This window comes from Saimiri boliviensis, chromosome 1 (genome assembly GCF_048565385.1).
Source record: "Saimiri boliviensis isolate mSaiBol1 chromosome 1, mSaiBol1.pri, whole genome shotgun sequence".
NCBI classification, from domain to species: domain Eukaryota; kingdom Metazoa; phylum Chordata; class Mammalia; order Primates; family Cebidae; genus Saimiri; species Saimiri boliviensis.
Window position 1 is genome coordinate 126919584 of NC_133449.1, and position 138862 is coordinate 127058445.

Here is a 138862-nt window from a genome sequence, read left to right on the forward strand (position 1 = left end):
GCCTATGACTCCCTTCCTCCATCTTTATGTTCCAGCTTCCCTTTCCTCTTTTTTTGCAGTCTGCTTCCTTTTGGAGGTTCTTCCAGAACTCCTCAGGCAGGGTATATTCTCCTGTGTGAGCTCTCAAAGTGCTCCAGGCACATCTGTTGTAGAGCAATTGACCAATCAGTGTTTGCGTCTTCCCAATAGACTTAACCAAAGTTAACAGTCTCTTGTTTTCCTGAGCATGAATCTATTTAATAAGATAAACATGATTATGAGCCTACTTTACAGGGGATCAACCTTTTAAAACTGTTGCATTTTTTTAAAAGAGATGGGGTCTCAGCCGGGCCCAGTGGCTCACACCTGTAATCCTAGCACTTCGGGAGGCAGGCAGATCACCTGAAGTCAGGAGTTCGAGCCCAGCCTGGCTAACATGGTGAAATTATGTCTGGACTAAAAATAATACAATAATTAAGCGGATGTGGTGGCAGGCGCCTATAATTCCATATATTTGGGAGGCTGAGGCAGAAGAATTGCTTGAATCCAGGAGGTGGAGGTTGCAGTGAGCCAAGAAGATTGCACCACTGCACTCCAGCCTGGGCAGCAGAGTGAGACTCTGTCTCAAAACAACAACAACAACAACAACAACAACGAAGAAGAGATGGTGTCTCAATCCCTCACCCAGGCTGGGGTGCAATAGTGTGATCATAGCTCACTACAGCCTCAAACTCATGGCGAGGCTAATTTTTAACATTTTTTCTAAAGATGAGGGTCTCACTATGTTGCACAGGCTGCTTTTGAACTCCTGGCCTTAAGTGATCCTCCCATCTCAGTCTCTCAAAGTGTCAGGATTACAGGCATGAGCCCTGGTGCCCATCCTGTCACAGCCATAAGTCTTTGACACCCTCCAAAGTCAAATATCTAGTGCTAAGACCTTAGGAATTGCAGTGAATCTGTTCATGTCATATAAAACGTAGCTTTAAAACCATTCATAGCTGGGCGCAGTGGCTCACGCCTGTAATCCCAGCACTTTGGGAAGCTGAGGTGGGTGGATCACCTGAGGTCAGGAGTTCAAGACCAGCCTGACCAATATAGTGAAACCCCATCTTTAAAAAAAAAAACCATTCATAACTCCCGATCACCAAAATCGCGGTACAAATATGTATTATAATGTGTGTCAGCCGGAATTATGGAGCTCAATTAACAGATTATGGGTTTATCTCCACGGCAAGGCTGGGCGCTCCAGGACCATAGGAAGCAGGTCTTATTCATTTCCTGTCTCAGGCCCCACACATTTCCCCAACCCCAACCTGTCAGCCAGCACATAGTAGGGGTTCTAATTGTTTTGAGTAAAATTATTTCCATTGCATTTGTCTGCAAGATGAATTTTTACTTGTGGTAAAATGTGCATAAAAACAACTTATAATTTTTAAACACACAGATGCTCCTCAACTTTCAATGGGGTTACCTACGGAAAAACCAAACCCATCCTAAAGTTTAAAAATCCTAAATCAAACCATCAGAAGTCACGGCCATCTGTATACAGTTCAGAGGCATTAAGTTCATTGGCAGTGTCATGCACGCTGTCAGCTGAATTTCTGATAGATTAACATCAGCAGATCTTTCATTGTAAAATTGTGTATAATGAAGAAAAGGGGTAGAAAGGAGAAGGGTGTGAAAGGTGAGATGCACTGGCCAACAAATCAGATCATTTTGTTCAGACTGTTGCAATAGGAAGAATGCTCATTCATGAGGAATGTATCAAAAAATTTTTAAAAAAGGAAGGACAGGAGGGTGCAGTGGCTCACACCTGTAATCCCAGCACTTTGAAAGGCCAAGGCAGGCGGGAATCACTTGAGGTCAGGAGTTCGAGACCAGCCTGGCCAACATGGTGAAACCCTGTTTCTACTAAAAATACAAAAATTAGCTGGGCATGGCGCCTGTAATCCCAGCTATTTGGGAGGCTGAGGCAGGACAATCGCTTAAACCAAGGAAGCAGAGGTTGCAGCCAGCCTGGGCAACAAGAGTGAAACTCCGACTCAAAGAAAAAAAAAAAGGAAGGAAACCTGGGGTAACTCCAGGTAAACAAGGGATTTTTACAACAGGAAGGATGGGGAGGGTCTTATCTGAGTCATTGAGGAAGAGTGGAAGTGGGTCTTATCTTGGGATATTCTAGAGCAGGGTAATCTGTTAAGATTAGCCATTTCTTAGCCCTGCTCAGTGGCTCATACCTGTAATCTCAGCACTTTGGGAAGCTGAGGCAGGTGGATCACATGATGTCAGGAGTTCGAGACCAGCCTGGCCAACATGGTGAAACCCCAAGTCTACTAAAAACACACAAAAAAAATAGCTGGGCATTGTGGCAAGTGCCTGTAATCCCAGTTACTCGGGAGGCTGAGACATGAGAATCACTTGAACCCAGGAGGTGGAGGTTGCAGTGAGCCGAGATTGTGTGTCTTTTTTTGTTTTGTTTTTTGTTGTTTTTTTGTTGTTGTTTAGAAGAGAATTTTAAAACAGAGTCAAAAGAACAGAAATCAGTTATCTGTCCTCTTCCCAGGCAGGGAGAAAACCTCCTTCCCCACAGGTTTGAGACTATGGCTAGGTGGTGAGGAAGGAGGCTCAGCACCCCAGCCTTGGGGAGACACAGAAAGGGCCTGTCCCAGGCACTCAGCTGGACGCAAGCATAGCCTTTGGGCCACAAGCCCTGATGGCCACTGAGGTGCTGGTCTGGAATCAAGTCCTCATCTTCCCAGAAATGTCATCTTTTGTCTGCAGCAGCTGGCTGGAGGATTTCAGAAAGGTGTGTGCCTGGAGCACCCAAAGGCATACCTTCCTTTCTCCTTGGCATAGGCCTTACAACACTGAGGAAAGGCCGTGGTTTGGCAATGGAGCCTTCAATAGTCTTCATCCTTATAGAGCTCAGTGGCTCCTAGGGTGACAGGAGAGGCAAACTCACTTGGGAAGTCTTGATCTTTCAGCTTCTCCCCCAGTGAAACACTGTATGCTGGAGCCACACAGTTTGTGGCAACACACACACACACACACACACACACTCTCTCTCTCTCTCTCTCTCTCTCTCTCTGTCACACACACATTGACAACTTGGCGGCAGGTAGCTCTGGGTATCGTTGGTCTGGCACTTGCCCACTCGGCGTCTAGGTTGTCTTAAAGCTCTTTCCAATCACTTCTCACTGTTTCTGGGCCGTGTGGTGAGGTGCCTGGACAACGGAGTCTACAAAATGAGATAGAAGGAAGACAAAGATGGGAGATTTCTTTGCTGTAGCTGCTTTTCAGAAGCACAAGCTTCAGCTAAGTTCAAAACAGTCAAGGTGCTGAGGGGTGGTGGAGAGAAAGAGAACAAGGAGCCATGCCCCCCTCCGCCTTACTCACACGCAGAGGGTAACACTGCCTTACTCACACGCAGAGGCTAGCTCAGAACGCAAGACCTCCTCAGAAAGCTAGCTCAGGTCTTGCACTCCCATCCTTTCAGCTGCCTAGAGGTTCCCTTTTTCTCTGTGGAATCATCCATCTTCCATGATCTAGGGCTGCACAACTTCAGGGCTAGGGTATTCATATACAATGTGAGTTGTGAGTTCTGGGTGATTCCTCTACCTTCCTGTCTTAAAAACCAAAGAGGAGGGCTGGGCACACTCGCTCATGCCTGTAATTCTAGCACTTTGGGAGGATCGCTTGAGCCCAAGAGTTCGAGACCAACCTGGACAAGATGTTGAGACCCTGTCCCTTAAAAAAAAATTTAAAAACAACAACAACCAAAGAGGTTTTTTTGTCGTTGTTTTTTTGTTTTGTTTTGTTTTGTTTTGTTTTTATGAGACAGAGTTTTGCTCTTGTTACCCAGGCTGGAGTGCAATGGCATGGTCTTGGCTCACCACAACCTCCGCCTCCTGGGTTCAGGCAATTCTCCTGCCTCAGCCTCCTGAGTAGCTGGGATTACAGGCACGTGCCACCACGCCCTGCTAATTTTTTGTATTTTTAGTAGAGACGGGGTTTCACCATGTTGACCAGGATGGTCTCGATCTCTTGACCTCGTGATCCACCCGCCTCGGCCTCCCAAAATGCTGGGATTATAGGCTTGAGCCACCATGCCCGGCCAACCAAAGAGTTAAAAACAACAACAACAACCAAAGAGTCTCCTCTATTTCAAAAAATGAGAATAGGGGAGATTTTTTTGAAAAAAGAAGTGAGTAATGTGCAAATCCTATCACTGGAGTCTAGAAATATCATAAGCTACAGCTTCAAAGGTCAAACAACTAAAAATAAAGTTTTGGTGGGTATAATTTTCTTCATTTGCCTTTGGCCTGTGGAATACCAACAGGCAGAGGAGCCCTGAGCTCCCCAGGACCTGGGTGAGTAGGGAAGTGTGGGTTTAAAGCTGAGCTACAAGTTGGGCACAGTGGCTTACCTGTAATCCCCGCACCTTGGGAGGCTAAGGCAGGAGGATCACTTGAGCCCAGGAATTTGAAGCCAGCTTGAACAATAAAGTGAGACTCCCATCTCTACCAAAAAAAAAAAAAAACAAAACTTTTTTTTAAAGCTGAACTAAACTAAAACAGAAGCCAAGGAAGGGTGTAGACAAGATTGGAAATACTCATACTGTGGCACAGGCAGAGCACATGGCTACAAGGAATGGAAGGCTCTTCTGGAGGAGCAGAAGCCACAGGATCTGGGGAAACCAGCCTGGGACTTCAGAAATTAACCTGATTCAAAATCCTGAGCCAGCCTGATGGTGGCAACTTCCCAAAGATAGATTCAGAGTTGTTGGCTCTGAGAGGAAGGCAGTCAAGGTTAGACTGAAAATGAATGGATAAAAACTGAAGATTAATGTGTAAGGAGCCCAGTTATAAACACATGGTGGTAGTTCTTTACATTGTACTCTACCTGGCATATGGCTTTTTTTTTTTTTTTTTTGAAACGGAGTCTTGCTCTGTCACCCAGGCTGGAGTGCAGTGCGAGATCTGGGCTCCCCACAACCTCTGCCTCCTGGGTTCAAGCAATTCTCTTGCCTCATTCTCCCAAGTAGCTGGGAATACAGACACACACCACCATTCCTGGCTAATTTTGTATTTTTAGTAGAGATGGGGTTTCACCATGTTGGTCAGGCTGGTCTCACCCCGAGTCAGCCTCCCAAAGTGCTGTGATTACAGGCATGAGCCACTGCACCTGGTTGGTTTTTTTTTTTTTTTTTAGATAAAATTTTTTTTATTTTTCTTTTTCTTTGTTTTTTGAGACAGAGTCTTGCTTTGTTGCCCCTGCTGGTTTGCAGTGGCACGATCTCGGCTCACTGTAACCCCTGCCTCTTGGGTTCAACTGATTCTCCTGCCTCAGCCTCCCAAGTAACTGGGATTACAGGTACCTGCCACCACACCTAGCTAATTTTTGTTGTTGTTGTTGCTGTTGTTGTTTGAGATGGAGACTCACTCTGTCACCCAGGCTGGAGTGCAGTGGTGCGATCTTGGTTCACTGGAACCTCTGTCTCCTGGGTTTAAGTGATTCTCCTGCCTCAGCCTCTGGAGAAGCTGGGACTACCAGCACCCTCCACCAGGCCTGGCTAATTTTTTTTGTATTTTTAATAGAGACGAAGTTTCACCATGATAGCCAAGATGGTCTCGAACTCCTGACCTCAGGTGATCCACTTGCCTCAGCCTCCCAAAGTGCTGGGATTACATGTGTGAGCCACTGCACCAAGCCTAAATAAAGATTTCCATCTACTGTCATGAAGACTTTTAGAATGCTCCTTAGGCCGGGAGCAGTGGCTTACACCTATAATCCCAGCACTTTGGGAGGTTGAGGTGGGTGGATCACCTGAGGTCAGGAGTTCAAGACCAGCCTAATCAACATGGAGAAACCCTGTCTCTAGTAAAAAAAATACAAAATTAGCCAGGTGTGGTGGCGGATGCCTGTAATCCCAGCTACTCAGGAGGCTGAGACAGGAGAATCACTTGAACCCTGGAGGTGGAGGTTGCGGTGAGCCAAGATCGCACCACTGCACTCCAGCCTGGGCAACAGGAGTGAAACTCTGTCTTTAAAAAAAAAAAGGAATGCTCCTTAGTCAACTTTTTTTTTTTTTTCTGTCGCCCAGGCTGAAGTGCCATGGTGCAATCTCGGTTCACTGCAATCTCTACCTCCTGGATTCAAGCAATTCTCCTGCCTCAGCCTCCTTAGTAGCTGGAATTACAGGCACCCGCCATCATGTCCAGCTAATTTTTGTACTTTAGTAGATACAGGGTTTCACCATGTTGGACAGGCTGGTCTCGAATGCTTGACCTCAAGCGATCCACCCACCTTGGCTTCCCAAAGTGCTGGGATTACAGGTGTGAACCACCAAACCTGGCCAACATTTTATTTTATTTTTTTTTTTGAGTTGGGAGTCTCACTCTGTCACCCAGGCTGGAGTACAGTGGTGTGATTTCAGCTCACTGCAACCTCTACCTCCTGAGCTCAAGCAGTCCTCCCACTTTAGCCCACTAAGTAGCTAGGACCACAGATGTGCACCACCTATCATATTTTTTTTTTATTGTATTTTTGGTAGGGACAGAGTTTCGCCATGTTGCCCAGGCTGGTCTTGAGGCTGGTCTCAAACTCCTGAGCTCAAATGATCCACCTGCCTCAGCCTCCTAAAGTGCTGGCATTACAGGCGTGAGCTACAGCACCCGGCCAGTTTCAACATTTCTTAATGAAAATGACACCTGGGAATGCATTGGACATAGACAGGTTTGGGTTTCATACTTGGCCCTATTGGTCTCGACTAGCTGCATGACCCTGGGCAAATTATTTAATGTCTTTGGGACCCAGTTTTTCTTTTCTTTTCTTTTCTTTTTTTTTTTTTTAAGACACAGAGCCTTGCTCTGTTGCCCAGGCTGGAGTGCAATGATGCTATCTTGGCTTACTGCAAACTCTACCTCCTGGATTCAAGTGATTCTCCTGCCTCAGCCTCCAGAGTAGCTGGGATTACAGGTGTTAACACCGTGCCTGTCTAATTTTTGTATTTTTAGTAGAGACGGGGCTTCCCCATGTTGGTCAGGCTGGTCTCAAACTCCCCACCTCATGATCCGCCCACCTCGGCTTCCCAAAGTGCTGGGATTACAGGTGTGAGCCACCATGCCCAGCCTAATTTTTGTATTTTTAGTAGAGGCAAGGTTTCACCATCTTAGCCAGGATGGTCTCTATCTTTTGACCTCCTGATCCGCCCACCTCAGCTTCCTAAAGTGCTAGGATTACAGAAGCCTGGACTGGGATCCAGTTTTTCTATCTGAAAAGGAGAATAATAATAATACCTACTCCAAAGAATTGCCATAAGGATTGAAATGAGGTCAGAAATGGAAACAGCAGTGTCTGGCACATTGCCAGCACCCCAGGAATGGGAACTATTCTCTCATTACTAGTTATTTGTCCCCTCACATCTGGATTGCAGTGGTACCTCCCAAGCTGGACTTTTCTCTACCCCATTTACCCACCAATTAATCTTTCAAATTTTTAGTCTCCATGCCATCACTTCACTAATAACCTTCTGTCTTTCCCTAATTATATTAAGACCAAACTCTTCAGCTTGTGGGCCAATGTCAGGACTTGGGCCATTGCTTTAGAAGAGCTGGAGACTCTCTATCAAGTTTTGAACAGAGGAGGTTGTAATCTAACCTATATTTTTAAAGGATCACTCTGGCTGCTGACTTCAGGAGTGACTGTAAAGGGGAAGGTAGGAGCAAAGAGGCTAAGCAGGAGGCTGTGTGGGTTACCCAGTGAGAAAGGAAAGGGCTGGAGGCTGGGTGGAGTTGCAGGAGCAGGGAGAACTGAATGGGTCTTAGAGGTGTTTTCAAGGTACAGCCAGCAGGGTTTGCTGATGGGACACACAGAGGTCTGAGAGAAAAAGAGGAGTGGGCTGGGCACAGTGGCTCACACCTGTCATCCCAGCACTTTGGGAGGCCAAGGCGGGTAGATCACTGGAGGTCAGGAGTTCAAGACCAGCCTGGCCAACATGGTGAAACCCCATCTCTACTAAAAATACAAAAATCAATTAGCTCTGCATGGTGGTGCATGCCTGTAATCCCAGCAACTCGGGAGGCTGAAGCAGGAGAATTGCTTGAACCAGGAGGCGGAGGTTGCGGTGAGCCGAGATCGCGCCATTGCACTCCAGCCTGGGTAACAAGAATGAAACTCCATCTCAAAAAAAAAAAAAAAAAAAAAAAAATACAAAAATCAGCCAGTGGTGACATGTGCCTGGAATCTCAGCTACTCAGGAGGCTAAAACAGGAGAATTCCTTGCACCCAGGAGGTGGAGGTTGCAGTGAGCCAAGATCACACCACTGCACTCCAGCCTGAGCAACACAGTGAGACTCCATCTCAAAAAAAAAAAAGAAAAAAAAGAGAGAGAGACAGAGAAGGAGAAGGATGGCTCCAAGATTTTGGGCCACAGCAACTGAAAAGATGGAATTGCCACATGCTGATAGAAGGGAAATTATGGGAGACACATCTTCTTGGAGAAAAGATCAGTAGTTTCATTTCTGTGATACTAGGTTTATATGTCCATTGGACAGCTAAGCTAAGAGCAGGTCCTCAGACTCCTACGATTACCCCAGCAAGACCAAATTTTCAGCCTTTAAGAGAAGCTGGAAAATTTCTCTTTTTAAATTTATTTTTAATTTTTTTGTAGAGACAGGGTTTCATTTTGGTTAGGCTGGTCTCGAACTCCTGACCTCAGGTGATCCACTGCCTCAGCCTCTCAAAGTCCTGGGATTACAGGCATGAGCCACTGCGCCTGGCCCTGGAAAGTCTCTCTAAGCCTACTCTGGCTCAGGAGGCTGTCCAATTACAAAACAGAGAGAGAGAGAGAGAAGCTGTTGGGTCAGGGAATAGTAGCTTACACCTGTAATCCCAGCACTTTGGGAGGCTGAGGAGAGACAATGGCTTGAGGCCAGGAGTTTGAGACCAGCCTGGTCAATATAATGACTCCCCATCACTACAAAAACATTGAAAAAATTAGCCAGGCACAATGGTGAGCACCTTTTGTTTCAGCTACTTGGGAGGTTGAGGCCAGACCATCACGGGCCCAAGAGTTTGAGGTTGTAGTGAGCTATAATCATGCCACTGCACTCCAGCCTGGGTGACAGAAGGACACCCTGTCTAAAGAGAAAGGGGCGGGGGAGAGAGAGAGAAAGAGAGAGAGAGAGAGAGAGAGAGAGAGAGAGAGAGATTGTTAGGGGTCAGGGTGGCAGGAAATTTATCAGTGGGTCAGTGCTCAGTAAAGAGAATTTTCCCATGCCTACTGTGATTTTCACTTCCAAATGGCCTCCATGATCCCCCCTCCTGCTATTCATGCCCTTGTATAGTTCTTTCCCACATAATACTGTATTAGGTTTGGTCCTTGTGACCAACAGAATATGGAAGTCGTGATATGGCACTATTGAAGCTAAGCCGTAGAAGACATTGTGGCCTTCACCTCAGTCTTCTTCTCCTTGGATCACTTACTCTGGGGAAAGCCAGCTATCATGTTGTGAGCAGTCCTACATACAGGCCCTCGTGATGAGAAACTGAAGCCTCTTGCCAATAGCCAGGACAGTGAGGTTGGAGGTGGATCTTCCAGCCCCAATTAAGCCTTCAGGTGACTGCAGACCCAGCCAATGTTGACTGAAACCCATGAGAGAGTCTGAGCCAGAACCACCCAGGTAAATTGCTTCCTAATTCCTCCCCACAGAAACTGTGACATAATAAATGCTTATTGTTTTAAGCCATTGAGTTTTGGAGATAATTTTTTATGCATCAGACCTCTGCTCAGGCAGTGAACTTGCTCTTCTGCTCCCCTCACTCCTAGAGCAGAGTGGGGAGGGAATTGGAGAGAGGTGGGCAGAAAGAGGGGTTGGTGGCAGGGTGCACTGGTGCACGCCTGTAGTCCCAGCTACTCAGGAGGCTGAGGTGGGAGGATCACTTGAGCCCAGGAGGTTGAGCTGCAGTGAGCCGAGATTGTACCACTGCACTCTAGCCTGGGCAACAAAGCAAGCCCTGTCTTGAAAATTTTTTAAAAGGGGGGTTGGCTGTGGAGTGGTCTCTACTACAACCCTGGGGTGGACTCCCCCAAGAGGGTTACCTGCCAGGCAAAGGGTACCGTAGCAGGCCGAAGCTAGGAGCAAGGAGACTTGACAGGGGCTGAGCCTTCCGCTACAAGAACCAATATCTGGGGCCGGGCATGATGGCTCATGCCTATAATCCCAGCACTTTGGGAGGCCGAGGCGGGTGGATCACAAGGTCAAGAGATCGAGACCATCCTGGTCAACATGGTGAAACCCTGTCTCTACTAAAAACACAAAAATTAGCTGGGCATAGTGGTGCACGACTGTAGTCCCAGCTACTCAGGAGGCTGAGGAAGGAGAATTGCTTGAACCCGGGAGGCGGAGGTTGCAGTGAGCCGAGATCACACCATTGCACTCCAGCCTGGGTAACAAGAGCAAAACTCTGTCTCAAAAAAAAAAAAAAAAAAAAAAGAAAGAAAGAAAAGAAAAGAAAAAAAAAAAAGAACCAATATCTGGATTCCAGATCGCACGCAGTCAAGCAGTAACAACCACAAAAGGAGTGGGGATTAAGCTGTGGGAAATTAAGTAAAGAGAAATTACCATTCTTTCTTCTTTCCTCAACACTGAAAAAGTTAGACCTGAAAAGGAAGGGGGACGTGTACCAGAACCATCCCATGACCGCCTCCACTCAACACCAGACACAAACAAACACACACAAATCTATCCCCCTACAGCCAACTGCAGCAAATGGAGGGGTGAAAGGCCAATCAAAGCCCTTCCCCATCTCCATGTTACTGCAGCAGAAACTGATCCCCAAGCCTGGAGAAGGATGATAGAGAGGTGACACACATATGTATATGTATATATACATATATATATCAGACATATATCAGAAATGAGATGGCAGGGATTTTGTTTTTTGTTTGTTTGTTTGTTTGGGACAGGGTCTTGCTCTATTGCCACGGCTGTAATCCAGTGGCATGAATATAGCCCAATGCAGACTCAGTTTCCCAGGCTCAAGTGATCCTCCCACCTCAGCCTCCTGAATAGCTGGGACTACAAGTGTGCACACCACCACATCTGTTATTTTGTAGATATGGGGTCTTGCCATGTTGCCCAAGCTGGTCTCAAAATCCTGGGTTCAAGCCATCTGCCCACCTCAGCCTCCCAAAGTGTCAGAATTATAGGTGTGAGCCATTGTGCCTGGTTGAGATGGCAGTTTTTTGTGGACCTGAATGGGCTTTTTTTTTTTTTTTTGAGATAGGGCCTTGCTCTGAGGTTGGAGTGTAGTAGAGCAATCATGACTCACTCAGCCTCAACCTCCTGGGCTCAAGCAATCCTCTAGCCTCAGCCTCCCAAGTAGCAAGGACCACAGGTGTGAACCACCATGCCTAGATAATTTTTAAATTTTTTGCAGAGATGGATTCTTGCCGTATTGCTCAGGCTGGTCTAGAACTCCTGGGCTCAAGCAATCCTCCCTCCTCACCCTTCTAAAGTGCTGGGATTACAGGCCCTGATTGAGCTTTTAATGCTAAAAGTCATACTAAAGCTATGGAATCTATCCAAGACCTCAAGAAGGATACAGAAAGGGAAATGTGACGGAAAGTAGTTAAAAGCCTTGAATGGAAAAGAACTAAAACCACATCATATTGAATGCCCACGCCCACTGCATTGAGATCGTTGATAAAAAGTTTATAATATATATAAATGTTTATATATCTATATACATAGATATATAAACGTTTATATATCTATATATACACACACACATATGTATATATATATATATATATATATATATATATTTATTATTATTATTATTTTCCTGAGCTGGATTCTTGCTCTGTCACGCAGGATGGAGTGCAGTGGCCCAACCTGCAACCTCTGCCTCCCAGGTTCAAGCGATTCTCCTGCCTCAGCCTCCCTAGTCGCTGGGATTACAGGCATCTGCCACCATGCCTGGTTAATTTGTATATTTTTAGTAGAGACAGGGTTTTGCCATGTTGGCTAGGCTGGTCTCAAACTCCTGACTTCAGGTGATCCACCTGCCTTAGCCTCCCAAAGTGCTGGGATTACAAGTGTGAGCCCCAGTAACTGGCCTAAAAGGTTACAATTTTGTTCCTTTAACTTGAGTCCCTAAAGGGGCAGTACAGTGCATGGGTTACTAAGGTTTGGAGTCAACACAGATTTGAAAGGTATTGAAATCTATTTCAGTGTGATTCAGAGAAGGATTTTTTTCTTTTCTTTTCTTTTCTTTTAAAGATGGGGTTTCACCATAATGGCCAGGCTGGTCTTGAACTGCTGACATCAGGTGATCTATCCACCTCGGCCTCCCAAAGTGCTAGGATTACAGGCGTGAGCCACAGCACCTGTTTTTTTTTTTTTTTTTTTCTGAGACAGGTTTTGCTCTTTTGCCTGGGCTGGAGTGCAGTGGAACAGTCACTGCTCACTGCAGCCTCCAACTCCTGGGCTCAGGTGTTGCTCCTGCCTCAGCCTCCAAAGTCGCTGGGATTACAGGTATATGCCACCATGCCAAGCTAATTTTATTTTATTCATTTGTTTATTTTTGAGACAGAGTTTCACTCTCATTGCCCAGGCTGAAGTGCAATGTCATGGTCTCAGCTTACTGCAACCTCTGCCTCCCGGGTTCAAGCAATTCTACTGACTCAGCCTCCTGAGTAGCTGGGATTATAGGCACCCAGCACCATACCCAGCTAAATTTTGTATTTTTAGTAGGGACAGGGTTTCTCCATGTTGGGCAGGCTGGTCTCAAACTCCTGACCTCAAGTGATCCACCCAACTCAGCCTCCCAAAGTGCTGGGATTACAGGCTTGAGCCACCATGCCTGGCCTATTTTTATATATATATATATATTTATTATTATTATTATTTTTAGATGGAGTCTCACTCTTTCACCCTGGCTGGAGTGCAGTGGCATGATCTCTGCTCACTACAACCTCCACCTCCCTGGTTCAAGAAATTCTGCTGCCTCAGCCTCCCGAATAGCTGGGACTACAGGCACCCACCACCATGCCCAGCTAATTTTTTATATATATATATATATTTTTTTTTTAGTAGAGAGGGTTTCACCATGTTAGCCAGGGTGGTCTTGATCTCCTAACCTCGTGATCTGCCCGCCTTGGACTCTTAAAGTGCTGGGATTACAGGCGTGAGCCACCGTACCTGGCCTATTTTATTTAATGTTTTTTGAGACAGTCTTGCCCTGTCACCCAGGTTTAAGTGCAGTGTTCTCATCTCGGTTCACAGTAACCTCTGCCTCCTGGGTTCCAGCGATTCTTGTGCCTCAGCCTCCCAAGTAGCTAGGACTACAGGCATGTGCCACCACACCTGGCTAATGTTTTGTATTTTTAGTAGAGATGGGGCCTCACCTTGTTGACCAGGCTGGTCTTGAACTCCTGACCTCAGGTGATCCACCTACCTTGGCTTCCCAAAGTGTTGAGAGTACAGGCATGAGCCACTGCACTGGCCCTAATTTTACTGTATTTTTTAACTTTTTTTATTTTTTGAGATGGAGTCTTGCTCTATTACCAGGCTGGAGTGCAGTGGTGCAATCTTGGCTCACTGCAACTTCTGCCTCCTGCGTACAAGTGATTCTTCTGCCTCAGCCTCCTGAGTAGCTGGGACTACAGGTGCACACCACCATACCCAGCTAATTTTTGTATTTTTAGTAGAAATGGTTTTTCACCATGTTGGCCAGGCTGGTCTCAAACACCTGACCTCAGGTTATCTGCCCACCTCAGCCTCCCAAAGTGCTGGAATTACACGTGTGAGCCACCACGCTCGGCCTATTTTTTAACTACTGTAGAGATGGGGTGGGGGTGGGGGCGTGTGGTGGTCTGATTATATTGCCCAGACTGGTTTTGAACTCCTGGCCTCAAATGATTCTCTCTCTTCAGCCTCCCAAAGTGCTGGGATTACAGGCATGAACTGCTGTACCCAACTCTGAGAAGGATTCTAAACCTTTCCAAATCTCTCTTTGGAAAATGAGACTAAGAATGGTACACAACCTGGTCTCCTTGCAGGGCTGAGATGAAGGAGGACAGAAGTGGTCCATTTAGCAAGGAGAGGGGACACTGCAGCTGACAGCTTGAGGCTTCCATTACCTCCATTTAGGGACCTCCTCCTTATATAAAAGCCCAAGTCAGATCCCTGATCGACCTGTCTTGGTTCCCTGCCCACTGTAGATCAGCGGCAGTCAGGGGTGCTTTGACTGTCCATGCCTGGCCAGTTGCCTATCCCTACTGGAACCCTTGGAAATAGAGGAAGGACAAGTCTCCAGAGAAAGGGGAGATACCACACTTGGAAGAAAAAGGACAGGAAGCTGGACAGATCCAAACAACTGGTGCCCACCACATCTGATGATGCTGATTTTGCCTTCACCTTACAGAGGTCAGTTGCATTTCTTTCCTGTGTTGCCCAGGAAGAATTACACATCCAGGAATTTAAATTAGCATTGAATCTGTTTATCTGATCCAGTCCTCTTAGGTTAAAGATAAAGGCCTCAAGGCCCAGCAAGTTGAGCTGGTTGCTAAATGTCTGCAGGTAATTGGCACCTGACAATTGTTTGGTACAAACCAGAGAAGATCTGGATACTTGGGAATGAAGATCTTAAAGGCTCTCTGGATTTCTGGGTGAGTTGGGACACAATAAGATTGGGGAATCAGGAACTTGCCTCGTTAGTATGCTTGAGGTGATTTATTATCACATGTGGATTGTGCCAAGTTCTGTGGGTGTGGGTGCTGCTTACATAGACTGGAGTCTTCTAACGCCCACCAGTCCCTGCAGGCTTCCTCCCAGGGGAATTCCACTGGGATGCCCACGAGCAATGTATGATAACAGTGTTTTTCAAATGTGCATCAGTCAAGAAATCAATTTAGTTGGATAAAGACACAGATTTTTAGAAAAGAAAAAGAACAGAAATGATATCAATGCATATAGTCTCAGGAAACAGAATTGTAATTTTACATATAAAGCCACTGCCCATGTGCTTCCCACTCATTTCCTACCCCTAGGCCCCAAGAGTATTATTCCATTCCAAGGCTCCTATTCCTCGAAAAAACTGGCCTGTTGTACACTCACTACAAAGTGTCCACTATGACATGGGGCCCCTACTTGCAACAGACTTCTCCAGGCCTAGTTCACAAACCCTCAACACCGGCAAACAGGGCTTTCCTGAGTCAGGGCTTCTCTGCTACCAAACCTCCTCCCACAACATTGTATGATGGTTCCTTTCTACTTAGGCTCCTTCCAGTTGGTACTGATTGTTGCTTTTATTAGCAAACAGTACACCAAAATAAAAATAAACACACATTTAGTGGGTTCTGTCTCCAGTACTGGGAAAAGATTTGCTGTGAGACCTGGTGGTCAACCCAGTACCTGAGCTTCTCCGTGCACCTCTGCGATTGTTGTAAAGATGGGAGTTTTCTTTGTTTGTTTTTGGTTTTGTTTTATATTTTTAGTAGAGATGGGGTTTCATCATGTTGGCCAGGCTGGTCTTGAACTCCTGACCTCAAGTGATCCACCTGCCTTGGCCTCCCAAAGTGCTGGGATTACAGGCGTGAGCCACTATGCCCAGCCAAAGATGTTTGTCTGTCTGTCTCCTTCCCCATCACAGGGCGGGCAGCTGCGTTCTTCCCCACACACCCTAGTGACATCAGGGAAGGACCATCCAGGAAGTGGTCATTTCAGGGATAAGCTCACTGCCCTGCCTGCCTGCTCATCTTCACAAGCAGCTGCCTGTCAGCTCATCTCCATAAACAGCTGCCTCAGCTAATCAATCACCACAATTTGGGGTTAGAAGTCTTGTCACAACTACTACCTAGTCAAAGAATATTCATAAAGAGCTGTCCTGTCTTGTTCCATGTCTAGGCCCATGGTTCCTGCAAGCTTAGCAAGTGATACTGTATCATTCTTACCCCCATTTACAGATGGAGAAATGGGTTGGGAGATGACTACCTGGAGGAACCAGGATTTGTATCTCTGCTCAATTTCTGCATCTCTAAATGGAAATAATACTAACTCTGAGGGTTGTTGGGGCAATTAAATGAATATGATATATGTGTTTACTTGTTTATCTCCTGTTTTCTGTTCTAGACTGTAAACCCCAATGAGCAGCGACTTTGGCTTGTTCACTGCTCTACTCTCAGAGCCTGGAACCAGTGCCTGGTACAAAGTAGGTGTTCAATAAATATCTGTGCTTGGTCCGGCGCGGTGTCTCACGCCTGTAATTCCAGCACTTTGGGAGGGGAGGCAGGTGGATCGCCTGAGGTCAGGAGTTCGAGACTAGCCTGACCAACATAGTGAAACCCCCGTCTCTACTAAAAATACAAAAAAATTAGCCAGGTGTGGTAGTGGGCGCCTATAATCCCAGCTACTCGGGAGGCTGAGGCAGGAGAATCACTTGAACCCGGGAGGCGGAGGCTGCGGTGAGCCGAGATTGTGCCATTGCACTCCAGCCTGGGCAATAAGAGCAAGAGTCCATCTCAAAATAATAATAGTAACAATAATAATAAATATCTGTGCCTAAATGGAAGCGACAGGAGACAAGTCTAGGCCAGAGTCTGGCCCTTCTACAACCTTAGTTCCCGAGATTTGCCTTCCACATCAGGCAGCCACTTAACGGTTGATAGAAGCATCGCCCGGCTGGGGCTGGGGCAACCTACTTCTGGCCTTGGGCCAGGGTCAGCAAAAATCTCAGCAGTGAGGAGGCCAGCAAAGTCTCCAAGGGGCAGGCTGTAATGCCAGCCTAAGCTCTCAGGTTCTCTTTTTCTTTTTTCTTTTTTTTCCTTTTTCTTTTTCTACATCAGGAAAAGTACTTTTCTCGCCCTGCCTACAGAACGGGCCACCCCTACCTGAGCTGCAGGCTGCCGGGACGGGAAAGGAGCCTTGCACGTGCGGCCGGGAGAGACCAAGAAACAGAAACGGCGTGGCGAAAAGCCCGCGGAGAAGGAGAGCTAACCCCACAGGCAGAGAAAGGCGGGAAGGGCACGGAGGCGGAGCACTGGGCGGGTACCCCACAGCGGCTCTCCCGCTCCGGCTCTGCTCCACCTTAAGCGTCTGGACCCCCTTAAGGGCTGGCGCTGGAGCCGCGCACCCCGGGGCGGAGCCTCCAATGCAAATGAGGGGCGTGGACCAGAGGGGCGGGGCGGGCGGGGCGCTGACCTGACGTCAGGCCCGTGGCTCGGGCAGTTGGCTCGGCGGCAGCGAAGGGAGCGGAGCGGCTGGAGCGGCGGCGCGCGGGGAGCGGCGACGGCAGCAGAGCCAGAGCAACATGGCGCCGGTGGGCGGGGGCGGGCGCCCGGGCGGCGGGCCGGCCCGAGGGCGCCTCCTCCTGGCGGCACCGGTGCTGCTGGTGCTGCTGTGGGCGCGGGGGGCCCGGGGCCAGAGCAGCCCCCAGCAGGGCGCGATTGTGGGCATGAGGCTGGCGAGCTGTAACAAGTCGTGTGGGACGAACCCGGATGGCATCATTTTCGTGTCCGAGGGCAGCACCGTGAACCTGAGGCTGTACGGCTACAGCTTGGGCGACATCTCCAGCAGCCTGATCTCTTTCACTGAGGTGGACAACGCCGAGACCGGCCACAAGTCCACCAACTGTCTCGAGCTCACCAAGGACCTGGTCGTCCAGCAGCTGGTCAACGTGAGCCGCGGGAACACGTCCGGCGTGCTGGTGGTGCTCACCAAGTTCCTCCGGAGGAGCGAGAACATGAAGCTATACGCACTGTGCACCCGGGCCCAGCCCGACGGTCCCTGGCTGAAGTGGACCGACAAGGACTCACTGCTCTTCATGGTAGAGGAGCCTGGGAGGTTCCTGCCTCTCTGGCTGCACATCCTCCTTATTACGGTGCTACTGGTGCTGTCCGGCATATTTTCTGGCCTCAACCTGGGGCTTATGGCCCTGGACCCCATGGAGCTGCGCATTGTGCAGAACTGTGGCACCGAGAAGGAGAGGCGCTATGCCCGCAAGATTGAGCCCATCCGGCGCAAGGGCAACTACCTGCTCTGCTCGCTGCTCCTGGGGAACGTGCTGGTCAACACCTCCCTCACCATCCTTCTAGACAACCTCATCGGGTCTGGCCTCATGGCGGTGGCCTCCTCCACCATTGGCATTGTTATCTTTGGGGAGATCCTACCTCAGGCCCTGTGCTCCCGACACGGGCTGGCAGTGGGTGCCAACACCATCGTTCTCACCAAATTCTTTATGCTACTCACCTTCCCCCTCAGTTTTCCCATCAGCAAACTCCTGGACTTTTTTCTGGGCCAGGAGATTCGTACTGTTTACAACCGGGAGAAGCTGATGGAGATGTTGAAGGTGACAGAGCCCTATAATGACCTCGTGAAAGAGGAGCTCAATATGATCCAGGGTGCCCTGGAACTACGGACCAAAACCGTGGAGGATATCATGACCCAGCTCCAGGACTGCTTCATGATCCGCAGTGATGCCATCCTGGACTTCAATACCATGTCGGAGATTATGGAAAGCGGCTATACTCGCATTCCGGTGTTCGAAGATGAGCAGTCCAATATTGTAGATATTCTCTACATCAAAGACTTGGCCTTCGTGGACCCCGATGACTGCACCCCTCTCAAGACTATCACTCGCTTCTATAACCACCCGGTGCACTTTGTCTTCCATGACACCAAGTTGAATGCCATGTTGGAGGAGTTCAAGAAGGGTAAGGACAGATATAGGTCCCCTGGTTCAATTTCCTCGTGACGCCTCTCGTCCCCTGGCATGTTTTGTGTCTCCTGGTTTTAGTGTTCTGTTTGTGTGACTCTGTATCCCTTTACCCATCACTTCCTATGCCTCTGAGGACAGTTTTGGAGCGTTAGACCCATTCTCAAGTGTCCACCATCTGCCAGGTAGTGCGCTGTGGGCTCCTGATGAATCAAAGCTAAATAAGACACACTCACTCCCTTGGAGGGCTGGAGCAAGGCCTCAGGGAGCTATTGAAGCAAGACAGCGTGATGCCTGAAAAGAGGCCAAGGCAATGGAGATTTAGAGTATGGGTTGGAGTGGGGAAGGGGCTGGGAAGTTGGCGAAACCTTCACAGGGGAAGGTGCATTTGAGGAGAACCTTAAAAGGTGGAGAGACTTGTTTGGGGCAGAGGGAACCCCGAAAGCAGAGAACCCGAGTGGAGAAGCAAAGGTGTGCTTGTTGCCCAGCAGGTGGTCCTGTTTGGTGGGCATAGTCGCTCTGATGCTCAGTGGTCAATGGCTGGAGTAGTTTGGGGCCCAGTAGTGGATGCTGTTTGCTCCGAGCTTGGACCTGCAGAAGGTTTTCAAGCAGAAGAGTGACGTCACTGGAGGTGCTAGCCCAAAGAAGCAGAATTGGGAGTCGCTAATTGGCTCCCTGCTCAAAACAATGCCAAATAATGCTTTCGACTATTCAGCAGAAGCAAGCAGATTAAGTTTTGGTTATTGTTCTGTCTTTCCCTGGCGCCAACGTAAGCTTCCCTCCTGTGGTCTGCTGGAAATCTTCAGCTGGCCTTGCACTGCCTTGTATTTTTTTCTCACCTGGGTTCTTGGCCATTTTGCAGGTATTTAGAGAGGCATTTGGAGGGTTTACTGATCAGTCTCAAAGCTCAAGGCACACACTCCTTTTCTTCCAGCAAAATTTTCCTCCCACCTCTGCTATTCAGAATCCCTTAGAGTGGCAGTAAACAAGCCAATTATGGAGTGGAACGCTCCTAGGCTGAAGAAAGTGAAGAGGCAGAAAGGGAAGCTCTTTTTAAAGGAATGGGGGTCGGGGGCTCATCCTAAACTTGAAGACTTTGCTTTCTAAACACCCTCCCAGCCTTCATTCCCATAGGAGAGCTCCTGCTGGCTGAGGGCTTTCAGGCCGACCTAGGGCTCTTAGGGACTTCAGAATCCTAGCAGGGTGGGAGCTGGCAGGTGTTTCTGGAACAGAGTGGAGGACAGCTTTGGAGTGGGATAGGGAGGAGCTGGCTTTGCCAGGTTTGGTCTGAAAAGATGCTGAGGTCAGGGCCAGGGTGATGGGCTGGTACCCTCCCACTTAAGTTCAACAGACTGAATCTGAGGACCACTTGAGTAAAGTAAGCCAGAGTGGGAGACAGCCCAGGGAAAGGTGGCCTCCCTGCAGAGACTGGTGAGACAGACCCCTGATGGTGAAGGCAGAGGCTGTGGTGGGTTGGAGGTGGGGGCAGCTTTGGGAGTGCAGATCCAGGACACAAAAGCAGTAAGGATCTGTGCCCCACCCTCACTCCAAGTCTTGGGACCTGAAGACTTCCTCTGTTGCTTGTTTGGGAACCTGATTAGGACCCTCCAGGGCAGGTTCCTCCTCACCGCCTCTGTGGTGTTTGGAACTATGGCTTGAGACACACCAGATAGCACCTTCCTATCAGTTTACTTGGGAATCTGGATCCAACCAGTATGGATTGGCCTGGCCAGTCTCCCAGCCTCGATCGGCAAGGCTGAGCTCTCTTGGGTGGGAGCCTCCCTGGGTCTTGAGAAGGCTGCCTTTGGGCTCTGTCTTGTCAAGTGCCCTTTCATTACGTTAAGAAAACAGAGCTAGCATCTCTTAGGCCAGAGCAGAGCTCTGCTGAGCCAAAGTCCCCAGGTTCAGTTTATTCTCTCCCATAACAGAGGCCAATAGCCTGAGGCCACACCCTGGAGCAGTGCTGGTAATCCCAGGGAACTGCCCAGCACAGCTGGCTGCCCTGGAGATGGTGATGGTCATCCCCACCCCTCCCCAGAACAGGCCCTGCGGCTTTATGCCATCACTTACTTCCCCATTCCCAGAGGTCTCAGAAAACCAGTTTTAACTCGTTGCACACCAGGTTCAGGTTGCCTGCAGTGTGGCCTCTCCCAGACCTTCCCATCTGGGTTCACCTTCTTAGTCTGAGATTGCCCAGGACACAGCACACACCTAGTGTACGTCTGCAATTTAAGAGTTTCTTTTAGGAGTCTGGTGTTGGGAAGCCTTTTTTTTTTTTTAAGCTAAGAAAAACAAGTGAGCAAAGTTAGCACAGCTGGCATTGTTAACAGTACCAGAGTCAGAGCTAGGGCAACTGTCTAGCCCAGCATCTCTCTCTGAGGGTCCAACCTGACCCTCTTCCACCCCGGTTGGGCATGGACCCTGAACCTAACTTTGCCAGAGTCCTTCTGCCCCACAAGTAGTCCTCTTTTAGGGTCTTTGTACTCCCTCCTTCCCCTTTCCAGCATTATAAGCTCCTTGAGGGTAGAGGCCATGCCTTCTTAGTGTTTTCACCACTCAGTGTTTGGTAAAGAGAGGGGACCTCAGTAAGTGTTGAAGTGTTGGACAAATGAATGAACAATGGATGACTCTCTGGCAAGTCCCACTGGCCTTTTTGCTGTTTTTTTTTTTTTTTTTTTTGAGACGGAGTTTCGCTCTTGTTACCCAGGCTGGAGTGCAATGGCGTGATCTCGGCTCACCGCAACCTCCGCCTCCTGGGTTCAGGCAATTCTCCTGCCTCAGCCTCCTGAGTAGCTGGGATTACAGGCATGCACCACCATGCCCAGCTAATTTTTTGTATTTTTAGTAGAGATGGGGTTTCACCATGTTGACCAGGATGGTCTCGATCTCTTGACCTCATGATCCACCTGCCTCGGCCTCCCAAAGTGCTGGGATTACAGGCTTGAGCCACCGCGCCCGGCCTTTTTTTTTTTTTTTTTTTTGAGATGTAGTTTCACTCTTGTTGCCCAGAGTGGAATGCAATGGCGCCATCTTGGCTCCCTGTAATCTCCGCCTACCGGGTTCAGGTGATTCTCCTGCCTCAGCCTCCCAAGTAGTTGGGATTGCAGGTGCCCGCCACCACATCCAGCTAACTTTTAAAATTTTTAGTAGAGGCGGGGTTTCACCATGTTGGCCAGGCTGGTTGAAAACTTCTGACCTCCGGTGGTCCACCCACCTCAGCTTCCCAAAGTGCTGGGATTACAGGCATGTACTACTGCGGCCTTTTTTTTTTTTTTTTTTTTTTTTGAGACAGAGTTTCACTCTGGCACAATCTTTGCTCACTGCAACCTCCACCTCCTGGGTTCAAGAGATTCTAGTGCCTCAACCTTCTGAGTAACAGGAATTACAGGCACATGCCACCACACCTGGCTGATTTTTGTATTTTTAATAGAGATGAGGTTTCACCATGTTAGCCAGGCTAGTCTCAAACTCCTGACCTCAGGTGATCTGCCCACTTGGCTTCCCAAAGTGCTGGGATTACAGGTGGGAGCCACCATGCCCAGCCCTTTTTGCTGTTCTTAAACATACCAGTATGTTCCCACCCTGGGGCCTTTGCCCTGGCTGTTTCCTTGGGCTGGAATACTCTTCCCCAGAAGTTAACATGGCTCACTGTTTTCCCAGGTCACCTCTCAGTGGAGCCTTTCTGTCACCCTGTTTAAAACTGTACCCACTATCCCACTCCAGCTTCCCAATCTTCCCTGCCCTGTGCTGATTTCCTCTCTTCTCATAGCACGCATGGCTCTCCAGCATCTGTACAATTTGCTGACTTACTGTGTTGTCTACTGTCTGTCTCCTCCCACTGGAATATAAGTTTCAAAAGGCAGTTCTCTTTGTTTTGCTCACCCGTGTAGCTCTAGCCCCTAGAATGGCCCTTTGCACATAGTAGGATCTCCATCCATGGCACTGAGTGAGTAAGTGAATGAATGAATACCTGTCTGGTTTGGCAGAGGATCATTCCCATTTTAATAGTGTTAGAATTCTGAGGAGCTGATGAGGGCAAAGAAAAATGGGTGTTGTGCACTTACCAGGCTCAGATTTCTAGCTGCACAGGACAGACAGGAGGAGTCGCTGAGATGACATGTCAGGGACTGAGAAGTAGAGTTTGGGGCCTTGAGTGTGATGCATGGTTCTCCACGGGCCTCAGTCTCCCCACCAATAAATGGTCTTTGGCCACTGGGAGTTTACACAGCTTCCCTCGTTAGATGAGTCATGAATGTGCTCCTGCACACTTAGAGACAGGCTAGGGGCATCGGTGCAGATGTAAGGGCTGAGTGTCCCTAGGAGTAAGGCAGAGGGATACAGCCTTGCAAGGCTTCCGTCTCCCAGCTTACAGCCGTTAGTGTCAGGTATCTGTGGAACCCCGTGCTACGTGCAAGACATGATGCTAGGTGCTACAGGACCACAGGAGTAAGATCATCTAGTTGGTGAGACAAGCCCTCAGGCCCGAGAGTCTCCTGTGATTTGAACCTTGGCCCTTCCGCTGAAACCTCGCCTAGAATTGTTTGCAGTACTGGGTGTTGTGGGTGGATTTGTCTAGCTTGGAATCTCAGAACAAAGGTGCCGCCAGCTCCTCCTGCCCATTTGTGTTTTGCCTTCACCACTCTCCCAGACCCTGAAGCAAAGTAATGAAGAAAGAGGGCAGAGCTCTGCCCCCTCTTGCAGCCCACCTTCCAGCTTCTTGCTGTGCCCTACCCTTCCCTCCCAGGTACTTAGCTCATCTTTAACACCTTATCTTTCCCCACCCACCTTATAACCCTCTATACCCTGTACAGACCTGGGTGTAACTCCAGCCAGCCTGGTCACTGACCTGTGAGGTGGCCTTGGACCTGTTACTGCTCCTTGCAGCAAGTTAGTGCAGTATAAATTGGTGGGAAAAAACTAGAAATATTTTTGTTAAAAACCCCTCGCAGCTGTGGTTCATGCCTATAATCCTAGCACTTTGGGAGCTCTTGGCTGGGTCACTTAAGGCCAGGAGTTCGAGGCCAGACTGGCCAACATGGTGAAACCCCATCTTTACTGAAAAAATACAAAAATTAGCCAGGTATGATGGCACATACCTGTAATCCCGGCTACTGGGGTGGCTGAGGCAGGAGAATCACTTGAACTTGAGAGGTAGAGGTTGCAGTGAGCTGAGATCACACCATTACACTCCAGCCTGAGTGACAGAGCGAGACTCTGTCTCAAAAACAAACCTATATTTTCATCTAGGCCGTGTCAGATTTCAGATTTTCCCACTGACTTAATTTTATTCCTAGAACAGCTTTATAAAGGTAAGGAAAAAAAAAAAAAAACACTGCATGATTTTTGCATTCACTTTTGGTTCCTATCATCTGACACACCTTAAGTAACTTATCCTCCCCAGCCCACCCTCCCATTTGCACCTGCTTGTTCATTCATTTGTTCAACCAACAGTGACCATTTTAAAGCCTGTGTGTCAGACACTGTGCTGGCTGTTGGAAATCAGAGATGAATAAAACTGCCCTATTCACAGAAATCACGGTCTGCCAAGGCGATAAACATGTAAACCAAGCCTAGCTATGCAGAGCTCACAAATAGGGTACTGTGGGGCCCAGGAAGGGCAGGCCTGCGAGATGCTTCTGGAAAGTAACTAGACTCATTGATTCTTATGGAGATCTGGGAGTCAAGCCAGGAGGTTTCTAGCTTGGGATTCAGGTTGATGACATCATTTAACTGCAATAGGGAGAGAAGAATGAAGAGGCAGTTTGGTGAGGGTGGAAGGAGGTGAGTGGTGATAATGATAATGGCGGTGTGACCTGTTACCGAGCTCCTTCTCTGTTCCCAGCATTGTTTACACTAAAGCTTCTCACACTCGGGTTGCCTGGACATTTTGTTAAAATGCATACTTGAGGCCAGGCACAGTGGCTCATACATGTAATCTCAGCACTTTGGAAGGCTGAGGATGGATCACCTGAGGGCGGGAGTTTGAGACCAGCCTGACCAATGTGGAGAAACCCCATCTCTACTAAAAATCCAAAATTAGCCAGGCATGGTGGTGCATGCTTGTAATCCCACCTACTTGGGAGGTTGAGGCAGGCGAATCGCTTGAACCTGGGAGGCAGAGGTTGCTGTGAGCCAAGATTGCACCATTGCACTCTACCCTAGACAACACTAGCAAAACTCCGTCTTAAAAAAAAAAAAAAAATGCAGACTTGAACTCAGTGTGGTTTGAGAGTCTGCATTTCTGACAGGTTCTCAGCTGATGCCCGTGCTGCTGGCCCTGGACTACGCCAGTGTGCAGTAACATCGAGGCAGGCATGCAGGGGAAAATGTTGGGGAGCGAGGCTAGGACTAGGCGAAAAGGTTTAAGAGTCGGCGGAGAGCAGGCAGAATGTGAGAGAGGCAAGGACAGTACAGGGGGTGTCAGTGTGTAGAAGCCAGGCTGAGGCGACTTCTTGACAGAGATGAAGAGAACCAAGGGGTATTCAGGAGCCTCCTTGGAAGGTCAGATAGGGTGAGGACCACGCGCAGACTGTGAGATGGGATATTAGGTTTGGGTACCCAGCAAGAGCAGCCTTGGACAAGTGGAGCCCAAAGGCAGCTGTGCACCAGCTCTCCATCATCCCTGCCTGGTAACAGCCTCAACATGGTGATTTGATCTCGAGAAGCTGCCCGGGGGCAGGTGTATCTGAGAGTGACAGGAGCTGGTTGATAATCTGGGTGCAGGCAGAGGTCCCAGCAGGGACAGCTGACAGAGCTGTGGCCAGGCTTCTGTTCACTTTCCCTTTAGTATGGTGCTCTGGGAAGGGAACATGGGCACGTGGAGGGGCCTGGTACGTGCCAGCTGGTGGGCAGCCGCACCTCCTTCCTGGCAGGCCCCGTGCAGCCTATGGGCTGGTTCCCAAAGAGGAGCCAGAACTGAGAGTAGACTCACGTGTCTTCACTTGACAGTACTCTTCCCAGAGCTGTCGTTTGTGCGATGGAAGGCACTGCTGTGCATCAAGGCCATAATGGGCTCTTAGGTTATTCTGGTGTTTACTTTTCAAAGGTCTCAGATTTTTAACTCGGAAATCCCGCTCCAGTGTTTTTCTGCTCCTCTGGTCAGGACAGGAAGCACCGAGCAGATGTTTAACCTTGAAAATGGATGAATATGCAGGAGCACAACATCAGGGAATGGCCCTACAGGATCAGCAGGGAGCCCCTTGGGAAGGGGAGGCCTGTCTTGTTAGTAAAAATCTGGGAAGACATTTTAATGGAAGCTGCTAGGGTGGGTAGACATAGCGTTTTCCACTCTGGTACCTGTTGTCCTGGGAGAGCTTGGACAAGACCCGTGGGCTGAGAAGTGAGCCTGACCGTCATCTGCAGCAGCTGTGCAGGTGCTGCTGGGGCCTCCCGGGTTGCTACTCATCCCTTTCTAAAGGGACTTGAGGGTGCAGATCCCTGGGTGCCTTCTCTCTGCACCCCTCCTACATGAACCTGGTTGACTAAATAGCAAGGACATCTTTGAGGGGAAGGAATCCCGGCCCCTCTGAAGGAGTCGCTACTACAGGCCTCCATTTTCCTTGAGGGCAGGGGCAGCCAGCATGGTTGTCACACACTGAGCGCTGGCTTCTGAAAGGCTGCACAGCCAGGGTGAGTTTATATGGAAGGGCAGCCTGGTCCAGGCCTTTGCCGCTGCCTTGGCGACTGATTTTCTCAGAGCCTCCTGGTTCTTTTGCCCCCAGCCTATGGGGGATGGACAAGCTGTCTTGAAGTTTTCTTGTTTTCTTAGGGATTCTTGCAACTCCTTAGCAGAACTGACTCTGAGATTTTCTGAAGGTGCTAGAATTTCCAGAGGTACCCGGCTGGCCCTCGGCTGAGAGAGTGGGGAGCAGCTGTCTGGCTGGTAGCTGCCATTTGCTCCCAGTCCCTGTGTCTGCTGCCATGCCTACCCTGCGCCTGCTTACCCCTCTCCTCTCACCAGGACGTCCTGTTATGAGAGGGTTGGAGGCTCCATAAAGGATCCCTGGCTTATGTCATAGGCTGGAGTCTGGACTGCTCACTTCTGTGCCTATTCCACTGTTAGATGACTTTTTTTATTAGTGTTTATTATTTTTATCTGGCCATAAAAGAGTTATATCTCATTGTTGGAACTTGTCTATATTTAAAAAAAAAAAAAAAAAAAGCCTTATAACAAATAGCATGGCTGGCTGTGGTGGTCCACACCTATAATCCCAGTACTTCAGGATGCCGAGGCAGGCAGATATCTTGAGCTCAGGAGTTCGAGACCAGCTTGTGCAATGTGGCAAAACCCCATTTCTACAAAAAATACAAAAATTAGCTGGGTGTGGTAGCACATGCCTGTGGTCCCAGCTACTTGGGAGGCTGAGGTAGGAGGATCACTTGAGGATGGGAGGCAAAGGTTGCAGTGAGCTAAGAATGTGCCACTGCACTCCAGCCTGGGTGACAGAACCAGACCCTGTGTCAACACACACACACACACACACACACGTGCACACATGTATGCACAAATCCCTTATAACAGCAGGATTAAAACCGTTTTTATTTTACAGCTACATTTTCTCCCATGAGACACCCATATATATTTTCACATTGAAATTCTTGACTGTGGGCCAGTTGTGATGACTCACGCCTGTAATCCCAGCACTTTGGGAGGCCTAGGCGGGCGGATCACCTGAGATCAGGAGTTCAAGATCGGCCTGACCAACATGGTGAAACCCCATCTCTACTAAAAAAATACAAAAAAAATTAGCCAGGTATGGTGGTACATGCCTGTAATCCCAACTAATTGGGAAGCTGAGGAATGAGAATCACTTGGGAGGTGGAGGTTACAGTAAGCCAAGATCATGCCGCTGCACTCCAGCCTGGGCAACAAGAATATAATTTTATGTCCTGTTTTTTAGAACACAATTTAGATGGGTTCTTCAGATTTCTATCTGATAAGAAATGAAATCCTTTTTTATCCCCATCATCCTTTGGGAATCACTCAGAGAATCTGCACCAGGACAAGGGCTGGGCAGTGCTGTGTGCCTCTGCGGGAAGGTGAGCCCAGAGGCTGGGTATACAGCGGCTAGTTTGTTTTGCTGAGGGTTAAACCTGGTGTTGCTGGAGCATTCCCCAGAGGTTACAATCAGAGTTGTTTCCACGCTTCTGGGCTGATTTACTGTGAAGGAGCAGGGTTGTTGCAGGACTGGTTTCCCGGGCTCTCTAAAATGCCTGGTCCCTGGCCAGCAGGCAGCCTGAAGCCTCAGTGCAAGGAGGATCCCTCCCCTACCCCAGGCAGGGCCACTCCCACCCATGCCTCACACTCATACTCCCATAGAGGCACAAGCAGATTCACTCCCACCCATGTGCACACACCCACATTCATATCCCTCACATAGGCACAGGCAAGGCCACAACCACCTGTGCCAACACACACACACACTCATACCCCCCACATAGGCACAGGAAGGGCCACTCTCACACATGTTCACACCCACCTGCTAATCCCCTATGTGCACACACGGGCTTGCACACACCGGTTCACACACGCCTACATCCATGCACACATACACTGTCACCAGGAGTTCTGCCTTAAACTGAAGCTCATCTCTCATGAAACTTTGCTAAGAGTTAGAAGTAAGTTTCAAAAATGAGTAAATGCTTGTGCGGTGCAATTTATTTCATGAAACGCTCAAAATATTGAGTTTCTCTTCAGCTGCTAGTGATCTGGTCATCCACGTTAATGACTTGTGTCCCCCTCAGACCTTGTGGTGAGGACTAAGTGAGGTAAGGCATGCAAAGTACTTAGCCCTCTGCCTAGCACTGTGTAGTCACGTGGCAAATATTAGTTATTTTTAAATTTAGTTTTGCTATTATCCAAAAGGTGCCCCAGTTGGCACTGATGCCAACCTGTGGCCACAGCGGTTCTCATACACTGTCTCTGTTGGCAGGCTGCCCTACTGTTCAGGATGTGCCTTTTTTGGAATTATAAATAACTGATAGCCCTACTATGTAGCCACAAAAATTTAAAATGAAATGAAATGGCTGGGCGTGGTGGCTCATGACTATAAACCCAGCATTTTGGGAGGCTGAGGCAGCGGACCACCTGAGGTCAGGAGTTCGAGACCAACCTGACCATCATAGTGAAACCCAGTCTCTACTAAAAATACAGAAATTATCCAGATGCAGTGGTGTGTGCCTGTAATCCCAGCACTTTGGGAGGCCAAGGTGGGTGGATCACAAGGTCAAGAGATTGAGACCATCTTGACCAACATGGTGAAACCCCATCTCTACTAAAATACAAATAAATTAGCTGAGAATGGTGGGTGGCACGCACCTGTAGCCCCAGCTACTTGGGAGACTGGGGCAGAAGAATTGCTTGAACCTGGGAGGCAGAGGTTGCGGTGAGCCAAGATCACGCCACTGCACTCCGGCCTGGTGACAGAGCAAGACTCCGTCTCAAATAATAATAATAATAAAATTTTTTAAAAAATGAAATAAAATGGCTGGGCACGGTGGCTCATGCCTGTAATCTCAGCACTGGGAGGCCGAGGCAGATGGACCACCTGAGGTCAGGAGCTTGAGACCAGCCTGGCTGCCATGGTGAATCCCAGCCTCAACTGAAAATACAAAAATTCCCCAGATGTGGTGTCATGTTCCTATAATCCCAGCTTCTCGGGAGGCTAAGGCTGGAGAATCACTTGAACCCAGGAGGCAGAGGTTGCAGTGAGCCAAAATTGAGCCACTGCACTCCAGCCTGGGTGACAGAGTAACACTCCGTCTAAAAAAGAAAAAAATGAAATAAAATATAGGAAGCTTATTAAAAAGAAATAAAAACATTGAGCTCAAAAGAACCCACTATATAATTATATGCTAATTCAGATACTATCTTATCTGGACCCTAATGTATATAGTCAGGGTAACAGAAGGTAGCGCTTAAGGGAAAAAAATGAGGCCGGGCGCAGTGGCTCAAGCCTGTAATCCCAGCACTTTGGGAGGCCGAGGCGGGTGGATCACGAGGTTGATAGATCGAGACCATCCTGGTCAACATGGTGAAACCCCGTCTCTACTAAAAATACAAAAAATTAGCTGGGCATGGTGGTGCGTGCCTGTAATCCCAGCTACTCAGGAGGCTGAGGCAGGAGAATTGCCTGAACCCAGGAGGCGGAGGTTGCGGTGAGCCGAGGTCGCGCCATTGCACTCCAGCCTGCGTAACAAGAGCGAAACTCCATCTCAAAAAAAAAAAAAAAAAAAAAGGGAAAAATTGAAAGCAAAACTGAGGAAATTCTCCTCATTTACTTAATTTCCCTCCCCTTCCAAATTGGGGGAGGTTAAGCCTGTCATCCTGACCACGAGCACATCTATGTTCTGATTGCAGAAGCGTCATGTTAAGGGCTGCCCTGTGGGAGAGGGCAGGGGAAGGAAGGAACACAGTCCTATTTGCCAGTCATGTATTTTCATTTCCGCTTCACTGGTCCTCTGCTCCCTCCCAGGTGTCTCAGAAAGGGCGGGAAGAGGCCACCAGGTGAGTCTCTGTTTTCCTTGGAGGCCAGGAGTTAGGTTATAGTGAGCTGTGATTGCACCACTGCACTTCAGCCTAGTTGGCAGAGTGGGACTCTGTGTTTAAAATTTTTTAAACTTAAAAAGTTAAAAAAAAAAAAAAAAAAAAACAGGAAATGTCTGTGCCTGTGTTAATGATTAACATTTATGGAATAGTTATTTAATCCTCCAAGTGCTGTAGATGGGAAACTGAGGCTCAGAGAGGCCAAATCTTTCCCAGTCACATGACAGCTGAGTGGCAACCTCAGGCTGTGTGGTCCTAGAAGCCATGCTCTAAAGCACTATGCAGTGTCTTCTTGCAGTGAGATTGTAACTGTTAAGAAAGAGACCAGGCCGGGCACGGTGGCTCACACCTGTAATCCCCACACTTTGGGAGGCTGAGGCGGGCAGATCACAAGGTCAGGAATCCAAGACCAGCCTGGTCAACATAGCAGAACCCTGTCTCTATTCAAAATACAAAAAATTAGCTGGGTATGGTGGTATGTGCCTGTAGTCCCAGCTACTCAGGAGGCTGAGGCAAGAGAATCGCTTGAACCTGGGAGGTGGAGGTTGCAGTGAGCAGAGACTGTGCCACTGTATTCCAGCCTGGAAGACAGAGTGAGATTCCATCTCAAAAAAAAAAAAAATGGAAAAGGCCAGAAGATTGGAAGATTCCAGTAAGTTCAGGCTAAAAAAAATTACTGTCAGTTCTAGATTTTTTTTTTTTTTTTTTTTTTTTTTTAATATAAGATGAGGTTTCAGCCGGGCGCGGTGGCTCAAGCCTGTAATCCCAGCACTTTGGGAGGCCGAGGTGGGTGGATCACGAGGTCGAGAGATCGAGACCAACCTGGTCAACATGGTGAAACCCCGTCTCTACGAAAAATACAAAAAATTAGCTGGGCATGGTGGTGCATGCCTATAATCCCACCTACTCAGGAGGCTGAGGCAGGAGAATTGCCTGAACCCAGGAGGCGGAGGTTGCGGTGAGCCGAGATCGCGCCATTGCACTCCAGCCTGGGTAACAAGAGCGAGACTCCGTCTCAAAAAAAAAAAAAAAAGATGAGGTTTCACCATGTTGGTCAGGCTGGTCTTGAACTCCCAACCTCAGGTGATCTGCCCACCTTGGCCTCCAAGTGCTTGGATTACAGGCGTGAGCCACTACACTTGGTCGATTTTTTTTTTTTTAAGTAAACTTTTTGTTGATGCATAATATAGAGAAAACTGCATAAATCGTAAGTGTCCAGCCTGATAGTTTTTCACAAAACGAACACCCCTAACTGCCATTGAGCTCAAGTAATAAACATTACCCACACCCTGGAAGCCCACCCCTGACCCCATGCACCCTCCTAGTCCTGCCATGCTCCCTCAGTTCTCATGGGTCAATTTTTTTCTGTTTCTAAACTTTTGTAAGTGAATCATCATATACACACTTTTGTGTCTGGCTTCTGAATGTTAACGGTCTGAGCTTCATCCATGTTGTGTGTAGCTGTGGTTCATTCCTTTTTGTTGCTGTTATAATATTCCCTTATATAACCATACCATAGTAATACTGTGGATGGACATTGCATTGTTTCCAGTTTGGGACTATTACAAATGGTGCTGCTAAGAACACTCTTATCCATGTCTCTTGCTGAACATATGAAGGCATTTCTGTTGAGAATGTACCCGGGAATGAAATTGCTAAGGCGCAGGGACAAGTAGAGATGAGAGTTTTCTAAAGTGCTATATCAGTGTTCACTCCCATCCCCACCAATTCTAGTATTGTCAGGTATGTGTTTATGTGTTTAATTTTGCCATTCAGATGTGTGCATAGTTGTGTCTCATTGCGTTTTTTGTTTTGAGGCAGGGTCTTTCTTTGTCATCCAGGCTGGAGTGCAGTAGCACTTACTGCTCACTGCACACACAGCTCACTGCAGCCCCCAACCTCCCAGGCCTAAGCAGTCCTCCCACCTACCCTGCAGAGTAGCTGGGACCATTTGTATAGAAATATGGTCTTGCCTTGTTGTCCAGGCTGGTTTCGAATTCCTTGCCTCAAGCAGTCCTTCCTAAAGTGCTGGGATTACAGACAGGCCTGAGCCACTGTGCCATTGTTTTTTGTTTTTTTTTTAAATTTATTTCTATAGATACATAATAACTATTTTCACAGAACATATTCTCACAGTACATAAGTTATTTGATAGATTAATGTAATCAAATCAGGGTAATTGGGATATTCATCACCTTGAATAGTCATCTGTTCTTTATGCTTGGAACATTTGAATTATTCTCTCCTAGTTATTTTGAAATGTAAAATTGACTAATGTTAACCATCATCACCTACTGATCTGTGGAGCACCAGGTCTTATTTTTTCTAAGTGTACATTTGTACCCATTGATCAATCTCTTTTCATCCCCCTCACTGTGGTTTTTATTTAGATTTCCCCAGTGAAGTATGATATTGAGCACATTTTTATATACTTATTTTCCATTTGACTATTCTTTTTTTTTTTTTTTTTTGAGACGGAGTTTCGCTCTTGTTACCCAGGCTGGAGTGCAATGGCGCGATCTCGGCTCACCGCAACCTCCGCCTCCTGGGTTCAGGCAATTCTCCTGCCTCAGCCTCCTGAGTAGCTGGGATTACAGGCACGCACCACCATGCCCAGCTAATTTTTTGTATTTTTAGTAGAGACGGGGTTTCACCATGTTGACCAGGATGGTCTCGATCTCTTGACCTCGTGATCCACCCGCCTCGGCCTCCCAAAGTGCTGGGATTACAGGCTTGAGCCACCGCGCCCGGCCTGACTATTCTTTTTCTTGATGTCTGTTGTCTGTTTTCTAAGAGGTTGTTTGCCTTGCCTTTTTCCTTCTTTCTTGAGATAGAGTCTCTCTCTCTGTCACCTAGGCTGGAGTGCAGTGGTGCAATCATGGCTCACTATAGCCTCAGCTTCCCAGGCTCAAGCAGTATTCCACTTTACAACCTCCTGAGTAGCTGGGAGCACAGGACCGTGCCACCACATCTGGCTACTTTGTGGTTTCTTTGTTTGTTTGTTTTGAGACAGAGTCTTGCTTTGTAGCTCAGTCTGGAGTGCACTGGCACAATCTTGGCTCATTTGCAGCAAATTCCACCTCCCAAGTTCAAGTGATTCTCCTGCCTTAGCCTCCTGAGTAGCTGTGATTACAGTTGTGTGGCACCACATCTGGCTAATTTTTTATATTTTTGGTAGAGGCGGGGTTTCACCGTGTTGGCCAGGCTGGTCTTGAAATCCTGACTTGAAATGATCCACTTGCCTTGGCCTCCAAAAGTGCTAGGATTACAGGTGTGAGCCACTGCACCCGGCCAACTTTGTGTATTTTTTTGTAGAGAGAGAGTTTGCCCTATGTTGACCTGGCTGGTCTTGAACTCTCTGCCTTTTTTGTTTTCTTTTTCTTTTCTTTTCTTTTCTTTTCTTTTTTTTTTTTTTTTGAGACAGGGTTTTGCTTTGTCACCCAGGCTGGAGCACAGTGGTTGATCTTGGCTCACTGCAGCCTTGATTTCCTTAGCTCAAGCAATCCTCCTGTGTCAGTCCCCCAAGTAGCTAGGATCACAGGCATGTGCCACCATAACTGGCTAATTTTTGTACATTTTGTAGAGGTGGGGTTTCACCATTTTGCCCAGACTGGTCTTGAACTCTTGGACTCAAGTGATCTGCCCACATCAGCCTTCCAAAGCGCTGGGATTACCAGGGTGAGCCACTGTGCCTGGTTCAGGAGTTCTTTATATATTCTTTATTCTATATATTCTTTATATAGCCTATATATTCTTTATATTTTTATGTATATCTAAACCCTTTAAAAATTCATTCCTAGGTATTTTTTTTTTTTTGTAGCTATTGTAAGCAGGATTGCCTTAAAAAATTTTTTTTATATGAGGGTCTCATGATGTTGTCCAGGTTAGTCCTGAACTCCTGGACTCAAGTAATCCTCCAGCCTCAGCCTCCTCAGTAGCTGGGTCTATAGGTACATGCCACTTGTCCCAGCTAATTTTTATGAAGACATATATATTGCAAATATATTCTCCCATTCTGCGGATTTCCTTTTCGCTCTTTTATTTTTAGGATTTGGGCCTTTAAATAGCTTTTTTAGTATTTAATTCACAAAAACCATATATAGTTATGGTGTACAACAAGCTAATTAATACGTACATGCCCTTACATACTGTCTAAGTCTGGTTTATGAGACTGGGTGATTTATAAACAGTAGAAGTTTGTTTGGCTTAGTTTTAGGGGCCGGGAAGACCCAGATGAGGGGTTGCATCTGGCGAGGCATCCTGCTGCAGCATGCACAGTGCTGGCAAGAGAAGGGAAGATGAGCGCATGCAATAGCCTCACTATAGCCTCAGCTTCCCAGGCTCAAGCAATATTCCACTTTACAACCTCCTGAGTAGCTGGGACCACAGGAGCGTGCCACCACACCTGGCTGCTTTGTGGGTTTTGTTTATTTGTTTGTTTCTTTGTTTTTTGAGACATAAAAAATAAATGGAGGCTGAGGCAGGAAGATTACTTGAGCCCAGGAGTTCAGGACTAGTCTGGGCAACATAGTGAGACCCTCATATTAAAAAAAAAAAAATTTAAGGCAATCCTGCTTACAACAGCTGCAAAAAAAAAAAAACAAAAAAAAACAAAAAAACAAAAAACCTAGGGATGAATTTTTAAGGGGTCTAGATATACATAAATATATAAAGAATACATAAGGAACTCCTAAACATGTATTTTTTTTTTTTAAGATGGGGTTTCACCATGTTGGTCAGGTTGGTCTTCAACTCCCGACCTCAGGTGATCCACCCGCCTTGGCCTCCAAAGTGCTTGGATTACAGGCATGAGCCACCACGCCTGGCCTAAATATGGTTAAGAAAAAGGCACAGAGGGCAACACATGATGGCTCACAACTGTAATCCAGCACTTTGGGAGCCTGAGGTGGCTCCTGTGCCATCTTCTAGAAACTGTATCATTTATTTTTCACATTTAGATCTATAATTCTTATTTATTTATTTATGTATTTTTTGAGATGGAGTCTCGCTCTGTTGCCAGGCTAGAGTGCAGTTGCATGATCTCGGCTCACTACAACCTCTGCCTCCTGGGTTCATGTGATTCTCCTGCTTCAGCCTCCCAAGTAGCTGGAACTACGGGCGCGCACCACCACGCCTGGCTAATTTTTGTATTTTTAGTAGAAACAGGGTTTTACCATCTTGCCAGATGGTTTCAATCTCTTGACCTTGTGATCCACCCACCTCGGCCTCCCAAAGTGCTGGGATTACAGGCGTGAACCACCATGCCTGGGCTAGATCTATAGTTCTTATGGAATTTATTTTTGTTTTTGATGTGAGCTTTTTTTTTTTTTTGAGATGGAGGCTCACTCTGTAGCCCAGACGGGAGTGCACTGGCACAATCTCGGCTCACTGCAACCTCCACCTCCTGGGTCCCATTTCAAGCAATTCTCCTACCTCAGCCTCCTAAGTAGCTGACATTACAGGCATGAACCACCATGCCCAGCTAATTTTTGTATTTTTTAGTAGAGATGGGGTTTCACCATGTTGGCCAGTCCGGTCTTGAACTCCTGATCTCGTTATCAGCCCACCTTGGCCTCCCAAAGTGCTGGGATTACAGGTGTGAGCCACCGTGCCTGGCCTATTTTATTTTTTGAGATGGAGTTTCACTCTTTTTGCACAGGCTGGAGTGCAATGGTGCAGTCTCAGCTCACCGCAATCTCTGCCTCCCAGGTTCAAGCAATTCTCTTGCCTGAGCTTTCTGAGTAGCTGGGATTACAGGCATGTACCACCATGCCCAGCTAATTTTTTATTTTTTACAGAGATGGGGTTTCTCCATGTTGGTCAGGCTGGTCTCGAACTCCCGACCTCAGGTGACCTGCCTGCCTCAGCCTCCTAAAGAGCTGGAATTAAGGCGTGAGCCACTGCACCTGGCCTCAAAAATATTTTATAAGTCTTCTGTGTAGAAATCTTACATGTCTTTTCTTAAGTGTATTCCCAGATATTTGGTGATCATAAATTAGGGTTCTAAAATTTGACTTTCCAAAGTTTGTTACAAGTTGTTCCATTTCTACCCCAACTGAGGTGTACCGTGGGGTATACTACAGTTCTGTTCTGGCGCCAGCTGCCTGGAGTATTAGCATCATCAGATTCCATAGGTTTAAGGTTTCTGTCCTCTCCAAGACTGCCCACTGTGCTCTTTTTAAAAATTTATTTTTGGAGAAAAACACTAGCTTCACCATACAGGTATTGATCGACTTATGACCTATGCAACTTACGACCATTCGACTTTACTACCACAATCGCTAGCCGCGACTGCCCTGCGTCTGGCAGCGCAAACGTTGCCCAGCTGGGCGTACGACAGTGCGGACCAGCTTCTGGCAGCACTACCATCTCTGCATGCACCATTTCAACTGTACATATAGCGTACTCAACTTAACGACCAAATCGTGTTACGACCGTTCCACGGTCCCGACCGCGGTCGTAGTCGAGCGCTAGCTGTATTGCCCAGGCTGGTCTCAAACTCCTGACTTCAAGCGATCATCCCACTTTGGCCTCCCAAATTGCTGGGATTACAGGCATGAGCTACTACGCCTGGTGTGCACTTCTAACCAACCGACTCTGTGTTTGGGGGTTCTCATGACCTCAGGTTCAGTAATCACTAGAACAACTCACGAAACTCAGGACAGTGTTACACTTAGGATTATAGGTTTTTGTTTTGTCTGTTGTTTTTTTAAGAGACAGGGTCTTGTTCTGTTGCTCAGGCTGGAGTGCAGTGGCTCAATCATAGCTCACTGCAGCCTCAAACTCCTGGGCTCAAGTGATCCTCTGCCTTGGCCTCCCAAAATGCTGGGATCACAGGCTTGAGCCACCATGCTTGACCTTGATTACAGTTTTATTTTGAAGGATACACATAGGATGAGGCTTGGTCCATCCTAGAAGAACTTCATGCCCTCTGCCTGTGGTATCAGGGCACTATCTCTAGATACGTTAATGTGTTCACCAACCAGGAAGCTCAGTGAGCTTTGGAGTCCAGAGTTATCGGGACCTCATTACATACTCATGATTGATTAAGTCATTCACCACAGGATTGAACCTAATCTCTAGACCCCTCCCTTCCCTGGAGGTAGGGCAATTCAAAGCCCACCTGGGTAATCATCTGCCTGGTCTTCCTGGTGACCAGTCCCCATCCCAAGCTATCTAGAAGCCCACCCTGAATCACTTATCCACAAACAAAGATACTCCTATTACTCAGAAAGTTCCAAGGGGGGCCGGGCATGGTGGCTCACACCTGTATTCCTAGCACTTTGAGAGGCCAAAGCAGGTGGATCATTTAAGGTCAGGAATTCAAAACCAGCCTGGCCAATATGATGAAACCCTGTCTCTACTAAAAATACAAAAATTAGCCGGGTGTGATGGCATGTGCCTGTAATTCCAACTACTCAGGAGGCTGAGGCAGGAGAATTGCTTAAACCAAGGTGGTAGAGGTTGCAGTGAGCCAAGATCGTGCCACCGCACTCCAGCCTGGGCAACAGAGCATGACTCCGTCTCAAAAAAAAAAAAGAAAGAAAGAAAGATTCCAAGGGTTTTTGAGGCTCTGTACCAAGAACAAGGGTGAAAGACCATATATATATATATATATTTATTATATCACACAAGTGTAGAGAAATATAATTAATTTTTATATCTTGGCCTTACTATAAATTCACTCATTAATGCTAATAATTTTGATTTTAGATTTTTTTTGGATTTTTGAGATCCATAATATGTTGCCTGTAAATAATGACAAATTTACTTGTTGCTAAACCTTCTACATTTTCTATATTTTTGTCTTATTTCACTGGCTAGGGCATCTAGGATTGTGGGCTGAAATGTGAGAGTGGACAGCCTCATCTCTTGGTCTTTGGAGGAAGGCTTCCTTCTTCTTGTATTTATTTATTTATTTGTTTGTTTTTAAGGCAAGGTTTTGCTCTGTCACTCAGCCTGGAGTGCAGTGGCATAATCTCAGCTTATTGCAGCCTTAACCTCCTGGGCTCAAGCTGTCATCCCACCTCAGCCTCCCAAGTAGTTGGGACCAGAGGCATGTACCACCATGCCCAGCTAATTTTTATATTTTTTTGTAGAGACTTGGTTTCATCATGTTGCCCAGGCTGTTCTGGAAATCCTGGAAAGACTTTTAAAGTTGATCATTTTGAATGATTTTGCTAGGGTGTTTTGTAGATTTCCTTTATCAGCTCCTCATGGCCAGCCTTGATTCCTCTCTACTCCCACTTGCTCTGCTTGCTGATTTTGAAGCAAAGCCCAGATTTTATGTGTAAACATGTACACATTTTACCTGCAAATATTTAATATTTCAACACGTATCTCTAAAAGATAAGAACTTTTTTTTCTTTTTTTGAGACAAGGTCTTGCTGTCACCCAGGCGAGAGTGCAGTGGCACAATCCTAGCTCACTGCAATCTCGACCTGCTGGGATGAAGTGATTCTCCCAGCTCAGCCTCCTAAGCAGCTGAGGCAACAGGCATAAGCCACTGCACCCAGCTAATTTTATTTTATTTTATTTTTGTAAAGACAGAGTTTTTTTCTGATATTGGTAACAAAAGTGAAAGGAAGAAAATTAAGATCGCTTATAATCCTGCCTTCCAAAGATAACTACTGTTAACTGTGTATTTTCTTTGGTGCTTTAAAATGAATATACATACAGAAAATATTTCTACTACAAATTGGATCACATATATAGTTTTGTACCCTGCTTTTAAAATTCTTCACATTTTTTGTATTTTCCCACGTCACTAAAAAGTATTAGAAAAAATGGAATGCCTTCATAATATGTCATTGTACAGATGCATACACAATCCCTGTCCACATTAGGCTCTTAAATTGTGCCTTCACCCCGTTTTTGCCATATGAAAATCCTTGTGTATAAATATATGTAACTATATCTCCATGTCCTTAAGATAGGAGGCAAAGAAAGGGTTTTGTTTAAGTTTCTGAAGTTCTCTAATAAGTCAGTTCAGACTTAATGCTTCCTGAAAGACACAGCAGGACAGTTAGGAAATCAGGCATCAAGAGACTGAAAACGGCAGGTTTCAGAAGCCAGGGCTGTCAGAAAGCCAGGAGAAAAACAAGGAACTTGAGCCATCTGCTGAAGAAAAAGAACATGAAGTGTAGAGAGGAGTGAACTGTATCCCACCCCGATGCTGGAATAGATGTATCTTAGCAAAGTGTTTAGCAGAATATCTGTTAAGTCTTTAGGACTAACATGGGGCCTGTGGGCTCATTAATAGTGGTCCAGGCTGAGAATAGTGGCTCACTCATGTAATCCTCCACTCTGAGAGGTCAATGCAGGAGGATCTCTTGGGGTCAGGAGTTCAAGACCAGCCTGGTCAACATAGTGAGACTCGTTCTCCATTTTAAAAATCAGAAATAAAAAAATTAATGATCCCACTTTTAGGTTGATTTGCCTGTGGATTATTAGCTGGTTGCCAAAAAGGTTCAAAGAATGAAGCCTCACAAGGCAGTGAGTGAGCTGTGCATCTCTATAAGCAATTGAGAAAAGGTATACCGGGGAAGGGTTTTCCCCTCCACCTTGGGTAGGAGATGCTAGGGTAGGGCCCAGATGGCTGTGAGCCATGCTTCCAGCTCTGCAGTTCCAGGAGCTGTTGTTAGGTGAGGATCTAATTAGATTATTATCTCTCTCTCTTTTTTTTTTTGAGATAGAGTTTTGCTCTTGTTGCTCAGGGTGGAGTGCAATGGCATGATCTCAGCTCACTGCAACTTCCGCCTCCCAGGTTCAAGCGATTCTCCTGCCTCAGCCTCCCTAGTAGCTGGGATTACAGGCACGCGCTGCCACGCCTGGCTAATTTTAAAAATATTTTTAGTAGAGATGGGGTTTCACTATATTGGCCAGTCTGATCTCGAACTCCTGACCTCAAGTGATCCACCCACCTTGGCCTCCTAAAGTGCAGGGATTACAGGCGTGAGCCACTGTGCCCAGCCTTATCTTTACTTTTGTAGATGCTTGATGTTTTCCTTAGTAAAAGCTTAAAAAACTAGAGACTACTAGCTAAATGGAAAATCAGAGGCATGAAGACCTGTCCCCAGGGTGACGGACCAGTTTTAGAGTCCCCATCGTCAGTTTGTCAGTAGCTTCACCCACTGTGGACTTGTGTTAAAGGAAGAAGACTGTCTGTAGCAGAAGTCCCATTTCTGTATCCCTGCCTGATCACTCCCTGTGACATGACCCTGGGCATGACTTCTCTGGGCCCTAGCTTTCTCCTAGGAAGAGTGGGATTGGCAGTAGATGTAGGGCAACACTTTCCTGGGAACATAGTCACCCTGACAGGTTGGTGGCAGGGGTAGGCAGACCATGTCCTGTGTGAAGAGGCAGCTGAGGCATAGCCGTCTTTATGGGGCTTTTCTATTTTTTTTTTTTTTTTTTCCAATAAGAGTCTGGCTTTGTCACCCAGGTTGTAGTTCAGTGACATGGTCTCGGCTTACTGCAACCTCTGCCTGCTGGGTTCAAGTGATTCTCATGCCTCAGCCTCCCAAGTGGCTGGGATTATAGGTGGGTACCATCATGCCCAGCTAATTTTTGTGTTTTTAGTAGAGATAGGATTTCACCATGTTGGCCAGGCTGGTCTCAAACTTCTGACCTCAGATGACCTGCCTCAGCCTCCCAAAGTGCTGGGATTACAGGCATAAGCCACCGTGCCCAGCCTTTATGGGGATATTCTAAAGGGAGCTCTCCAAGCTTTTTTCATCTTGCCCCTATTTTAAAACCTTTTTTTTTTCAGTTTGTGCCTGCCTCTATTCATTCAAAAATTATATACGTGTGCTATTGTACTAGTACATGTATTATAGAATCAACACACAAAAAATTTGAAAAAGTAAAACCGAAGTCTGGGTGTGGTGGCTCATACTGTAATCCCAGCACTTTGGGAGGCTGAGGCAGGAAGATTCCTGTAGCCCCAGAGTTTGAGACCAGCCTGGGCAACACAGCAAAATCCCCTCTCTACAAAAAATATGAAAGTTAGCCAGGAATGATGGCCTGTAGTCCAAGCTACTGGGAGGCTGAGGTGGGAAGATCTGTAGGAGGATCAGTGGAGTCCAGGAGGCTGAGGCTGCAGTGAGCTGTGGTCATGTCACTGCCTCCAGCCTGAGCCACAGAATGAGACCTTGTCTCAAACACACACACACACACACACACACACACACACACACACACACGCACGCACGCACACAGATTAGCTGGGCATGGTAGCACGTGCCTGTAGTTCCAGCTATTCTGGATGCTGAGGTTGGAGGATTTTTAGAACCCAGGAACTCTAGGCTACGGTAAGCTATGATCGCACCACTGCTGAGCCTGGGCAGCAGAGTGAGATCCTGTCTCTAAAAAAAGACCAAAATAATTTTTAAAAAGTAAAGAGGCCGGGTGTGGTGGCTGATGCCTGTAATCCAAGTACTTTGGAGGCCAAGGCGGGCTATCACCTGAGGTTGGGAGTTCAAGATCAGCCTTACCAACATGGTGAAACCCCATATTAAAAAAAAAAAAAATAGGCTGGGCGCGGTGGCTCACACCTGTAATCCCATCACTTTGGGAAGCTGAGGTGGGGAGATCACCTGAGGTTAGCAGTTCAAAACCAGCCTGGCCAACATGGTGAAACACTCATCTCTACTAAAAATAAAAAAATTAGCTGGGTGTGGTGGCAGGAGCCTGTAATGCCAGCTATTCAGGGAGGCTGAGGCAGGTGAATCACTTGAACCTGGGAGGCAGAGGTGGCAGTGAGCCGAGATCTCACCATTGTACTCCAGCCTGGGTGATGGAGCAAGACTCCATCTCAAAAAAAAAAAAAAAAAAGTAAAGATAAAATAACTCTTATTTTTTTTTTTTTTTTTTTTTTTGAGACGGAGTTTTGCTCTTGTTACCCAGGCTGGAGTGCAATGGCGCGGTCTCGGCTCACTGCAACCTCCGCCTCCTGGGCTCAGGCAATTCTCCTGCCTCAGCCTCCTAAGTAGCTGGGATTACAGGCACGCGCCACCATGCCCAGCTAGTTTTTTGTATTTTTAGTAGAGACGGGGTTTCACCATGTTGACCAGGATGGTCTCGATCTCTCGACCTCGTGATCCACCCGCCTCGGCCTCCCAAAGTGCTGGGATTACAGGCTTGAGCCACCGCGCCCGGCAACTCTTATTTTTAAATATTTTGCTAATAGTTATTTCGTATTATCTCTAGTATACTCTCTGTTCTCTCAAAGCACCACATACACTTATAGTAGGACTCATCATTAATGACAGTGGCTGTAAGTCTATTTCAAATTGTTTTCTTTTATTGTTTTCTTTTATTCTTTTCTTTTTCTTTTTCTTTCTTTTTTTTTTTTTTTTTGAGACAGTGTCTCGCACTGTTGCCCAGGCTGGGGTGCAGTGGCATCTCAGCTCAGTGAGTCTCAGCTCACTGTAACCTCCACTTCGCGGCTTCAAGTGATTCTCCTGCCTCAGCCTCCCAAGTAGCTGGGATTACAGGCGACCACCATCACGCCTGGCTAATTTTTGTATTTTTTGTATTTTAGATGGAGTTTTACCATGTTGGCCTAGCTGGTCTCGAACTCCTGACCTTGTGATCCACCTACCTCAGCCTCCCAAGGTGCTGGGACCACAGACTTGAGCCACCGCACCTGGCCTCAAATCGTTTTCTTAACAATTTGGAATCACTTTGGCCAACCACTCATCAGCCCTAGCTAGATGCTATTATTTTTCCCCATGCTATGGTTGACAAAGGCTCAGAAAGAGAAGGTCTGCTCTGGCCTTTCTAGCCAGCCCACACTCGCTTCATGCCCTCAATCTGCCATTGCCTTGCTTGTTAAGCCACTGTCCATTTGGTGAGGGTTTATTTGGTTAAAAGTAACTCACGCTAGCCTATAAATCTGTGTAACTGAGCACACCTCATCTGCAGTTCACCTCTGTTTGCTGGAGCATGAGTGTGCGGTGACATGCAGTGCTCGTTAGGCCCACTGTCTGTATGTGAACAAAAGCTAAATGTGTTGATTTTGGATTGGAAAGTAAGTGTAAACAGAGCCTGGGACGAGCACCTCCTTTGGAGACTCTACTCTGTCTCGAGTCTGTGCAGGTGTTTGGCTGTGTTGTGTCGTCTTGCTTGAGTGGCTGGGAATGTCTCGAGGGATTCTGTCAATGACGTGAAGATCTTGTCTATATTTTTGGCAAGGGGGCCACAGCACCTGCATTTCCATTGGCCACTCTTCCATGTGGCCACCTTCTATCACCTTCTTTATTATGCTTCACTCTGTTGTTTTCCCTTTGTCTTTTTTCTCTTTTGTCTTCATTTCTTTCCTTTTAAAAATGTAAGAAGGAGCCGGGCGTGGTGGCTCACTCCTGTAATCCCAGCACTTTGGGAGGCTGAAGCAGGCAGATCAAGAGGTCAGGGGTTTGAGACTAGCCTGACCAACATGGTGAAACTCGGTCTCTACTAAAAAAATATATTAAAAAATTAGCTGGGCTTGGTGGTGCACCCCTGTAATCCCAGCTACTTGGGAGGCTGAGGCAGGAGAATTGCTTGAACCCAGGAGGCGGAGGTCGCGGTGAGTCAAGAGTGCACACTGCATTCCAGCCTGGACGACAGAGCGAGACTCCATCTCAAAAAAAAAACAACAACAACAAACAAAATGTAACCAGCTGAAAACAATGGCTGACAGTTGTAATCCTAGCACTTTGGGAGGCTGAAGCAGAAGGGTCAATTGAGCCCAGGAATTTGAGACCAGCCTGCCAACATAGCAAGACCCCATATCTAAAAATAAAGTAGGCCAGGCATAGTGGCTCATGCCTGTAATCCCAGTGCTTTGGGAGGCCAAGGCAGGTGGATCACTTGAGGTCAGGAGTTTGAGGCTAGCCGGGCCAACATGGTGAAACCCTGTCTCTACTGAAAATAGAAAAATTAGCCTGGCATGGTGGTGGGCACCTGTAATCCCAGCTACTTGGGAGGCTGAGGCAGGAGAATCACTTGAACCCAGGAGGTGGAGGTTGCAGTGAGCTGCGATCATGCCACTGCCCTCCAGCCTGGGCAACAGAGCAAGACTCTGTCTCAGAAAAATTAAGTAAAACAAAACAAAATAAAATAAAGTAATAAAACGTAAAGTAAATCAGAAAATACGTGTATTCAGTCCCGATGCAGAGTTTTCATCTGTGGTGTTTATTGAGTATTTTATTGATGGAGTACCTGCTGTAGCCTTTTGCTGGGCATTGAGGAACAAATAAAACACTAATGAACATGATTTCTGCTGATGAGAGTGTAAATGGGGGACCCTGATGGGGAAGACAATTGGGAGATTTCTGTCAAATTTACCAAGGCAGGAACCTTTTGGCTGTATTTTTTTTTCACCAATTAACCAGAAAATTATAAACATATTGTAATCACACATGGGTCAAATGATGAAGGTATGAGGGGTTATGTTGCAGCATTGTTTGCAGTAGAAGAAAGATTGGCAGTCTTCCGTGTTTACTGTCAGGAGAGAGAAAGTTTAATCCATCCTTGCACATACAGCCAGTGGAACACCCAACAGATGAAGCAAATGGAGCTCTGTGCTCCAGTGACATCTGAGTGCAAAAAGCAAGGTGTGGAAAGGTGCATATTGTATTTCTTAACTTAAAAGTTGTTAAAAAGTAGTATAGAAACTTTTAGAGAAGTGGAAAATGATTAAGAAATGAAAGTCACTTGGCCAGGCGAGGTGGCTCATGCCTGTAATCTCAGCACTTTAGGAAGCCAAGGTGGGCGGATCACTTGAGGTCAGGAGCTGGAGACTAACCTGGCCAACATGGTGAAACCCTGTCTCTACTAAAAATACAAAAAATTAGTTGGGTGTGGTGGCAGGCACCTGTAATGCCAGCTACTTGGGAGGCTGAGGCAGGAGAATCACTTGAACCTGGGAGGCAGAGGTTGTAGTGAGCCAGGATTGTGCCACTGCACTCCATCCTGGATGACAGACCAAGACTGTCTCAAAACAAAACAAAACTCTTATCCCACCATCCAAAATGTGGATATTTTGGTGTATTTTCTTCTACCAAGTAACAAACTATATTGCTTTTCCCCAATATGAAAATAGTTTCTAATTATAAGAGTGAAAGTAGCACATGTTGAGTATAAAATGCATTAAGCAAAAGTGAAGGAAACCAGCAGTCCCTCCTACTCTACTGTTTTGGAACTTTTTGCTTTACACAAATGGTAAATCACCATCTCTTGAGATAAATTTATGTCTAAGTCAGCCTTTTAAAAAGCCCTGCAATATTGGTGGGCCCTCTTGGGCACCTTGCATGCTGGCCTGGGTGTTTCCTTTGTGTTAAGGTCACTTCCTAGGATTGGGAGAAATGGCAGAGTCCAAGGTCTTGCATAATTTACATTTTGGCACATACTGCCAAATTTCTGAAGAAAAAAATTGAACTTCTAACACTGGTGGATAGTTTTGCCAACGCTAAGAGTACCAATCTCTGAAATCTTGGCTAATATGATGGGTACAAAATGAGTTTATTTTGCAAATTTTTATTTCCTTAGATTTTGTTTGTATTTATTGTATTTCTATTTAAAATTAAGATACTGGTTTTTCTTTTTTTTTTTTTGAGACGGAGTTTCGCTCTTGTTACCCAGGCTGGAGTGCAATGGCGCGATCTCGGCTCACTGCAACCTCCGCCTCCTGGGTTCAGGCAATTCTCCTGCCTCAGCCTCCTGAGTAGCTCAGATTACAGGCACACGCCACCATGCCCAGCTACTTTTTTTTTGTATTTTAGTAGAGACGGGGTTTCACCATGTTGACCAGGATGGTCTCGATCTCTTGACCTTGTGATCCACCCGCCTCGGCCTCCCAAAGTGCTGGGATTACAGGCTTGAGCCACCGCGCCCGGCCAAGATAGTGGTTTTTCTTATAGATTTATAAGTGTTGTATAAAACAGTGACTTTGGACAAGTTAGCCTAGTACCTTTCATTGAATAATTTCTCTTTTCACCACTGATTTAAAGTACCAGATTTGCCGGGCACGGTGGCTCAAGCCTGTAATCCCAGCACTTTGGGAGGCCGAGGCGGGTGGATCACGAGGTCGAGAGATCGAGACCATCCTGGTCAACATAGTGAAACCCCGTCTCTACTAAAAATACAAAAAACTAGCTGGGCGTGGTGGCGCACGCCTGTAATCCCAGCTACTTAGGAGGCTGAGGCAGGAGAATTGCCTGAGCCCAGGAGGCAGAGGTTGCGGTGAGCCGAGATCGCACCATTGCACTCCAGCCTGGGTAACGAGAGCGAAACTCCGTCTCAAAAAAAAAATAATAATAATAATAATAAAGTACCAGATTTATAGCCAGGCGCAGTGGCTCAAACCTGTAATCCCAGCACTTTGAGAGGCTGAGGCGGGTGGATCACGAGGTCAAGAGATCAAGACCATTCTGGTCAACTAAAAATACAAAAAAATAATTAGCTGGGCATGGTGGCGCGTGCTTGTAGTCCCAGCTACTCAGGAGGCTAAGGCAGGAGAATTGCCTGAACCCAGGAAGCGGAGGTTGTGGTGAGGTGGAGGTTGCGGTGAGCTGAAACCGCGCCATTGCACTCCAGCCTGGGTAACAAGAGCGAAACTCCGTCTCAAAAAAAAAAAAAAAAAAAAAATACCAGATTTATTACATATATATAGTATTCCCAATTTGTTGGAGTTTATTTCTGTCCATAGCCAGGCATGGTGGTTCATGTCTGCAGTTCCGGCATTTTGGGAGGCCAACGCAGGAGGAGTGTTTGAGCCCAGGAGTTTGAGTTCAGCCTGGGCAGCATAATGAGACCTCATCTCTACCAAAAATTAAAAAAAAAAAATTGGCTGAGCTTGGTGACATGCACCTGTAGTCCCAGCTACTTAGGAGGCTGAGGTGGGAGGTTTACTTGAGCCCAGGAAGTCAAAGCTGCAGTGAGCTGTGATCATGCCACTATACTGTAGCCTGGGTAACAGAATGAGACCCTGTCTAAAAAAAATTAAAATAAATAATTCTGTCCATTGTTCTCTTCAGTACTGACTGTTTTTGTTGTTGTTGTTGTGTTGTTTGTTTGTTTTTTCTTTTTTTTTTGAGACGGAGTTTCGCTCTTGTTACCCAGGCTGGAGTGCAATGGCGCAATCTCGGCTCACCGCAACCTCCGCCTCCTGGGTTCAAGCAATTCTCCTGCCTCAGCCTCCTGAGTAGCTGGGATTACAGGCACACACCACCACGCCCAGCTAATTTTTTTGTATTTTTGGTAGAGACGGGGTTTCACCATGTGGATCAGGATGGTCGAGATCTCTTGACCTTGTGATCCACCCGCCTCGGCCTCCCAAAGTGCTGGGATTATAGGCGTGAGCCACTGCGCCCAGCCCGTTTGTTTGTTTTTTCGAACAGAGTCTTGCTGTGTCACCCAGGCTGGAGTACGGTGGCACGATTTTAGCTCACTACAACTTTCGCCTACTAGGTTCAGGTGATTCTCCTGCCTCAGCCTGATGAGTAGCTGGGATTACAGGCCTGTGCCACCACACCTAACTAATTTTTGTATTTTTAGTAAAGACGGGGGTTTCACCATGTTGGCCAGGCTGGTCTCAAACTCCTGACCTCAAGTGATCTGCCCATTTTGACCTTCCAACGTGCTGGGATTACAGGCATGAGCCACTGCACCTGGCCCAGTACTGCACTGTTTTAATCATAGTAATTTTTTTTTTTGGAGACTGGGTCTCACTGTGTATCAGAGCCCAGCAAGTGTAGAGTGTATGGCCTGCCTGCTGGGCTACCACAGCCTTCTGGTCTTCTGGCCTTTGCCTGGACTGACTGCCCTTACTGCCAGCTACATCTCTGGGAGGAAAGGAGCAACATAGATGAGCCCTGCTTAGGATTATGGATGAGCCCAGCTGCCCTCCCTGAGGCTGGAGGGCAGAGGCTTGTCACTCTGACTGGCTCCTCTCCTGCCCTGGCTCTGCTTTCTTGCTGGGCTGGCCGCCATTCACCCGGGCGGTTGAGGTCAGTACTATTAATAGCCAGCTTAATCCTCTGGGAGCTTGGAAGGGAGGAAAGAGCAGAGGATCACCAGGAAATCAGGGTGCTCAGCCATCTGCAGGTGTGGACCCAGGGCCCAAGCCTGTGGCTTCCAGTCAGCCTGGCCCTCACCTCTCCCATGGGAGGGCCTGAGAGCGTGGGGCCATCCTGGACTCCTGGGATCTCAGAGGCTGGACCTTCCCAGGAGATTCATTGAGTAAGATTCAGAGGACTCCCTCTTTGGTGATGGAAATCCCTAGTCTGCTCGGGCCCCTGGCTTTTCCACATGAGAAAAGGCAACTGGAGCTGGTGAGTAGGGCCCTCTCAGGGCCCCTGTGGACTTTGTAACACAGCACCTAGTAATATGTTTTTCTTAAGGGCTTTGAGGGACTGTAAAGTCTTTTTTATGGAGGGCGGGGAAGGAGGACATAGCAGTTTGCCAAAATGGGCATTGTGCAGGGTGGGGGCCATCCTTTCTGCATCCAGCAGGGGTGAGGAGCACCTGCTGCGCCAGGCATGGTGGGAGGAGTTGGGGTGGCATAGTGAGCAAGAGCACAACTCAGGCCTTGCTGAAGCCTCACTGCAGCCTGGTCAGTGGGAGATAGATGCTGGTCAGCCGACGGCACAGAGCTGTGAAAGGAAGAAACGGATTGGGGGCCAGGGCCCTGAGAGCTAACAGGGGCACCCAGGGCTGATGTTTGAGTCCAGGGCAGAAGGATAAAGAGGTGTGACCTGAAGGCTGGGGAGCAGGAAGAGCTGTGAGCGACTCAGGCAGGGCTGGGATCCTCTCATCCTTGCCCCTGCGCCAGCTGCGAGGGAGCCAAGAGGGAGGCTGAGGCTGGCACCAACTGTCTGCCCAGCCCTCCAGGGTTTCTGGAGGCCTCACATGCTGTTTTCTGACTGTGGAGGGCATGGTCCCACCTGGCTGCTGCTGGACCGAAGTTGGTAAAGGGCAGAGTAGTCAAGCATGCCACCAGGCGAAGCCTGGAGGAGACAGTGGGGACAGCCAGGGTGCCAGGCACCTTCTTTCTGGGTCTGCCTTTATAGCAGTGCTTGGAAAGTGGTGAGAAGGCTCAGGAACCCTGAAGTCCTAGAGGAATAATTTTTTAGAATTTTTTTTAAAGTTACTTCAATGGATTTTTTTTTTTCTGATTATGAAATTAATACTATTGGCCAGGGATGGTGGCTCACGCCTGTAATCCCAGCACTTTGCAAGGCTGAGGCAAGCAGATCACTTGAGGTCAGGAGTTCAAGGCCAGCCTGGGCAACATGGTAAAACCCCATCTCTACTAAAGTTACAAAAATCCAGCCGGGCACCGTGGCTCATGCCTGTAATCCCAGCACTTTGGGAGGCTGAGATGGGTGGATCACCTGAGGTCAGGAGTTCCAGACTAGCCTGACCAGTATGGTGAAACCCTGTCTCTACTAAAAATACAAAAATTAGCTGGGCGTGGGGGTGTGTGCCTGTAGTCCCAGCTACTCAAGAGGCTGAGAGAGGAGAATTGCTTGAACTGGGGAGGCTGAGGTTGCAGCAGTGAGCCGAGATCGTGCCGCTGCACTCCAGCCTGAACAACAGAGCGAGACTCTGTCTCAAAAAAAAAAAAAAAAAAAATTTAAAATACAAGAATTGGCTGGGCATGGTGGTGCATGCCTGTAATCCCAACTACTTGGGAAGCCGAGGCAGGAGAATTGCTTGAATCTGGGAGTTGGGGTTGTAGTGAGCTGAGATCACGCCACTGCACTCCAGTTTGGGCGACAGAGTGAGACTTCATCTCAAAAGAAAAAGAAAGAAAGAAATTATATTAATTATGAAAATTTTGGAATTTTTATATGAGAAAGTATAAAAAGAAAACAGAAACCATCCTGAATCCCCCATATGTAGATTAAGCCGTATGAATTGCTGGTTTTAGTAAAAAATAATTGAATATCAGTAATTTTATATGGCTCAACCAAGTATTAACATTTTGCTATATTTCCTTAGTCATTTTTCATTGACTAACGACTACTTTGAAAAATGGATTTTCAGTTGTAGATGTATTATCTTAATTTTTTTTTTTTTTTTTTTTGAGACGGAGTTTCGCTCTTGTTACCCAGGCTGGAGTGCAATAGCGCGATCTCGGCTCACCGCAACCTCTGCCTCCCGGGTTCAGGCAATTCTCCTGCCTCAGCCTCCTGAGTAGCTGGGATTACAGGCACATGCCACCATGCCCAGCTAATTTTTTGTATTTTTAGTAGAGACGGGGTTTTACCATGTTGACCGGGATGGTCTCGATCTCTTGACCTCGTGATCCACCCACCTCGGCCTCCCAAAGTGCTGGGATTACAGGCTTGAGCCACCGCGCCCGACCAGTTTTTTTTTTTTTTTTTTTTTTTTTTTTTGTGATGGAGTCTCACTCTGTGGCCCAGGCTGGAGTTCAGTGGCGTGATCTCTGCCTTCCGGATTCAAACAATTCTCCTGCCTCAGCCTCCTGACTAGCTGGGATTACAGGCGCTTGCTACCTCACCCAGCTAATTTTTTGTATTTTTAGTAGAGATGGGATTTTGCCATGTTGGCCAGGCCAGTCTCCCAACTCCTGATCTCAGGTGATCTACCTGCCTCAGCCTCCCTAAGTGCCAGGATTACAGGCATGTGCCACTGCACTTGGCTGATGACACCCCCAGAATCAGCCAATTGAGTGGACACCAATTATAACATAAGGTAGCTCATTAAAATATAACTTTATGGGCGAGGCACGGTGACTCATGCCTGAAATCTCAGCACTTTCAGAGGCCAAGGTGGACAGAATACTTGAGGTCAGGAGCACTAGACTAGCCTAGCCAACATGATGAAACCGCATCTCTACTAAAAAATACAAAAAAATTAGCCGGGTGTGGTGGCACATGCCTGTAATCCCAGCTACTCAGGAGTCTGGGGTGGGAGAATCACTGGAACCCAGGAGGTGGAGGTTGCAGTGAGCTGACATCGTGCCACTGCACTCCAGCCTGGATGACAGAGTGAAACGCTGTCTCAAAAACACACGCGCGCACACACACACACACACACACACACACACACAATACAATTTTATTAGAATGTATGTAGTGAGAATCCTAAATACAAGTACTAAATTGATCTGCTTTTTTTAGATGTCAAATCATTTAGCAGTAATTCCTAAAGTACAGAAACTTCCACTAAAATCTAAAATACTTCTTTCTGTCTTCAGCCTCCCTTCCTCTTCCCCTCTCCCACTCCCCTTCCCCTCACTGGTTACTTTTCTTCTCCTGCAAAATGGATGTAGAGAAACAAAGAAAGAGAGAAGGGGCCAGGTGCTGTGGGGGCCTCACCCCTGTAATCCCAGCACTTTGGGAGGCTGAGGCGGGTGGATCTCCCAAGGTCAGGAGTTCGTGACCAGCCTGGCCAACCTGGTGAAACTCCATCTAAAAATTTTGTACTAAAAGATACAAAAAATTAGCTGGGCTGGTGGCGGGTGCCTATAATCCCAGCTATTCGGTAGGCTGAGGCAGGAGAATCGCTTGAAGTCGCTAGGAGAAGGTTGCAGTGAGCCGAGATCACACCACTACACTCCAGCCTGGGCGGCAAGCAAGACTACATCTCAAAAAAAAAAAAAAAAAAGAAAAAAGAGGAGGTCGGGCTTACTGTCCCTTGGGCCTGATAACTGGGACGGAGCTGCCTTGAGGGGAGACAAGAGTCCTGGGGGATGGGCAGGAGCTGGGTTTTGGCTGCATTAATTTCAAGGTATTACTGACATTAGGCAGAACTTGGATAGAGGAATCTGGAGGGCACAGGAGAGCACAGGGCTGAAGAGATTTATTTGGGACACTTGTACACTTATATTTGAAGTTGCTAGGCAAGAGACCAGGGGTACCGACTGAGTCCTGAGTGTCTCCAGCATTAAGTGGTCAGGGAGAAGCAGTGACCCCTGAGATCAGGAGCACTGGGAGGGGCTATGTCCTGGAAGCCCTGGGCAGGAAGTGTTTCCAGAGGAAAGGAGGGAGTGACTGTTGGTCAGCAGGTCATCTGAGAATAACACTCCACCATGGGAGGTCATTGGTGACCTTGACCAGAGATTCTCTGGCCCAGGGAGGGAAGATTCTATGAGGACAAAAAGCTGTCTCCTCTGGACAGACGAATTAGACAAAGGCAAAAACAGCACAGAGGCCCAAAGCTCACTCTGCAGAGGGTAACTGAGTGGCCCCTTAGGCTGGAACATCTGTGTGGGACCCCAGTTGGCCAACTATCAGCCGGTGCTCAAAGCTCAGCTTGCAGAGCAATGGTGAATGTGTACACAGAGCCCAGGGCTGCCACCTACCTTGTGCCAGTTGTGCAGCTGGCTGCCACACAAGGGTGCACATACACAGCAGTGGATTCCCACCAAGGGGCCTCAGAGAGGAGGTGGGGGCTGAAAGTGGCATCAATACCCTGTTCAGGGAATCAGCTCATTTCATTCGCAGGAGGGTTGTTTCCTCTTTAAGAGAGGTTGGCAGGCTGGGCGTGGTGGCTCATGCTTGTAATCCTAGCACCCTGGAAGACTGAGGCAGTCAGATCACTTGAGGTCAGGAGTTTGAGACCAGCCTGGCCAACATGGTGAAACCCTGTCTCTACTAAAAATGCAAAATTAGCCGGGTGTGGTGGTACGCACCCAGCTACTCAGGAGGCTGAGGCAGGAGAATCGCTTGAACCTGGGAGGTAAAGGTTTCAGTGAGCTGAGATTGCACCACTGCACTCCAGCCTGGGCGACAGAGGGAGACTGTCTCAAAAAAAAAAAAAAAAAAAAAAAGAGAGAGAGAGAGAGAGGCCACCAGCATTTCCCTGGGAAGGAACCTTTCATTGATCAGGATTTGGTCTGAGCCTGTGGAGTAATTAGGGATAGAATGTAGTGGGGAGGTTGTTTTCTGGCTTTGGGGGTCTGAACAAGGTTCTGCTCACTGAACCTTGTCAAAGGATATACCCCCATTCCATGGGGCTCGATCTGTGGCAGTGGAAGGCACAGAGGGCCCTTGTCCACCCTAGAGACTCTCACCAGTTTCCCTTTATTCTCCTTAATTTTGTTTCCCCCTTAATTTTGTTTCAGGTTTTTTTTTTATTATGAAAGTAAAACATGCCCATCAAATATAACAGTATAGAAGGGTATATAGAGAGGTGTAATAGCCTCCTCCCCAAACTCCAAATGCCCCCAGAGGCGACCACTCTTACTGCTTCTGGACGTTTCCAGGGCAGTTCAAGCCCACACACTCCCATTGTTTCTGTGCAGGCAGATGGCTCCATGCATTCTGTTCCATGATTTGCTCTTTCACTAATAGCTTGTCTTGGATTTCATTCCGCACTTCATTCAATCGCCTCCGCCATGTTCTCCCTTGGGTAGCTATGGCCCCTGTTGAGTCCCTATGCCCTGTTGCTATTGCTTTAGATTGTTTCTGGTTTGGGCTATTAAAAAGAATGTTGCTAAGAGCCCCCTTCTCTTGTGTTTTTTGTGAAGAACCCTAGGGCGAGTTCTTAGAAATGGAACTTCCAAGTCCAAGGTTTAGGAACCCTTGATTTTGTAATATCCTGACCAATTGGCCCCCTGAAATGTTGTGCCCTTTTACCTGGCCACCAATCAAATATAAGTAAGGGCCTGTTTGTTGTCCCTATCCTTTGCCATAACTGGGCACTACCAGGCTTTTTAGAGGGTGCCCATCTGGAAGGGGGTACAGGTTGAGCATCCCAAATCCAAAAATCCAAAATCCAAAATGCTCCAAAATCCAAAACGTTCTGAGTACCAACATGATGCTCAAAAGAAATGCTCATTGGAGCATTTCATAGTTCAGACTTTTAGATTTGGGATGCTCAATGGCATGTATTCTGCAAATATTCCAAAATTAAAAAAAAAAAAATCTGAAATCTAAAACATTTCTGGTCCCCAGTGAGGGATAAGAGATCCTCAGCCTGCCAAAGCTGCCTTCTTAATTCCCATCCCCAAGTGGTGACGTCATTTATCTGGATGCCCAGGCCCTTCTAGGCACTTTATTTCTTGAGGGCTGTCCTGCATGGACAGACTTCAGCAGGCACTGAGGCCTGGGAATGGACCCCGGGGTCTCTGCCTGGCCCACAGCCACCCTGCTAAAGGCCTCAGAGATCTCTTGAACTTGTTGGCTCATCTCTAAGAAGATATTGGGGAATTTCCAATTGAGTCCACCCATGGCTCTGTCTAACAAGGCGCTAAACGTTTTTTGACCAGAACCTGTAGTGGGAAAAACATATGTGTGTGAAAGACTTTCACAATACAGTACTCCTCCATCACATGGAGTGTATTGTGAGAATTTTTGCTTTAGTCATGAGACCTCATATTCTCTCTGTTTTCCCTAAGAGGCCCTTAGGAGTTCTGAACAGCCCATCTTGGGCTGGGGAGGTTTCTGTGGCCTTAAAGACCTGGAAAACATCCTCTACTGAGAGTATGTAGGATGAGTTCTTTTTTTTAATTTTACTTCTTATTATACTTTAAGTTCTGGGGTACATGTGCAGAACATGCAGGTTTGTTACATAGGTATACACCTGCCATAGTGGTTTGCTGCATCCATTATCCTGTCATCTACATTAGGTATTTCTCCTAATGGGAGGGGGGGGCTAGCTATCCCTTCCCTAGCCCCCCACCCCGACAGGCCCCGGGTGAGGATGAGTTCTTTAGTCCTTAGAGTGAGGCCCTTGGATTGTGAAGGGGAAGCCATGCAGGAGACCCTGACTTGAGCTTCACAGATTTCCACGGGCTTTTTCTCTTAGGCTGCTCTAAACCTGTGTTCCTGTGAGTGGGGTGCAGCACACAGGGTTCATTCACCTAGACTGTGGGCCCATCCCTTCTTGGCTGTCCACGGTTACCACGCGCTGGGGCTGGGGCCATAAGAGCAGGGTATGGCCTTCAAAAAGGGGTCTGGGAAGACCCACCACCCCACAAGTTTTCTGTGGAGGGTCCTGCCCCACCCCAGCCTCCTTCTCTCACTTTGGGTTAAGGGGGTGGCCCCTCTCTAATCAGTCTCTGTTCCACCTAATCACAGTGCTTGGCATCTCTGTGTCTTGTCAGTGTGTCTTTCCCCTTCCCAAGAGTCCCAGAAGTCCCTGATAAGCACCAGGAAGGGTCTTTTTTTTTTCTTTTTCTTTTTTCTTTTTCTTTTTTTTTTTTTTTGAGACAGAGTCTCACTCTGTTGCCCAGGCTATAGTGCAGTGGTGCAATCTTAGCTCACTTGCAACCTCTACCTCCCAGGTTCAAGCAATTCTACTGCCTCAGCCACCCAAGTAGCAGGGACTAGGTGTGTACCACCATGCCCGGCTAATTTTTGTATTTTTAAGACGAGATTTCACCATGTTGGCCAGGCTGGTCTCAAACCTGGCCTCAAGCAATCTGCCCACTTCAGCCCCTGAAGGTGCTGGAATTACAGGCATGAGCCACTGTGTTTGGCATTGCCATTTTTATCCTATTTAAACAAGTAGTCCTGGCCTGGCGTGGTAGTTCATGCCTGTATTCCCAGCACTTTGGGAGGCTGAGACAGGAGGATTGCTTAAGCCCAGGAGTTTGATATTAGCCTGAGCAACATAGCAAGACGCCATCTCTACAAAAAATAAAAGTTAGCTGGGCGTGGTGGCACACACCTGTGACCTCAGCAACTCAGAAGGCTGAGGTGGGAGGATCTCTTGAGCCCAGAAGTTGGAGGCTGCAGTGAGCTATGATTGCACCACTGCACTCCAACCTGGGTAACAGAGCAAGACCCTATCCTTCCCCCACAAAAAAAGAAAAAAACAAAAAAAGCGGTCGTTAATGAAATGCAGGCATTGATTGACTTACGACCTATGCAACTTACGACCATTCGACTTTACGACCACAATCTCTAGCCATGACTGCTCTGCGTCTGGCAGCGCAAATGTTGCCCAGCTGGGCGTACGACAGTGCGGACCAGCTTCTGGCAGCACTGCCATCTCCGCGTGCACCATTTCAACTGTACATATAGCCTACTCAACTTTTTATGACCAAATCATGTTATGACCATTGCGCGGTCCCGACCGTGGTCGTAAGTTGAGCACTGCCTGTGCTTCTGAAAATTACTTTTGGACTTGGCACAGTGGCTGACGTTTGTAATCCCAGCACTTTGGGAAGCCGAGGCAGGCAGATCACGAGGTCAAGAGATTGAGACCATCCTGGCTAACATAGTGAAACTCCGTCTCTACTAAGAACACAAAAAATTACCTGGGCATGGTGGCATGCACCTATAGTCCCAGCTACTCAAGAGGCTGAGGCAGGAGAATCGCTTGAACCCAGGAGACAGAGGTTGCAGATCACTCCTCTGTACTCCAGCCTGAGTGACAGAGCCAGACTCTCTTAAAAAAAAATTACTTTTGGTTTTCCTTTTCATAAAAGCAATGTCTGTTTGCAGTAGAAACATCAGGAAAGATGGAAAAGAGAAAAACTACCATGACGCCACCTGGTGACTTATGACCCTAGGTCTAGAGTTAGTGTTTTAGTTGAGGGAGTCTCATGACTGGCCCCTGGGCTCTCATCTGACCTGCTGCATTGTCCCCACAGGGAAGTCCCACCTGGCCATCGTGCAGAAGGTGAACAATGAGGGTGAGGGCGACCCCTTCTATGAGGTCCTGGGCCTGGTTACCCTGGAGGACGTGATTGAGGAGATCATCAAGTCCGAGATCCTGGACGAATCTGACATGTACAGTGAGTGCAGCCCTCCGCAGGGCCCAGGACCCCTTTCCTGCTTGCATCCAAATCTGGTGTCCCTATCTTGAAGGGCTAGGGACACTGGGGGCCCAGCATCCTGGGGCCCAGTGACTGGGTGCCCTGCACTGGCCAGGGTGAGCGAGGAGCAGGTTTCTGAGAGCAGTGCCCAGAGGCTGCCTTCACCCTCAGCCTCTGTGCCTTGGTGTCAACCCCAGGACCCTCCCAGCCAGAGCCTGCTGCTCCTGCACGGAATGAGGGGCTGGAGAGCAGGAGCTGCGGGTGGGTTCCAGTCTCTTCCTGGGTCATCAGGGAGCTGTGTTCTCAGTTCCACACTCTGCCTCCGGCAGCTGACAACCGAAGCCGGAAGCGGGTGTCTGAGAAGAACAAGCGGGACTTCTCTGCCTTCAAGGATGCAGATAACGAGCTCAAAGTGAAAATCTCCCCACAGCTCCTCCTGGCCGCTCATCGCTTCCTGGCCACAGGTAAGAGTGTGAGGAGGACCTTCTAGTCTTGGTGGAAGTACAGTCACAGGCGAAGAAGTCCTGGCTCTCTGGCTACTTTCCCCCGATAGCATGAGGGCTGCAGCAGGTGAGGGGTGCAGAGACAACACAGCCACCCTGGAAGGTGCAAGGTGTCTCCTCTGCCACTGAGGATCTCCTTCCAATTCGTTTGCCATTAATGAGCTGCTACTGCAAACTTCTAGGAAGCATCCAAGTTATTATATTTAATGGTTTCGAAAATAATGACTGGGCGCTATGGCTCACACCTATAATCCCAGCACTTTGGGAGGCCAAAGCAGGAGGATTGTATGAGCCTGAGCAACACGGCGAGAACCCATCTCTACAAAAAATACAAAAGCCAGGCATGGTAGTGCCCACCTGTAGTCCCAACTACTCGGACAGTTGCATGCATGTGGTCCCAGCTACTCAGGAGGCTAACATGGGAGGACCACTTGAGCCCGGGAGTTTGAAGCTGCAGTGAGTTGTGAATGCACCACTGCACTCAGCCTGGGCCACAGAGCAAGATTATGTCTCAAAAACAACAAAAAAGAAAATAACCACCGAGGTGGGACTCTGGGCTGGCCAGGCCCTTCAGGGCTTGTGAAATGGGAAGGAGAAGGGATCCTTCCTCTTCTGTGGGCCTACTAGGTGTGAGACCCCTTGTGTGCTCATGCACTCTGAGGAGCTTGCATCCAGCTCTGCTCTCATCTCTCTGGCCCTCCCCTCTGCAGACGTGTGCTGATTATTGCAGGAATTCACCTCTAGTTGAGAAATATTTTTCTCTTTTCAGCCCTGATTCAAAGCTCTGTTGGGATCTTGGGTACCAGGTCCTGCTCTGCCCACTGTGTTCCCTTCCCACCCAATTCATCTTTCTTCCCAATCCTTACTTGCTAAAGGGTGGTAATTCCCTCTCCGTTGTTTTTCCTGTGGGATATTAATGCTGATGCAATAATTATAGTTACATTTACTAAGCGCTGTCCATATGCTATCCCCTTCTCCCTCACAACCACCCTGTGAAGCTTTTACCCCCCATATTACAGATGAGGAAACTGAGACACGGGTTGAGTAATTTGCCCAAGGTCACATGCTGTTCTTGCAGGAGCCACTGTTCAAGCCTAGGCAGGCAGGCAGCCTCGGGTCCAACCAGTCAGAAGCCAAGTGTGCTCCTTGCCCAGGGAGGTGCAGAACTGAGGGTGGGCCGAGCAGGGAGGGAGTCCTCCGAGCACAGTGCGGCTGCCATGGTTGGGGTGGAGGCATAGCAGTGATGAAACTTCAGGGCCGCCTGGCCGGCCCCATGTGAGGTCTCCTCTCTCTCCTCCTACAGAGGTTCCCCAGTTTAGTCCCTCCCTGATATCAGAGAAGATCCTGTTGCGGCTGCTCAAGTACCCAGACGTCATTCAGGAACTCAAGTTTGACGAGCACAACAAGTACTATGCCCGCCATTATCTGTACACCCGAAATAAGCCAGCTGACTACTTCATCCTCATCCTGCAGGTGAGCCCACTCAGCCCTGGGCCTGCTGCCTGCTCCCCCTGGCACCACAGCTGCCCCCCTACCCCAGGCCCTCTCTCCCACCTGCTGCAGAGGTACGTAGTTTCCCAGCCTGGGGAGCCTGCTGTCTGCCCTACACAGCCGTCCTCTCCCTGAGAGGCTACCCTTGATCTCGCAGGTCAGGCCCTGAGCTCTCCAGGGCTCCAGTACTGGCCCTTCCTCCAGCCCCACTGTCCCTCATTCCTCACTCCCTGACCTGCCTCATCCTGTGTTTCCTCCCTCACTCTGTCTCTAACCCCAACCCTGTGTTCTTTCAGGGGAAGGTGGAGGTGGAGGCAGGGAAGGAGAACATGAAGTTTGAGACAGGCGCTTTCTCCTACTATGGGACTATGGCCCTGACTTCCGTCCCTTCCGGTGAGTTGTTGGGCAGGGTCTGTGCTGCCCTCTGGCTCCCCTGCAGCTAGGCCATGGACCAACACCAGAACTGAGTGCGGGCCCCAGAGCTCAGAGCCAGTCAGCTGGGGCAGAGGGAGGCTGCTGAGGTGGGAGCTGCCAGAGCCTGGAGCGGGTGGCATGGAAGAGCAGAGGGAGCTGCCCCTTTGAACGGGGTTCAGAGGCTGGAGGGGAAGAGAGGAGAGAGGGATTTTAGAGCAAGAGCCTGTAGGCAAGCAGGGGGCATATCCAGAGGTGTCAGGAGACCAGCCTACCTGGGGAAGAGGCCTGTGGGGAGGAAGGCCCAGGGCCCTGCTCCTGAGGACAGGAGGGGAATCTAGGCATCCAAAGTGCCCTGGGGTGAGGGGCCAGGCCAGGACCTGTTTGCCAGGGCAGGTTACAGATGGGTTTGGCTTTGCATGGGATGCGGCTACTGAGTTTTGGTTAGAGGTCAGCTCCAATGGAATAAAGGGCCTTGGGGACAAACAAACAAGGGGAGACTAGGCACCCTCTGAGACGTGTTATGGAAGGTTTGGGGACACACCACTCTGGCCACCCTGGTGCCTTCTCCCCTGCTGAGTGGCTCAGACTGTCCCTACAGAGCCCCACAGGCAAGGCCCCGCAGGCCCGGGTCTTACCAGCTCATCTCCTTGCTCCTCTCCGGCCTTCGGTCCTGGGGTCGGGGGTTGCTGCAGTGTAGACAGAGAAAGTCCACTTTGATGCTGGAGAACAGGCCACACCAGTGGGGTGTGTGCTACAGCTTCCAGAGAACCTCTGTGCCGTGCCTGTCATTGTCCTTTGACAAAAAGGATCCAGAGGGGCATGGGGGTAGGGCACCCATGAATATTGACACCCCACTAAGCTTATCCACTGTGTCCTTGGCCTCTCCCCCAAATGAGTGGGGCACAGCAGGCTCCCTGGGCACGGGAAAGACAGGGCTCCAGAGTGGGGCTCTGAGCAGGTGGACCCTGCCAGATGCCTCAGGCCCAGGGAGGACTTCCTGTGCCCTATTCAGCTTGAGGAAATCTCATTCGGAAGGCAGGTGGGCAGGCACAGGAGGCTTCCCCCAGGCACTCTTCATGCAGTGAAGTCTTAGAGGCCTGGTCAGGGCATGGATTCTGTCCCTGTACCCATAGTCTGTCCGTTCCCACTTGTTATGGCTGGAAGGGAGGGGAGATGACTAGGCACACTCAGCCAGTTTCTGCCCATCTCTACACAGGGCTTATGGCTCTGCCCTGAGCACCCTTCCCATCAGAGCCATGATCCTTTCTTCACTGGGCCCATCTGCCCAAAGTAGCCTGGCCCCATCAGGTTTGCCTCTGTCCTGTGCCTGTGACTCTGTGTCCTGTCTCCTGACTGCACCCATCACTGACCTTCTCTTTTGCTCCAGTGCCTTCAGTCCAGGTCGGGTGTCCGCCTGGCAAGCGGAACTCCCTGCTCTGCTGGCTTACAGGTAACATGGCATGGCTGAGGGTCATGCTGCCACCTGCCGCCTGAGCCTTCACACTGCAGCTGCATTAATCTCCCCACAGGGACGGGGCACCCGCCTGCTCAATGTGGGCCACCCCACCTCAGTGGCTCTGCTTGGCTGGGGCCCAATTTCTGGCCAGCTTTGCTGCCTCAGTTCTAGAAGGGCCGAAGGGCCCCCTCAAAGGTCTCTTAGTCCTTGAGATCACATACACAGAGACATACCCCACACAGATACACACACACACATGCAGAGACACACACAGATAAAACACACACACAGAGATACCACACACACAGAGAGACACAGATACTTGCACCCATAGACACACACATACACACACACACACACACACACACTGACACAGGTACGTACACATGCCTATAGAGAGACACACACAGAGATATCACACACACCCATAGACACATTCACGGAGACACAGAGATACCACACACACAGTCACATACAGATACACTCACAGACACACACAGAGATACTACACACAGAAACACACATGCAGATACACACACCTATAGACAGACACACACACAGATATATACACCCACAGACACATACACAGAGATGCAGAGGTACGACATACACCCATAGACATACATACATACACACATCCATAGACACACACACACAGATATACCCATAGACACACCAAGATACATACAACCATAGACACAGAAACAACCATACACACACACACACACAGATGGACACATAGAGACACACACAAACACACCCAGATACACATCCATAGACACACACACACACACACACAGATATATATATATATATATACATACACCCATAGACACACAAACACAGAGACACACAGATACCATACACAGAAACACACACACAGATGCACACAGTACACACACCCATAGACACACGCAGACACCACACAGAGATCCCACACACAGAAACGGAAACACACATCCGTATAGACACATACACACAGAAACACCCGCAGACACACACACATGCACCCAGAGGATAGGCTGGGAGTGGAGGATTGCTCCTGGTCCAACCAAGTGAGCACCAGCCAGCCTGCTGCCCTCCACAGCTGAGAGGAGACGCACCCCAGCGGGTCAGCACTTCCTGCTCCAGGCCACCCACACACCTTGGCAGGGTGACTTGTCATCTCATCAGCTTTCTCTAAAAGACTTTCCGACATTCTTCAGCTTCCTGTTCAGCTGCTGGCCCAGTAGACAACAGTGAGGCCCTGAGGAGCATGGCCGCGGGTCACACTGCCCATTCAAGAGCCACCTCCACAGTTGCTGGCTAAATGATAGTCTTGGTCTTTGCTTTCTCCTCTGTGAAATGGAAACAATACATATACCCACTTCATAGAGTTGTCAGGAGAGTATGTGAGGGAATTGATGTAAAATGTTGAGTTAGAGCTCAATTATTACTACTGCTGGTTTTTTTTCCTGATTACAAGGAAAATGTGGCATTCCAACCAGAAAGTCTTTCAGGAAAGGCCAATGCTATATGCTGCTTCTGGCCTTGGATGTGTCATGTTCCTGATACCTGTCCAGGGAGTTGATGGGAATAATGGGGCCAGACTCATTCAGATTGAAGTTTGCTGGGATTCCTTTGTGCACCCAGACTGCAGAGGACACAGGATGGTGTGGTCTCATCAGCTGTGGCCTGTGCCCCTCAGGAGCAGCATCAGCATCTTTGAGCTCCTCACACCCCAGCAGCCCTAAGCACCCATCACCTTAGCCTGGGGATTCCCATTTTGCATTTCTACAGCTGGGCCTTCTTCCATCCGAACTGTTCCAAGGCATACTCTGCTATTTTGACCCTCTGTTTAATAAGTAGATGAAAAGGTGACTTAGAAGCAGTTACTCCCTGTCCCTTTCAGACCTCCCCAGTGTGACCTCAGTCTCCTTCCCCTCCTCTGTGCTTGCTCTGGTTTCATGGATGGCCGGGAGGTGATGCACCCATGATTTGAATCCTGACGTTTTTACCCACTGTGAGGACAGAGGCAATTTGCTTTCTGGTCAGTCTCACAGTGTTCCATAGAGCAGGTGTGCCCTCATTGATTAGTTCTTGCATATTTATGCATATTTATGGAGGTCTCTATTATAAATAATACCATGATGTAAACTTTTTTTACGCAAAAAAGCAAAAAAATTTTCCTTTGTTTAAGGTTACGTCCTTAGGATATCCTTTCAGCAATAAAATTACCAGGTCAAAACCTTGTAGTTTTTGTTTTATTTATTTTTTTGGGCTGGGCACAGTGGTTTACGCCTGTAATCCCAGCAATTTGGAGGCCAAGGCAGGCAGATCACCAGGTCAAGAGATTGAGACCATCCTGGCCAACATAGTGAAACCCCGTCTCTACTAAAAATACAAAAATTAGCTAGGTGTGGTGGCGCGTGCCTGTAGTCCCAGCTACTCTGTACACCACTGTACTCTGGCCTGGTGACAGAGTGAAATTCTATCTCAAAAAAAAAAAAAAAAAAAGTAAGGTAGCTTATTGGGAAAATAGAAAAGTCTTAAGAAAATTAAAAAGCATCATAAGTTCATCCATCAGAGACAAAATGTATTTTGGTGAATTTTTTCTAGGACTTCTGTTTTTTGGGTTGTTTCAACAGATACATTCTTTCTCTGTCACCCAGGCTGGAGAGCAGTAGTGCAGTCATAGCTCACTGCAGCCTCAGCTTCTTGGGCTCAAACAATCCTCCCACCTCAGCCTCCCAAGTAGCTGGGACTACAAGCAGGTGCCACCATGCTGGGCTAATTTTTTTAAAAAAACTTCTTGTAGAGATGGGGGTCTCACTGTGTTGTCCAGGATGGTCTCAAACTCATAGGCTTCTCCCACCTCAGCCTCTCAAAACACTGGGATTATAGGGATGAGTCACTACACATGGCCGAACCTCTAATCTTAATAGATCATGTCACTAGTTTGTTTTTTTGTTTTTGTTTTTTTGTTTTTCTTTTTGAGATGGAGTCTTGCTGCAACACCCAGGCTGGAGTGCAGTGGTGTGATCTCGGCTCACTGCAGCCTCTGCTTTCTGGGTTCAGGTGACTCTCCTGCCTCAGCTTCTCGAGTAGCTGGGACTACAGTCATGCACTACCATGCCCGACTTTTTTTTTTTGAGACAGAGTCTCACCCCGTCGCCCAGGCTGGAGTGCAGTGGTGCAATCTCGGCTCACTGCAGCTTCGGCCTCCTGGGTTCAAGTGATTCTCCTGCCTCAGTCTCCCAAGCAGCTGGGATAACAGGTGCGTACCACCACGCCTGGCTAATTTTTTGTATCTTTAGTAGAGATGGGGTTTCACCATGTTGGCCAGGCTGATCTTGAACTCCTAACCTCATGGTCCACACACCTTGGCCTCCCAAAGTGCTGGGATTATAGGCATGAGCCATCACACCCAGCCAAATTTTGTATTTTTAGTAGAGATAGGGTTTCACCATATTGGCCAGACTGGTCTTGAACTCCTGACCTCGGGTGATCCGCCCGCTTAGGTCTCTCAAAGTGCTGGGATTACAGCTGTGAGCCACCTTACCTGGCCCATGTCACTGATTTGTGTTGGTTTTAAATTCAGTTTCTTGGCCAGGCTTGGTGGCTCATTCCTGTAATCCTAGCACTTTGGGAGGCTGAGGCAGGAGGATCCCTTGAGCCCAGGAGTTTGAGACCAGCCTGGGTAACCATAGTTAGACCCTTTCTCTTTTAAAAATAAAATAGGGCTGGGTGCGGTGGCTCAAGCCTGTAATCCCAGCACTTTGGGAGGCCGAGGCGGGTGGATCACGAGGTCAAGAGATCGAGACCATCCTGGTCAACGAGGTGAAACCCCGTCTCTACTAAATATACAAAAAATTAGCTGGGCATGGTGGCACGTGCCTGTGATCCCAGCTACTCAGGAGGCTGAGGAAGGAGAATTGCCTGAACTCGGGAGGCGGAGGTTGCGGTGAGCCGAGATCGCGCCATTGCACTCCAGCCTGGGTGACGAGTGAAACTCCGCCTCAAAAAATAAATAAATAAATAAATAAATTCAGTCCTGTTTCCGGAAAGGAAGCATTAATTAAAAGCATTCCATTATTCAGATAGCTAATATGAAGTACTAAATAATACCCCTCATATTTCTGCTTTTTCTATAACTTAATCAGAGGTGTTACTCGTTAGATACTTGCACACAATCCTCTTATGATCCTCTAAATTAATTTCCTGTTCCATGGGAATACCACAACCTCATCATTAGAATAGCCAGACTATAGTTTGCTAGCTTTATATATTAAAATCAAAGCTTTACTTAAGCACAAAGAGTATTACTCAGTTTACTCTCACTTAGTTAAAAATTGTAACGGTCATTGAGTCACTAGATTCAGTATGTTTGTTCTCTTCACTTGGCAATTTATTAGAATGGCTAACTTAGTAACTTAGTACTTAACTAAGCAAATCAGCTTAGTCTGCTTCCTGTTTGTTTAAAAGGATCTTGCATGCTTTCACAATTAACTTCTTTGTGCATTTCTTGGTTTCCTAAGTGTTCTCAAAAACAAGTTAATGATATACAGTAATGTATATCATTTGAAAAAGCAGTTTCTTTTTCAAGATAAGATGTGCATTCCTTCCTTATTCGAGATTGTTACTACCATTTCCCAGTAGGGCAGCCTGTGCTTCCTCTAGTTGCCGGAAGAGGTGTGTACCACCCCCACCCAACTCTGCCTCATGAGAGGGGAGAAGCGCCTGCTACCCCATGCCAGGACAGGCTGGCTGGGGTGCAGGTGGAAGTGAGTAGGACTGTGTTTCATGCTGAGTAGATTACGTGCAGAACATACTTTTGACTCCATAAAAGCATTGTCTTTTTTTTTTTTTGAGACAATGTAGTAGTCCAATCTTGGCTTATTACAACCTAGCCTCCCAGGCTCAGGTGATCCTCCCACCTCAGCCACCCAAGGAGCTGAGGCCACAGGCAAGAGCCACCATGCCTGGCTAATTTTTGTATTTTTTGTAGAGATGGGGTTTTGCTGTATTGCCCAGTCTGGTCTTGAACTCGGGCTCAAGCAGTCTGCCTCACAAAAGTGCTAGGATTACAGGTGTGAGCCACCTCGTCCAGCCCCCGATAAGAGCATTTTAAGATGTGATGGCAACTTATGTGAGGGGTTGTGTATTCACAATGTGAGAGTGCAAACTATACATTCTTCATTTCAATACATATTTTTTATTTAAAGTATGGAGTTTATGTCACTTGATATAAACTGGTATTGAGACAAGGATGGCAGTTTGCTGGGGTTTTTTTTTGGTTTTTTTTTTGAGATGAAGTCTCACTCTGTCGTCCATCCTGGAGTGCAGTGGTGCAAGCTTGGCGCACTGCAACCTCCACCTCCCAGGTTCAAGTGATTCTCCTTAGTCAACCTCCCAAGTAGCTGGGATTACAGGTGTTTCCTACCATGCCCAGCTAATTTTTGTATTTTAGTAGAGACAGGGTTTCACCATGTTGGCCAGCCTGGTCTCAAACTTTTGACCTCCAGTGATCCTCCTGCCTTAGCCTCCCAAAGTGCTAGGATTACAAATGTGAGACACCGTGCCTGGCCTAAGGATGGCAGTTTGTCTGTCCTGCTAGGATGATCATTGTGTTGCTCAACCCCACTGATTGGTTGTTGTGGGAAATTAGAGATTTTGTAGCCATAAACTTTGTGTCTGGTTTTTATTTTCTGTTTGGTTGATGTGTTTTCGTAGACTTTTTTAATACTTGTTGCACAACAGTTCTAAACAAACTAATTCATTGCTTTAATGAGGTCACACCTTCTGCAGTCAGACCTTTTACATGCTTCTGTTTGTCCCTAAGAATGATTTCCTGTTCCTGGGTGGGGTGTCCCTGGGCTTCCATGGGATGAGGTCAGACAAGAAGGTGAGAGTGGGCACCAGGGTGGCCTTTGGCATGACAACCTCTGCTCTCCCTGCAGACCGTTCCCCAGCCCACCCAACCCCGCTCAGCCGCTCAGCCTCCCTCAGTTACCCAGACCGCACAGACATCTCAACTGCATCAACCTTGGCAGGCAGCAGCAACCAGTTTGGCAGCTCTGTCCTGGGACAGTACATCTCCGACTTCAGCGTCCGGGCACTTGTGGACCTGCAGTACATCAAGGTGATTGCCCCATGGCCCTGTCTGGGCAGTGCCATCTTCTGCTTAAGAATCAGCTACTTCTTTCATCCACCAACCCAAGTATGGTGGGCCCAGGCTGGAGTGCAGTGGTACCTTTTTCTTCTGCAGACAGGGTCTTGTTCTGTTGCCCAGGCTGGATTGCAGTGGTGTGATCATAGCCCACTGCAGCCCTGAACTCCTGGGCTCAAGCAATCCTCCCACCTCAGCCTCCTGAGTAGCTGGGACTAAAGGTGTGCATGTGGCTTCATTGCTGGTTTTTTTGAGACAAAGTCTTGCTCTTGTTCCCCAAGCTGGAGTGCAAGGCATGATCTCAGCTCAGCAACCTCTACCTCCCAGGTTCAAGCAATTCTCCTGCCTTAGCCTCCTGAGTAGCTGGGATTACAGGCACGTGCCACCACTCCTGGCTAATTTTCTTTGTGTTTTTAGTAGAGATAGGGTTTCACCATGTTGGCCAGGGTGGTCTTGAACTTCTGACCTTAGGTGATCCTCCTGTCTCTACCTCCCAAACCTGGGATTACATGCGTGAGCTACCACGCTCAGGTAGGGCTTTGGTTTTGTTGTTGCTGTTTTTATTTCTTATAGAGATAGGATCTCACTGTGTTGCCTGAGCTGGCTTGAAACTCCTAGGCTCAAGCGATCTGCCTACCTCAGCCTCCCAAAGTGCTAGGATTACAGGTGTGAGCCACTGCGCACAGCCCCGAGATGCTTTTTCCTCTTGTTTGTACACCTTGTTCTTTGTAAGGGCTTCCAGAGATCCTGACTGCCTATGTCTTCTCTCGACTCACAGCCTCAATCCTTGCCCCGTATCCCCAGGCCTGGAGATAGGGTCTGCCTCCCAGCCCTCTCTGCATGAACTCATCCCTTCCTCCCGCAGATCACTCGGCAGCAGTACCAGAACGGGCTGCTGGCCTCTCGCATGGAGAACAGCCCTCAGTTTCCCATAGACGGGTGCACCGCCCATATGGAGAACTTGGCCGAGAAGTCTGAGCTCCCTGTGGTGGACGAGACCACAACCCTTCTCAATGAGCGTAACTCCTTGCTGCACAAAGCCTCCCACGAGAGTGCCATCTGACAGGAGGGCCCGGGGCCCCCTGCCCACCCTGCGGGGGCCTCCCCAGTGGGCCCACATGAAGAGAGGGAATCTGTTAGTCCAGAAAGGATGCGGATAGATAGTCTGTCTGACTGAAAATCCAGATGGCCCCCAGCCTGTAGGGGATCTGGCCTCTACCAGGGACCTCTGAGTAGCTCTGAGGTAGCACTATCCAGCCCTGGATTGCTGGGGCAGTGGGCCAGCTACCATGAGCAAAGGCTGTTTTTTACTAAGAGAATTTCTAAACTAGGCTCATCGCTCCTCTTTTTAAATATCATTTTGGGAAGGGAAGACAGGGTTAAGGAACTTTATTTTTTTTTTTTTAAATTTTTCCCAAAAAACTATAAAAGAGGAAGGGTTTATTGCCCCAGGAAGCAATGGCCATAATCTGCTCCCAGCCGTAACCTTCCAGCTTATGTCCCTAATTCAGGGAGCTCTCCCTTCTGCCGCCTCCTCCTCCTCCTCCTCCTCCAGAGGTGGTATCCCAGCACCTGCCAGAGGAGGCTCGTCTCTTGGGAGGAAGACAGCTCTTCACAGGAAGCAAAGAACCAAGTGGTGGGGAGATCAGCTGCCTGGGCACCTGTGCTATAGCTTATCTGATGATTCTGAGGCCAGGAGCTCCTGGGTAGCTGTGATCAGGGACACAACCCAAGCTATGGAGAGGAGCACATCTGCTTTCAACCACTGTACCCAGAAAGCTCCTAGAACTCTGCCGACAGCCTCTCCTGGTGAGTTGGGACTCGGCTGAGGACACATCCCCACCCTGCCTCCCATCTGGCCCTTTGGACAACTGCCCCTTTGTGATGGGGCTGGCTCAAGTGTTAGGCAGGGTCTCAGGCCTTCGATTGTTCACCCCTGCTCTACAGGGCCTGACCTCACTCTTACCAAAGTTCCCCCGTGGCAGGAGGGCATCTATGTTGGAGGTGACTTGTCTGGGTTCTTCTCTTTGGTTCCGGGAGGAACTGTCATCGGCATCTGCATTGTTAGCAGTCAGTACCACCCTGCGTCATAATGAGAGTCAAGGCTCACTTGTTGACTGATGCCTTTGTCCCAGACTCCTCCTTTTGAATCCCCAAGCCCCAGTCCCTCTTGCGGGTGGGGACAAGAGGTCATGTTGGAAGCCACCGAAAACAGGCTCTTTATGTCCTTTCCTCTGCAGCCAGCAAGGCTTACCTGGCCTTGTCCACCCACTTATGGAACCTCAGGAGAGGAGGGCTCCTCCTGAAGGCATGCACCTGGTAGCCCTGCTTTCTCACGCATGTGATCCTAGCGTGAGAGGTCGTCCTGCCCTTGCTGTAGTTAGTAGTACTGTACCAAGAGTTCTGCCCCCATGTGAATTCCTGCCCTGGCACCTCTTCCCTGGGGCTGAATCAGGCGCTGCTGCAGAGCTCCAGGCTTCCCAGAGTCAGGGAGGCTGTGGGACCAAGGTCCACGTCGGCCCTTCCACTGGGTGCAGCAGGAGCTGGGGCCCAAGAGCCAGGCGGGTGAGTCTGTGCAGGCCTTCTGCCTGAGTATTATTTATTCACTCCTTTCCTCACCCCAAGTGCCCTACTCTCCAGGTGCCTAGAGAATCCTAACTCTTAGGACCAGGGATTGTCTTGCACCAAGTATGCTTACCCCTGGCCAGTATGAGGTCTCCTAGCCATAGAACTGACTCCTGGAAGCCGGGAGAGAAGGTGGTGACACCCATGGGTTCTCAACTATAAGGAAAAAAGACACCAGACCTTTGTTCCCTATTGGGGGAAAGCCCTTAGTCTTCTACAGGAGCAGCTTGCTCCCAAATCCTTTCGGAAGCTGGCAGAGCTGTATTCCTGACAGCCCTGACTGCCAGGTGGAGCAAAAGACATTGGTGGGGGTATGTGAAGCAAAAGGGGCAGGTGCACACATACCTCCACCTGACCTCTGTGCACATGGTTACCACCAACTGGCTGGTACTCCTCCTCTTCCCTGGCCCACTGATAATCCCTTCTCACAGAGGGTCATCATTATTTCCAAATATTGTTGGTCTGATGACTTCCTCTTCCCAGTGCAATTTTCACTTCCTATTTCAACCTCTGGTTCCTGGGATGAGCCATACCCTGGAACTGGCCCACCCAATGTGTCTTCTGTGTAAGGGAGACCTTTGTAAATGCCATCCAAATGGGTAGGCAGGTCACAGCCGCCGTATTTATTTTGCATAAGATTTTAATTTGTATATTTTTGTGATTTATTTTGGCGTTATGAGTTTGACTCTCGGGGAGTTTGTTGTTATGACTCTTGTGTCTTTTGTCACAAAACAATGATAATATTTGTTAAACGATATATGGAATTTATTTTTGATTGGTAATAAAAAATGAAATATGTATAAACCCTGGTGAGTCTACAACTTGCCTGTTTGAATTCTGCCAGTATTAAGTATGTCGTCAAGATAAAAGTGGCTGTGGCTGGCGGGCTCTTGTGATGGGGCCAGGGGCAAGAAAGGATTTTAAGACCATTCAGCAGTGAAATGCAGTCAGAAACGGAATTTCTAAAACATAGTCAAGGCTGTTGTCACGGGAGTAAGAGGGTCGTGGCTGCTGGCAGACATACAGGACAGATGTGCTCAGCTGCCATAAGCATGAGTCCTGTGAAACAGATCCCATAGGCTCCTTGGCTTGTGAGTACTGGAAGCGCAGTGGACTTCAGCAAATTGCCCCTCCTCCCTACCCACGGGACTGAGAGAAGCTTGAACCAAAAGTATAAGTATATTGTTTTATAACATGCAGCTGCCTTTTGGTCCACACCTATAGGCTGGTTGCGGTTTAAAAGTTGGAGTGTTCATCCCCTGAAGAACCTGACTGAGTTACTCACTAAACCCACTCTCAAAGTTGCAGCTCTGCAGGGGACTCTATGGTGCTGTCTGGGTGCTGCAGGCTCGCTTGTGCAATGGAATGTACTGAGGCCAGGGACTCCAAGCATGCAAAGGTTAATGTAGTAGACAAACTGGGGGCATGCTTGAAGAAAGGGAGGCATCTGGGTAGACAACACAGAAAAGAAGATATTCCAGATAAAAAAGGTACACATGCAAACGTTTGTGTAGAGGGCAAGATTTGTAAATTATCTTCATCTGTTCCACACACTTAAGCACCTATTGCATTCCAGGTACTACAACCCCTCTGTGAATTTAGTGAAGAACCTCCCTCTGACCCTAAAGGGGACAGTCACAGCTTTTTGACTTGTTGTATCCCTACCTGGGACACATTTCCTAAGTCTTAATGAGACTCACCCCTTACTTAAGCCTCAGTTCAAATCCATCTCCTTAAGAAGCCTTCCCTGATTAGCCCATCTCAGTCAGCATTGCCCCAGCATCTGTCTTTTTATCTTGCCTTTTTCCCTCCATAGCACTTACTACCAGATATTAAAATATAGACTTGGGTATTTTTTTGTTATTCTTGCACTAGAATCTGGCCCCACAAGGGTAGGGACTTAATTTTATTCCCACTACAGTCCCAACACTAGAACAGTACCTGGTACACTGCAGGGACTCAATGCAGGAAATACTTGTTGAATGAACAAATGAGTATGTTATAATAGGGGATGTACCTGGATGACGTCGGGAGAGCACATAGCTCCGTAGTCAAGAGGGTCAAGAAGATCACTTGGAGGGAGGAGCATATGAGCTAAGGCTTGAGAGATAAGTAGGAATTAGCCAATGGGTTTAATACTCAAGAATAAATATTTAGCTCTAACATGGAAATGTCTTGATCCGAAAGACCGGTAAGGAAAATGGCCCAGAGAGGGCCAACGATGGCCTGAAGGCAAAGTGGCTGTGTCTCCACTGTCGCTAACCAGGGGTGGAGGAAACAATGGCACAGCCACAGGAGAAGCTGGCAAAGGGCTGTTGAGGCCTCTACTGCAAATGGAAAACCACTCCAGGAGCAGCTCTGCGTGTTCCATACTGGGTTTTCTGTCAGTATCTTAGAGTACTGAGAATTTAAATGACCACTTATGTTTTCCAAGTTTGAGCCAATTGTTCTTTCACCTGAAGCTTTACTCCCAGAAAGTTAGGTATAGGTTGTTTTCCAAGGAAGCCTAAGACAAGGAAAAAGTAACATGTCAAAGGTGAGGGCCCTGTCTTTAAATCCATGGGGAGCTTTTCCTGGCTTACCTCTGGAACTGTTCTTTGCTAGAGAAGGACTTTTCAGGCACAGGACTCATTTCAAGCATGTCATCTATTCTATTTCAATGTCAGCATTTTATCTTGACTTGGAGACAGAAGTGGGAACTAAAGGAGCTGAATCTATTGTAACATTTGCACTTTTTTTTTCTATAAAGGAGGCATGATGATCCAGTGGAAAGGCCCAGTAATGTCTTTATTGCTTCTGCTGTAGGCTTAGTATGTAATCTGCAGAAGTAAGGTAAACTGAAAGGGCACAGAACATCATCTGCACCGAGATGCCATCGGCCTAATCACAGCTCTGAGTTTACAATGCAGAAGAAACACTATTACCATCTTTTAAAAAGTTTTTTTACAATGCCTTTTTCCTTTGGTCATTCACCACCAGCTTACTCATTTTTTTTGCACATTACCTTTCACACAAACACGTTTTACTAGCGGCCACAATGTGTACACTTTTTAAAAATTGTTATTTTCGTGAAATAAATTGTTTCTATAGAATCCTTAGAAAGGTCATTTAAGGCCGGGCGCGGTGGCTCACGCCTATAATCCCAGCACTTTGGGAGGCCGAGGCGGGTGGATCATGAGGTCAAGAGATCGAGACCATCCTGGTCAACATGGTGAAACCCCGTCTCTACTAAAAACACAAAAAATTAGCTGGGCATGGTGGCGTGTGACTGTAATCCCAGCTACTCAGGAGGCTGAGGCAGGAGAATTGCCTGAACCCAGGAGGCGGAGGTTGCGGTGAGCCGAGATCGTGCCATTGCACTCCAGCCTGGGTAACAAGAGCGGAACTCCGTCTCAAAAAAAAAAAAAAAAAAAAAAAAGGTCATTTAAAATGACATGTGCAGTAAGTCAAAGTCTTCTTGCGCTAGGAAATTAAAAATTATAGAGAGAAAAATACAAAAATCACTGAACCTGAACACCTACAGAGAAGTTTTGTTAGCAGTTGGTCTATTTCCTTTGAATCACACAGAGATCATATCTCGTGGGTAAAGAACATTCCATACTGTCAACAGACCATACTGTCTTCTAAAATCGCTTCAGCAGTGAGGATCCTCCCGAATAGATCTTGTTAGTCTTGAGGAATTACTCTCCCAGCGGTGAGCTCTGAGAAGTGGAATCACCAGATTTCTGACAACTGCCGCCTCCTTGTGTGGCTGGGATGCTGACCTGGGTGTTGGGCCGGTCGCGCCGGAACCCAGCACCCATGCTGAGTCTTTCTGAGCTCCACTCTTCTCCTGTAAGAGATTAATAACTGAGGTAGCCGTCCAGATCCAAGGCGGTAGTGATTTTGTGTGTCTGCGTATTTATCACGGAGTTCGCGGCGGGAACGCGGGGACTGTCCTACGTCCCCAGACCTCTAGTAGGGTGCGGCGCGATGAACATCTTCCATAAACCTTAACCTCCCGGCGCTCAGTCACTGGTTCTTATTTCAGCCCTCTTAGCCACGTAGGTCGGCGGGTTAAAAACCTTTCTGGTACCTGGAGGCCCTTCCTAAGAAAACGCACATTTCTTGCACATTTAAGTCTCCGTTTGGTCTGCAACTTAAGATGCGCCAGGACCCGAGGTTCATCCGAGCTGCCGCTCCGTTCCCGACCCGGGGACTTTCCAGAACGCTCGCTTCACCTCCCGGCACAGGGGACGGCCTCGGGAGGAGTGGGATTCCGGGTGCCCCGCGCAGGCCAAGGACTGCCAGGCTTGGGAGGCCCTGCCCGCCGCCCTGCGTCCTCCAGGCCACCGCCACTCTACGCACCGCCAGCTTCGGCAGGACCCGGCGGGGCCCAAAGCCCCACGCCCCCGGCCCGCCCCTGGCCGCGGCTTGTTTACTCCCCGACGCAGCCTAGTCCGACCCCGGGGCCCGCCCCCTCCCACCGCCTATTGGCCGAGGATGCGCGAAGGCAGGCAACGATTGGTCCGGGGAGAAGCGGGGCGAGCGGGGTAGGCTGCGCGAGAGGCCGAGAGGGGGCGGCAGGCGATGGCGGCGGCGGCAGCGGCGGCGGGTCGGTTAGGCTGGTTATTCGCCGCGCTTTGCCTGGGTAACGCCGCGGGGGAGGCCGCGCTGGGCCCGCGAGTGCTGGGCTTCTGTCTGGAGGAGGACGGAGCGGCGGGCGTGGGGTGGGTACGCGAAGGGGCGACGCGGGACACGCCGGACGCCACCTTCCTCCTGCGCCTCTTTGGCCCGGGCTTTGCCAACAGCTCCTGGTCCTGGGTGGCCCCCAAGGGGGCGGGCTGCCCGGAGGAGGCGGCGGCCCCGGCGGGCGAGTGGCTCGCGCTGCTGCGCCTGCGCCTGCGGGCAGAGGCAGTGCGCCCGCACTCCGCGCTCCTGGCGGTGCGCGTGGAGCCGGGCGGCGGGGCGGCTGAGGAGGCGGCGCCGCCCTGGGCTCTGGGCCTGGGGGCGGCCGGGCTCCTGGCGTTGGCGGCGCTGGCGCGGGGCCTGCAGCTGAGCGCGCTGGCGCTGGCGCCGGCCGAGGTGCAGGTGCTGCGCGAGAGCGGCTCGGAGGCAGAGCGTGCGGCTGCGCGGCGCTTGGAGCCCGTGCGGCGCTGGGCTGGCTGCATCTTGGGCGCGCTGCTGCTGTTGGCCAGCCTGGCGCAGGCGGCGCTGGCGGTGCTCCTGTACCGCGCGGCCGGCCAGCGTGCGGTGCCCGCCGTGCTGGGCAGCGCAGGGCTTGTGTTCCTGGTGGGCGAGGTGGTGCCGGCCGCCGTGAGCGGACGCTGGGCGCTGGCGCTGGCGCCGCGCGCGCTTGGCCTCAGCCGCCTGGCCGTGCTGCTCACCCTGCCCGTGGCGCTGCCTGTGGGGCAGTTGCTAGAGCTGGCGGCGCGGCCCGGGCGGCTACGGGAGCGGGTGCTGGAGCTGGCGCGCGGCGGCGGCGACCCGTACAGCGATCTCAGCAAGGGCGTGCTGCGCTGCCGGACCGTGGAGGACGTGCTCACACCCCTCGAAGACTGCTTCATGCTGGACGCCAGCACTGTGCTGGATTTCGGCGTCTTGGCCAGCATCATGCAGAGCGGCCACACGCGCATCCCCGTGTACGAGGAGGAGCGCTCCAACATCGTGGACATGCTCTACCTCAAGGACTTGGCCTTCGTGGATCCTGAAGACTGTACACCGCTCAGCACTATAACTCGCTTCTACAACCATCCCCTCCACTTCGTCTTCAACGACACCAAGCTGGACGCTGTCCTGGAGGAGTTCAAGCGAGGTAACGGTCCGGCCTTGGTGCAGGGGACGCTCATGCCAGTGCCCTCTCCCGGAAAAGGGGTGGAGAGTTATGGAAGCCTCCAGGAAAGGGTCCCACCCCCGTGGAGAGCAGTGAGACCTCTAAGGGCCCTTTTCAAGAAGGTATTGGCCTTGGAACTTGGAATGACCTGTTGAAATATTTAAAGGCCATCAGAGAGGGACGGAGTGCTTTAGAAAGCGAACACTTTAACCCCCGTGTCAGGATAGCCGCCCTCCCATTTGGAGGGAGGGGTATGTCCACTTAGTTCTAATCAAATTCTTGGATAGAAACTAGAAGAACATAGAAAAGGTAGTCTCCAGGTATCTGAGATGTTATCTGCACACACAGGACATCAAATTGACTGAACCTGTTATTTTTCCTCCAGAGCATTTTTAAGGTTCCTGACCTTATTGCAGGTACGGGTGTTTAGGAGCCAATTCCTTATCTGCACTAAAGCCAGGGAAACTTACACTTTGCTTTCACAAAAAGCAACTCCATGGATGCTGATTTAGTCTCCCTTTCTCCGGGCTTTATCGCCCAGGCTGGAGTGCAGTGGCGCGATGTAGGCTCACTGCAACCTCTGCCTCCCAGGTTCAAGCTATTCTCCTGCATCAGCCTTCCGAGTAGCTGGTACTACAGGTACCCATCACCAAGCCAGGCTAATTTTTGTATTTTTAGTAGAGATGGGGTTTCACCACATTGGCTAGGCTAGTCTTGAACTTCTGACTAGGTGATCCACTTTCCTCAGCCTCCCAAAGTGCTGGGATTACAGGCGTGAGCCACCGTGCCCGGCCTCTTTTTGCTTTTTAATCTTCTTTTTAATGTTTAAAATTTTATACAGAGACAGAGTCTCATTTTTTTCCCTGGGCTGGTCTCAAACTCCTGGCCTCAAGTGATCCTCCCACCTTGGTCTCCCAAAGTGTTGGGATTACAGGCATAAGCCACTGCACGCAGCCTGACCTTCTCTTTTCTAACCCTAAGGTCTCAAGTTCTCCCTTACTCCACATTTTCGTCCCTCCTTTCACTGTTTTATCTGAGCAGTTCAGAGGTTGAAGGTAAAACCTGTACCCTCCAGATGTGAAGGTCTGGTTTCCTCAGCGGTCCTCTCCAATGTCATCCTTGGTGGTGCTCACCAGAGTTTGGGGCTCATACCTTGGTCAACAGCCATGCTTCTCACACCTGCACTCCTGTAGGGTAAGGGTGGGGGCACCACAGAGTGTTGGATATGCTTGACCCTAAAAACTGCTTGGTGTGAGGCCAAGAAGTGGCAAAGCCCCCTGGTATTTATGGCAGGACATCTCTGGCACTCTGTCGAGAGCCCCTGGCCCACTGGCGCAGGAAGCCAGGCTTTGTGATAATGACTGCTACTCCTGACTGAGCACTGCTGTGTGCCAGGCGCTGGTCAGCACTCTCTGTGTATCTTATTCCTCATTCCTTGCAGGAGGCCTGGGTACTAAGTTACTGTTACTACTATAGCTCAGGAATGGGTGGGAGGCTTGGGTGGCAGCTCTAACTATTCTCTTAGACTCTTGGGTGCCTCTGTCTGAGTCCCTAGAACATGGCCATGCCACCCTGCCCTGGGGAGGGAGCCTGGACTGGGGTCTAGATAGAGCCTAGCAGTGGTAAGTACTCCATCTGGGCCACTGGATCCCCTGCGGCAGGGGTGGCTCTCCTAGGGTGGTGGCCAACAGTGTGACCCTGGAATCAGCGGAGTAGGTTCTGTCCTGCCCTTGCCTGCTCCCAGGCCCCGGAAGGCTGCTCAGCCTCTCATGGCACAAGGTCCTCTGCTGTTAGTGATAAGAGTAGGGTAAACGGACCGGCAGGGGGGAGACTCATTAAGCACTTTGGCCAGTGCCTGGCATGCACGTGTTGTGTGCTTGGTGTTAGCAGGCGGTTGTCACTCTGGGTAGGCTCTGCTGGTAGGTGAGCTGTTTGCCAATTCAGGAGCAAGAGGTGAACCATAGAAGTGCAGATTTCCATTTTTTCCAGGCAGGTCACCAGATTTCCTTCTTTATAGGGAAAAAGTGGACGATGGTAGCTGTTCCTTTGGTGTTCTAAGCACTGAGGTTTCTAAATTCTTTAAGAAAAAAACTCACTCTAGTATCTGTCTTCAGCTGGCTGGTGCTTTCAGCAGTTGAGCAGTCACTGGGAGGAGATTTGGGGCAGCGAAGATGGAAGGGTTGCCCCTTTTGGACTAAAGGGAACTTCCATAGTTGGTCATATGCTCAGGATAAGGTTGATGAAAGTGGTCTTTCATTTTCCAAACCCTTAGTGTCAGGATCTTCCCTGCCATAAGTCTTGCCTTTCAGATGTGATGGATGAGCTTGGCCTAGGGTGGTTGGGGATTCTACCTGGGGAAAAATCAAAAACCTTCAGGTTGATTGGGAAGGAGCCTAGAGGCAGGATTTCCCCTAGGGGGCTTGTGTGCTGTGTAAGGAACTTGGACTTGATCACCAGGGCTGTGAGCATTAAGCAGCACCGTCAGTTATTTTTACAGATCAGTAATGATTGTGGACACCAGGGCAGGGAGACCAGCAGTGTGAGGGATCCAGGTGAGAGGGGAAGATAACCTGAAGGTTCATGGCAGGCCTGGAGAGGAGCCCCAGGAGGGCAGCAGAGGTGGAATTGGGAAAGTTGGTGTCTGACAGCGGGGCTGTGCAGCAAGGAGGAGCAACAAAGGATGAGGCCCAGATTTCTGGCTGTGCGGTGGCAGTGCCTTCACCAAGGGCTGGGTGTGGGGAGCAGGTAAACTTGTTTTGGCCATTGAATTTGTGTCTGTGCAATGTCCCAAAAGGCAAACTCCTAGCAGGCCGTTGATGTGAAGTACAAGTGGGAGGCAGAATAGGAGTGTCTCTCAAGCCACCGAAGGGAGGCAGAGAGCCTCAGCCTCCCAGGAGCACAGGTGTGTCAGGGGAAAGGGAAGCCCAAGAGAAGTTGACCAGGAGGCAGCAAGACCAAGGAAGGAGGAGAGCCAGAGATGCGGAATGTCCTGGAAGCTAGGGAAAGAGACCACTTTCCCAGGGAAGGCAAGTGACAGGAGAGGAGGCCAACAAACAGGATGCCCTTGACCTTTGCAAGAGCAGATTTGGTGCCCACAGCAAGGGAGCCATTTGGGGAATGAATGAGGTGTGGAAAGGTTTGAGAACCAATGTAGACAGCTCTCCACAGAGCGTGGCCGCAGAGAAGCCAGAGAGTAGTGACCGGCAGAGGACGTAGGGCAGGGGAGGGAGGAGGCCTTCTGCTGTTTGAAGATGGGCGGGTTCAGACTGAAATGCAGGTTGAAATGTAGCTAGGAAGGAAATTAGAGAGGCCAGGGTCCAGGCTGCTCCTGTTCTGGGCCGGGTGGCCTCTAGACAGGTCACAGGCAGCCTGGTGCAGGAGGATTTGGGGATGACCACCTCTGCTTGAAACAGACCGTTCTAAAAGCTACCTGACAACACGCTGAAAGGATACCCTTGGAAGACAGTGGGGGAGGTTTTTGGAACCTAGAGGTTGAATTAGGAGCATTTTAATCCCCCTTTACTTCCCCACTCCTGTGGTGAGTGAGGGCCATTCGTGAGCAGACTGGCCATGTCTTTCTGATGACTTCCGAGAGCTTTTATTGCTGCCTCTCTAGTTCAGTGCAGTCCGTTGGCAGATACCTTTATTTTTTCTTGTTAAACTCCTTTTTGTCCTTCCTAACCTCCTTAGGCATTCCTCCGCTTAGGAACAAAGGGCATATTGCAGTCTTTGTGGCAGGTGAGGTTTTAAAAATCGATTCCCTTCCCATCTCTCTGCCAAGTGTATGAGCCTCTGAATTTCCTGGAGCTGGAGTCCCTGCCATCTTGGCAACTTTCATTCCAGATCTTGTTTTTTTTGCTGCTATGCTAGGGAACTTTGTAGTCTGGGGGTAAAGTACCCTCCCCTGCAAGGCACCCCTCAATCAGTGCCAACTTGAGATGACACACTGATTATTTTGCGCAGATGTCACCAGGAAGAGTGAGTGCTTTGGAGCAGTAATAAATAACTTGGACAGCTGCTCCTTGCCTTATAAATGGGGTTATGTCCTGAAAAACCCCATCATAAGTTGAAAATACCTTAAGTCAAAAATGTGTTTGATATATCTAACCTACCAAACAAAATAGCTCAGCCTGGCCCACTTTAAACATGCTCAGAACACTTACTTTAACCTGCAGTTGGGCAAAGTTATCTAACACAAAGCTGTTTTAAAATAAAGTGTTGAATATCTCATGTAATTTATTGCATGCTATACTAAAAGTGAAAACAAAATGGCTTTATGTGTATTTGAAGTATGGTTTCTACTGAATGCATATTGCTTTTGAACCATCAAATTTGAAAAATTATAATTGGAACCATTGTTAAGTCAGGGACTTTAATGTACAAAAGAATATTATTATTACTATATTTTTGAGGCGGAATTTTGCTTTTGTTGCCCAGACTGGAGTGCAATGGCGTGATCTCAGCTCACTGTAACCTCTGCCTCCCAGATTCAAGCCAGTCTTCTGCCTCAGCCTCCTGAGTAGCTGGGATTACAGTCATACGCCACCATACCGGGCTAATTTTTGTATTTTTAGTAGAGATGGGGTTTCGCCATGTTGGTAAGGCTGGTCTCGAACTCCTCATCTCTGATCCACCTGCCTTGGCCTCCCAAAGTGCTGGGATTACAGATGTGAGCCACCACGCTTGGCCCAAGAACATTATTATTATTTTTGAGACAGAGTCTTGCTCTGTCACCCAGGTTGGAGTGCAGTGACGCGATCGTGGCTCACTGTAGCCTCTATCTCCTGGGCTCAAGCAATCCTCCCACCACCAGTGAGCACCACCATGGTCAGCTAATTTTTAATTTTATGTAGAAATTGGGGTCTCCCTGTGTTGCCCAGGCTGGACTCGAACTCCTGGCCTCAAGCAATCCTCCCAGCTCAGCCTCCCAAAGAGATGGGATTACAGGTGTGTGTCACCATGGCCGGCTGCAGTCTCTGCTTTAAAGGAACGGAGCTCTGGTTTCCTCTCTATCAGGAGCCAGATGATTGCTGGGAGCCAGATGATTTTCGGGATGCTGAAAAGAGACCAACCAGCTCCAACCACGGTGAAGCGTGTTAGCAAACTACCTTTGTCTTTTTCACAGTATTCACTCATTCACCAAGGTGATTTAGAAAACAGAAGAGAGAAGGTGGAAGAACTTACACTCCAACTGTTTACATTATAGAAATTGGGCATTATGAAAGGGTACTTTGGCATTCAAATAATTGGAGTACCCTGGAGCCTCCTAACTAAAATTTAACTTCAGGCTTTTCCAGGATTTCCTGCTTGATGTTGGCAAGACACACTGTCACAGCTGCTCGTGGCTCCGTGGAGCTGGCCTGTAGGTGGGCATTGGTGTGAGTGGTTCCAGTCTGTTGGCTCAGCAGATGAGAGGTGACCTTGAGTCCCTCCGGCTGCCCTTGCTCTGTCCCCCTGCTGCCATCTTTGGCTGCCATCTAGACCCCTCAGATGTTCTTCTTGGGATTCAGTCACACGACCACTGTTCCCGAGGTTCTTCCAGAGCCGGCTTTCTTCTGTTTGTGATAGAATCATCGCAGTGTGGCAGGCCATGGAGAATCGTGTGCCTGTTCTAGAGAAGTTTGAAAGCAAAGGGGTGAGTCCCTCTCTGTAGGAAACCTCCCAAAGGGTCTGGCTTCCTGGGAGAAGGGAGCCAAGATGAGGCCTTTCTGTGCTGAGTTGGCCGTTTGGATAATGGGCTTTGGTGCTGAAATCCAAGACACTAACCAAAACCACATGTCATGCTTGGCCTTCCTGGTCTGGCCTGACAGGTTGGTACTCTGGTGGGGCAGCCATGGCCATTGTAGAGATGGCACCCAGCACAAGCACTGAGGGTTAGAAGGTGTCTAGAATTATGGTTCAGCAGGACTGAGTGGAGATCTCCAGGGCCAAAGCTTTTCCTCCTGGAAAGCGGGGAGATGACGTGATGTGGCTATTTCCAGTTTTTTGTCCAGGGGAACGCAAGCATCCTGGAGAATTGTGCTTTATTTAATCAAGCCCACAGGATGTCAAGTATGGTTCACACAACAACACGAAGTTGACTTTTTGATTTTCCAAGAGTCCAAGAGTCTTGAAGCACGTACCCCCTCATAGGCAGGTCCAGGCCAGTTTCCCCTTAGTGTTTCTGCTAGTGACAGAGGAGGACCTGGTTGAATGAGTTGCTTCCAGCCCTCTGTCTTGGACCTGCGCAGCCCAGGTCGGCAGCCCCCCTCCAACTTGGGCTGTGGTACCTGAAGGTGGAGTCTGAGTTGAGATGTGACACCAGATTCAGAGAGTGCAAAATAAAGACAAATTGTCTGTGACTATTTTTTATATTGATTACATGTTGAAATCCTATTTTGCACATTGGGTTACTTACAATATATTATTAAACTTAATTTTATGTGTTTCTTTTGACTTTTAAAATGCAGCTATTCAATCGCCGGGCGCGGTGGCTCAAGCCTGTAATCCCAGCACTTTGGGAGGCCGAGGCGGGTGGATCACGAGGTCAAGAGATCGAGACCATCCAGGTCAACATGGTGAAACCCCGTCTCTACTAAAATACAAAAAATTAGCTGGGCATGGTGGCGCGTGCCTGTAATCCCAGCTACTCAGGAGGCTGAGGCAGGAGAATTGCCTGAGCCCAGGAGGCGGAGGTTGTCGTGAGCTGAGACTGTGCCATTGCACTCCAGCCTGGGTAACAAGAGCGAAACTCCGTCTCAAAAAAAAAAAAAAAAAAAAAAATGCAGCTATTCAGATTTTAAATTACATAGTTGTCTTGCATTCTGGTTTTTTCAGACAGGTCTAAAGTAGTATGGATGAAAAGCACTTATCTGACACATACTAAATTCCTGAAGCTTCCCCAGCATTCCCCAACACTTTGAGACTTGGGCTTTTTTCCAAACTTACATTCCCTCACTAAGCAAACAAACCAAATAGGAAGCTAACCTGAGAAAGACACATAGGATAAGGTGAAAAATCTCAGCCTGGTGCTCCTCCTCCCTGCACAACTTGGCTCCCAAGTGGCCAGTACCACTTATCTCATCCCCAGGTTGACAGCCCCTAATGAGCAGCTTTTTTTTTTTTTTTTTTTTTTTTGAGACAGAGTTTCACTCTTGTTGTCCAGGCTGGAGTATAGTGGCACAGTCTCAGCTCACTGCAACCTCTGCCTCCTGGGTTCGAACAATTCTCCTGCCTCAGCCTCCCAAGTGGCTGGGATTACAGGCATGAACCACCATGCCCAGCTAATTTTGTATTTTTAGTAGGGACAAGCTTTCTCCATGTTGGTCAGACTGGTCCTGAGTACTTGACCTCAGGTGATCCACCCGCCTCAGCCTCCCAAAGTGCTGGGATTACAGGCATGAGACACCGTGCCTGGCCATGAGGAGCTTTATGAATTAGGAAAACCTCCCTGGCCGGGCGTGGTGGCTCACACCTGTAATCCAAACACTTTGGAAGCCAAGGTGGGCGGATCACCTGAGTTTGGAAGTTCAAGACCAGCCTGACCAACATGGTGAAACCCCGTCTTTAAAAAAAAAAAAAAAAAAGGAAAACCTCCCAAGGAGAGTCAGGCTGGGTGGCCCCACTTGGCTGCCCTGTGTGGACTGTCTAGGGAGAGCCTGCATTTCCAGAGTCAGTCTCTTGTTCACATGCATCTGCAGGCTGGCTGCTGTGTGAAGTGTTTGTGTTCTCAACTGGATGCATCCTTGTCTGAACCGCATATATGGCATGGAGGACCTGGGGCTGGATCCCACTCCACCATACTCTGCCTGGGGGACTTCGTGCAGATGAGCATGAGCCCAGTGCTTCATTTTCAGCCGATGTGAAAATAAGGCCAGTCCTCATAAGCATGCTGGGAGTCTTAAGTAAAAACCCAGAAAAGGGTCTGGCTCTGTTCCCAGCACGATGTAGGAAAATGAACGTTAGCTGTGTCCTTTTAGTGAGCCTATACCCAGAGGAGACAAAGAAAAATGGCGGGGGGCGCCAGCAAGCTGTTCCATGAGTGTCCTCCCCCCACAGGGAAGTCCCATCTGGCCATTGTGCAGAAGGTGAACAACGAGGGTGAGGGCGACCCCTTCTACGAGGTCCTGGGCCTAGTCACCCTGGAGGATGTGATTGAGGAGATCATCAGGTCCGAGATCCTGGACGAGTCAGAAGACTACCGTGAGTCTGGACTCCTGGCAGTTCCACCTCCACTGGGCCCTCAGGCTTCCCGACGTGTATGTTGTGTCAGAGGCCAGTGGGCCTCTGTGCTGCTGGAACCCAGTGAGATTCACAGCCAGGCCCCCTTCTCAGCCCTGCATGGGTGCTGGGAGGGAGCCCCGTTGTAGGAGGGCTCACACCTGCACCTCTACACAAGCATTGTAGCCTGTGCCAGCAGTGGCTTTGCAATCCCAGGGCTCCCTTGGGGCTCCATTAGCTGCCGTCCTATTTTCCTGCATTACTGAGAGGGCCCTGCCCTTCATGGGTCTTTCCAGTCTTCTGTCTCCTTAGGTGCTTTTGTTTTTGCAGGTTCTTTTCTACATTACAGAAATGTCCCCTGAAAGAACCCATTCTCTACCATGAAAAAAATCTTCCCCAAAGCAGCTGATCCCGGGGCCCTTGATTGCATGGTACAAGTGTCTGCCTGTGAGGATGGTGGCTGAGGTCTGCAGGGCAGCACAGAACCTGTGCTTCATGGCTGGGCTGCCTGCCCCACATGCTTTCAAAAGTATCGCTTTACTCATGCGTCAGTTTTCAGTCACAGCATCTTTAGTCTTTTATGTGAGACTACCATAGGCATGGGGTCTCCAGGTTAATTGCAGCCCTTTTGCACTGATAATCCTTGAGTACACACTTAGTGAGAAGTAGTGCCCAGTAGCCAAGGAGGCCTGTTTTTTGTTTTTTGGTTTGTTTTTTTTTTTTTTTTGAGACAGTCTTGCCCTGTCACCCAGGCTGGAGTGCAGTGGCGCAGTCATGGCTCACTGCAGCCTCAACTTCCCAGACTCAAGGGATCCTCCCACCTTAGCCTCCAGAGTAGCTGGGAGTACAGGTGCCTGCCACCACACTTGGCTAATTGTTTTATTTTTTGTAAGGACGGTTTCTCTATGTTACCCAGGCTGGTCCTGAACTTCTGGCCCTAAGTGACCTTCCCACCTCAGCCTCCTAAAGTGCTGGGATTACAGGTGTGAACCACTACATTTGGCCTAAATTTAAAAAAACTTTGGTCCACATCCAGTGACCTATCAGGGAGGCCTGTTATTTTATAAAAGCTGCTCTGTTATATCAGCATTCTCTTCAGCCAGCTCCAAGGCAAGGAGCCACCCCTCTGTCCATGTGGTTGGGGTGGCAGCAGGCCCCATGGAGGGAGTGGTCAGAGGACATGTCCCTGCTGACCTCAGGAGGAAGGAGAGGACGACACCGCTCCCTGGTGTGGTCATGATTGACAGTGGCCGATGCCTGAGTGCGCCCTCTTTCTCCACCTTAGGAGACACCGTGGTAAAGAGGAAGCCTGCTTCTCTGATAGCCCCTCTGAAGCGGAAGGAGGAGTTCTCCTTGTTCAAGGTGTCTGATGATGAATATAAAGTAAAAATCTCGCCTCAGCTGCTCTTGGCCACCCAGCGCTTCCTGTCCCGAGGTGAGGCGGGAGGGTGGTCCATGCCCCCTGCTCCTCACTGTCCTGTGGGTCAGGAGGCTGCTCGGGGTCGACACTAACTTTACGCCCCATTCCTCGCAAGCAGGCACATCCTGAGGACCACCGTGTTCTCTGCAGCCATGCCTGCATCTTGAGTCTTGGGAGAGGCAGCTCCTCTCTGCCAGATGGCCAAGAGCAGGGCCAGGGCAGTGCCACACCTGGTGCGCCACGGCCAGGCGGCCTCAGTTCTCAGCTGGGTGGATGTGGGGTGCCCTGTCCAGTTTTTTTTTTTTTTTTTTTGAGACGGAGTTTCGCCCTTGTTACCCAGGCTGGAGTGCAATGGCGTGATCTCGGCTCACCGCAACCTCCACCTCCTGGGCTCAGGCAATTCTCCTGCCTCAGCCTCCTGAGTAGCTGGGATTACAGGCACGTGCCACCATGCCCAGCTAATTTTTTGTGTTTTTAGTAGAGACGGGGTTTCACCATGTTGACCAGGATGGTCTCGATCTCTTGACCTCGTGATCCACCCGCCTCGGCCTCCCAAAGTGCTGGGATTACAGGCTTGAGCCACCGCGCCCGGCACTTTTTTTTTTTTTTTAAAGACAGGTTCTTGCTTTTGTCACCCAAGCTGGAGTGCAGTGGTGTAATGTGGTTTACTGCAACCTCCACCTCCCAAGTTCAGGTGATTGTCCTGCCCCAGCCTCCCAAGTAGCTGGGATTACAGACATGCATCACCACGCCTGGCTAATTTTTGTAATTTTACTAGAGATGGGTTTCGCCATGTTGGCCAGACTGGTCTTGAACTCCTGACTCCAGGTGATCCGCCTGCCTTGGCCTCCCAAAGTGCTGGGATAACAGGCATGAGCCACCATGCCCAGCCCCTATCTAGTTCTCTTGTGTTGAGATTGGGGGTGGGGGACAGCTGCTCACAGGCTACCCAGGACAGCCCCGGTGGGCACAGTAAGTTGAAATTGCCTAAAGTGTTGGGTGTGATTCCATGGGCCACTAGGCCCCAGTGGACACCGTCCCTTTTTCCCACCACGGCAGAAGTGGATGTATTCAGCCCACTGCGCATCTCTGAGAAGATCCTGCTGCACCTGCTGAAGCATCCCAGCGTCAACCAGGAAGTGAGGTTTGACGAGAGCAACCGCCTGGCCACACACCACTACCTGTACCAGCGCAGCCAACCGGTGGATTACTTCATTCTTATCCTACAGGTAGTTGTGGGTACCAGGCCCAGAGCCTCCTGATTCCTCAGGCCAGGGAAGGGTCTGGGAGAAGAGGGGAGTAGGGGCATGCAGATACCTCCCTACCCCAAAACAGTTGAGTTCGTGGGTTTCTCTGCGCTGTCTTCTGATGGGAAATGCAATCTGGCCACATCTGTTTCTCTCCCTGCTGTTCCTCCCAGGGCAGGGTTGAAGTGGAGATCGGGAAAGAGGGCCTGAAGTTTGAGAATGGGGCCTTCACGTACTATGGAGTGTCGGCCCTGACCGTGCCATCCTCGGGTAAGCTTCGGCCCCTGCTGGCGCAGAGGGCCAGGGTCAAGGCTGTGGAGCCTGTCCCCCCTTGTCGCTTCGGCTCTCAGTGCCCCTCCTCGCCTCCCCTTGTACCTGAGCCCACCACCCCATAAGGTGGTGTGGCCCCTGGACTTCCGGGAGGGAGGGCAGCGTTCTTCCTCACTCGTCTTTGTGGCTTGCTCCACCCCTGCGAAACCTCTCCCAGCTGTGTTCATCATCTCTTGGCTTCCTACACACATTGCCTCTCCAGGGTGATTGGTGGGGTTGGTCTTAGCAACTGTACAGTTGTCCCCACCAGGGGAGGGGGCTCGCAGCTGCCAGCACTGGCTTCTGCCATCACTGATTGTTCCTTTGATAGTTCACCAGTCCCCGGTGTCCTCGCTCCAGCCCATCCGCCATGACCTGCAGCCCGAGCCAGACAGCACGCGTTCATCTGCATATTGTCCCGACTACACCGTCAGGGCGCTCTCTGACCTGCAGCTCATCAAGGTGACTGCCTGGGCTGCTCATGGGTGCTGACTTTAGCTGACTTTGTGTCACCGGGGGCTACCAGCTTGTCTGAGACTGCCCGGAGCAAGGCCTTGCACTCATCCTGAGGGACATAGACCTTTGCACCCAGTTTCCATGCGAGGTCTTAAAAACACTTGACTCAGTTGCTCTTCTCCCCTTAACTAGCTTAAAGTTGTGCCTCTGTCCTCTTCTGGCATGGTGTGGACTCTACTGTCTACCTTCTGTGTCTCACTTCACCAGTTGGGTCTGCCAGTAATATTTTCATCCTCTAGGTTACGCGACTGCAGTACCTCAACGCACTCCTGGCTACCCGAGCCCAGAACCTGCCACATTCCCCTGAGAACACTGACCTGCAGGTCATCCCAGGCAGCCAGACCAGGCTTCTTGGTGAGAAGACGGCCATAGCGGCAGGTGAGTGCCGAGTGGTATGCCGTGCACTGTGTCTAGACCCAGGGGCCATGAACTTGCACACACAGACTTGCACTCTCACCGCCCCACCCTGCCCTCCATCTTTTTTCTCTGTTTTTTCCCATCCTGTTCCCTTCTTGCTTTTTTTTTTTTTTTTTTTTTTTTTGAGACAGAGTTTTTGCTCTTGTTACCCAGGCTGGAGTGCAATGGCGCGATCTCGGCTCACCGCAACCTCCGCCTCCTGGGTTCAGGCAATTCTCCTGCCTCAGCCTCCTGAGTAGCTGGGATTACAGGCACCCGCCACCATGCCCAGCTAGTTTTTTGTATTTTTAGTAGAGACGGGGTTTCACCATGTTGACCAGGATGGTCTAGATCTCTCGACCTTGTGATCCACCCGCCTCGGCCTCCCAAAGTGCTGGGATTACAAGCTTGAGCCACCGCGCCCGGCCAAACTAAAAATTTTTTTTTTTTTTTTTTAGATGGAGTCTTGAGTCTTGTTCTGTCACCCAGGCTGGAGTGCAATGGTATAATCTTGGCTCACTGCAATCTCTGCCTCCTTTGTTCAAGCATTTCTCCTGCCTCAGCCTCCTGAAGTAGCTAGGATTGCAGTCGCCTGCCACCATACCCAGCTAATTTTTTTTTTTTTTTTTTTTTGAGACGGAGTCACGCTAGTTTTTTTGTATTTTTAGTAGAGATGGCGTTTCTCCATGTTGGCCAGGGCTGGTCTCAAACTCCTGACCTCAGGTAATCTGCCTGTCTCGGCCTCCCATAGTGCTGGGATTCCAGGCGTGAGCCACCACACCTGGTCCCCTTCTTGCTATTTTTTTTATTTAATTCTTCATTACTCAATTTGAACTTCTTGCTGTTTTTAACAGCTTGGATGACACCAAGCTATAGACTAACTGGTATTAAGACTATAGTAATTCAATATTTTCTCTCAAGGCCCTCTTAGAATGGAGTGACTTAATCAGAGAATTGCTGGGAAGTGGGAGTAAGTTTTAGTTCAGACACTTTCGGCCATTTAAGTTTAGGTCACTTGGTAAGTGAAGATTGGAGTCAGCAGTGGGCCTAGCTCAGAGGGTGAGTGGTTGGTGGACACCATCCTAGACATTAGAAGGGCATTTGTTAGGAGCTTGGTCAGTTTATGCTAATGTTTAAATAAACGAGACCCATCCGGGGCTCCACTGTGAGCAGGAAGATTGTGTTGGAAGAAATTTTGCAAATGAAACTAGAGGTGGTGGGATATCAAACCCCATCCCCCCTCAGTGCCAGGAGAGAGGTGAAAAGATTCTAAAATGTAGGCTGTGGGTATGAGTGGTGAAGGGTCAGGCTTTCTTGTTCTTGTTTTTCAAGAAGATACTTTTATTCTGATTGAGTTCCTAAGGTTGGGGTTAGAGATATGCCTGAACATGGGATTCCTGGAGGAGCCGGTGGGGCTTCTGGAGAGACTGTGGAGGGAGCTGCAGGCTTACTTCCTCACACCCCCACCTGCCCCACCGTGAGGAAGACAAGCCCTTATCAATGCTTCCTCCGCCACGCACTGCACTGGGAGCTTCCACGTCTAACTCCGCCAACCCCTCTGTGGCTGGAGGGGTGCTAGCTGTTCTGCCCATTCTACAGGGTAGGATTGAGAGCCCAAGAGAAGGCCCTGGCACTCTAATCTGCTTCCTCTGGGCCTCCCACGGAGCAGCTCTGGCTACTCAGACCCATACTTGAGAGCACAAACATGTTTTTCTAATAGAAAGTCCTTTCTGAATTGTGAGGTGATGTGCAGGTGCAAGGGACAGAAACCCCATTCTGGGCCATGCGGATGCCTCAGCCCCTGTGGCTGCAGATGTGGGTGTTGGCAAAACAGCAGCAGGAGAGGTCGTGGTGCGTAAGTCCTGGATCTGGGGATGGGTTGCATCTCTTTCTAAAGAGATCTCTCTAAGGATGGTGCTGCACTTTTTTTAAGAGATAAGGTCTTGTCATGTTGCCCAGGCTGGCCTCATAATCTGGGCTCAAGTGATCCTCCTGCCTCAGCCTCCAAAGTAGCTGGACGACCAGCTAGTGCTGCATTTTTTAGGGTTCTTGATGCTTCTGTGTTTACCCACTGTGATGGTTTCTTATTTTATGGGGTGCCTCTTTTTTTTTTTTTTTTTTGAGATGGGGTTTCACTCTTGTTACCCAGGCTGGAGTGCAATGGCGCAATCTCGGCTCACCGCAACCTCCACCTCCTGGGTTCAGGCAACTCTCCTGCCTCAGCCTCCTGAGTAGCTGGGATTACAGGCACACGCCACCATGCCCAGCTAATTTTTTGTATTTTTGGTAGAGATGGGGTTTCACCATGTTGACCAGGAGGGTCTCAATCTCTTGACCTCGTGATCCACCTGCCTCGGCCTCCCAAAGTGCTGGGATTACAGACTTGAGCCACCGCACCCGGCCGGGGTGCCTCTTATATAGAAGTTCCCACTGTCACTCACATTAGACTGGGGTCTCAGAGGCCAAGGTATTGTGTTTTTTAAAATGTGAGCCTTTTGGTTTTGGTTTTCCCACATGTGAGCCTTTTCTGAATCCAACTGCTACCCAGACAGCACATGTTGTATTAAAGATACAGACCTAATCCCAGAATAATGCTTTTCTTTTCTTTTTTTAATTTCTTTTTTTCCTTTTTCCTGCAACTGTCTTGATCGAGTTATAAGAATATTGCTTTTCTCATCATTGCATCTCTTATCCTATAGCCAGAGATTAAAAAAAAAAAAAAAATCTTCACTGGGCCGTCCTGTAAGAGAATAGTTTATAGTGGCTTCGTGGGTCATTTCCTCGTTGTAATGGATTATCCATTATTCTCTAGAAATAATGTTGGTATTTTCACCTAAGTGAGGCTGGCCTGCTCTCTTTCTGTTTCTTGCCTGAACTCTGGGGTTGTCCTGCATTTTGTCCTGTGAGCTTGGCACTTTGCTGTCCGGAGGAGCATGGCGTGGCTGCATACCTCTAAGTTTCAGTGGGGCGCTGCTTAAGTCGTGCAGATGAGAACCAGTTTCTGGAAACCTTGGTACTAGATTCCCACCAGAGAAGTGCCTTTCTTGAGACTTGGAAGGCATAGTAATTTTATTTTATTTTATTTTATTTATTTATTTATTTTGTTTTGTTTTGTGGGCACAGTAATTTTAAATTGCCTACAGCAGGGGTTGGCAGATGGCAATACAAGGGCCACATCTGGCCAGCAGCCTGTTTTTGAGAATGAAGTTTAATGGGAACCCACACATCTGTTTGTGGATTGCTACAGCTGCCTTTGAGTTACAGCAGTGGAACTGAGTAGTTGTAACGGAGACTGTGTGACCCACAAAAACTAAAAATATTGGCCCTTTGCAGAAAAAGCTGTCTGACCCCTGGCTTACCATTTCAAATCCTGGGCAAGTCCTCCATGTCAGTTCTTCATGGAACCGTATGCTGAAGGAAAGGCAGTCCCCACACTGTGCAGCCCTCCATGTTGTCTTCCTGGCTTCCTCTACTGTCCTGCAAGCTGTGGGGCTTCGCAGCCGTAGTGCCATGGTTCCCCCTCAGCTCCCCCTGCCCGTGGTGCTGGGCCTTTCTGTGGTGCTGCCTGGAGCCAAGAGGCACAACCATTTCTGCTCAATAGCTTCTCCTCTTCTTTCTCTCTCTGCTCTCTTTAGCCTTCCCAGTAGACCTTTCCCTCTTTGGCACAGTTGGAAACTGCAGTTGATAAATGACTGTGGACTAGTGCGCGTTTTTTGTTTTCAGAGCACACCTAAGGTAAATATCTTCCCTCTCCCTGCCCCATCACTTTCCTTTCCTGGCCCTTCACCTGTGGGAGGAGCAGATCCCACAGCTCCCTAGGCTGGGGAGCATTTCTCTCTGGGGTTATGGGGTGGGCATTCCCTTCCATCCTTCTGGAAGACAGGAGGGGTCATGAGATACCTCCACTATGGGAAATGGTGCTTCCTTCTAGCACGGGGTGCTATATCATCCCATCCAGGGGGCTCTTGTTCAGCATAATGGCCTGGGCTCTCTGGGGCCAGAAATCCACAGCCCCAGCTTCCCTGTCTCCCAGGGAAGTCATCTGTTCTCAGTGGCTTCCTCTTGTGAGGTGAGTTTGGCTTACCATCTGCTAACCAACCACTCCTGGCTCTGCTCTGATACCTCCTAAGGCATCCCAAGGCCCCTGTCTCACCTGCCCCTTCCTGTCCCACAGAGGGTTTGGCACTTAGTTTTGATGGGACCTTTACCAGCTTTGATGCTAATTCTCCTTCTCTTGTCTTCTCTAGGGTCCAACCACAGCAGGCCTGGCATCCCAGTGGAAGGCAGCCCTGGGCGGAACCCAGGTGTTTAACTGCTTGCTAGGCAGCCCCAGATCTGGGGAACAAGATGAGCACGTGGGGAGCTGGAGTGAGCCGAGCAGAAGCTTCATGCCTGCCTGCCCCCATGCCCTCCAGGCCACGTTTTAGATGGCCCTTGTAGATGTGGGTCCTGGGTGTCCTCAGAACTTGACATCAATGCCTGGATCCTTCAGCCGGCCCTGCCCTACTTTAGAAGATGGGGGTCACCAGGGCACAGCTTTCCAGCCCTGCGTCAGGAAGGAACGAAAGGAGCACCATCTGTAGTCCCCAGGGCCCTGGCTTCCCCGTCTCCCCAGAGACTGGGACAGTGCAGCATATTCAGACCTCTTTGGGCCAAGAGACCTTGTGAGTGCAGTTACTGCCTTACGTGGCCGTGACCTGTACTCGCTTTGCTTTTAATTTGCCAGCCTACCACTGCTGGCAGCACTTTTTGAGCAAACCTAGAGCACCCGTTTTGGTGTTGGGGGTTCAAATCCATGACCTTGTCCATGGTGTCCTTTCCAGCTTCCCTGATGGTGCCACGTTTCAGAGCATGCGCCTCAGCCTTTTCCATGTGCCAAACCAGAAGCTGCTGCCTGTAGGCTGTCCCTGTAGCTCTTCTCCCTCCCTGGAGGCTGCTCTTCTGACCCTGAGAGCTGGCCTAGTGGTGCCAAGGGCCCCTTTCTGCTTCTCTGTCCACCTGCGGAGTTGCCACTCACAGCATTGTCAGTTCCTGTGTTCTGAGAAGAGGTCACACCTGGGAGGAAGGGATCCTCATGCTGCATCGAATCATCTCTCCACTGTGTGGCCCTGGGGAGAGTGGCTACCTGTTGCACCTGCTACACACCTCCCCACAGCCTCCCTGCAGGTGCTGTACGGCTGTGATGTGCAGAGAGCATCTAGGGAGGGTTTATGAACCAGGTAGATCCTCATGACCTTTCTTTAAAAAAAAAAAATCAGTTTTTGTTATATCTAGAACATTCCGAGTCTTCCTTTTTTTCTCTTCCTAGCTTTGGGGTTTTAGAGAAGTGGTAACAGGAAGGCATTTATCTTTCTTCTAATTTACTATATTTTCCTTTCGTAGTTCTTGAGCTGTGTGGAAACCAGGGCATTACAAGAACATAGGATCATAGATTGGGGGTAGGGAGAGAGGAGGATTTGTGGAACTTTTCTCAAAGGAATTCGGACCCTTAACAAATGGGACTGAAGGCCAAAAGAACAGCGGTATGCTTGCTTAGAAATTGTCCTCAACGAATCAACTCTAAGACCAAGCCCAGATGGGAAACAGATGCTTTAAAGTCCTCTCCAGAACAGTGAGTTCGTTGTTGTTGTTTGAGATGGAGTCTCACTCTGTCACGCAGGCTGGAGTACAGTGGTGTGATCTCGGCTCACTGCAACCTCCACCTCCCAGGTTCAAGCGATTCTCTTGCCTCAACTCCTAATCCCTAGCTGGGATTACAGGAACTCATGCCATGACGCCTGGCTAATTTTTGTATTTTTAGTAGAGATGGGGTTTCACCATGTTGGCCAGGCTAGTCTTGAACTCCTGACCTCACGTGATCCACCTGCCTTGGCCTCCCAAAGTGCTGGGATTACAGGTGTGAGCCACTGTGCCCGGCCTTTTTTTTTCTTTTTTTAAAGACAAGATCTCACTCTGTTGTTGCCCAGACTGCAGTGCAGTGTTGTGATCACGGCTTGCTGCAGCCTCTACCTCCCTGGATCAGGCCATCCTGTCACCTCAACCTCCTGAATAGCTGGGACTATGGGTGCGTACCACCACACCCAGCTAATTCTTTTAATTTTTTGTAGAGATTGGGTCTCATTATGTTGCCTGGGCTAGTCTCAAATCCTACACTCAAGCGATCCTCCTGCCTTAGCCTCCCATAGTGTTGAGATTATAGCGTGAGTCACCATGCCTGGCCTTGAGATATTTTTAGACTCACAGAAAAGTTGCATAGACCTTTCACTCAGCTTCCCCTAATGTTAACATCTTACATATAACCTTGGTACATTTATCAAAACTAAAAAAATTAACATTGGTGCAATCATACTATTAAAATAGTACAGAGTTGATTTGGATTTTACCCGTTTTCCCAATAATGTCCTTTTTCTGCTGCAGCAGCCAATCCAGGATGCCATACTCACTTAAAGCTATTGCTTTCTTTTTTTCTAACTTTATATTTTGAAATAATTTCAGATTATAGGAAGTTGTAAAGATAATGGTCCCACACACCCTTCCTCCATTTTCCCTCCATGGTTACATCTTACGTGATTGTAATGCAGTATTCCAACCAAGACTTTGATACTGGTGCAGTGTGGATGGATAGTCCAAATCATTTGTCACATGTACATTTGTGTAACTACCACTGCAATTAAGATAAAGAAGTGCCATCCCCTCAAGGATCTCCCTCACCACCCTCCCTAACCCCTGGTAACCACTAATCCTTCATCTCTTATTTTGTCATTTCAAGAATGTTGTGTAAATGGAAGCATAGTGTGTAAGCATTTGGGATTGTCTTTTTTCACTCTGTAATTCTCGGGAGATCACCCAGGGGTTGCATGTGTCAGTGTTTTGTTCCTTTTTATTGCTGAGTGGTATTATTCCATGGTGTACGTATTGGCCCCCTGAAGGACACCTGGGATGTTTCCAGTTTTGGGCTATTCCAAATAAAGCTGCTACAAATATTCATGTATAGGTTTCTGTGTAAAGATTAGTTTTCTTTGGGATAAATTCCAGGTCATATGGTGGTTGCATGTTTTCTTTTTTTTTTTTTTTTTGAGATGGAGTTTCGCTCTTGTTACCCAGGCTGGAGTGCAATGGCGCGATCTCGGCTCACCGCAACCTCCACCTCCTGGGTTCAGGCAATTCTCCTGCCTCAGCCTCCTGAGTAGCTGGGATTACAGGCACGCACCACCATGCCCAGCTAATTTTTTGTATTTTTAGTAGAGACGGGGTTTCACCATGTTGACTACGATGGTCTCGATCTCTTGACCTTGTGATCCACCCGCCTCGGCCTCCCAAAGTGCTGGGATTACAGGCGTGAGCCACCGCGCCTGGCCGCATGTTTTCTTTTTTAAACAAACTGTCAAACTCTTACGTCCTCACCAGCAACCTAGGATGATCGTTTCCCCACATCCTCTGCAGCACTTAGTGGTGACATGTTTTTACTTTATCCTTTCTGACAGGTGTGTCATGATGCCTCACGGTGGTTTTTCATTTGTGTTTCCCAGTGATGGGCACCTCCTGTGTTTCATTACAGTGGAATATCCCTGTCCACCCATTTTCTGATTGGATTGTTTTTTTCTGTTGAGTTTTGAGAGTTCTTGAGATTCCTTTATGAGATTTTTGGTTTGCATTCATCTGTAGCTTATCTTTTCACCCCCATCCCCTTTTCTGAGACAGAGTCTTTGTCACATAGGGTGGAGTGCAGTGGCACAGTCTTGGCTCACTGCATATTTGATTCCTGGATTCAAGCAGTTCTCCTGCTTCAGCTTCCCAAGTAGATGGGATTATCACCATGCCCAGCTAATTTTTTTTTTTGTAGAGATGGGATTTTACTGTGTTGCCCACAACCAGTCTTGAATTCCCGAGCTCAAGAGATCTGACCACTTCAGCCTCCCAAAGTACTACAATTACAGGTATGAGCCACCTCTCCCGGCCATCTTCACCCTCTTTTTTTTTTTTTTTTTTTTTTTTTTTTTCTTGAGACGGAGTTTCGCTCTTGTTGCCCAGGCTGGAGTGCAATGGCGCGATCTCGGCTCACCGCAACCTCCGCCTCCTGGGTTCAGGCAATTCTCCTGCCTCAGCCTCCTGAGTAGCTGGGATTACAGGCACGCGCCACCATGCCCAGCTAATTTTTAGTATTTTTAGTAGAGACGGGGTTTCACCATGTTGACCAGGTTGGTCTCGATCTCTCGACCTTGTGATCCACCCGCCTCGGCCTCCCAGAGTGCTGGGATTACAGGCTTGAGCCACCGCGCCCGGCCATCTTCACCCTCTTAACAGAGTTTTATACAGAGCAAAAGTTTTCAGTTTTGATAAAGTCCACCTTACCGATTCTTCCTTTATGGACTGTTGCTTTTAGTGTTACAATAAGAACTCTACCTAGTCTTAGATCCCAAAGATAGTCTGTTTTTTCCTAAAAGTTTTATAGTTTTACATTTAAGTATGTGACCCATGTTGAGTTATTTTTTGTATAATGTGTAAGACTTAGGTTGCCGGGCGCGGTGGCTCAAGCCTGTAATCCCAGCACTTTGGGAGGCGGAGGCGGGTGGATCACGAGGTCAAGAGATCAAGACCATCCTGGTCAACATGGTGAAACCCCCATCTCTACTAAAAAATAGCTGGGCATGGTGGCACATGCCTGTAATCCCAGCTACTCAGGAGGCTGAGGCAGAATTGCCTGAACCCAGGAGGCGGAGGTTGCGGTGAGCCGAGATCGCGCCATTGCACTCCAGCCTGGGTAACAAGAGAGAAACTCCGTCTCAAAAAAAAAAAGCCGGGCATGGTGGCTCAAGCCTGTAATCCCAGTACTTTGGGAGGCCGAGGCAGGTGGATCGTAAGGTTGAGAGATTGAGACCATCCTGGTCAACATGGTGAAACCCCGTCTCTACTAAAAATACAAAAAATTAGCTGGGCATGGTGGCGTGTGCCTGTAATCCCAGCTACTCAGGAGGCTGAGGCAGGAGAATTGCCTGAACCCAGGAGGCAGAGGTTGTGGTGAGCCAAGATCACGCCATTGCACTTCAGCCTGGGTAACGAGCGAAACTCCATCTTAAAAAAAAAAAAAAAGACTTAGGCTAAACTTCTTTTTTTAGCCTGTAGATGTCTAGCTGCTCCAGCACCATTTGTTGAAAGTTGTCCTTCCTCCATTGAATTAGCTTTGCACCTTGAAGTCAGCCGGGCATATTTGTGTGGTCCCAAATGTGTTCTCTGCTCTGTTGATCTGTACATTATTCTTTCTCAAAATATTTTCGCTACCAGTTTTTATATGAATTTTAGAATAACCTCGTCTACATCCACAAAACATCATCTAGGATTTTCATAGGAACTGCATTCAACCTGTATGTTGGTTTGAGGAGAATTAGTATCTTTATTGTGTCTAACAATACAGAAACATGGCATGTTTATTTAAATCTTAGATTTCATCAGGTTTTGTAATTTTCACCATACAGAGTCCTTGCATTTAAACCTAAGTTTAAATCTAACAAAAGGGCTTGTAGATGTGGGTCCTGGGTTTCCTGGATCTGGGGATGGGTTGCATCTCTTTCTAAAGAGATCTCTCTAAGGATGGTGCTGCACTTTTTTTTAAGAGATAGGGTCTTCTCATGTTGCCCATTTCTTTTTTTTTTTTCTTTTTTTTTTTTTTTTTGAGATGGAGTTTCGCTCTTGTTACCCAGGCTGGAGTGCAATGGCGTGATCTCGGCTCACTGCAACCTCTGCCTCCTGGGTTCAAGCAATTCTCCTGCCTCAGCCTCCTGAGTAGCTGGGATTACAGGCAAGCACCACCATGCCCAGCTATTTTTTTGTATTTTTAGTAGAGATGGGGTTTCACCATGTTGACCAGGATGGTCTCGATCTCTTGACCTCATGATCCACCCGCCTCGGCCTCCCAAAGTGCTGGGATTACAGGCTTGAGTCACCGCGCCCGGCTGCCCATTTCATTTTTTAAGCAGTTGTAAACACTACATTTTTTTTTTTTTTTTTTTTTTTGAGACTGAGTTTCGCCCTTGTTACCCAGGCTGGAGTGCAATGGCGCAATCTCGGCTCACCGCAACCTCCGCCTCCTGGGTTCAGGCAATTCTCCTGCCTCAGCCTCCTGAGTAGCTGGGATTACAGGCACGTGCCACCATGCCCAGCTAATTTTTTGCACTTTTAGTAGAGACGGGGTTTCACCATGTTGACCAGGATGCTCTCGATCTCTCGACCTCGTGATCCACCCGCCTCGGCCTCCCAAAGTGCTGGGATTACAGGCTTGAGCCACCGCGCCCGGCAACACTACATATTTTTATTTTTATTTTTATTTTTTTCGAGACGGAGTTTCGCTCTTATTGCCCAGGCTGGAGTGCAATGGTGCGATCTCGGCTCACCGCAACCTCCGCCTCCTGGGTTCAAGCAATTCTCCTGCCTCAACCTCCTGAGTAGCTGGGATTATAGGCACGCACCACCATGCCCAGCTAATTTTTTGTATTTTTAGTAGATTACGGGGTTTCACCATGTTGACCAGGATGGTCTTGATCGCTTGACCTCGTGATCCACCTGCCTCGGCCTCCCAAAGTGTTGGGATTATAGGCGTGAGCCACTGTGCCCGGCCAACAGTACATATTTTTAACTTTTGTGTCTACATGTTCATTTCCAGGAGGTAGAAACAGGTTTTGTGTGTTTATCTTGTACCTGAGATTTTGCTGCACCCCCTAGGTGTCTGCTTTCCATAGAATCCTAGGATTTCCCACATAGACAAGCGTGGCCTCTGCATGAGAATACCTGGGCCCTCCCCTCAGGGCTTCTGACAGCAGGACTTTTTAAACCTTCCTGCTGATTCTGATAAGCAGCTGAGGTGGAGAACCACTGTGCTTTGACCTTGTCGTCAGTGAGCTGAGCTGCCTTAAGCACAAGAGCCTAGTGCTGGGACCCTGCGTCCTGCCCGCTCTGCGCTCAGCCTACGGCTAGCAGGCCTGGGTCCTACCAGAAGGTCCCTGGTGACCAAAGTATGGGCTCCCCCCAGTCCAGGAAAGACAGTTAGGCTGTAATGGATATCCAGTTTTAATGAACAGAAGATACTGATCAGTATAAAAAGGTGTGTTTGTCACTGAGGTGTCCTCATTTTCTAGATGAGTTGTTGTCTTCATGATCTTGAATGCCTGCTTCGCCATGGCACCAGTGTCTGGGTGCACGCTGGCTTTGTTGTCACAGGGCAGGAGCTGCCCATGGAAAGATGTGTGCCCCTAGTGTGGAGCACTGGTCAGCTTTTCCACATAGTAACAACAGCCTTGTTCTGGGCCTGAGAAGGCCACCAAAGGTAGACTAAAAACCACGGCCAAATGCCTATCAACCCGGTTGTACCTAATGTAACCCAGGACCCATGTGAGGGAGGCTGAGCTTGCAGCTTTCAGCCCTTCCCTCAGCCTGTGGTTCTTAGATGAGAGCAGAGCTTGCTAAGATTCACTTTCTGGCATTTAGGGACCCAGCCCTGCCAGCAGTACAGGTCTACATCAGTGAAACTTGAAACATACAGCCAGTGGCAGAGGAAGAAGTCTAGGGAGCTTGGGTCCTTAGACCACCAGGGAGCAAGGAAGGGATGGGGAGGGGGGCCCTCACCTTCCCCTGCTTCCCTGTGGGCTGGGTTTGGAGCCCCTCAGTGTCCTGGCCTCTGAGGTGGGATCAAGCAGGGTGGGTGCAGCTGCAGAGTTCCAGGCAAGAGCTCAAGCTCCAGTACCAGGGACGTATGGGAGCATAAGAGCCTCAGGCAAACTAGGGTTACGGGCCACTGCCCCAAGAGTTGAGTGGGCCACAAGCAATCCCCAGTGCCCAGGCACTTCCCCCATGAGAGCTACCAGCAGGCGACAGTGTGCCAGGCCAGCCTGAGTGGGGCCAGTGCACAGTGGGTGCAAGGCTTCTCTCAAACATGCACTCCAGCTCATCAGTCTTAGGGCTTCTGAGGCAACCTGGTGGGTCCTCGACTTCTGTTGCTATGAGACCTCACACCTGTTGAGCAGCCTGCACCAGACGGCCAGAACCCACCTCCAGAGTCCCTACGACTAAAGTTTTCCAGACACTGCCAGGGTTGCTGCTGACAGGAATGGAGTCCCAGGAGAAAGCCCTGCCCATGGACATCTGCCAGCGCAGACCGGCCTGGCCCTGCACGGCCTGCCTCCGCTGCCCCTTGTACATCTTGGATGGCATCTGCTGGCCACGGGCTGAGTTCACACCAGCAGAGACTGGCCCCAGGGAGAGCAAGGCAAGCCCCCTAACCTGGGATGAGTGGACATTGAGTACACCCGGACCCAACTCTGGGTGGCTCCAGCTCAGGATTGCTCCCTTCGGGCTCTGCCCTTGGCCCCCACTCTCCTCCCCTCGTCTGGACCCACACTTTTCCCTGCCTCTTGCTCCCGGCAGGTGGGGTGAATCCCCTGACCCTGGAAGCCAAGGAGGCCTCTCTCTGAACGCGGAGCCTGGTGTTGCATCTCACTTCTGCCAGGGCTTCCTCAGACGCCCGAGGAGGCACAGCCATGAGAGGGAGGAACCAGAGCTGAGGGCAGGAACCACAGAGATGCAGATGCGGGGGTGGGGCATGGGACGGAATGGTGGCAGTGCACGAGGCATGGGGCTGCAGTCAGCACCTCAGCACCTGGTGCGGGGATGCGCCACATGGGCCTGCAGGGCCTCCTGGATGCCGCGCTGCCAGTCTCGAGCCAGCTGCGCTGGGGTCACTGAGGCCTGGGAGCAACAGTGTGGGTCAGTCCCTTGTAGGTGCTCCACCCGCCCACCCTCAGGACAGGAGCTGGGGCTGCACCCACACTCACCACATTTCGCACCCCTAGGTCAGCCCCGTAGAGCAGCAGCAGCTTCATAGCTTTGTAGCTGCCATGCCGCACAGCCTCGTGCAAAGCCGTGTCCCCTTCCTGCTGAGAACGCAAGTGGTCAAGCTCCTGCCTCCGCATCCTGCCCTCCTCACATGGGAAGGTCAGGGCTTCTATCACCGAGCAGATAGCACCTCTGGTCCTGGCTGGGGCTCCTCAGTCCCTGCCCCAATGGAACTGCCCAAGCAGGAAGACGAGTCACTTGCCTTACCTTATCCTGTGCGTTTAGGTGGGCACCACACTCAATGAGGTGCTCCAGGCAGTCGGGGTGCCGGGTGCGCACTGCCACGTGCAGGGGGGTGCTCCAGATCTGAAAGCAAGTCGGGGTCAGTGCTGGGTCTGGATTGGCGAGGCCTCCCCAACCCACCGAATTACGTGCTCTCTTCTCCAGGAACTGTGTCCGCTCCCTGCTCCCTTGCATCCCTGTCCTGCCCCCAAAGCGCTGTACCCCGTACCTTGTCCCGGGCATTGACCTGGGCTCCCTGGTTAAGCAACTGTTTTAGGATATCCAGATGTCCTCCACGGCAGGCCCAGAACACGGGTGTCCTGTCCAGCTGCAAAACAAAAGCATCCAAGCACTCAGAGCTGCTGGGATGCTAAGCAGGGCATCGACCCGAGGCTGGGCCTTCCCCAGTCCTCACCAAGTCCCGAGCGTCCACTGTGGCACCTGCTGCCAGCAGCTTGTTCACCAGCTGGCTGTGACCCTTCAGACAGGCCCAGTGCAAGGCAGTACGGTGGAGCTGGAGGCAGAGACGGGAGATTAGGCAGAGGAAGCGCAGCCACCCCTAACGATCCCAGGTGTCCCCTTCCCAAGGCCAGGTCCCTGAACAAAATTGCCGCTCCCTCCCCCCGCTCTGGAGGCACCATAAAAGTAAAGAGCCCTGCAGCCTCCTAGGCCAGGACTTGAACATAATGAAGGTGGTGCTCCTGCAGCTGCAGCTGCTGCCAGCCAACTCGCCCCACTGCACTACCTTGTCATGGGCACTGGGATCCCCTCCATCTGTCAAGTACTTGTCAATCAGGGACTCCTGGTTCTCAGCAGCTGCCTTCAGGAACATTTCCAGGCCCACAGGCTCTACCTGGGCCTGGGGCTGCGGCTAGATCAATTGAAAAGAAGACCAAATCACTCCCAAAGGCCACAGGTGCCCAAAATGGCACAGCTTCACCACCTGGCCTGCATGTCCTACACAGCCAACCCAGGACTGGCACACTGCTGGCTTGTACTAATGCAGTTTCTTATTCTAATCCCACCCCAAGAGATTGAATAGACTCTGTGTGTGTGTGTGTGTGTGTGTTAAGGATTGACTTGTTATCTCCCCAAGAGTCATATAAAGTCATGAAGTCCTCAGAATGTGACCTTGTTTGGAAACAGAGCCACTGAAGATGTAATTAGTTAAGATGAGGTCATGCCTGAGTATGATGGGTCCCTTACCAATACGACTTGTGTTAAAGTGGGCTCTAATCCAGTGTGACTGGTGTCCTTATGGAAGGGGACACGTGGACAGAAGCATGCACACAGAATGCCCAGTGAACATGAGGGCGGAGTCGGGTGATGAATCTGCAAGCCAAGGAATGCCAGCCTCCACCAGAAGCCAGAGAGGCATGAAGGGATTCTTCCTCCACTGCTCTCAGAAACAGCCCCACCGACACCTTCCGCCTAGCCTTCCAGCCCCCAGGACTGCGAGGTGACACATGCCTGCCGTTGAGGATGTCCAGGCTGTGGGACTTTATTGCGGCAGCCCTGGTGGACACATCCATGGGGGCTCTGGAGTGGATTTCACTGGCTGTGCGGTCCTGGCCTGCAGTGCCTACTCCCCAAGCCCTTCCTCTGCAACTGGAGCCCTGGTGTGTGCACTGCCCTAGTCCTGAACTCCCACTCACCTTAACCAGGGGCTCAGGTTTCCTGGGGGGGACTCTGTGTCTCAGTCTTTTTTCTCTCCGTCTTTGAACCAAGTTTTCCAAGTCAGCCAGATTATCCAGATTAACTCTGGAACTGCTAAATCTTTCCAGCTGGAGCAGAATGTGGACAAAAAACAAGACCATGCCAGCCATCAGCCGCTGATAAAGAGACCTCTCTGCCCTGCCGACAGGAGACACCAGCTTCTCCACCAGAGCCCCTCCAGGCCTCACTGCTTAGCCAGCCTCAGGGATTAACCAACCCCCAACCCCACCCCTGCCCCTGTCTCACTTTTCTCTTCTTTTCTTCTTCTAATTTCAGCTTCTCCTGGGCCACGGCCTCTTGGGGGCTCCTCCTCCAGTCACTAGGCCAGCCTCTATGGTCAGGAACTCCACGTCCAAATCCCAACACTTTCCCTTCATCTCTTTCTCCACTTACCTATAGGAATAGTACATGAGTACCGAGTCGGGAAAATTGGAGGAACCCTCCTTAGAAAGCAGCTGTGCAGTACCAGGGAGCTGTCTGACAAGGGCAGATGTCACAAGGCTGGTGCTCGGGATGGGAGTCAGCCTCAAAGCCCTGGCACTCCGGAGTGCTGGCAAGCTCCTTCACCCTGTGGGTGCTGCTGGCTCTGCAACTGTGGCTTCAGGTTAACATCAGCTGACACCCAGGGGGACAACAGATCCCCGCCTACCCTGCTCCTGTCAGCAGGAACATGGCTGGGGGGACAAGAGGCCACTATCTATTTATACTGTTGGGTGTGTGCCCAGATGGCCTCAAGGCAGATGACACCTTAGCTTCCCCCATGTTGTTGTCCTTAAGATTCCTACCAGATCACACCTACTGCCACCTGACTCCAAGCTCAGAGGGAAAGAGGAGAAGCCCCCGTGGTAAAATTCTAAATTCTAAATGCCTGGGTTCAGTTCGGCCTCCTTTTGAAGCTACATTTAAGCTCAAACACTTGAAGCACTTGCCTAAAGGAGCTGTGAAGGTTATAAGTTATGGGATCTGTGCCTGGGGCAGAGCCTCTGCAGCAAACATCCATGTTGCTTCCTGCCAGGCCCCACCTCAGGACTTCAGGAGCTGGGGAACATTGAGGAATTGGCATGTTGTGGGGAAAGAACAGGCTGGAATGATGGGGTAACAGAGCCTAGGGCTTTCCAGCCAGGTAGAACCATATTCCATCTAAAGAACTCTAGCAACCAAACACTTCCCTGCACTGGTCTGGCAGAGGATACACCACACACCCTCCATGCCCCTCCTCACGCAAACTGACATCCCTAAGCACCACTGTTTCTCTCACTGCCCAGGGAGCACAAGAGCACCATTCCCCACCCCCAAGGCAGCCAGGCCCCCTGGCCATTTCCAGAGCAACAACTATCATGATGCTCGGCTACACCTGCATCTTCCAAAGTAACCTGCCATTACCTGTTCCTCTTTCACCATCACCATCCAGGGCAAAACTTACTGAATTCAAGGATTTTCATGTCTCCTTTCCCCTTTGACTTGTTCCCTAACCCCCTCAGCACCTCACATGAGCACCCAGCAGATATACCAGAAGAACTGCACGCTCAGCTGGGTGTGGTGGTTCACGCCTGGAGTCCCAGCTACTCAGGAGACCCAGGTGGATCACTTGAGCCTGGGAGTTCAAGGCCAGCGTGGGCAACATAGCAAGACTCCATTTCAAAAAACAGAGATTTTTATAAAAGAACTTCATGCGTCCTTGCTCCCAAGACTTGAACCACACACCACAGAAAGAAGCTGCCAGTGCTCCTCTAGCCAGACACCCTCTTCCTGCCAAACCAGTGGCACCCGCGGTGCCTCCCGCCTCCATCCCACATCCTTACCAACTGCTGAATGCTGAGGAAGTCCATGGTCCCCCCTATTCCTCACACCCCCCAGTGAGAAGAGCTGAGCTGCTTAGCCCTTTATAGGAGCACCTGGGGGCGGGGAGGGAAGGACTGGCCCAGAGACTCGTGCCTGGGCCAGATGACTCTGGGACTCTGTCACACCAACCAAAATACCAGTCTGGGAACGCAGCCCACTGGGGACAGGAAAAAGACCTGTTTGGAGCTGAACTGGCTACATCCTCGGACACCCACTCCCGCATCTCTGCCATGCCCCACACCTACTCGGGCTATTTAACCAATCTGCTAGTCCAGATTCAGGTGAAACATGTCCCCCCTCTCCTAAGTTTAGATGCCACTCGTGAAGAAAGATCAGCCTGGGCCTCAATGTTGTAGGGCCGTCTGCCTGCAAACCTGAAAGCCCAGCCTGGGAGGCTGAGCAAGGAGGCCAGAGGCTTGAGGGGATGGTCAGGAGGGCAGGAGCGGCCAGCCTATAGCCTCAGCCCTCTTGGTGGCCACACAAGAAAACTGTGACCTCTCAACCTGCAGTTTCAAGGATGTCCTTCCCTGTGCCCCTGAGCTCCCCTGCTCCTCCCCCAGCGCTCTGAGAGCCCATGGCAGCTACCCCAGGTCCAGAGCCAAGCCTGGTGTTTGTCCTCAGGCCTCTGGAAGTCCTTTCTGCCCTTCCACAGGCTCCTACCAGATGCCCTCCAGGGAAGGAACAGGCCTCTCCACAGGGAAGGGGAGACTGATCTGTGCTAGGTCCCAGGATGGAATAGTAACCATGAAATTCAGCCACAGAGCAACGTGTCTCAAGCCACCAATCACCCTTCCTAATTCTCCTCAGGAAGCCAGGCACACCCTTCACCCAGCTGGACCTTAAACTCCGCCTTGGCCTTTGCAAGGAAATCAGCTGGCCAGTAAATAAGACCCCAGAATCAGAGCAACCTGAGCAGAGATGACCAGGGCACAAGCAGGGAGAAGTGTGGCCAAGGACGGTCGCAAGTCCCAAACGGCTGCCCAGCTCCCAGAGCTGGCCTCTGGGAAGGGCTTCCACATTTTCAGAGAACTCAAGGAAAGGCAGAGCTTTCTTAGAAAACTCAAGTTTTGTTTTGTTTTGTTTTAAATTTTGAGACAGAGTCTCACTCTGCTGCCCAGGCTGGGAGTACAGTGGTGTGACCTCAGCTCACTGCCTCCTGGGTTCAAGCAGTTCTCTTGCTTTAGCCTCCCAAGTAGCTGGGATTACAGGTACCCGCCACTATGTCCAGCTAATTTTTTTGTATTTTTAATTGGGTTTTACTGTGTTGGCCAGGCTGGTCTTGAACTCCTGACCTCAAGTGATCTGCTGGCTTTGGTCTCCCAAAAGTGCTGGGATTATAGGTGTGAACCACTGTGCCCAGCCAAAAACTCAATTATTAGGCTAAATTTAGGGTGCTTTTTCAGACAAAGATGTTTCTTGTTTTTGTTTTTGTTTTTGTTTTTTTTTTTTGAGACGGAGTTTTGCTCTTGTTACCCAGGCTGGAGTGCAATGGTACGATCTTGGCTCACTGAAACCTCCACCTCCCAGGTTCAACCAATTTTCCTGCTTCAGCCTCCTGAGTAGATGGGATTACAGGCATGCGCTACCACACCTGGCTACTATTTATATTTTTAGTAGAGACAGGGTTTCACCATAATTAGCCAGGCTGGTCTTGAACTCCTGACCTGAGGTGATCCTCCCTCCTCAGTCTACCAAGTGCTGGGATTACAGGCGTGAACCACCGCACCTGGCCTACTTCCACGTATAGATCCATATATTTATACTAGATCTTAGCCAAAAGGCTGAGAGGCAATCACATTCTATAGGCGTGTCCTATGTGAAGAGGGTCCCACTGTGGACACAAGCAGCACTCTCCTGTCAGCAAGCTGTGCTCTGCTGTGTGGCAGAGAACTTGGGTCTGCAGAACTCAACCACTCCCTATCAGGGAGGAGTTGGTTCTCTCAAATAAAAAAGAAAAAGTACATATATAAAACAAAGGATCAGGATCTAGAATATAAACACTCCTATGAATCAATAAGAAGCATTTCTAAAACTGGCATGCATGAAGGGCTGATGAGGAGCTGGGGAAGTGAGCCTCCCCGAGGCTGGTTACCACGTGCCAGGCACTCTCTCGAGGGCTCACTCAGTGCACACTCACCCCGTCCCACGATGACTCTGAGGCAGGTCCTATGATAACCATTCTCATTGCAAAAGAGAAAACGGAGGGGCAGACAGCTAAAGGGACTTTTACCAAGGGCATTCAGCTAGAAAACAGCTTGTCACATAGTCCCTATTTTCTTCTAATACATAGTTTTGTGTTTTTATATTTAAATCTTTAATCTTGTAATTTATTTTGGTGTGTGGGATGAGGTAAGGATATAACTTTATTTTTTTCCAAATGAATAGATGTCTCATATGAACTAATTTAGAATATGATCATCTGTCCAGGCTTAAATACTTTGTTACACCAAATCTACTCCCTCGCTTCCACAGTGACCAGACTGGGGCTCTTCCCGGGTCATCTGGCCTCAGTTCCCCGCCCAGTAGCATGGATGCTGACCAACGCAGGGGCTTGGAGAACAGGTCTGTGTACCCTTGAAAGGTAGCTGGAGACAGGGTGCCGGCTCAGCTGGATAGCAGGTCCTGCAGGTCACTGTTGCAGGGCAGCAGGTCACATGCTAGCCGTGCCTTTCGGTCCCGGACGGCCTTCAGGGCTGGACTGTGTTGCAGGAGGAGGGAGCAGATGTCCCCGTGACCCCTCTCAGCAGCCTGCAGAGAGAGAGGCCGGAATCAAAGGGCATACCCTACATTGGGCTCTGCTCTTTCTTGTTCCACCTTCAGGGACTTCTTCCTTCTAAAAAAGGGGCCTCATGGAAATAGAGACACAGCTGTTTGAGTAGATTTCTCTTAATTCCCACCAAATCCCAATGACTTTATACATATTTGTGGAGTATCCCAGTGCCATTCTCACAGTTAGCCTCAGTTTTTCTTTGTGTCCTTTGTCAGGTTGGCCATTCTTGTCTTTGGCCAGACCTACACATTAAAAACGAGGCCGGGCGCGGTGGCTCACGCTTATAATCCCAGCACTTTGGGAGGCCGAGGTGGGTGGATCACCTGAGGTTGGGAGTTCAAGACCAGCCTGACCTACATGGAAAAACCCCATCTCTACTAAAAATACAATATTAGCCAGGCGTGGTGGTGCATGCCTGTAATCCCTGCTACTGGGGAGGCTGAGGCAGGGGAATCACTTGAACCCGGGAGGTGGAGGTTGCTATGAGTCAAGATCATGCCATTGCATTCCAGCCTGGGCAACAAGAGCAAAACTCCATCTTAAAAAGACATAAATGCGTACATACATACCTAAAAAAATAAAAACAGGTACAGCACCTTGTATCTCCAGGCATCGCTCACAAACCTGCACACATCACCTACAGGGAGTTGTGCTTTGTAGGCACAGGAGGCACCAGACACGGCACCCACCTTTTAGAAACTTTTATTTTCTTATATTTAAAAATTTTTATCTTTATGTTTTAGAGACAGGGTCTTACTCTGTTGCCCAGGCTGGAGTTCATAGTGCAATTATAGCTCACTGCAGTCTGCAATTCCTGGGCTCAAGTGATCCTCCTGCCTCAGCCTCCCAAGTAGCTGAGATTACAGCCACTGCACCTTGTGTACACTTGGCTAAACTTTAAAATATATATATATTTATTTTGGATTTTAAAAAATAGAGACAGGGCTGGGTGTGATGGCTCACGCCTATAATCTCAGCACTTTGGGAGGCCGAGGTGGGCAGATCACTTGGGGTCAGGAGTTTGAGACTGGCCTGGCAACATGGTGAAACCCCAGCTCTACTAAAAATACAAAAATTAGCTGGGCGTGGTGGTGTGCACTTGTAATTCCAGCTACTCAGGAGGCTGAAGCATGAGAATCGCTTGAACCTAGGAGGCAGAGGTTGCAGTGAGTCGAGATCATGCCTCTGCACTCCAGCTTGGGCGACAGAATGAGACTCCATCTCAAAAAAAAAAAAAAAAGAAAAATGGCCGGACGTGGTGGCTCAAGCCTGTAATCCCAGCACTTTGGGAGGCCGAGGCGGGTGGATCACGAGGTCAAGAGATCGAGACCATCCTGGTCAACATGGTGAAACCCCATCTCTACTAAAAATACAAAAAATTAGCTGGGCATGGTGGCGCGTGCCTGTAATCCCAGCTACTCAGGAGGCTGAGGCGGGAGAATTGCCTGAACCCAGGAGGCGGAGGTTGCGGTGAGCCGAGATCGCGCCATTGCACTCCAGCCTGGGTAACAAGAGTGAAACTCCCTCTTAAAAAAAAAAAAAAAAAAAAGAAAAAAAAAAAAATTAGAGACAGGGTCTCACCATGTTGCCCAAGCTGGTCTCAAGCTCCTGTACTCAAGCAATCCTCCCACCTCAGCCTCCCAAAGTGCTGGGATTATAGGCATCAGCCAAAGTGCCTGGCCAGGAAACCTTTAGACAGGCAGGGAAAGACTGGGGCCCAGGTGTCTGTTCTCTTCTTCTTTTTTAAGGTAGAAGATCCTAGTGTGGATGTCAATTTCTAACCTACCTCCTCCAAAAAAATAATACAGTTAAGTGATTTACACAGATTAGCTTATTTAACTTTCACAATAGCCATCACAGGCGAGAATTATCATTATTCCCATTTTACAGATGAAGAAATTTAGGCTTAATAAGTGGCTTGCCCAAAGTCACAGGGCTAATGTGGCCACATGGGAGTCTAAACCAGGTTTGCCTGGACTCTTAATAACTCTGTAAACCACTATATCTCCTACTCCTCCCAACAGACAAATTGATAGACTACAGGGGCTTTTGAGAGGTATCAAAATTAAACTAGAGGCAACCGCCATCCCAAATTTGAATCCAAATTTTTACTCAGCTGTTCCTCCTGACGAGTACAGACCCAAAGCTCTCAATTCCACTGCCTTCAGGCAGTGGGATATTGTGAGCAGTTGTGAGATACATCTAAAATAATTTTTACAAAAAGCACCAATGTTTGCAAATAGTTTTAAAAGACACATACGTAGTCTGGGTGCTGTGGCTCACACCTGTAATCCTAACACTTTGGGAGGCCAAGATGGGTGGATGACCTGAGGTCAGGAGTTCGAGACCAGCCTGGCTAACATGGTGAAACTGTCTCTACTAAAAATTCAAAAAATTAGCCGGTGTGGTGGCACATACCTGTAATTCCAGCTACTTGGGAGGCTGAGGCAGGAGAATTGCCTGAGCTCGGGAGGTGGAGGTTGCAGTGAGCCAAGATTGCACCACTGCACTCCAGCCTGACAACAGAGTGAGACTCTTGTCACAAAACAAAACAAAAACAAAAACATACACAATAAACAATTCAAATATCTCACATTTGCATTATCTGCATGAGAGAAAAAGGGATGGAGATGCACCTAACTATGGGAAACACCAGCCAGCTATACCCACAGCAGCATCCTGGCTGTTTACATCCATCATGTGAATTCTAACAGAAAAATGCCTGAGCAACACCATTAAGAAATAAATAATCGCCGGGCGCGGTGGCTCACGCCTGTAATCCCAGCACTTTGGGAGGCCGAGGCAGGTGGATCACTTGAGCCCAAGAGTTCAAGACCATCCTGGTCAACATGGTGAAACCCCGTCTCTACTAAAAATACAAAAATTAGCTGGGCATGGTGGCGCACGCCTGTAGTTCCAGCTACTAGGGAGGCTGAGGCAGGAGAATTGCCTGAACCCAGGAGGCGGAGGTTGCGGTGAGCCGAGATCACGCCATCGCACTCCAGCCTGGGTAACAAGAGCGAAACTCCGTCTCAAAAAAAAAAAAAAAAGAAAGAAAGAAAGAATCTGTCTATCCAATTGGCAAATATTTTTTTCTTTTTTTTTTTTTTTTTTTTTTTGAGACAGAGCTTCGCTCTTGTTGCCCAGTCTGGAGTGTGATGGCGCGATCTCGGCTCACTGCAACCTCCGCCTCCTGGGTTCAGGCAATTCTCCTGCCTCAGCCTCCTGAGTAGCTGGGATTACAGGCGTGCGCCACCATGCCCAGCTAATTTTTAGTAGAGACGGGGTTTCACCATGTTGACCAGGATGGTCTCGATCTCTTGACCTCGTGATCCACCCGCCTAAGTCTCCCAAAGTGCTGGGATTACAGGCTTGAGCCACCGCACACGGCTTTGCTGTTTTTCTTTTTTTTTTTTTTGAGGGCAAATATTTTTTTAAAAACCCAACATTGAGCTGTTCACTCAGCGTTATTCACTGGGCACCTGTGCTAAGTGCTAAGGCTGCAATGTGTTTTTGTTTTTGTTTTTTTCAGATGGATTCTCTCTGTGTCGCCCAGGCTGGAGTGCAGTGGTGCAATCTCGGCTCACAGTAGCCTCCACCTCTGGGATTCAAGTGATTCTTGTGCCTCAGTCTCCCAAGTAGCTGGAATTCCTGGCTAATTTTTGTATTTTTAGTAGAAATGGGTTTTGCCCTATTGCCCAGTCTGGTCTCAAACTCCTAGACTCAAGCAATCTGCCTGCCTTGGCCTCCCAAAGTGCTGGGATTACAGGCATGAGCCATCGAGCCCAGCCAGGCTGCAACAATTTAAACAAGACAAAGCCCGAGCTGTCTCTACTGAGACATGCAGCCCTCAAACAGGAATTTCAAGAGGTACCAGAATTAAGAAAAGTTGAGTCCATGGTACATACAGTTAGGCATACATCCAGGTGAGTTAACCATGTCTACGGATCAAGAAAGGCTCCTATGGGGTGTGATGTGTAAGCTGAGATCCAGAAGAAAGCCAGATAAAAAAACGGGAGGGGAGAGGCACCCAGACAGGGTTATATATGGCTTGTTATATATGGCTCTGGGAGGACAGAGTAGTAGGTTCAAGCAAATTAAAATGGCTGGATGTGGTAGCTCACACCTGTAATCCCAGCACTTTGGGAGGATAGCTTGGGTCCAGGAGTTGAGAACAGCCTGGGCAACACAGTGAGAGACCCTGTCTCTACTACTCCTAATAATAATTTTAAAAGCCTGGGCAATGTGGTGAAGCTATCTCTACAAAAATTAGCCAGGAGCGGCCGGGCGCGGTGGCTCACGCCTGTAATCCCAGCACTTTGGGAGGCCGAGGTGGGTGGATCACGAGGTCAAGAGATCGAGACCATCCTGGTCAACATGGTGAAACCCCGTCTCTACTAAAAATACAAAAATTAGCTAGGCATGGTGGCGTGTGCCTGTAATCCCAGCTACTCAGGAGGCTGAGGCAGGAGAATTGCCTGAACCCAGGAGGCGGAGGTTGCAGTGAGCCGAGATCGCGCCATTGCACTCCGGTCTGGGTAACAAGAGCGACACTCCGTCTCAAAAAAAAAAAAAATTAGCCAGGTATGGTGGCATGCGCCTGTAGTCCCAGCTACTTGGGAGGGTAAGATGGGAGCATTGCTTGAGCCCAGGAGGTCGAGGCTACAGTAAGCTGTGATCATGCACTTGTACTCCAGCCTTGGTGAAAAAGTGAGACTCTGTCTCAAAAAATAAAAAAATAAAAACAAATAAATAGCCAGTCATGGTGATGCATGCCTATAGTCCTAGTAGTTCCACCTTAGCCTCCTGAGGTGGGAGGATCACTTGAGCACAGGAAGTCGGGGCTGCAGTGAGCTGTAATCATGCCACTGTACTCCAGCCTGAGTGACAGAGCGCAACCCTTTCTCAAAAAAAAAAGAGAAGAGAAAAGAAGAATGATTAGTAGGGCCTATGAGTATAAGAGACAAGGGAACTGCTCGGGAGAAAACTGAAAGGGTGGGGGAAAAAAAGACAAGGAAAAAAAAACTGCAGAAGGGGGCAAGATCAAACCCCAGGAAACCTTCAAAATAATTCATGGACCAGAAGAAAGCAAGCCTCTGAAGGACTCCAAGTCGAGGCATGGCACGATCAGAACTGCTTTAAACCATTGCTCTGGGAGAAAATCAAAGAAGGGGCGAGAGAGGACTAGATTTACACATATGATTTACACACACAAATGATTTATACACATATGCCGCATATGCACAGACCACCTCTCAAAGATGCCTGCAAACTCAGTAAAGTGGCCGAGTAGGGTGGCTCACACCTGTAATCTCAGCACTTAGGGAGGCAGAGGCAGGAGGATTGATTGAGGCCAGGAGTTTGAGACCAGCCTGGGCAATCCAGTGAGACCCCATTCCCCATTAAAAAAAAGAAAAAAAAAATTGGTAAAGTGAATGCCTCAAGGAAGACTGAGGGATGAGGAGTTGGGTGGGAGGGAAGCTCGCTTTCGTGGGATGCCCTTGTATGCTCTTCAGATTGTTTACCATGCACAGGTATTTCCAGCAAGAAAGAGTCTAATTAAATGATCACTCCACCTAATATAGCAAGTGAACTACAGGGACAGGCGAGAGTATATATAAGTTTCAGAAAACTATATAGAAAAGGCTTCATGATATGTCACAAAGGGAAAGAAAACCAAAGTGCCACTGTACATTGTAATTTATATGCTCAGAAAAAAGGCTAGAGAATTATCTTTAGTCCTAAAGTGATGACAGGTGAGCAAGGGGATTACAAATGACTTTAATTGTCTTATCTCTGCTTTCCTGTTTTCCCGTTTTCTACATGAACATGTTATAACTTTAAAAAATGGGAAACAACATTTTTGGAAGGGGGAAGGGGCCCACCTTATGCAGACTTGTCATGCCATCGTCATCCACCACCCTGGGGTTGGACCCATGTGACAGCAGGAGCCGTGCAATTTCAGTGTGCCCGCAGTAGCTGGCTCGGTGCAGAGCAGTGGCACCCCCATGGGTCTGAGCATCACAATTAGCTCCGCTTTCCAGCAGGAACTGACACACAGCGTAATGCCCATTGCGGCTTGCATAGTGCTGCAGGGAACAGAGACCGAGGTCAGATGGCAGAAGCCAGGCAGGCAACAAGGGTGGTCGAGAGATGAGAGCAAGGCCCCCTGCAGTGAGGGGCCTGGAGTCATCTCAGGTGCCACCTCCAACAGTCATGTGACCTGGGCAAGCTTCTGCATAACTAAACTGGGTTTGTTCAATGGAAAAATGGGGAAAATCATCATTCCTATCTCACAGAATTGTTATGAAAATAAAACTAAATCACTGGCCACAGTGACTCATGCTTGTAATCCCAGCACTTTGGGAGGCCAAGGCAGGCGGATCACCTAAGGTCAGGAGTTGGAGACCAGCCTGGTCAATGTGGTAAAACCCTATTTCTACTAAAAATACAAAAATTAGCTGGACGTGGTGGTGCACGCCTATAGTCCCAGCTATTCACGAGGCTAAGGCAGAAGAATCACTTGAACCTGGGAAGCAGAGGTTGCAGTGGGCCAAGATCGTGCCACTGCACTCCAGCCTGAGTGGCAGAGCAAGACTTTATCTCCAAAAAAAAAAAAAAAAAAAATTATTATTGCTGTAAAGCTCTCACACTAATTTAAAAAAATCCAGAAATTTTGCTGGAAGAGAAGAAAGGGAGGGAGAAGATAAAAGGTAAACATTAATCCCCCTCCTCAGAGAGCAGGTGTCTCCTGCCTTAACACTTCTCTCCCGACCCCGTGCTCCTCCCTAGCTCACCAGCGCAGTGTAGCCAGCCGAGTCAGGCTGACTCGGGTCCTCGGCCTTCTGGATTAAATGTTTCACTCGGCCCAAGTCTCCATTCAGGGCTGCTGACCAGATTCCTGCAGAAAATCAACCAAAGCACTGAATAATGCTGAATGATTGGGAGTTTCAGAGCTTCCTTTGCCTCTTGACCTCAGTTTTCTTGTCTATAAAATAGAGAATATTCATTCCTTCAACAAATATCAACTGAGTACTCCCCTGTGTCAAGGTTTGTTCTGGGTGCTGGTGACTTAGCTATGAACAAAACAGACAGGGGCATGTCTCTTCAGGACAGAAAGACTGGGCAGACACAGACCTCTCCACCCCACTTCAAACACAGAAGTGCTGGATGAAGTAATGTTTAAAATGTTTGGATCTAGAGTGAAATTCAGGCCAGGTGCATGGCTCATGCCTGTAATCCCAGAACTTTGGGAGACTGAGGCAGGTGGATCACCTGAGGTCAGGAGTTTGAGACCAGCCTGGCCAAGATGGTGAAAGCCTGTCTCTACTAAAAATACAAATTTAGCCGGCCGGGCGCGGTGGCTCAAGCCTGTAATCCCAGCACTTTGGGAGGCCGAGGCGGGTGGATCACGAGGTCAAGAGATCGAGACCATCCTGGTCAACATGGTGAAACCCCGTCTCTACTAAAAATACTAAAAATTAGCTGGGCATGGTGGTGCGTGCCTGTAATCCCAGCTACTCAGGAGGCTGAGGCAGGAGAATTGCCTGAACCCAGGAGGCAGAGGTTGCGGTGAGCCGAGATCGCACCATTGCACTCCAGCCTGGGCAACAAGAGTGAAACTCCGTCTCAAAAAAAAAAAAAAAAAAAAATACAAATTTAGCCAGGCGTGGTGGCACATGCCTGTAATCCCAGCTACTCAGGAGGCTGAGGCGGGAGAATCACTTGAACCTAGGAGGTAGAGGTTGCAGTGAGCTGAGATCATGCATTACACTCCAGCCTGGGTGACAAAAATGAAACTCCAACTCAAAAAAAAAAAAAAAAAAAAAAAAATCAAAAGCAATAAAAGGAAATTTCACAAAGTGAGAACCATAGCTACGGTGGTGAGAGGTCACTGAGGCTGTGAATCTGAAGTGCACTCGGAGCTGCACGCACAGCTCAGGGACTCTGGTGCAAACACCCAGGCAGGGTCTAGAGTGAAAGCCGCTGCTACACACATGGCAGGATCTGTGCAAAAAGCCAGCAGGCGGGAAGTGCCCTAGCATGACAAACTGGGGCTGGACAGTCTCTATCTCCTGCCTTGCAAAGCAAGCTGCCATGCCCAGGTAATTCATTCATTCAGCAAGTTTTTACTTACTGTGTGTGTGGCACTGTTCTAGGCACTAGAAATCAACAGAGAATAAAAGATCCACCCCAAATTTTAGGCCTCAGAGAGCTTACATTCTAACTGAAGAAGACAGACACCAAATATATCTATTTCTTTATATATACCATCAAATATATATATCATCTATATATTATAAAATGTAACAAATATACATATATATTTGTTATATTATATAATAAACATACATATATATTTGTTATATATTTATGTATACTATATAAACATTTTATATACAATTGTTATAATTTCACACATATATAGCCTATAAATTTTATAAAATAAGTCTGGTGGGCTGGGCGCAATGGCTAACACCTGTAATTCCAACAATTTGGAACACTGAGGTGGGTGGATCACCTGAGGTCAGTAGTTCGAGACCAGCCTGGCCAACATGGCAAAACCTCTCTCTATTAAAAAAACAAAAATTAGCCAGGCACAGTGGCATGTACCTGTAGTCCCAGCTACTTGGGAGGCTTAAATAGAATTGCTTGAACCCAGGAGGTGGAGGTTGCTGTGAGCGGAGATTGCACCACTGCACTCCAGTCTGGGCAACAGAGCAAGACTCCATCTCAAAAAAAAAAAATAATAGTAAGTCTGGTGGTGCTAAATGCTCTGAAGAAAAACCATAGGAGGGAATGAGCAATGGTCAGGGATGGCCCCTCTGATAAGGCAACCTTAGAAGAGAAACCTAAAGATCATGAGAAAAGGTACTATTCAAATAGGTGTGAGAAGATAGTAAGGCAGAGAAAAACGCGAAAAACCAGCTACCCTGACCTCTGCAAATTGGAGGTATGGGAAGGATAGCTGTACCTTTATAGAACAAAAACTCCAAGCTAAGAATCTATTATAATCTGGATCTTTCATAAAAGCTGACCCAGGCAAGTGAACTCTATAAGGGTCAAGCAAACATCTGGAGGCAGAGGTTGCCGTGAGCCAAGACTGTGCCACTGCACTCCAGCCTGGGCAATAGAGGGAGACTCTGTCAAAAAAAAAAAAAAAAAAAAAAAAAAAGCAAGATGATAGATACATCAGGGTAACCAGCATCTAACTTTGGATAAGGCAATGTTTACTTCTCAACAACAGCACAATTGACCTTCTAGGCTGGATGATTACCATAGGGGGCTGTCCTGTGCATTGTACCAGGTGTAACGCATCTCGTCTCTACCTACTACGTGCCTGTAGCAGCCTCCAGATTGTGACAACCCAAAATGTTTCCAGACACTGCCAAAGTCCCTTAAAAGGCAGAACTGCCCACAGTTGAGAACCAGGGTGTTTAGGGAGGGCCTCTGAAGAAGTAACATTGGAGCTGGGATCTGAAAAATAACATCAGCTAGTTTAACAGTTGTAGGAAGTCCATCAGTAAGTCCAATGGCCTTAATTCAGGAAAAGGTCTTGCATATTTGAGACACCAAAACAAGACCAGTGTGGCTGCAGCATAGCGATTGGGAGAAGAAAAGCATAAGAAATAAAATGAGGGAGAGAAGTAGAGCCAGCAGCAGTGGCTCCACAGAGCTCTGTAAGCCATAACAGGGAATGATCCGAGTTCTCATTTTCTTTTTCTTTTCTTTCTTTTTTTTTTGAGACGGAATTTCGCTCTTGTTGCCCAGGCTGGCTCTCCTGGGTTGAAGTGATTCTCTTGCCTCAGCCTCCCAAGTAGCTGGGATTACGGGCATGTGCCACCACGCCCAGCTAATTTTTGTATTTTTAGTAGAGATGGTAGGGGAGGGGGCCAGGGAAAAATCATTTAGTAGCGATAGAGTTTCTTCATGTTGATCAGGTTGGTCTAGAACCCCTGACCTCAGGTGATCCGCCCACCTCGGCTTCGGAAAGGGCTGGGATTACAGGCATGAGCCACTGCGCCTGGCCACAGCGATTTCTCATTTTCAAAAAGCCACTCTGGCTGCTGTGTGAGAGTATAAAACCCTGTAGGAGGGCAAGCGTGGAAGCCTTCTGAGGAAACCACTTAAGCAGTGCAGAAGGCAGTGGTAGGAGAGGTGGAGGGAAGTAGGCAGGTGCCAGAACCATGGTAAAGGAAGAGTTCCATGCAAATGCTTACACAACAGTGGCAATCAAGGGCAGCACTGTTGTTACTGCACTGGCTGCGTCTGCACGAACAGATGACACAGCACAGTAGCACAGTGGTTCCCAACACCCAGAAGAAGCACCTTGGTTTCCCGCCTTCCTCTGTTCCTATTGGCAACATAATCTCTGTGTAATTCGGGGCAAAGGTGTTACCTCTCTGGGTCCCACAGATGAGATACCGTGCCCTGACTTGAAGGCTGCCCGTGCTAAGCTCTTGCTGTCTCTAAAGCGTGCAGGCTGCCTGGCACCCGGGGTTAAGCAAGGGCCAGTGTCCTCCTTCACCAAGCAGCCCCCAGGCCTGCAGCTCCATGCCACTCAGGATGGGCGCAATGCCCCAGTTGCAGATTCTGCTCCCTGGTCCCTCTCTCCAGTACCTAAGCAGATTTGTGTCTCCCAAGCAGGGCTGCCCCCCGTCACTCGGAAAGGTTACGGAAACCAGGGCGTCCGCTTCGCCGCCGACCGCGGGACAGAGCTCGTGCGGGAGACACCTGGTATGCTCTCAGGATGCGGAAGCCTCGAGTCCCGCCCGCCGTCTCTCACCAGGCCCCAAGCTCTCAGGGCCCAGTTCACCCGCCCCTCCTTAACCTGGCGTCTCCTCCTTAGGCCAGAGCCTGGGAAGAGCCGGCAGGGCCACGCGGCCGCCTCACCCCTCTCGAAGTCCATCTCCTCCAGCGTCTGCTGTACACCGAGCACCGCGCTGGGATGCGGGCAGCACGGCGCGTCCGCGCAGGGCCTCGACGTCGCCATCCCGGCTCCCGCCCCAGCCAACCGACCCGGGATCTCAGGCCCGCCCCGCGTCCAGTATCTGGCCGTTCGGCGTCCTCGCTATCATCCTAGTCCCGCCTCCTTGCCAAAGCTGACCCATCAAACGCCTAGGCCTTAGCTCGCGACCCAATCGCAGTGGGAGGGCGGGACTTGTTGCGCCGGGCTGTACCCCGAGGCAGCCGCGCGAGGGCGTCCGAGGCTAAGCTGAAGGCGGAAGCGCTGCGTTCCGAGAACGCCGCCTGGCCTTGCAGGGTGTCGGGGAGATGAGGCCTCTGAGTTCGGTGGGGAGTTTTCCGTTTTCCTTCGCCAGGACCCAGGCCTCCAGCGGCTTCGCAGGCTCCTCTTGTTACCGCCCCTAGTCACGCCGGGCCCCCAGGACCGGGGCGCCGGCTCGCTCCACGGTCTTTTGTTTTGTTTCGTTTTGAGACGGAGTCTGGCTCTGTCCCCCAGGCTGGAATACTGTGGCGCGATCTCTGCTCACTGCAACTTCCACCTCCCGGGTTCCAGCAGTTCTCCTGCCTCAGCTTCCCAAGTAGCTGGGACTTACAGGCGCGCGCCACCATGCCCGGCTAATTTTTTTGTATTTTAGTAGAGACAGGGTTTTACCGTGTTCGCCGGAATGGTTCCGATCTTTTAACCTCGTGATCCGCCTGCCTCGGCCTCCCAAAGTGCTGGGATTGCAGGCGTGAGCCACGGCTCCCGGCTGCGCTCCCCGGTCTTTACCCCCTCTTCCGGGACCACCTCTGGCCAAGGCTGACCGCCCCTGGGGCTGTGGCAAAGTGACGGCTGGAAAGGCCTCGAATCACCCTGTACTCTGCTTTCTTAAAAGTCCAGCAAGGGGCCGGGCGCGGTGGCTCAAGCCTGTAATCCCAGCACTTTGGGAGGCCGAGGCCGGTGGATCACAAGGTCAAGAGATCGAGACCATCCTGGTCAACATGGTGAAACCCCATCTCCACTAAAAATACAAAACATTAGCTTTGCATGGTGGCGCGTGCCTGTAATCCCAGCTACGCAGGAGGCTGAGGCAGAATTGCCTGAACCCAGGAGGCGGAGGTTGTGGTGAGCCGAGATGGCGCAATTGCACTCCAGCCTGGGTAACAAGAGTGAAACTCCGTCTGGAAAAAAAAAAAAAAAAAGTCCAGCAAGGAGCAGGTGGCCACAACTTGTCCTGCCTCTGGCTCCACCTCCAGGGTACGGACAGGGCCTTGGTTTGTGTAGAACCCCACGGCCCCACAGTTTACTGAATCCGTCTTCCTGATCAAAACATCATCTGGGCGGCCGTCTGCGGACGGTGCACTCACGCAACGTGCTCCTCAGCCGACCCCAGCCTTCTCAATTCCCGGTTAAAACCTAGGCAGCCACCTGCTGAAGCCACATTTAAGTGTACAGGGGAGACTCCACTTCCACCGCCTGATAGGCTTAGAAAGGGTGCATAAATTACAGGGAGGGGTTCTGTGCCACTCCCTCTCTAGGACAGTGGTCTGGTGCACACTGGGTGTGGGTTTAAGTTCCTTCCCCACCTAGCTGGGGCCCTGAAGACCCTAGCATTGCTGGTGGGTAGAAGGCTGGACGTCATTTCTCCTCTCCTAAGTGGGTTGAAAACCGAATCCTTACACAAGCAACTCTCCCATCTCCACAACCTTGCCCTCCTTTGGCCCCCTCACTCCCACTAACCATCCTGAGTTCTGGGAAGGCGCCCCCGCTCCCACTCCACCTCTCCCCTGGACTCCCAGTGCCCTGACTTCTCCCTCTGGCCAGAAGCCAAGGCTGGCTCCCAAGGGGCTGTGGCCATGTCTGGTTCCCAGCCCCACAGCTACCACTGTGGGAAAACACTGGAGCTGGGCTGTCCTCTCCCACAGGCAGAGACCACAAAAGAGGTGGCTGCCCTGGACTGTGGGGGAGGCCCAGTCCAGCTTCCCTTTACCCAAAGAGCCTTCCCTCTTGGCACCCAGAAAGGTTTTAGCCCAAATGTTTTAGCCCAGAAAGGCTTTAGCTCATCACAGTAATCGTTTCATTTTCTCCATTTTTATTTGTCAATATAAAAATACTCAAATATTTACAACAAATAAATACGCGGGGACACAATAAGTTACACCGTTAGGAGGCCCTCCTCCTAGGGCTGGAAGAGGGTATGCCAATGTCCACAGCAGGCCCACCCTCTTTCTTCTCTCCCCTCACACAGCCTTTCTCAGCCCTGTACAGGAAGAGGGCAAGTATAAAATACCACTGAACCCACCCTTCCCCCCAAACACACAGGAGGCTTCATCGCCCTCCCCCCACCCTGAAAACATTCACAGCCCTAGGAGCAGGACTAGGCCCACCCCGAGCCCTGAACTCCCCGTGAAGGGGCACAGCACCCTGCCCACCCCCATATGTACACTGCTGCCCGACACTCGGGACAGTGGGGGTAGGAGAGGCAAAGTGATCCGACCCCTTCCCCTTCATAGCTCCAATGACTCACCAGGAGGACCCAGGCCAAGGGAAGACTTGACAGAAACAGGAAGGCTATGCTGCAGCACGCACACACGTGCACACACACACACACACATACACACAAACACACGTGCAAATACAGACAAACACACCCACATCTTGAAACTTCTGCCTTAAAAAGTTTTGGCGGCTGGGGTCCCGCGTGTCCGTGATTCACAGAGAGGAGGAAGATGCCTTCTGCGAGGCTGGTGCCCTGGTGAGCCACACCAAGTGGCAGTGCCCGTGCTGAGCAGAGCAGGTCCTCATGGCCGGGTGGGTGCTGGGCAGTGTCTGTCCCAGACAGAGCAGGCGCCCGTGCCATGTCCCTGAGGTAGCTGGTGCCTGTGCAAAAGTAGGAGCTGCACCTCCCACGCTTGCCGCTGACGCGGTGGGGGTTCCCCTCATACTGATGACTCCTCGGGGTTGGAGTCGGGCAGTGTCTGGCGTTGCTGCAGTTTGCGTCTCAGTTCATCCGCAAGCTCGGGCAGGGGGTGCCCGAGCCCTCCCCGGTCCTCCCCTCCTAGTTGTAAGCGTACGTAACCATTGGCATTAGAGTTCCGCCCACCCCCCAGGTGAAGCCGAGTTGGAGAAGGCAGAGGCTGGCCTGGGATGCCTGGAGGTGGTGAAGGGGGCCCCCCACCAGGCTGGCACCGGGCATGCCCAGGCACTATCTTAAGGGAGCCATCTGAATAGTAGTAACCGACAGGATCCCAAAGTTTCTCATCTGGTTCAGGACAGGGCCGGAAGGGAGGACTGGTGGGCTCCTTGGGCAGCTCCAGAGGGTACACCAGGGTCCTCTCAGCAGCCTTGGCCCCTTTCTCCAGCTCTTCCCGCAGCCGCCGGCGCAGTGACAGCACCAGCAGCAGCAGCACCAGGCACACGGCTCCCAGGGCCACCACCGCCAGCCACACCAGCCCCAGATTTTCCAGGGGAGCCCGGGCCTCCAAGGTCACTGATGGACCTGCCACAACAGCCACAAGGTAGCCTTCAGCAGCCAGCCGCTCCCCCTGTTCCTCCGAAAAGCAGTGGTAGGCCCCAGCGTGGCGGGGCTGGGCGGCCATCACAACTAGGGCCTGGAGCCGGGCATCGTAGAGGAAGGAGCCGGGATGTTCCGCAGGCAGGTCCCGGCCCCCAAAGGTCCAGCGTGCACGGGCCAAGTTGGAGGAGAGGTGGCAGGGCAGCACCAGGTCTGTGCCTGCCACCACCGTGATGTTTTTGGGAGTAGGCCTGACTGTAGTGGCGGAGAAAAGAGAGTGAGGGTTAGTGCAGGAAACCAGGTCTGGGGAAGAGGAGAACAGAAACTCTGGCTCTGGCCCAGGGCACAGCCCAATGCAAGGGCAATATAAAAGCTCACCTTTCTTACTGCCACGGAGGTTACAGACGCCTGAGGTGTCCGAGATCATGACATGCTGGATCAGCAGGGAACTGGTAGGGAATGTAGGGTACATCAGCAGCCTGGCTCCCACCACCCTGAGTCCCTCCTGGTCCTGGCCTATGCAGAGCCCGACTCACCCAGAGTGGCCATCCACGGCCACACAGCGGCTGGTGTTGACGCTCCAGGCGCAATAGGGGTCTCGGGCGAGGACACAGTCTGCACAGGACCGGTACTTCATGCAGTTGGCCAGGGGCAGCTGCACCAGCTGAGAGCGGGAGCCAGCAAAGAGCAGCTTCTGCGAGAGAAGCGGGGCGCAGGAGGCGGGGGTCAGCCAGGGCCACACCGCAGGAGGGGCAGCGGGACCAGAACGCAGCGTGGGGGCAGCTTTGACTTCTACAGGGGGCACAGGATGGGGTGGCAGGAGGAGGAACAAGGCAGAGCTATAGTGCTGAAGAGGGAAATCTAAGAACCACAGAACTCAGAGGGCTTACACAGGCCAGGCGCAATCCTAAGCCCCTTACAGATGTGACCTGATTAGAAAAGGATGATGGGGCTGCGAGGCCAAAAAGTAGAATCACACTCACTCACACACTTAGTGCAGGAAATACATTTCTCCCAAGGCCCATGAGCCCTCAACAGCAGCAGTAGAACATAAGGTGTTTTCCCATTTCAATGGTGGATGCCGATCTGTGTGTTTATTCAATCACACACTTTCTGCCATTATTCCATGTTCTGGGGGACAATTTTGATTCACAATAGTTGGTAAAAGGCAAACAAATCAAAGTTCAGGAGGTGCGGCAAACATGAAACAAGAGTATTTCACAAGGCAGTGGGGCACAGCGGCTCATGCCTGTAATCCCAGCACTTTGGGAGGATGAGCTGGGTGGATCACTTGAGGTCAGGAGTTCAAGACCAGCCTGGCCAACATGGTGAAACCTTGTCTGTACTAAAAACACAAAAATTACCTGGGTTTGGCGGCACATGCCTCTAGTCCCAGTTACATGGGAGGCTGAAGTAGGAGAATAGCTTCAACCTGGGAGGTGGAGGTTGCATGAGCGAAGATTACACCATCGCACTCCAGCCTGGGTGACAGAGTGAGACTCTGTCTCAGAAAAAAAAAAAACCTTTTAAAAAGAGTATTTATAGCCGGGCGCGGTGGCTCAAGCCTGTAATCCCAGCACTTTGGGAGGCTGAGGCGGGTGGATCACGAGGTTGAGAGATCGAGACCATCCTGGTCAACATGGTGAAACCCCGTCTCTACTAAAGATACAAAAAATTAGCTGGGCATGGTGGCACGTGCCTGTAATCCCAGCTACTCAGGAGGCTGAGGCAGGAGAATTGCCTGAGCCCAGGAGGCGGAGGTTGCGGTGAGCCGAGATCGCGCCATTGCACTCCAGCCTGGGTAACAAGAGCGAAACTCCGTCTCAAAAAAAAAAAAAAAAAAAAAAAAAAAAAAAAAAAAAAAAAAAAAAAAAAGAGTATTTATTGCACAAGGGTATAATGCAAGCACTTGAGGGAAATGGTCACAGAAATGGAGGGTTGGGACCAGAGAGCAACTGGGGACTGGAAGGAAACCACCATGGTGAGGGCATCATAAACATCTCACAGCCTGGGAGGTCTGGTCACAGGGGCATGGTCAGGCAAGAGGCCAGAGCCAGAACCACAGCAAAGCTTGGATGGAGGGTCTGAAGGAAACATGGGAACAGCTGCCAAGGCTTGATGCTGGGAGTGTGGCCCCTGGCCCCGCGACCTGGCTATATATGATGGCCCTGTGCAGCGCAGACTCTGTTCTGTTTTCATTCTCGTTTCCAGGAACCCACCCCAAGGTAGGCAAGGTGTGCATGCATGCTTATCTGTGTCCCTACCTCTGCACTGGTCAAGCACATATGCCCAACTGGGAGAGGGAGGCAGACAGAGTGAGATGGGACAGTGCTGGAGGCAGTGGCAGATGGGGCCCAACTTACTACCTTGCTCTGAGACAGAACCAGGCTTCTCATTGGCTCCTGGTCAAACAGCTGCAGCTCCTCAATCAGGTGAACCCAGGGCCCCAGGCTCACGGCCTTGAGCAGCCAGCCGTCTCCTGGGGGGTGCAGAGGGGAAAGGAAGGTATGAATGAGAGGGCACAAGGCTCTGGGGCAGCTCCAGATCTCCTTGCCCTGGGCACACAGGCTTCCGCCCAGTCTCGAGTAGCCATGCCTGCATACCCATGCACCCACCTGTGCCAATGAACAGCACTGTATAGGTAGCTCCATCAAGCCCTGTAACCCGGTCAGCCACCAAATGGGTGAAGTTGGTGCCCTTCTTCACGAGCAGGGGGCGCCTCCACCGAGGCCTCACCTGCTCCTCCAACAGCGGGTGCTTCTTGACGAAGTTGAGGATGTTGTCGGGTAGCTCCAGGGAGCTAGTGTAGCCGTGGTGCCGGTGCCAGTTATTGATGCACTGGGGGTAGGATGTGGGGGTCAAGCCATCAGCAGGAAGGGATGGCATCACAGCTGGGTGGGGAGACGCATCCCTACCCCGGCACTCACCGAGCCAGGCCGAGGGCTGGGCACAGGGTCGGTATAGCGGTCCCACTTCTGGGCTTCCTCATGGTACTCCTTGTAGGGGCCCTCAAACACCCGCTGGATCTCTTCCAACTGATACTCACAGACGGCCGACAGGTACATGTCACCCCTGTTGCAGCAAGAGGGAGCCCCAGGGTCAGGTACCTACTTTATCCTTCCCACCCCAGCTCAGGGCAAGCAGCAGAAAGGCAGAGCCTGGCAAAAACCGGCCATGGGCACCAGAATGCACTGGCAGCTCAAAAGTACAACCTGGCGTGGGGCTCTGCCCCTTTGCAGGCAGCTCTGAAAGGGGCAGGTGCCAGCATTCCCCTTGGCTTCTGGACACCTGGCTTCCTGGACTGCCCCCGAAGCCTGGTCCAGGCTCTCACCCATATACCATCTCTGACCTGAATCCCAGGTCCTCCCCACTCTGCAGGAGCCTGGCCAACTCACCATTGCGCCTTAAAAACCCCAAAGAAGGTGGTGTTATGCCAAGAGGTGTCCTGCAGGGTGTGCATTGCCTGCAGCTGGTTGAAGTAGAGCTGCCAGTCTGGGGCAGAGCATGCCAGCCGTGCCTTCAGGAACGTGGTCCACTTCTTCTGCAGGGTCCGTGCACCCCCCATATCGCCCTGACAGACAGCAAGGGGACATTGCCAGTCAGCCCGGCCAGGCCAGCAGGGCTCCCAGGGCCCACCGCTATGAGACTCGATACCTTGCAGACACGGGCCACGCGAGCCACCACCTGCTCAGCATAGCAGTCATACTCCACTGCCCTCTCCCTGAAGAAGAAGTAGACCTTGTCGTCGTCCCCTGTGAAGCTGCCCACACTCTCAGGTATGTAAGCAGAGCCTACAAAGTGAGGTTCTGTGGGAAGGGAAGGAGGTCAGCAGGGAGGGGCTGGGCCTCAGGAAGCCTCCCACCCACAGCTCCCTCAGGTGCCCGGGGGCTCACCGTTGAGCCAAAAGGCCAGGTACTCTGTCTTCATAGGGTGGTGGGGCCCCATGTTACGCAGGATAATGGGCTCTGTGCCCAGGAAGTTGTTGAGTGTGGCCGAGTACAGCTCACCATCTATGGGAGACAGAGGTCAGCCAGGCCACACATGAGGTATGGACACATCTGGCCAACACAGCCCAAAGTGGAACCAAGCCCCAAGGACTCGTCCAGCCTGCATGGGGGGGGGGCAGCCACTCACCCACAAGGAGGCCAGTGTGGCCTTTAGCTGGGTCATAGGGACACTTCCCCCTCCCATCCTCAATCTGTCCACGCTCCAAAGTGAAGGTGAGCATGTCCTAGGAACCGGGAGAGAGGTGATGAGGAGATGCTCAAGAGCAGAGCCCTTTGGGCCACATCCAAGAGTCCAAAGAAGGGCGAGGAGGGAGGGGGGCTGGGGACACCAAGCGGAGAGGGCAGCACTCACAATGTAGGTGCACTTGGGCTGGAAGGCATAGGTGCCACAGACGTACAGGTGGGAGGCATTGTAGGGCTGCAGGAAGCGGATGAAGTTGAAGCACTCAGTCTAGGGGCAGAAAGGAGTCCGGTTAGTGAAAGCACCAAGGCTGGAAATGGGCGGAGACACCCTGGGGCGAAGGCAGCACCAGGAACCGCGTCCAAGCACCCACCTGGTTGTTCTTCCCTTTCTGCATACACTCAGTCTTCTTCTCCACGGGGGCCTCCCAGGAGATCTGAGGACAGGAAAGAGGACATCAGCCTCATCACAGGTATGGATTGAGCACACATCACAAGCACAGCCTGCAGCAGCAACACAGGGATACCCAGTGCAGAGGCACGTCTCCATTCTCTGGGTGCTTCTTTCAGTACAGAACAGAAGCCCCCAACCGCCCCACTACATAGAATCCAGTAGGTGCCAGAGAGAAGAGGAAGGCCACATGCTGACCCCGACCAGAGGGCAGGCCCTGGATGCCCAGCAGCACTTTTGTGGGGGCAGCCAGGCTGAGGGACCACCTGGCTAAGCACAAGCCCTCTGAGTTCTGCCCTCTTTAAGGCCTGACTGCCTCCCGCTGCCCCACCTCTCACCGCTCCTTGCAGCTCCAGGGCCTCCATGCTGAAGGCAAACAGGGCCTCACGGGCCCCCACGTACAGAAGCCCAGTCTGCTCCGTCAGCGTCAGTGTCAGGAAGTCCTGGATGCCCGTCTGGGAGAACCGCCGCACCACTGTGGCCAGTTCTGCAGGGGTAAGCATGGCCGCTGATGGGCAGGGCTCCTGGGGCTCAAGACACCCCTCAGTCTTCCTCCATGTAACAGTCTCCTGGGCCTCATACCCCAGTTCCCCACACTACAGCCAGCACCCCATGCCATAAGCAGATGCCAGCCAAACCCCCTGACAAAGGACACTTTTGAAATAGTCTTTGGCCCTGACAGCTCCACCCAGGCCTCCCTGGCCTTTCCCAGCCTGGGAGGAGGCAAATCCAGGCTGCTGGGAGGAAGGAAGGATATCTCTGCCACAGCTTCCGGCCAGAGCTCTTGCTCTGAGGGTCAATGGCACCTCCAGCCACAGGGCTTGGCACCCCCACCCCACCCTCGCTTCCTTGCCCGCTGCTTCCTTCTTTGCCCTGCTGCCCACTGCCTCTATCAGAGTCCAGCAGGGCAGGAGCCACAGATGGCTATGAGTACTCCCTACCTCAGGAAACCTTTCACTCCAGCAGAACCCCAATCCAGGCTGCCAGAGATATGAGCACAGCAGGCCACTAGGACAGGCAGGGATGGAAGGAGGGGAGCCTGGCTGTGATCCAGGCCAGGGAGGTCCAGAGAAACCAGAGGATCAGGGACCGGAGATGGGGCTGGGGCCTGGGAAATCTTGCTGCCATCCAGCATCCAGGGCACCACGACATTTACATAGACACGTGATTCCTACATCAGCTGCCAAATATAGCTGCTGACCTGTCTTCAGGGTCCCCCCAAACCAGCCTTAGTCTTTGGAGGCAACAATGGATCCAGACACAGGCTGGCATGGTAGGGCTTCATAGGCACCTGAGTGGAGCCTGTGGGAGGTGAGCTCATCCCAGGTCCCCAGAGCGCACAGCTGATACAAACACCTGACATCACCTTTCACACAGGTGTGTGCACATGGGCACTAACAGGTCCTTGCTGTGCCCTGGCAACCATGTGAGCTCCTGCATATACACACACCCTTCCAGGGCCACCAGAGGGCATGATGAGTACCTGGCAGGAGGAGGTCTTAGGGGGTCCTGGGGAGCAAGCCTCCAGTTTATATCTATCCTGGTTCTGGTTTCTCTTTAGGCTCCCAGCACTAGTGACAATTCAAGAAGAGAGGCAGGGGAAAGTGAGGCACAGGGCTCTCCCTCGCACACTTGGGCCGGCAGTCTGGGGTGGGGAATTGGACAGAGCTCCTCCAGAGGAGGCTAATCACAAGTCCCAACCTCCACTGCCCGTTCTGGGCCCCTGGGGTCACTCGTGTTTCTTAGAAAGCTGTGCCACACACATCAGAATAAAGCCAGCACACTATGGGGGCAACTTCTCAGCAGCCTGTCCCCACCTTCCTCCACACCCCTCCAGGCACTCACCCCCAGAAAACACTGTTTTCCGCGGCACAAGGTTCCACCACACCTCAGCCCCGATGCCCAGGCCCCACAGCCCTGCTGCCAGCAGCCAGACAGCCCAATGTGGGGCCATGGCACACACCCTGGCTCTGAGCTCCAGGCCAGCCGTCCTGCTGAGGGAAAAGAAATGGTCAGAATTCGGGCCAGAGAAAGCAAACCAGAGGGGCCCGCAGCAGGAGAGGCCACAGGACTCCTCATCAAGCCTCTCCAGGAGCCCCGGGTGCCCTTCTTCCTCTTCTCTTCAGAGGTGGACCTAAGTCCCCACACTTGGCCCCTGCCCTCTCAGCCCCTAAAAGACCACAAGCCTCCCTGGGAAGCAGGGAGGAGCTGAGTCAGCTGAAGGCTAAGTAGGCTCTGGGAAGCCCTCCCTGGCCTCCAGAGCCCCCACTCCCCCTTCCCGACAGGAAGTAATTTGATAAATAATAAGGTGACCCCCCAACACACACCCTCAGGACTAAGAGGTTTGAGTTTCTTAAAAGAACCTCAAGCAGCAGGCCTTGCAGCCACTGGGGCTCCGGCGCCTCCCCACCACCCCCGACACCCAATTCTGGGAGGAAAACTCCTTAGGGCGGCGAGGGGCAAGGGATGGGGTAGGCGGTCAGGAAAACCCCACAGAGGGACCTGGTAGGGATGGCAGCAAGCGGAGGTCCCGGTCCCGGTCTGTCCCCTCCCCCAGCGCAGACAATAGCTCGGCAGAACCCCAAACCCCGTTCCACATCAGCAGGGCAGGAGTGGGAGCAAGGCCGGGAGCGAAGGGGCCCAGCTTCCCGAGGCCCCTTTGTTGCCCAAGAGGGAGGCAGGAAGTGGGTGGGATGGGCGTGGAAATGACCAGGGCCTCATCCTGTCCTCGCACTGCCTCCTCCGAGACACCAGCCCTTTGGCGGAGGGGCGGCAGGGAGACCGAGCTTGGGTCGAATCGGGGACTCTGGCGGCGCGGGCAGGTGGCGGGGGGAGGCAGGGGCGGGGACCGAGGGCGTTCCTCCCAGGCCGCGGGCGACGCGTCGCGCAAGGCCGGCGCCCGCTGCGCTCCCGAGGCTCTGACGAACCTTCCCAACTCGGGGACTGCGCCCCAGGGACCCTGGCCTGGGCGGGCCAGCGGGATTGGCTTCCTCAGTTCCAGCCTTCCCTTGCCAGGGGCGGAGACGCAGAAACTAGGGACCTTCTCACCCCCAAACAAAGGGTCCCCGCCAAGACACCGTCCCGGGTCCCCCCAGGTTCTCCCCTCCCCCAGCTCCAGGGATTTGAACGCAAACAAAGCGTCGGCGCGGGGAGCGTGGCGAGCCCGGCCTGCAGACGCCCCCTGTCGGCCCAGAGCCCCGGCGCGGGAGGGCGGGTGGTGGGGGCTGCGCCCCCAACCAGCCCAGCAAAACGCCCCCGGCCCCATCTCGGCTCCTTACCCGAGACTCGGGCCGCACCCCGTGGCGTGCTCCGAGGATCCGCCGGGCAGCGGTGCCCGCACCCGCAACTCCCCCACAGGGTGAGGAAACGGGCAGCCGGGGGGCTTGGGGGAGGGGTGCGGACTCGAGGCGGGGCGCTCCGCACCCTCGCCCACCCGGAGGGGCCAGCCGTGGACGGCGGCGCTCCCTGCAGGGCGAGCGCTCAAGCTGGGGACGGCTTGGCCCGGGGGCCTGGCTTTCCGGGACAACCCGCCTCCCCAGCGGAACGGGCGGGCGGGCGGGGGGCCGCGGCAGGGAAATCCGATCCCACAACATCGGCCTTGCTCCAAGCCCGCCCCAAACTTTCCATAGGGGTGGGAGTGCCGAGGGCAGTCCAGGAGCCTGGCGAGGATCCCGGCTGCGGACCGGACCGCGCGAGGAACCCTCACTGCCCGTGGCCCCTCGCTGGCGCGCCCCTCCGGCCCCGGGGCTGTGAGGCTGCAGGCGCTGTGCGTCCCACTCCCGAGACCCCGCGAGGTTGCCGCGGAGGGCGCAAGAAGGATCCCCGCGGACAGCCGTCTCCGCCGCCGCGGCTCCCTGCGCCCCAGCCCCTATCCCTCCCGCGTCCCGCAGCCCCTGCCTGAGCAAAGGGACAAAGCGGCGGCTCCGGGGCCCCGCGTCCCCCGCCCCACGCAAGCCCGGCCTCGCTTACCTCTTGCGCGCAGCTCCAGTCCCCGGGCGCCGCCCTCGCGTTCGGCTCCGACCGCGGTCCGCCCCTGCCCGCGCGCGCCCGCCAGACCTCCGCGGCCCCTTTGCCACCGCCCCACGGTCCCCGCCCGGCTCCGCGCCCCTGGGCTCGGGCTCCCCGCGCCACCTCGGCGGGCGCCTGCTCTTTCTCCAGCGCGACCACGGTTCTCCGCCCCCTTCCCTTTGACGTCAGGCTGGTTGGGGGGGTGTCCAGCGGAGGCCGGGGGCGGGACGCGAAGGCTAGCTCAGGAGGGGGCTGCGACCCGCTGCGACCCTTGGACCCGCCCGTTCTCCGCCCCGGGGCTCGGACCTCTGCCCCTCCGGGTGCCCAGCCGCCCCAGTGCTCGGAGTCGCGGGCTGCGCCACAGTGCCCGGAGGGAGATGGGGCGGCGGAGGGACTCTGGGTATGGCCGCGGGGTAATCACACTCACCAGGTCTTTCCGAAGTGTCCCCGGAAGACCCCCGGCGGGCTGGGCTCGGGAGAGGGGCTCCCGACCCTGCAGTTGCAGGAACGAACGCGGGCGAGCCACCTCGAGGCGAGTGCCGGGGAAGGCGCACTGGGGAAACCGAGGCTTCTCTTGGGGCTGACCAGAGGGGTCTGCGTTTTGGCTCCCAATTCTTCCCGCTTCTGAGCCCGGAGGACCGCTGGTCCCTGCCCTCAAGTCTGGAAGGGGCTTCACCAGCCAGGAAGACCCTTAAATCAACAGAGAGGATCTGCCCCTTCTTCTCACACTTCGGCCAAAGTGCCTATCCCCAGAAAATGACTCCTGGTGCCACCGAAAGCTAATTAACAAGTGGCATGAACCTGACTGTTCAGATTAAAGGGGTAGGGGGGAGCCACGCTTCAGAACCACCGCCAGCCACCTTCAGAACGGCCAGCCTCCGCCCACAGCCACTCCTAGAAGCAACTTGTAGCTCTGGCCTCATGGGCAGTGCAGCGTCCTCTCTGCCAGCTGGTCCTCTGAGCTGGGCAGGTGGTCAGAAGAGGTGGTCCTCACGGAGGACACTCCACGGGCACCTGGAGATAGATGCTACCTCCTGGCTAGGGGCAAAAGGCAGAGGTGAAGGGACTTGAGGCCCTGAGGCTTGGAGGTACCTTTAAGCCCAGGTGCAGTCCTGGAGGGGAGGAACACTTCAGGCCGCGTCAGCAGATCTGGATCATAAATCAGTCCGACAGCAGCTTTTGTTCTGGGTTGGCATCTGAAAAGTAGGTACCAGAAGAGTAGTGGAGATAATTGAGAAAAGCAGCCCAGTTTGGTTTCAGTAACAATTGGGTCTTTGCTGGTACACATAAAGGCCCCTTCTCCCTTGCTGGCCAAAGCCACGTTTCCCAGCTCTTTTCCACTAGGGGAAAAAAAAAAAAAAAAAAAAAAAAAGCTGTGGCCTTGGAGATGCTGGAAATAATGACCATGGGCTGGGCAGGGAAGGCCTCCTGCTTCAGCTGACAAGGAGGGAGAAGGTGTGCCATCCCTCGTGCTGATTAGAGACCCCATGTCTATTCATGCGGATGGCGGGGAGGGAACTGAGTGCTCTCACTTGTGTCCAGTATTTTAGACTTTTGCAACTTGCCTTGATAGACATTTTCTTACTCCACCCTATGATCACCCTTTAAAAAGTAAGTGTTTTGGGAGGCTGAGATGGGAGGATCACTTGAGCCCAGGAGTTCAAGATCAGCCAGGAAACATACTGAGACCCTGTCTCTACAAAAAAAAAAAAAATTTTTTTTTTTTATACAGAGTCTCACTCTGTCACCAGATCTGTTGTTGCATGATCTCGGCTCACTGCAACCTCTGCCTCCTGGGTTCAAGCGAGTCTCCTGCCTCAGCCTCCCCAGTAGCCCACCTATCTTTTGTATTTTTAGTAGAGATAGGACTTCGCCATGTTGGTCAGGCAGGTCTCAAACTCCTGACCTCAGGTGATCTGCCCGCCTTAGCCTCCCTAAGTGTTGGGATTACAGGCGTTAGCCATCACACCCAGCCCCAACATTAAAACAAAACAAAACAAAACAAAACAAAAAAAAACTAGCAGGGCATGGTAGCAAGCACGTGGAGGCTGAGGTGGGAGGGTCGCTTGAGTCCAGAAGGTTGAGGCTGCAGTAAGCAGTGATTGTGCCATTGCACTCCAGGCTATAGAGCAAGACCCTGCCTCCGCAAAAGAAGGAAATTAAGTATTGTTGCTCCCCTTTTGGAGATCTGTCAGAAGGGTTAAACAACTGGCCCAAGTCATGTAGATAATTAGAAAGGTCAGATTTTTTTTTTTTTTTTTTTTTTAGAAATAGGGTTTTAAAAATAAAAAAGAAAGAAACAGGGTCTTGGCTGGGTGCAATGGCTCCCTTCTGTAATCCCAGCACTTTGAGAGGCCGAGGTGGGCGGATCTGAGGTTTGGAGTTTGAGACCAGACTGGCCAACATGGTGAAACCCTGTCTTTACTAAAAATACAAAAATTAGCCAGGGTGGTGCACGCCAGTAATCCCAGCTACTCAAGAGGCTGAGGCAGAAGAATCACTTGAACCTCAGGATGCGGAGGTTGCAGTAAGCTGAGATTGCACCACTACACTCTAGCCTGGGTGACAATGGGACGTAGTCTCAGGAAAAAAAAAAAAAAAAAAAAAAAAAAACAGAGAGAGAGAAAGAAACAATGTCACCTGGAACTTCTGGGCTCAAGTGGTTCTCCCACCTCAGCCTCCCAAGACTACAGGTGCATGCCATCACACTATGCTGCCCAGACTGGAAAGGTCAGATTTTTAAATCAGGTCTTGGGACTCCTAATTCTGTGTTTCCACGAAGTCACCATCTATCCTGACAGTGCTCCATTTCCTGCTGTTTCTCCTCCCCTTCAATACTCCTCCCCCATCCCCTCACCTCTAGGTGTGAAGGTTACCAGGTAGAGAGACCTGAGCTCCCTGGCTCTGACTCCAAGGTGGAAAGTTTGAAAAGGCAACCGGTTTGGTTTCACTGGCAGGGCAGCGGCAGGCATTTGGGTTCTGGAGGCCCAGGGATGTAGAAGCCTCCAGCTAACAGAGTCCATTAGCCTTTCCTCCCAAATGCTCTTGGGGATAAGCTCCCAGCTCCCTCCCCTTTTCCACCTTCATGCACCTTCTGCTATATTCTGTCCATTCCAGCACTGGCCCTTTCTGTGGGTGGGCGGCCAGAGGATACAGTTTCCTGCATGACTGTTTGCTCATGATGCATACTTCTAAATGAAAGTACAACTGGTAGAAAAAAAGGATTTCTGGGTCTTCAATTAAGAAAAAAATTACTAATACAGGTATAGGGGTGGGGTGGGGAGGTGGGAAGTGCATGTACCTTGCTAGTCTCCATAGGGCCTGGTAAATTCTATGGAAGGTATTCCACCCTTTAGGACTCAGGTCTTGACAACTGCTTGTGGTCAAATCAAGGAAAGACAAAGAAATGGTGCTAACCGCCTCTCAAGAGTCTCCAAGGATCCCCTAGCAGCTCAGGCCAGACCTAGGAGTCTTTCCTGAAGAGCCAGTCCCCTTCCCCATCTCTTGATGTTGGTTGTGGGTCACAGTGCCCTTCACTTGAGCTACTCACCTGCCAGCACTCCTTAGGCAGCAGGAGGGAGGCCCGGGGTGCACACTGGGTTCTCTGACAGTGCCTGGTGGGTTGCCAAGGCAGCCAGGACTGCCGTCAACTCATAGATGAGGAAGTGAGAAAGCTTGGGTCAGCTACCCTTCAAGGGTCTTTCTGAGCGCCTGGGGACCGAGGTGACTGGGGACATGGGAAAAGGACTCTCCCTCCCTACTTCCTCCAAAGGAGAGTTATCAAAGCTGCCCACCTGGGACTCCTTTCCCTTCCCAGCCCCTCCCTGTCACCAGTACCAAAAGGAAGCAGGAAAACATCCGTCATCACAGCCCCGGATGCGGATTTTCCAGTGGCTCCTATCAGGATATCCCCCAGCCTTTTCCCAAGGGCTTAGGGATTTGGAAAAGTCAAAGATCTGGAGAGCAAGTGGTCACACTACCAGCACCACTGTGGAAATCTGGCCTTGGGGAGGCTGAATCTCTAACTGATCCCAGACTAGTTTTAGAAGATCTGGTCAGCTCCCAGCCAGTCCTAGAGAGGGCCCATTACACACCCCAAAGGACAGCATGTGCCCTTGGGCGACCTTGCAGTGCACACCTCTGCTCAGGTTACAGCCAGGTCTCTGGAGGAACTGAGTCGTCACTGACACCTCCTCTCCCCTGGGTATCTATTTCTCTCTTGGGGATGGGTATGTTTGGGGAGTAGGAGAGGAGGGTCAGTGGACAACAGCCAGGACTGGGGAAGAAGGCTCCAGTTGTCGACGCTGATGGACAGCTCAGCTCCTTTTCAGAGCCAGGTAGGGCTACCTTCGAAAACTGGAAACTCCGGGGTTTAGCTTCTCTGGCCTCCCGACTTCCTCTTTGCCCTTGGCAGTAAAAACAAAGAAGGGAAATTTCAAAGGTGATTTCCAGGTTTCCAGGGAAAAGTGAATAGCTACAGATGAACTGTCAATGCGTGCCTGTAGTGTTGGTGTGGTCACAAGGCAGCCCTGAGGGCAGGTGAAGAAGGCTGGCTCACCAGTCTCCACTAGTTCATTGGAGGATCTGAGGCTGACTTGTTGCTGCTGGGGCTTTGGTAGTTCCCCTGGCCAACAGGGCACGTGACACAGCCAGGAAGAGAAACCAGAACTCTCACGCAGGTTGCCTGGCATCGAAGGCACCCTGGCCGAGGGTTTCTTCCATCTCACATTTGGCAAAGGCTGCTAGGCAGAAAGGCGTCCTGTGTGGTACCCAGCACTGTGCCCTGCATGTGCTTGTGCCCCTGGATAATAGATGCCTCCAGCTCCTAGCATTCTGGGGACGCTGAGGGGGGCAGCTGTGTCTGAAACAGGCCCAGGAAGCGATGAGCTCCACTTTGGCTCTGCACATTGAGCTACTTGGCCTGAAAGTCCTTTATTTTAGGGGAGTCTCTCTCCTAGTTAGCCTGGTCACCCCATTCCCATACATGAAAGCCAAAGAGACGGATGTATGAAAGCAGAGTTGTACGCAGCCGCCATGGGGAAGTCACTTTGGCAGACAGCCAGGGTTGAGTTGAGGAGTGGGCACAGTCCAGTGGCAAGGGCAATCCTCTGCCACTGCCTAGCTACCTCTTGTGTACCCTGCAAACCCCCATCCACACCCAGGAACAGTCAGGAGGCGCCAGGGACTAACCGTGGATTCTCAGGGTTAGAGGAGTGGGCAAAGTAGATACCCAGTGGCATCCTGGAGTCCAAAGAGATCACTCTCTTCTCAAGGGGTTCATTCAGGTCAAAGATACCCAGCACCCCATTAGGGATCAGGTCCCATGAACTCATCTGCGGCAAGCCAGAGGAAAAGCAAAAAACAGCATCTCCAAGTGTCTTCTGAACCGCCCCCACTCCTGAGGCTGGGGAGTTGATTTCAGAGCTCAGCACTAAATGGAATTAAGTGTAATTACAGCCCTGATCCACATCTCACTCTGTGCGTCCTCCTCAGCAGGGGTGGGGAATGGGGAGCCGTCCCAGACTGGGTCCAAACAGACGTCCAGTTCCTGGGTTTCTGACAGCTCTTGGGCCACAGTGGGCTGCAGGGAACAATGCCCCTCCCTGGGGACTTGCAGATAGCCCTCTGCTGCAGGCGGGGCCTGGGCCCCAGTGCTGTAACTGTCTAGCTGAGAACCCAGCAGAACACAGGCAGAGGCATCAGGGGACTGGACGTTGGCACAAGCCCTCGGGACAGGGACTGAAGGAAGTCTTCTAAACCACTGATGCTGAAAGAAGACTTTAATGTGCACAAAGAAACCTCACATTAGTGACAGGGAGAGAGAGGAAGGAGGGTGGGGAGGACTGAGGCCCAGGGAAACCAGAGCTATGGAGACATAGGCCTTAGGGAAGAGGAGATGGCTAGGAGGAGGGAAGCCTGAGGGGTGGGCCAGGCAGAGGCCCATCCCTTGCCAAGAGGAGCGCAGGTCAGGGGCGGTGGCCGGCTTTTGCTTCATCAGGCTGGTCAGCATGTGGCCTCCTCTGGCCTTGATTCTTTGCTTCTTCCAGTTCCTTGAGTCTATTCACTTCCTGCTGGAGCCAGGAGCCCTGGGCTGTCCTGACCCTGCTTCTTCAGATCTTTCCAGCACTTGCAGTACTGGGCCTGTGGCAAGGAGGGAAGCAGGCTGTAAGGGCCTGGGCCCAGGTGCTGCCTACTGCCTTGTAGCTCCCCGGACTGGTGGTGTCCACTCAGCACTTATCACATGCCAGGTGCCAAGTGAGCAGGATGCTGGGTTCATAGTCCTGGCGGGAACACAGCAGTCAACAGGCTATGTAACTGTATAAGTGGTCTGCCACGGCCCCTCTACCAGGCTCTGAATCACTTTTCCCTCTTCTCATGACAAGCACACTACTCCCACCAGAGGCTGGTGAGATCTAGTTCCTTGGGGAGTGAGGGTGAGGTTCACTCCTCAGCTTTCTCAGAGACTTGGTGAAATATGAGACCCAAACCGCAGCCTGTGGCCAATGTGTCAGCCCTAAGTCAGAGGTTATAGGGGAAGGATGAGACAGGAGTCTGAGGAGAGGCAGGTTGGAAGCGGAGGGGCACTGGTGGTGGGGTGGGGGGTGGCCCTCACCAAGTCCTATGCTCCTCCATGGAGGGCTGGGGGCTCAGGAAGGGAGGAGACCCTAAGCTGGCCCACCTGCTTGTTGGAGAGAAGGGGCCAGAAGGGAGGGCACCAGCACAGGGGCTGGAGCTGGTTAGGTCAGAGGCTTCAGAGTCAGGCTGGCTTATGCCCTGATTCTGACATTCACACAAGCTGCCTACACGATGGGGAAAGCCACTGAGCCTCTCGGGGCCTGCTTATCTGTAAAATGGGCTCCTGACAACACCTGCCTTATGAGGGTTGTGTGGGTTCTTATAGAAATGGATCTTCATTCAAGAAATGCTGTGGGCCGGGCATAGTGGCTCACACCTGTAATCCCAGCACTTTGGGAGGCTGAGGTGGGCAGATCACGAGGTCAAGAGATCGAGATCATCCTGGCCAACATGGTCTACTAAAAATACAAAACCCCATCTCTACTAAAAATACAAAAATTAGCTGTGTGTGGTGACGCACACCTGTAGTTGAGCCACCGCACTCCAGCGTGGTGACAGGGTGAGACTCTGTCCCCCCAACAAAAAATAAATACTAGTTGTGAATATCACATCTAGAGGCTCTGAGGAAACTCGGTGGGGGTGTGAGGTGCAGTGGAGAGGACCATGGAAACCTACCAGCCTTCCTCCTAACACAGTAGGAGGCCAGCCTCAGGCCCACAGCACAGGTGAGCAGAAGGCCGACAGCTGGGGCCCCTTCCTGGCACTGCTCATAACAGAATGGCACTCTGGGTCCAGACGGTTCCCTCTCCATGGCAGTTTTTCTTTTTTTTTTTTGAGACGGAGTTTCGCTCTTGTTACGCAGGCTGGAGTGCAATGGCGCGATCTCGGCTCACCGCAACCTCCACCTCCTGGGTTCAGGCAATTCTCCTGTCTTAGCCTCCCAAGTAGCTGGGATTACAGGCATGTGCCACCACGTCCGGCTAATTTTTTGCATTTTTAGTAGAGATGGGGTTTCACCATGTTGGTCAAGATGGTCTCGATCTCTTGACCTCGTGATCCACCCTCCTCGGCCTCCCAAAGTGCTGGGATTACAGGCGTGAGCCACCGCGTCCGGCCCTCCATGGCAGTTTTTCTTTGCATTTCTTGAGGACTACACTTCTCTGGGTCCCCTTCCCTCCACTCCCTCCACACCCACCCTGGGCACTGCATTTTTTTTTTTTTTTTTTTTTTAGACAGAGTCTTGCCCTGTTGCCCAGGTTGAAGTGATTTCGGCTCACTGCAACCTCCACCTCCCAGGTTCAAGGGATTCTCCTGCCTCAGCCTCCCAAGTAGCTAGGATTATAGGTGCATACCACCATGCCCAGCTAATTTTTTGTATCTTTAGTAGAGACAGGGTTTTACCATGTTGGCCAGGCTGGTCTAGAACTCCTGACCTTGTGATCTGCCCTCCTTGGCTTCCCAAAGTGCTGGGATTACAGGCAAGAGCAACGTGCCTGGCCTTTGGCACTGGATTCTTTATAAGAATGATGAACGCACCCCAAGGTGCTCCCACCCTTCCCCCACATGCCCACTTCATCCATGTCCCTGCCAAGAGCTCAGCAGCTGCAGTGGGGGTGGAATTGCTGCTGGCTCTGGCCAGCCCTGCCTGACCGCTTCCCGCCCCTCCCAGGTCTGGGGGCTGGAGGGGACACCACCTGGGGCTGGCAGTGGGTCAGCAGCTCCTGCCAACGGATGTAGGTTTGGGTAGCCAGGTCCTTGAGCATGGTGCGGTGCATGGCCTGGGGGCTCTCCCGGATCTTCGTGCTGATGTGGCGGTCCAACTGCATGCACAGCAGCTGCAGCTCGCCCTGTGGAGGTGGAGGGAGGCCGAGGGCCGGGTGCAGCCCAGGCCAGGCGCATCCAAAGCGGGGCAGGAAGAGAACAAATTCAGAGAAAGGAAGGGGCACATTTGAATGACTGCTCAGAAGTTGAGCAGGAAAAGGAGGACGGGGCCAGCACAACTGCTAGGGCTTGGGTCAGTGTCCCTTGGGAATGGCTCAGCTGGTGGGACACCACGGGGAGGAAGAGGCCCTGGCTCCCCCAGGCTGGCTTCCCTCTCAGCCTCCCACTCTCTGCAGTTCCTAACAGTGGGCTGGGTGCCATCTCAGCCAACCCCATGCTACTTTCAGGGAGGAGACACAGCTGGGCACCCCACCCCAGCCCCACCCCTTGGGAGACTCACCCACTGGTCTGGAGAGATGTCCTGGCAGC

At 50.4% G+C, this 138862-nt stretch overlaps 6 protein-coding genes across 23 annotated transcripts in view; 2 read left to right on the plus strand and 4 right to left on the minus strand.

Annotated features, from left to right (window-relative positions):
• The first annotated feature begins 17197 nt into the window (after nucleotides 1–17197).
• Nucleotides 17198–70404, plus strand: CNNM4 (cyclin and CBS domain divalent metal cation transport mediator 4). Of its 2 annotated transcripts, XM_010352032.3 has the most exons (8): nucleotides 17198–18694; nucleotides 56799–56942; nucleotides 57293–57427; nucleotides 58770–58939; nucleotides 59254–59350; nucleotides 60759–60821; nucleotides 66767–66948; nucleotides 67841–68375. In XM_010352032.3, the coding sequence occupies exons 1-8, from the start codon at nucleotides 17293–17295 to the stop codon at nucleotides 68036–68038; spliced, it is 2391 nt and encodes a 796-aa protein (XP_010350334.2). In that variant the 5' UTR covers nucleotides 17198–17292; the 3' UTR covers nucleotides 68039–68375. The 2 variants fall into 2 exon arrangements, with proteins under 2 accessions (XP_010350334.2, XP_003941325.3); XM_003941276.4 differs by lacking the exon at nucleotides 60759–60821 and having other exon boundaries at nucleotides 67841–70404.
• Nucleotides 70405–74133: 3729 nt separating this feature from the next.
• CNNM3 (cyclin and CBS domain divalent metal cation transport mediator 3) lies at nucleotides 74134–92198 on the plus strand. 8 transcript variants are annotated; one of them, XR_746621.3, is made up of 9 exons: nucleotides 74134–75394; nucleotides 83450–83593; nucleotides 84897–85046; nucleotides 86091–86260; nucleotides 86452–86548; nucleotides 86919–87049; nucleotides 87343–87481; nucleotides 91135–91234; nucleotides 91747–92198. XR_746621.3 is itself a non-coding variant. In XM_074403671.1 (8 exons), the coding sequence occupies exons 1-8, from the start codon at nucleotides 74170–74172 to the stop codon at nucleotides 88068–88070; spliced, it is 2169 nt and encodes a 722-aa protein (XP_074259772.1). In that variant the 5' UTR covers nucleotides 74134–74169; the 3' UTR covers nucleotides 88071–92198. The 8 variants fall into 8 exon arrangements, 5 of the variants coding, with proteins under 5 accessions (XP_074259772.1, XP_039331442.1, XP_003941329.2 ...); XM_074403671.1 differs by having other exon boundaries at nucleotides 87958–92198; XM_039475508.2 differs by having other exon boundaries at nucleotides 91135–92198.
• Nucleotides 92199–98542: 6344 nt separating this feature from the next.
• Nucleotides 98543–104221, minus strand: ANKRD23 (ankyrin repeat domain 23). The gene is made up of 9 exons (XM_003941278.4): nucleotides 104122–104221; nucleotides 102566–102712; nucleotides 102259–102387; nucleotides 101349–101474; nucleotides 101019–101117; nucleotides 100833–100931; nucleotides 100589–100687; nucleotides 100321–100419; nucleotides 98543–100234 (listed from the first exon to the last, which is right to left on the minus strand). Exons 1-9 carry the CDS (start codon nucleotides 104146–104148, stop codon nucleotides 100139–100141), a joined length of 921 nt encoding a protein of 306 aa, XP_003941327.1. The 5' UTR covers nucleotides 104149–104221; the 3' UTR covers nucleotides 98543–100138.
• Nucleotides 104222–106327: 2106 nt separating this feature from the next.
• ANKRD39 (ankyrin repeat domain 39) lies at nucleotides 106328–117996 on the minus strand. 5 transcript variants are annotated; one of them, XM_074403724.1, is made up of 6 exons: nucleotides 117825–117996; nucleotides 116265–116408; nucleotides 113729–113832; nucleotides 112817–113020; nucleotides 109350–109447; nucleotides 106832–106909 (listed from the first exon to the last, which is right to left on the minus strand). In XM_074403724.1, the coding sequence occupies exons 1-6, from the start codon at nucleotides 117922–117924 to the stop codon at nucleotides 106849–106851; spliced, it is 711 nt and encodes a 236-aa protein (XP_074259825.1). In that variant the 5' UTR covers nucleotides 117925–117996; the 3' UTR covers nucleotides 106832–106848. The 5 variants fall into 5 exon arrangements, with proteins under 5 accessions (XP_039331423.1, XP_003941331.1, XP_039331425.1 ...); XM_039475489.2 differs by lacking the exon at nucleotides 109350–109447 and having other exon boundaries at nucleotides 106328–106909; XM_074403743.1 differs by lacking the exon at nucleotides 116265–116408.
• Nucleotides 117997–119951: 1955 nt separating this feature from the next.
• On the minus strand, nucleotides 119952–130055 carry SEMA4C (semaphorin 4C). 6 transcript variants are annotated; one of them, XM_039475465.2, is made up of 15 exons: nucleotides 129998–130055; nucleotides 127874–128019; nucleotides 126367–126515; nucleotides 125952–126014; nucleotides 125750–125848; nucleotides 125525–125621; nucleotides 125284–125400; nucleotides 125045–125196; nucleotides 124786–124961; nucleotides 124318–124462; nucleotides 124006–124228; nucleotides 123757–123869; nucleotides 121927–122084; nucleotides 121769–121839; nucleotides 119952–121645 (listed from the first exon to the last, which is right to left on the minus strand). In XM_039475465.2, exons 2-15 carry the CDS (start codon nucleotides 127980–127982, stop codon nucleotides 120816–120818), a joined length of 2502 nt encoding a protein of 833 aa, XP_039331399.1. In that variant the 5' UTR covers nucleotides 127983–128019; nucleotides 129998–130055; the 3' UTR covers nucleotides 119952–120815. The 6 variants fall into 6 exon arrangements, with proteins under 6 accessions (XP_039331399.1, XP_074259855.1, XP_074259865.1 ...); XM_074403754.1 differs by having other exon boundaries at nucleotides 119952–121839; XM_074403764.1 differs by having other exon boundaries at nucleotides 119952–121839; nucleotides 127874–128022.
• A 5754-nt stretch (nucleotides 130056–135809) lies between these two features.
• FAM178B (family with sequence similarity 178 member B) overlaps nucleotides 135810–138862 on the minus strand; it is a 118597-nt gene continuing 115544 nt past the window's right edge. Inside the window, 3 exon segments of the mRNA XM_010352038.3 lie at nucleotides 135810–136177; nucleotides 138307–138459; nucleotides 138834–138862. The exon segment at nucleotides 138834–138862 is cut by the window's right edge and continues 49 nt beyond it. Of these exon segments, the coding sequence (XP_010350340.2) occupies nucleotides 136094–136177; nucleotides 138307–138459; nucleotides 138834–138862 (266 nt within the window). The 3' untranslated portion in view covers nucleotides 135810–136093.

Coding starts and splice junctions, on each gene's coding strand:
- ANKRD39 (XM_074403724.1), bottom strand. CDS start 117,924: ATGGCGACGTCGAGGCCCTGCGCGGACGCGCCGTGCTGCCCGCATCCC. Junction 113,833..116,264: donor GAGGCTGCTACAGGCACGTA/GTAGGTAGAGAC, acceptor GATTTTCTGCAG/GAATCTGGTCAGCAGCCCTG. Junction 106,910..109,349: donor CCAAGTAGCTGGAATTACAG/GTATGTGCCACC, acceptor CTCTCTCTGCAG/GCTGCTGAGAGGGGTCACGG.
- SEMA4C (XM_074403754.1), bottom strand. CDS start 127,982: ATGGCCCCACATTGGGCTGTCTGGCTGCTGGCAGCAGGGCTGTGGGGC. Junction 125,401..125,524: donor CCACACTGGCCTCCTTGTGG/GTGAGTGGCTGC, acceptor TGTCTCCCATAG/ATGGTGAGCTGTACTCGGCC. Junction 121,840..121,926: donor GCCGTGGATGGCCACTCTGG/GTGAGTCGGGCT, acceptor ATTCCCTACCAG/TTCCCTGCTGATCCAGCATG.
- CNNM3 (XM_074403668.1), top strand. CDS start 74,170: ATGGCGGCGGCGGCAGCGGCGGCGGGTCGGTTAGGCTGGTTATTCGCC. Junction 75,395..83,449: donor CCTGGAGGAGTTCAAGCGAG/GTAACGGTCCGG, acceptor CTCCCCCCACAG/GGAAGTCCCATCTGGCCATT. Junction 86,261..86,451: donor ACTTCATTCTTATCCTACAG/GTAGTTGTGGGT, acceptor TGTTCCTCCCAG/GGCAGGGTTGAAGTGGAGAT.
- CNNM4 (XM_010352032.3), top strand. CDS start 17,293: ATGGCGCCGGTGGGCGGGGGCGGGCGCCCGGGCGGCGGGCCGGCCCGA. Junction 56,943..57,292: donor GGACGAATCTGACATGTACA/GTGAGTGCAGCC, acceptor TGCCTCCGGCAG/CTGACAACCGAAGCCGGAAG. Junction 66,949..67,840: donor TGGACCTGCAGTACATCAAG/GTGATTGCCCCA, acceptor TTCCTCCCGCAG/ATCACTCGGCAGCAGTACCA.
- ANKRD23 (XM_003941278.4), bottom strand. CDS start 104,148: ATGGACTTCCTCAGCATTCAGCAGTTG. Junction 102,713..104,121: donor TCCTCAGCATTCAGCAGTTG/GTAAGGATGTGG, acceptor CTATTCCTATAG/GTAAGTGGAGAAAGAGATGA. Junction 100,932..101,018: donor CAGTGGACGCTCGGGACTTG/GTGAGGACTGGG, acceptor TTTGTTTTGCAG/CTGGACAGGACACCCGTGTT.